Source organism: Balaenoptera borealis (assembly GCF_965194805.1).
Source record: "Balaenoptera borealis genome assembly, chromosome: 15".
Taxonomy (NCBI): Eukaryota; Metazoa; Chordata; class Mammalia; order Artiodactyla; family Balaenopteridae; genus Balaenoptera; species Balaenoptera borealis.
Genome location: NC_138871.1, coordinates 82,777,849 through 82,908,943, shown reverse-complemented (window position 1 = coordinate 82,908,943; position 131,095 = coordinate 82,777,849). Strand labels below are relative to the sequence as shown.

Genomic DNA, 131,095 nt, shown 5'->3' with positions numbered 1-131,095 from the left:
TGATGTCTCCTGTCAAATCCGTCATGAAGAAATTCACTCCCTGGAGGAGAATTATTCAGCTAAGCAGATGCTATGTAAACATGAGAAGTGGCACTGATTTTCTTAATGTTACGAACCGTAAAGTAATTTATAAAAAATGAAAAATGAATTATCTTAGTCCATTGGGAGCCATTTCTCTTGTGATTTTTTTTTTTTTTTTCTTCCTCTGAATGGAGTATCCCAGACTGGAATATTCTGGAGAACTTTTGAAGAAGCTGATTCTGCCATTAGAAGAATGCATAAGTAGAACATTGTTCTGGACTCTCAATCCCATTTGATGCCTACTTCTTCAAGCCTCAAACTTTCTCTGGATTATCTTTCATTGTTTATCCATCTTCTATATCTCAAAGTAAGAGACGGCACTCTTTCTGTCTGAAAGAAATCTGGCCTCTTAACCCTGGATCCCACACAGTCATTAAGTACCTATCTTCCAATATCTTCCTTTTAATTGACTCCTCTTGAATCCTCCCTCCCACATTGTAAGAAACCCCAGACAATCTCTTCAGCTTGCAATAGAAGAACTCCCTACTTTGTTCGTTTACAAACACCTATAAAAAATCAGCCTTGTTCTTCTGCAGCAGGGACCACCTGCCCCTGCATTGCATCTGGCTCCTTTCATCTTTTCCCTGGTTTCAGCACAAACTCTGGCCCATGACCCAGCCTGTAGACCTGCTCCATGCACCTCTTCTCCCTTCTCCGCAGCACAGCCAGTGTGAAATGTAGCTTCCTTGGATCCCTCCCTGCAGAACAGCCCCAGTGTTTCCTCATCATCTCCAAAAGCCCACACTTCTTGGCCGCCATCATATGATTGGACGCTACCTAGTTGATTCTCCCATTGAATGTATGTGCACCTCTGTGAATTCACATCTGCCTTTGCTACTTCAGGGAGAAAATGTCTGAGGAAGCTTCATTAGCATCTCTCATGTGGCTTAATTAATGATGAGCACCTTTAGCTCACCTTTCACCAGCCTCTCTCCTCATGAAAAGGGAATGTCCAGAGCGTCCTCAGGAGAGCACAGCGGACTCCAGCAGACCTTTCTAGCCAGCCTTTCTCCACCTCCAACCACATACCAACAATGTCATTCCAAGGCTTGGCGATGGGATCATTATTTTTAATTCCTTCTCATTCTTTACTTAATGTTTAGTCTCTCCATAACCCCTCTCATTAATGTTAATCATACTAGAAATAGTGATAATAGTAAAAACTACTATTAATATTTGTATTGCACATTTTGTATCACATTCATACACTGGACATTCTAAATTAAACTTTTCATTTGAGATAATAATAGATTCACATGCAGTTATAAGAAATGATTCAGCGAGATCTCATGTATCAATACTTTTACCTCTGTACCTCCAGAGATTTACAATTTTGCAATGGTTTTATAGTACCAGGATATTAACACTGATACAGAGCATTTCCATCACCACGAGGATCCCTCCTATTGCCCCTTTATAGTCACACCCACATCCCACCCATCTCCTCCTTGATCCCTGGCCCACTAATCTGTTCTCTAATTCTAAAATGTCATTTCAAGAATCTTGCATGAATGGAATCATACAGTACATAACCTTTGGAATTGGCTTTTTTTTTCTTTTTTACTCTACACAATTCTCTATAGATTCATCCAAGTTGTTGTATTTATCAGTAGTTCTTTTTATTGCTGACTAGTATACTTTGGCATGCGTGTACCACAGTTTGTATAATCATTCACCTATTGAAGGACATCTGAGTTATTTTCAGTTTTTAGCTATTAAAAATGAAGTTGCTATGAACATTCACAAGTTTTGTGTGAACTTAAATTTTCATTTCTCTGAGAGAAATGCCTAGTGAATAATTGCTGGGTCCTATGATAGTTGCATGTTTAATTTTTCAAGGAACCACCAAACTCTTTTTCAGAGCAGTTACACCATATTACATTCCCCCTCGCAATGTATGACTTATCCAGTTTCTCTATATCCTCACTAGCATTTGGTGTTATCAGGTGCTTAAAGGCACATTCAGCTTAAGAGTGTACTGGAAGGTCTAGCCACAGCAATAAGTCAAGAAGAAGAAATAAAAGGCACGCAAATTGGAAACGAAAAATTAAATCTCTATATTTACAGATGACATGATTTTCTATGTAGAAAATCTCAAGGAATCTAAAAATCAAAAAAATTCTAGAACTAATAAGTGATTTCAGCAAGGTCACAGGATACAAGATCAACAATAAAAGAAAATTATATATACTAACAATGAAAATGTGGTAACCGGATTGTAAATACTATATCATTTACAATTCGTCCAAAGGAAATAGAATATTTAAGTAGGTACTTAAAACAATACAGGATCTGTATGCTGAAAATCATAAATTTGTGATTAAAGAAAGCAGAGAAGACCCAAATAAATGGTTGGAACAGTCAACTTAATAAAAATGCCGATTTTCCAAAAATTGATCTATAAGTTTAATACAATTCCTATAAAAATTCCAGCAAGGTTTTTGTAGACATAGATAAACTTACTCTAAAATTTACATGTAAAGGCATAAGCCCTGGAATAGTTAAAGCAATCTTGAACAAGACCAATAAAATGGAGGAATCACTCTTTTCAATTGTCAGGGTTACTATAGAGCTACAATAATCAAGGCAGTACAGTATTAGTGACATAGATCAATGCAACAGAACAGAGAACCCAGAAATAGACTCACACAAATGGAATCGACTGATTTTTGACAAAGGTGTGAAAACAAGTTAATGAAGTAGGGATAGGTTTTCAATAAATAAATGGTGCTGAAACCATTGGACATCCATAGGCAGTAAGCAAATGAATGAATGAATGAATGAAACTTGATCTAATCTAGCTTAAGACACTGAGCTCCTTAAAGACAGAAATAATTTCTGATTAATGTCTGGGACCTAGCACAGTGTCTGGGACATGCAAACACTCTGTGGATAGTGAATAGATGAATGATTTGTGAATGAGTATGTAAAGTAGCACATAAGCGGCACAGATATGCATCTGAGGCTCTCTCAAGGAAGAAGCATCTGCACAGAAATTTCAGAGCTGCATGGGATTTGTCTTGAGATGAACTCTAAGAGAGGAAATCTGTTCAGTGGAAAGAACACTGGCATCAGATAACTTTGGAGAAAGCTCAGATCTGAGTTTGAGCCCCAGCTTAGCAAGGTACTTAGCAAGGTTCTTCACTTTGGAACAGTGACTTACTAGATCTCAAAATCTTCATCTATAAAGTGTGAAAGAAAACATTTACCTGAAAGGTTATACAAGGATTCACGTTCATATGAAGCACTAACAGAGCACCCAGATGAAATAGAGAATCAAAAAAAGTATCTCTTATTTGTTCAGTGATCTTAAAAAGTGTTAAACCAGGATCTGTCTTTATAAAACAAATGTGAACTATTGAAAAAATTAGTAGTAAGTTGAAGTAGTTTTATATTTGGTTTTATCTAAGCAGTTTTTCTGGTCTTACTCAAAAATGCACCCAGTAAAAATTCTCAATTCACAGCCAGAGTCATGTCCATTATCACTTGGATTTCTCTAAATAATTCCTACTTGGAGAATCTCAGCCAATAGCCAGTAGCCTGTGGATGAGTGACACTCTTCACTTCTCCCAGGCCAACTCGGTTTCGAACTATTTAAATGAAAGTATCTCCTTTCTAAGTAAGTTTTGCTAGCTGGCTGCTTGAGAGTAAACTATCTTTAAGAAAAGTTTTCAGTTGTCAGCTCCAGGAGAGCTGGAGATAAAGCAAGGTCTCAACACTGCTGCTATTTTGGTTTCACTTGAACTATTTTCTTCCGAGCTTTGATTTAAAGTCTGTGCCCTAGACAGAATACTACTCCAGAGAGGGGATGCAGTGAAAGAGGAAGAAGGGAAAATTCAGAGAAGATCTCAAAGCAAGATGCTCAATATTACAGCCTCACCATGCCTGAACTTGACTTTTTGGAGTGGACATTGGCCTCCAGAGTTGTAGACCCAAAGCAGCAGATGGTAGAGGAAAGGTCATCCGACTGAGAATTAGGACTCCTGCGTGAGCCTCGCCAGCAACCTTTCCTTCTAGGGTGTCTCAGGCTTCTACCCATAAAAGACATGGCTACACAAAGGAAGCTCTAAAATTGCTTCAAAGTCTATATTTCTCTGAATTTTTAACTACCATGAAATCATCTCTGTCTTTCCTTCTAACCATGTGGTCAGGCACCAACTCTCCAGCGCTGAGTGAAGTCACATATAGTTTCAAAGAAAACCTGGTAAATCCTAATGTTCAGAGATGAAAGGAAGAAAATGAGCATTGAATTCCTTTGTCATTAAAATTCCTTCCTAGACGACTGAGTTCCTGTGGATTTGAATGAATTATCTAAGAATCAGTGTTAACGCTTAATTGGAAGACAGAGGAAACCACAAAGAGTCTGACAAGAGAGGGCAGACGAAATAGAAATGTCTCTAGGCGTTGAAAAGTTTGACAGGCAAGAATAGTTTGCGATTCGAAAGGCAGCTCTTGGAGAACATGAGTCAGCAGGAGATAACTAAAAAAAGTTAAATAATTAAGCTTACATAATAGCTATCTGATTGACTATCTAGATGTGGATTTAATTAACATTTTTAACCTCTCTTTGTCAGTAACTATATATTATTCAACTTAAAAGTGGAGAAGTTTCATTATTACCAAAAATCATTCATCTGCAGAGTGTCTGGGAATTTATTTCCAAATTTAGCAAAGAAGCTACTGTCCTTCCAACTCCTTTCCTTCCCCTCCCTTACACACAAAAACCTTACAGTTGGTTTTCTGAGAGAAGAAGCAATTGAGGACAGGCTGCTCTTTTCATCATTTTCAGTATGTAAACTGGAATGTAAATGATATCAGGAACTGAATTCATGAGCAGATTTACTGGATGGGGGCCCTTTCCTGCACAATGTGGGAGGTGGAGTTTGCAGAGTTTAAGCAGATCTAGTCTCCTTGAGGCAGGAGATAGATGGGCCCCAGGCTGAACAGTTTCTGCCCTGTGGGCAGAAACTCCATAATAGCAGCAACTCCATAAAAGCGGCATGATGGAGGAGGCTGGGCCCTTCCCAGATAAAAGGTAAAAGACCACGTAGTCCTCATTCTTGCAGTCAAGGAGACCTCCCTGACAACACATGCGCAGAAGGGCTCCTTGGAGGTCAAAAAGGGAGGGGGCGCCACCCCACAGTAAGTGACGTCAACTACCCATAAGCCTCTTCGCTAGAATCCATCTTGGCTAAGAGATGTGCAACGCACACCTGGGAGGGCCCTGAGATGTACCAAATACGGACTCAGCACCAGGCAAACCAAGATGATTGGTCAAAGGAAACCTGGAACAAATGCCCCATAAAAGTGATTCAAACTACCACGAGGGCGCGACTCTCTCTCTGAGCCCACCCGTGCTTCTATCCACACGTACTGTAAGCTTTTTCCTCCTAATAAACCCTTTACTTGCTTTACTACTTTCCACCTCCATGTGGAAACTCATTGCTACACAGCTGATGGGCCAGGGTCTTGTCACTGGCCCCTGGTCCCTGATGGTCTAGCGGCTGGGATTCAGTGCTCTCACTACCGCAGCCCGACCTCAGTCTCTGGCCGGGAACCGAAATCCTGCTTCAAGCCGCTGCAGGCCAAGGCCGCCCGAGATCATCCCCACCTTTGAGGATCTCCCAGCAATGGATAAGGCAGATCAATAAATAAATGCCATTGGTGGTAAAGGAAGTAAAAGGTATGCCAAGGAGGACAGAAAAATTTTCCCCAGGTTGGGGCCGAGCAGTCAGGGAGGAAGGTAGGGAGGAGACACTGGGGTTGATGCTGAAAGCTCGGCCTCTTTGCACCGGCGCTGAATTGAATCTCAGAGACAGAGTTTTGGGTGAAGTAGAAAAGAAGAGCTTTATTGCCTTGCCAGGCAAAGGGGGACACAGTGGGCTCATGCCCCTCAAACCTGTGTGTCCCATCCCCAGAGATTTGGTTAGGAATTTTATAGCAATGGTTCAAGGGCAGGGTTGCTGAAAAGGATTAGGTTGTGTACAGGGCCTGCATTCCTTTACTGTGGTCTCAGGTAGTCTCTTGATGAGCTTCTCTGCTTCCTTTATTCTGGCCTCAGGTGGGCTGCTCTGGAATGAGGAATGCTAACACCTTCTATTTGTTGGAGGTTTTAGTTCTGTAAAGATCTCAAAGATACAGTTCTGTGTATCCTTTGACGGGGAACCAGGACCCTGCCCCAAGGCTGCAATATTATTTCTGGGCTACTTCTCCCTCGTCTCTGCATCCCCTCTCTTCCCTGATTAGCAATTGTTTGAAAGGCTTCCATGCCCCGGAGCACCACAGGGTCCTGCTCTGTTTCAGGGTTGGGTTTTGAGGACTCTGCAGAAAGGGGACCGTGCAGCATAACAGAAGTATAAATCTACACTACTCCAAAGCTAACTCCAAATCCTTCCCCGGTATATAATTTTAATTTACAAACTACTTTAGAAAAGGTGACTATGAGCAAAAAAAAATGTCAGGGGGCAAATAAAATATAAACCTAAATTATAATAAAGTAAGATGGAAAGTTCTAAAAGCCATCTACATGAAGTGGGACCAGGCGTGCAGGATATTAACCTTGACTTGGACCTTGAGGGATGGATAGAATTTTAAAGTGAGAAAAAGTAGAGTTTGGAGGGAGATGCTAAAAGTTTAGTTTTCCTTGGGCCAGAGTGTGGGAGGAGATAAGCTAAGCCTGAGGGCAGAAGACCTTGAATCCTAAGCTAAAGAATTGAATTTTACTTGCTGAATTTTTACAATGCTACATCAAGCACGTACCAAGTAAATCAGTATACCCAAATACGAAGATGTGTTTTTATTTTCCTTATCTTATTCCAAGGAGCCCATAATATGACCTTCAGATCTAATGCTATCTGTTTAGATAGGCAGACATACTTCCTAGCTTCTGCCTATGCTTTTTCTCAACATAATTGCTAATACTGACCCCTTTTCCTCTCAGAATTGTCCTGGGTTGAATGATAAATTACTTGGACATCCAACTTACATGCTACAATTACCCTTTCCCCAACTGGAAGATGTAACCATGCTCCCTTAGGTCTTTGGCCAGTAGAAATTTGCAACTCTATGTTCTCCCTTTGCTTTCTTCCAGGTTAGACTGGTTTGTCTTGAGGCCAGCCCCGCTCCCTTCTCTCCTTCCGATTTGATGTCTGACAGGCTTTACTCTTTGGGCTTTAGCCCCAGTTGCTCTGGAAAAGGCTCCATTGATAGCCAAAGCTTACTTAGTGGGACCTCAGTCCTAGCTGTGCATTGGTATTAAATGTCCCAACCAGCAGACCAAGCACTAGCCAGGCTAATTGCGCACAAGGAAATTTTTCTATAAAGAACTTGATTTTTGACGGTTTTTATAAAACATTCAACCTAGTTGAATTCATTTTTATCTTACAGCTTTGTTTTTGGTTTTTCTTTTAATTTCAGATGAAGTCGTGATAGTCTTTACAATGCATAGGCCCTCTAAAAATCTCCGTTCTACTCTGTCCTACCCCATCCTCAGCACTCTTGATCTTGTGGGTCTACGGTGGGACCTGGGTTGGTGCTGATGTTCAATACTAAATGGGTAAAGAAAACAAAGTTATCAGTAAGGCCAAAGGAATACTAGGTGCCCCTGGGAAGAGTTGGCTCTTGGAAGGCATTATTAAACTTGAGCAAGGCCAGGAGAGGTGAGGTTTGATCGACTTGTAAGTAAGGGCTGGTGTTCCAAATGGGGAAGAGAATGAAAGCACCACCTGCTTTGGGAATCAGGATTTCTCTGGAAAAGGATCCCATATCCTACATTGGTCTGCCATCTCTACTCCTGCAGGACCTGGATAGAGTCTTGATCCTTAGCCCATCCTTTCCTGTCTATGAGTCAATACTTGACACTTTTATCTTCTCTTCTGTGGATTTTCCTAGAGAATGCGGCCCTGCCACCATAAATACTCGGTGTTGTCACCACCATTTGTCCCCTTTGACTTTGGTTTTAACTCACCCAGCATCTCTTCTTTACCAAGGAGGATGAAGGAGAGGAGATATTGTCATTAACCACATGACAATAATTTTAGTCTCTATGCTAGACCCTTTACATCCCTAACAATATTTAATTCTCATAACAACCTCTAGAAGGTGAGATAAGAGACAGATAAGAGATAAGATAGATAAGTGATATCTCTTATCGCAATAAGAGATAACAATGATCTCTTATTTTAGATGAGAAAACCAAGGCTCCAAGTGTTTTTAAGAAATTGCTCAAAGAACAAGTAAGTATTGGTAAGAGTGGGATTCAAATGGCAGCTCTTTCTAATATAACATGCTGACTCCTCATGTTGCCTCTGGAAGGTGCTATTGGAAACAAAGAAGTTAAATCATATTTGATTCCTGCCCTCCCAGGAGATGACAGTTCAGTGGGGCAGGCAAACACACGTAAATCCACCTGAACTGGAGCAGGGTACCAGGAGAACAGATTGCATAACCTTTCAGAATTCAACTCAAACATCCCATTCCCTGAGAACCACTCGACAAAGATTCTAATCAAAAGACTCTTATGTGTCTTGTGTTAAAGTGCCCTATACTCTAATCAGACCACACATTTTAGCATTTTAATGTTCTAGAAGAAAATGGTATGAAACATAATATTAACATGCTAAGTTTTCATTCACTATATATTTATTCCAAGAATAATCCTTGAGTGTTTATTAAGGTCTAGTCTCCTCCCTACGTGTCAAGAGTATAAACACAAATGCAATGTGAGTCTTGACCTCCAGCGTCTTAGAGTTGGTTTAATGACTTTGTAAGAGCACATTGCACAATTCTAACCAGCTGTAATCCTGTTTCTGGGGACTGTACATTTCTTAACTAGCTTACAGCAATTCCCACTTTGCCAGGCACCTGGAGGGTGCACGGAGAATTCTGGCCAGTTGGGAATAATGCTCCACTGCTAGGTTAATTCAGTGGCCGTGCGGGAAGGAGGAAGGGGGGAACACTCTGGAACATAACCACCAAAGAACTTTTTTTCTTTTTTTTGGTATGTACTTGGGTATGAAATCGTTAGCCAAAGAATAGAATGATGAATTTCATCTGCTCTAACCAGGCTCTCCCTGAATGAAGCAACATCCCTCACAACCCTCTCGCTGCTTCCCTAGGGATTTTCCTGGCTTATGTGTTGGAGTGTAACATAATTTTGCAGCTTTCCCAGCTTTTCCATCTCAGTATATATTCATATATATGTATATTGGCATATATATACATACATATATATCCATGAACACTAGCGAGAAGAAGACAAAAAGGAATCCTACAATTTTTAAAGGAAAAATGACAGCTCGTATTTCCCTTTGTCCTCAGGAACACAAGTCTGGGTGAAGTGAATTTGCTGTCAATCTGGAAACAGGGAAATCAGTGCCTGGTGGGTTGCCCCGCACGGTGGCCCTCTGCCGAGGGAGACACAGGGACAAAGCCATCTTCTCGACCCCCTTGGCTGCAGGCGGAGAGGTGCCAGGCCCAGGAGGATCCCTAGACCCAGCTGTAGGTGGCACATCACGGGACTGGTTTTGGCCAGAGTTTCACAGTCTTGGTAGTGGCGTCTCCAGGGGAAGCCAGGCTCGTGCTGTGACAATCCAGGAAGGATCATCCCATACCTCACCTTGCACTCTGCTTCTACACTGAACCATGAGCTTCCTGGAATGGGACACCCCTCTTCAGGAGAATATCTGCCAGAAAGCAAGGCAACAGGTCTTCTCCAGAAAGTAAAAGAAACTATAAAGCCCAAGGAGATGATATTCTCTGAAACAGTGGAGAAGACAGCTGGTCCACAGCAGCCCTTCTTTTCTGTACTGGCTGCCGGAGCTGGTCCCGTGGACGGTGACACATAAAGATAAGTTTTCCTAGCACACTTTTCAAAAGTTTTTCACCAGTGTCCCTCCACCACAAAGGTTGCTAGAAGCATTTCAGAAGAAGGCAATCTCAGTAAGATTTTTGAAACAGAAGGGCAGCCAGGTACCCACACAGGGTAAGGAACTTACAGGTGGATACCTGCATTTAAACCCCAGTTTTGCTACCAAGCAACAAGCTGCTTTATATCTGTGAACCTCACTGTCTTCCTCTATGGAATGGAAGTGACAATAATCCTACAGCCTTGCTTTGAGATAATGCCCTTGCTTGTGACTATTAAAAAGTTAATAAAAGTGCTGGCCACCAATTTGAATATTGTCTTTTCCACTCCAGTCTCCTTTTCTCCCAACTCTGCCCTCCTGCCAGAGGCTCATGTGATTCTGAGGGTGACCTTCGATCAGAGAAGGGCATTGGGACGTTAGGTTACCGAGCACAGTCAAGACAAGTTGTTTTTGAGGTTTCAGTCTCTAAAATTTGGTAGAAAGAGACTCACCTTGGGGCCCACACAGTAGCCTCACTTTTGGTTTCCTTTTTGGTAAGCTCTTTGAGGGCGTAGGTAGCGTTTATCTTATTTACTGTTCCATTCCCAGCACACCCCCAGTGCAGACCGATACTCAGTAAATGATGGTTGATTAATATATGTATATTTTGGGGAACCTCAAAGAAAGTGAAAGCGTGACTTCTTGTACCAATAAGCTTGTTATTGAATCCACTTTATGTAAGACCCATGTTTCTTCAAGCTTTCTTTCTTTTTTTTTTTTTTAAATTAAAGTATAGTTGATTTATAATGTCTTGTTAGTTTCAGGTGTATAGCAAAGTCATTCAGTTATACATATAAGGCTCTCTTTCTATAGTCAATATTTTCTCAACACGAGTTTATTTTTACTTAGTTGAAGTTTCCACCCTACCCCTTCTCTTAAGTGAAGCTATTGAAAAAACAAACAAAACAAAACAAAACAAAACAAAACACAAAGCAACGACAAAACCCTAAGTGGGAAGGGTGTTAACTAAGAATGCAGGTCCTCTTACTTGTTCTGGATTCAAGTCCTGACTCGACTAGTAAGTAGTTGGGTGACTTTGGGCAGGTTGATTCACTTCTCTGAGCTTTGGTTTCCTCCTCTATAAAATGGAAATAACAAAAAAAGGAAATAATATCAATAATATAAAATGGTACCAACCATCTGGAGGGCAGTTAAGGATCACAGTGTGAAAGTTACTATCAAGCTCTCCAAACAGTGTATGGTGTGTGGCTAATGCTCTCCAAACTGTTACTGTGAGCGCATCTCCTGAACATAGAAGACAAGCCACCTCAGTCCCCATGTGGTGGGAAGACGATGGGCCTTTGTCAGTCATGGAACCCTGGATCAGGACCTGCCAGGCTGCCTGCTTCTGATGGGCACAGGCAGGGCACGTGGTAGATACTCAGTGACATCATGGTCCTGTGGGTCACCCACGTCAGAAGCCTGGGACCCTTCCTGGCCTCCTCCCTCAGGCTCTGAGCCACGCCATCATCAAGTCCTGTCGAATCGCCCTTCTTACAACGTCTAGAATCCAGCACCAGCTCTTAAGTCCCTCTGTCTGGCAGGCTTCATAATCCGTCATGTTTTTGGCTATTCCATCTCTAGAACTATGATCGGGTACCGTTAGAAAGCCGATCCTTCCCACACACAGCCGTGGAAAGAGTCATTCTAACAAACCAATACGATAATGCCCCACTCTTGCTCCAAATCCTTCCTTGACCCCTACCAGGTCCAGGAAAAACAGTCACGTCCCTTATCCCAGCGTGTGAGCCTCCTGTGCTCACAAACCTGCCAGACTTTCTCCTACAACACCCTCCTCCCATCCTTTGCTCCAGCCACCAGAGGACACCACTGTGCCTGTCACTGACGGTGCACAGTCCTCTGCCTGGAACGCCCTTCCTCTTTGGTCTTCCTAATCAAGTCCCCTCCCTTTACGAAGGCTCATTTGACTGTCACCTGCCCTGAGACCCTGACCCCCTCTCTCTCACCTTTGGTGTTGAGGAATATCTCCCTGTGCTCCCATAGTTCCCTGAGCTGCAGACCTTATCACACGGTATGGTTATTGCGGATGGACTTTCAGTCTCCCCGGTTACACTGTGAATTACACAGTAATTGCCAGGATGAGGCATTGTTCATCTGGAGCCATAGCACCCAGGACAGGGCTTCGAACAAAGCAAATAATCATAAAATGCTTAATAAATGAATGAAAATGATTACTGAATTAATCAAGTGTAAAGGTAAGGTTCTTTCCTCACAAAAAAACCAATATGAAGCAACTAGAGGACACATAGGAAACAGTCTGCCTAGGAGGCTATTAACCTAGGAAGCCACGGGGGTGGCTCCCTTACCCCCACAAGTCCGGTCACAAATGTCACCTTCTTAGTGAGGTGGCCACCGATCACCGAATTTAAACCCCCCTCACCCTGGCCTCCCCATTCCCTTTCCTGCTGTACTTTTCTCTAAAGCGCTTATCATCTTGGAATATAGTATGTATTGAGTCTTTGTTTTCTTTCTTTCTTTTTACTAGGCTGTAAGCCTTACAGAGGCAGGGATTTTGCTTACTTTGCTTTAGAACAGTGTCTGACATACCGTAGGTGCTCAGTGCATGTTATATTGAAAATGAATGAACGAATGTCAGGCATTCACTACTTGTGCTGTGACTGACAGGTTTGTTAGAAAAGGGAGTGATCACTTTAGCCCAAGTCTGATGACTCCTTTGAAGGTCAAGGTCCATTAAACTGATTTTAATAGATTCCATTTATCAAAAAAGAATAAAGAATATCCTTTTTGATGATCTTATCTACTCATTATTAGTTTCAGAATAAACTGATGGAAGGGTCAAATGCTATTAATATAAAATTAAAATATTAAACTAGTAATAATAACAAAGAGAATCAATAATATAGCTAACACTTGTACAGCTTTTCCTATGTGCTAGGCTCTGTCTCAAGCATATGACCTATATTAACTCACTTAATCATCGCATTAACCCTGTGAGTCAGTATTATTATTTTCCCCCTTTTACAAATCAGAACACTGAGGTGCAGAGAGGTTAAGGAATTCACTCGAGGTTACAGAGCTGCAGTGTGGAGAATCCAGGGGTCATGGTAGAGCAGAGGAAATGCAACAGGCAGGGCAAAGGGCTTGGATTCAAGTTCTGCCTCTTAGTAACTGAGTCACATAAGCAAAACTAAACTCCAGTAACCTCATCTTCTAAACTCCAGTAACCTCAACTGTAAGATGAGGAGAATCAGATCGTACACATTCACACCGTTGTTGAGAGGCTGACAATCATTATATATGAAAGTGCCATCAAAACATGAGCTACTGTTACCCACTGGGTAGCATTACAACAGTAATGTTTTTATCCCATTCAAGGTTAGGACACTATTATATTATAATTCTTACATGATTGCCTCCATCTCATTCCAGGAAACAAACGTTGCTTTCATTGACCATTAATTCATACATTCTGGCCATGAGTTGTTTTCACTTGTCCCTCGTGTCCCAAAGCAGCCTCCATGCTAAGCGGAGGTTAAAATCTTCTTCTGGGAGGTGGAGGTGGTCTTCTCAGACCGCAGTCAGGCCAAATGCTACAAGGTCTCTTCATTTTAACAGCAAGGGAGCCTGGTTAGTTGGCTTCAAAGGTGTGAATTTAAAGACCTCTGCCACCTGTTGAAGATCTTCTTCCTGTGTTAAAATAAGTTCTGCCTCGGGGCCTTTCCGCCTGTCTGTCCCTCTACTGGGAATGTTCTCCCCTTCTTTCTATGAAACAGTTAAATCTAACTGCTCATGCTGCTTCCTCAGAGACGCGTTCCCAGGCCTCCAGGACAGAGCAGGTACCCATGCTCGCTGTCATCCCAAGCATCTGCAGTGGCACTGCCACAGCCCTAAAGCAGTCATCATTTGCATAAATAGTAAATGCCTGTCTTCTCCACTAGAATATAATTTGGATGAGGTTAGCGATCACCTCTGTCTTTTTCAACACTGGAACCCAGTGTCCGTTGTGACTATAACACCTTGCCAGTAAAAGGTGCTCGTTAAAATATTTTGATGAAAGAAAGCACCCCTTGACCACTTTGGGGAAGCCCCAGGCTCTCTGAGCCTTGGTTTCCACATCCGTCAAAGAATCTCCCTGGCCATCACATGATTGCCGTGCATATTGCAGCGAAAAACTCTTTAGACACAAAAATATGAACATGCACCCAGGGACTGAGGTGCCACAGTTTCTATCCAAAGCATTTTAGGAGGTGAAAAATTCATTCCAAGGTTCAAACAAATAGACCTACACATCAGGCATTGAGTTATTTGGAGCAAAAGCAACCAGGAGGGAAAAAAGGACATATGTTGATTTGGAGGGCAGAAGGAATTCCAAGCTCTGCAGTATCTTTGGAATTCTTGGAGCCCTTTCAGTGCGAATCAGGTTACACTGGAGATATATTTGGATTTTGCCATCCACTAAGTGCTGTTTCACATGGGCCATGGAGATGAATTCTAACTTACCGTAAATAGAATGAGGGGAGCTTTGTTGCTAAATTATTTATTGCGCATTACATCTGGCCCTGAGCAATGATGTTTTTAGGTTCCACAAAGGTAGCTGTGTATAGTCTACTGTCATTACATAAAGGAAACTCTGACGGTTTAGATTATAAGATATAAATTTTCTGTTCATCAACCAGTGAAGAGCACACAGGGTTACTCTATTGTGTTCCTGCAGGAGACTAGAAATAGATTTCTGCATCTTCTCCCAAACACTCTGTCCACATTTGCCATAAAGATCCACTAATCGGTTTTTGTTTTCCACTCTGTAGAATGAAAAGCAGAATCTCCTCTCCTCTGTCTGATGGATCCTGTATGGCTTCCCGGTGCCTGTGGAGAGAAAGCCAGGCTTAGAGGAATCTTCTAAACACAATACAGAATAAACCCCTTACAAAGCGTCACATTACAAAGGACAGATTGAGAAAGCCCTTCACATTCCTCCCTCTAATTGCAACAGGTTTGAGGTTGAGGGAGATTTCTTAATAGGGCAACACCTCATATACCTCTTTTTTTATAGATGCAGGTATTTTTCTTTCTGGGGTGGTACCTTTCATGCCCAAATTTTTATTCCTCTTCTTGCTTCTACTTCCTTCAATCTTTTCCTATTATCAGTTAATGATGGGTCATTCATTTAACAAACATGTATTAATCCTTATCATGGGTTAAACTAACTGTGTGTTCAGATAACCCACTGACCTTCCTCCAGCTCAGCCTGGACACCTTGAACAACCTTCTCCTGAAAGCCCTCCCTCCAGTGCCCTCATCCTTCAGATCTTAGCTAAGATTTTACTGACCTGGGGACTCTTTCCAGATCTTCAAGCTGGATTCCATCTCACTGGTGTCCCCATGACCAAAGTATACACGCCAGGCTCTCATTTTCCTCTGCCCAACTCCTCCCAGAACTTCCTACGCTTTGGATACATCCAGTGATAAGCGAGTAAAATCTGTTCCCCACACGTAGCTACAAGCTCCCTGTGAGCAAGTTCTAAGTATGTTCTGTTCGTTATTATATGTAGTTCATCATCATATTGATCACCACCAATATGTATTTGTTGAATGACTGACCTGCTTACAAATAATCACAAAATTGACAGTGGCTTCCACGGTCAAAGTTATTTCTCACTCACCATGGAGTCTTGCAACCCTTTTCAGCAGCCCTTCTCGGACTGGCTGTCCTCCAGGGGCCCTCTCCGGGGGCTGGGCTGTGTCCATCTTGAGACTCTGCCATCTTCTGGCCTCAGCTGGCTGGCAGAGGGAGAGCAGAGCATGTCGAGAGGACACCTCTGTCTGCAAGGGTCGCATGTCATTCTCATCCACTGTCCTCTGGCCAGAATTAGTCACACAACTCACCAAGTGCAAGGGCAGCTGGGGAATGGAGGGGGGGCCCCCTTGTTATTAGTGGGTGCTGCCAATCTCTGCCAGAGGCACTTAAAAGGGTGATGAGGATTCTGATAGGCAAAGACATGGAGGGCTAAGCGAATAGCATGAGCAAGGGCTCAAGGAGGGAAAAAATGAAATAATAATTTTAAAAACCCTAATGATTTGAGAGGAACTGCAATAAATGTAGAGATACCTTATAAAGGCATCTAGTGCCTCAAGGACAATAGACTGGAGAAAGGAATAAACAGGTCATCGAGTGGACAGATAAATGGATGGACGGACTCGCACCTAGGGCTGAGGGGCTCAGACGTTATTCTGCAGAGAGATGCAAGGTTAACTTGGACCCTGGTGCTCTCGGCATACTGTACCCCTCCCCGCCTACCATCATGAAGCAACCACCATAGGAACTGCAGAAAGGCAAGAGCCCTGAGCGAAGGGGCGAGAGGCCAGATGCCCTCTGAGACCCCGTCCCTCCAGAGATGTTCTTTGGAAGCCTCTTCACTTGGCTTTCACTCATTTGTGAGTTAGCCTCTCATGTAATTAATCTGCTGCCTCCAGCCTGACATGGGGACAGATAAGTGAGGGGAAATACGGGTGCGCTCCACTCGCAGAGAATGGCTTCTGAAAACATGTGCACGGGCTAACAGGATGGAATTTAAATTCTGAGAGCAAGTTAGAGCTCATCTGGACCGCTGTTCATGGAAATAACGAGGTCACTGAAATCCTGGCAGTGGGGCGATGGGGGGGGGGTTGGCCTTGCCACCCGTGTGGTAAGAGCAGAACCAGAACCCTGGTCTCTCCCAGCTGAAATGTATGTAAGGGAATCAGACCTAACCACGAGAGAATGAGCGAGTACGTGGGAAGATGCTGAGTGCTCCGGGCAAAAGGGAAAGTTGAAAAGATGAAGGAGGACCAGAAATGCCAGGATGCTGACAAGGTATGGAAGGTGAGGTGCAATTTTAAATAGAAGAGTCAGAGGAGGCCTCAGTAACAAGGTGACATTGAGCACAGCTTGAAGGGGATGAGAGGTGAGCCATGTAAACAGCAAGGGAAGAGGGTACTGGAGCCAATGGGAGGGCTTGAAAATGAGGTGTGATGTGCAGAATACATTTCAGAAGGATCACCCTGGCTGCTATGTTGAGAATAAACCATGGGAGATAAGAGTAGCTGTGGGGAGACCCATTAGGAGGTTATTGCAGTGACCGAGGCAAGAATGATGCATTAAAAATGATTAATAACCAAAGCTACAATGTTCCAAGCAAATGCTTGTAGATTGTAAGTCATCCCTATAAAACTATGAAGAGTAGGTATTAAGAACCCCTCATTCTATTTTTCAGGTGAGAAAATAGAACTCAGAGAAATTTAGACCTTCCCCAATGTCACATATTTAGTTCATGGCAGAGCCAAGTTTCAAATCCTAACTCTAATTATTGGGCACCTACTGTATACAGCAGACCATAAGGCATGGAGGAGTCCTTGCTCTCAGGAGATACAGGCTGGCAGCAGATGAGAAGGGAGGGGCCACGTGTGCAAAAAGACAAATGACAAGAGGGAAGAAGGGCATCCATCCTTCTGTGCCTGAAGCACGTGCTCCTCCCACAGAAATTTCCCTGGATGCCCCCAACAAATATACTTCTCGGGGAGGAACCCATTAGGTCTTGGGGGTAAGTTTTTAAAGGTATGGAGTGAGATATGAAAAGTCAGAAGAAAATAGAAAATAGAAATGGGAAAACACACCAGGCAGACTCCAGAGGGTAGAGGAAAAGATGGAAAGGAAGATCAGGGTTCTGATTCCAGCTTGTTTCTCTGTTTCTCTACTTGAAACATTTTCCTCTCTCCTCCCCTTTTTCCTTTCACCTGTCTTAATCAAAGAGGGGCTCATACGTCGTTGCCCCTTCTCTCTTGCCAATAAGTAAAGGTGGTGAAAAGCTGACAAGCTGTGCAGATCCCTGGCCTTGCCTCTGCTAGAGTCTGCATTGTGCTAGGGCCGAAGCTGCAGTTCCAGGCTCCTTTCTCAGCTGGCTTTGGGCTCCAGTTGGCCAAAGAGTGTCTTGGATGAGAAATGGGAATGCTAGCGGAAGGGAAGAGCCGGGGTGTTTACCCTTTCCTTCTTCACTGTAGCCTTTCTAGCCCTGCTGGACACCTGGCCTCTGGCCTTGGGCAGCATCGCCTCATCCCCCTGCTATCCAGTTTGGGATGGTCCTGGCTTTCCTTCTGGAGCTAATCTCTGGGTTGCTTTGTTCTATTTGCTATTTATTCGGCCTCTCCAATCTTCCTTCTCCAATGCAGCTAATTCCCTGGATTAAATTCCTCCTGTTTTAAGTACTGAAAGTAACTTCTGTTTCTCTTGAATGACACCCAGGCATACGACAGAGAGCCATGCAATCCCAAATGTGCCACCTTAAAAACAGTGCAAGACAGGACTCAGATTTTGAAGTACCTGCCTTAAGGATGAATTCCACTGCAGATTGATAATGTAATAGTAAAAATTCCCTTTGAATAGAAGTCAAAGTGTTTACAGTCAGAAAGGTAATTTTGAAAGAATAATCATCAGTGTCTTTAAAAAGGTTTTATAATGAATTAAGACACATTATCATCTACAACTTTTCTAAAAGATTCATCAATATTTAATATTCTTCTCAAAACCACATTAGGATTAACATTACAAAGAAAACAGTCTTCTGTTCCAAGGAAAAATGTATCTCTGTGATGTGGTTTTATCTGATACCCCCGTTAGCATAACACAGTAGAGGGGAGTATATTTACACTAACAACAGATTCTTTTTCTGCATTTCTGCCCCTTGCTACTTTTACAAACTAAGCGTCATTTTACCAGCAGGAAGACACAGTACATAAAACTTTGCAGCCGCAGGATATGTTCCCTAATATTTGGCTAATCTTTGGGTGATCTCAGGAGAAGGTAGTGGACGAATCTTAATAGCTAGCAGGGGGTATATGAACTTCGCTTTTTATTACCTGGGTCAGCTAACACTTTGCAAGATGTCATGGCACAAGAATCTAAATATTACGTGCAGAATCTCTTCACTGCTCTATTCAGAACCAATCTGTGTCTGGTTCCTAAGTGCTAAGCTTGAATAGATATGCTCTTAATAATTAATCCTTTCCTTAAAGGGCTTTGATTTTTCAGCTTCAGATTCCGCTGAGTATATATTTGGCATCTCTAAGCCAGTTGTGCCAAAACAGAATTGTAATGTTGGGGGTTGTACTCGATTCCAGGCCCCATGAGATTCTAGTGGAAGAGGCTCAGATGTGCTGTCTTAACCCTTGAAGAGAAGCTTGGCAGCAGTCATCTCCCCAAAAGAGGCACATTTTGCCTGAATTAAAACACCCCTGTCTGCTGGTCCCCATGCGTGCTGTCCTGTGCCTCTGTGCTTTTGCTTGTGCTGTTGCCTTCCTCACTTTACCCCATTACTCCGTACGTGCTCTTTTCTAAGATGCATCCATTGCCTCCTCCAGGAAGCCCTCCTTGATTACACACACACACACACACACACACACACACACACACACACACACACACACACACCCTGCTCCAGGCTGGCTCAGGCTGCCCCCCAGCTTTCTTCTGCACATAATTCCAAGGTGATCTCTTTGTGGGTCTGTAGCTACCTGCAGACTCCAAAGTGCTGCAGAGCATGAACTGTCTCTGGATGTGAGCATGCAGCCTCAACAGCTGCTCAGTTCCTGTTCCTCGAACACAGCTGAATTGAGCTGAGCAGACCAGCTGATCGTTTATGAAGCCTAGATCATGCCTCTCGCGAAAATGCAAAAGGCAGCAGTTCCTCCAGCGCGGTGCTCCATGACCATTTCAGGACACAGTGGAACATTCATCGCTTTTCTGTAAAATCGCCTGTGTGCCGACGCTGCTTGCATTCTTCTTTTTCGTTTTGGCTTTCTTCCTGAGAGAATTACACAACCGCCTGTCCTCCTCCCTGTACTGTACCTCCAGCTCTGAGACCCTATGAATAAAGAAAGACAGCCAGGACTCCAGTATCCTGTTACAAATTCAATACACGCATACCTTTCCCGTGAGCCCTGCAGACTTGCATTTTCTCGAGAATGGCAAAGCCAAACAGGCCTTTCCTCTTTCCAAATGAAAAAGACAGGTCTCAGAAACCTGAAAGGGCTTTATGAGGTCGGTCAGGCTTGCCCCATCCTTAACGGAAACGTAATGGGTAACATGCAGCCAGGTCTGAGCTAGGAAAGGCTCCACCATTCGCTCCCTGTTGGTGACCCAGGCCATTTGCTTCCTGCAGCCCCAGGCCACCTATTAAACTTCACTGCAGCTCAGCCTCTTCATTTCTAAGATAAGGTCAGTACCATCTATTGCACAGTGCTTGGGGAGGATTAATAAGATAATGTTACATAGAGTCTGGCACCTAATGTTCAAAAAGGGGTAGAAATAATAATAATAATAAAAATAAAATTTCTATTCCAAGTTGTTATAGGTCAAATTATATCTACCCGCCCCCCCTCTCCCCGCCCCAGTCATATGTTGAAGGCCTAAACCCAGAATGTGACCTTATTTGGAGGGCCTTCACAGAGGTAATCAAATTAAATGAGGTCACTAAAGTGGGTCCTAATCCAGTATAAGTAGAGTCCTTATAAAGAGGGGAAATTTGGACACAGTCATGGACACAAGGAGAACTCCATGTAAAGATGAAGGCGGAGACTGGGGTGATGCTTCTTAAGACAATGATGCCGAAGAGGCCAGAGCAAACCACAGCAGCCAGGAGGGAGCGTGGAACAGATTCTCCCTCAGGGCCTCAAAAGGAACCAACCCTGCTGGCACCTTGATCTTGGACTTCCCGCCTCTAGAACCATGAGGTGATGAATTTCCGTTGTTCAAGCCCCGAGTCTGTGGGAGTTTACCTGTGCTGAAACTGAGAACAGAGAGGTTAGACCATTGCCTGGAACGACAGCACAGCGGGGGTGGCAGAGCCAGGACGATGTTGCAGTCCTGTGCAGTGTCTTTCTGGAATGAAAGGGCTCGTTTCTGTCCCCGGGGAAGGTGTTGGTTGCCACAGTCTCTATCCACACCCCTCACATCCACCTCTTCCTCCAGCCCACCCTCCCGAGCCCTTTCCTCTGCACGCTCAGGACACGTCGCCTCCTTTTCCTAGTAACCTTTGGCACGTTCTCATCTCCTACCTTGCGCTTCAGTTAGGACTACATCCTTCCCAGGAGAGATTCTCATTTAAATGATCTAGGGTGGGGCTCACAACATTACATTTTTTAAAAAGCTCTCCAGATGATTTTCATATGCGGCAGGGTGAAGATGCTGCATTAGACCACAGGCCCTTGGAGCAGGTCCACGGCGGCCTTACCTGGTGTCCACTGCATGTCATCCAGTGGGTGCTCCAGTGGGTGGGAGACGAGTGAACTGAGTCCTAGGAAACAGATAAATACACAACCGCAATGCTCCAGAGCCCACGGTGCCCATTCATCTTCGTGTGCACCTGAACCGTCAGGGAAGCGGCCTCACTGCTCACCGCCCGTCTCCGGTCCCGTCACCCACATTCGGTGCCGCTCCAGGGCCCTCCTGTGCTGATCAGAAATCACTTAGCTCCACACACTGGGGTCAGACCCACCACAGCTCCAGTGGTACCCAGCCGAGTGCATTTAAAACGATTCCACAGTTCATTCTCATACCTCTCCAGAATGAGAACCCTCTGGTGTGGACCGAGTATCTTTTCTGCAATAACAAAAACAATACTAACAAAGCAATCAAGAGTCAAACAAACAAACAAAACCTCTCCCTGTTGAAAACAATTGAGTATCTTTCCATCACCTATTTTGAAAAGCTCAGACTCGTTCTGTGACCCATCATGGCCTTTGCCATCCTCACCAGCAAACAAGCTAACCCTTTTCCTTCTTCCTGTTCTGCATGTGCTGACATACGGGGAGAGCTCTTTCTCCTACAGCAGGCTTTCTCCTGCCTCAGGGCTTTTGCTCCTGTTTGTTCCTTCTGTCTGGACTGTGTCCTGCCCCATGGTCCAACTTGGACCACTTTTTCAACACTTAGTTCAGGAATCTCCTTCCCTGAACCCTCCCCGCCTTAAAACTCTCCATCCCCACCTGACACCCGCGGGGGCCTGGGGCCTCAGGGCTCCCGTTCGCACTTCTGGTTTGCTTTGACAGACCCTGCTTGTGACAATGTCTTTACATTCTCTCACCCTCCACAGCTCTCTGTGGCCCTGAGGACGCTGACTGTCTTATTCATGTCTGCATGGCCAGCACTTAGCCCAGCATCTGGTACACATTAGATGCCCCGCAAATATTTGTTGAATGAATGAGTAAATTGCATTCATTGATACTTACGAGTGCTTTACAGTTTACAAAGTGTTTCAAATGGCAAATGGTATGAATAAAAGCGTGAGAAAGTGCATGCGGATCTAGTGGCCCTTCCAGCGAGGGCTCCTGCCAACCCTGACTCAGTTTTAAGTGAGTTACTCTTCTCCAAAGTCTGCAATGGAAATATGGCTGTTAGTAGAGGGTGTTGGTTTTGAACTTGAGCAATGGAGGGTAAGTTCACACACGCTGGGGCAGAGGAGGGCCAGGCTTCATCCCACTGCAGTGTGATTGACACCATGACCCCCCGCTACTCCCTACTCCCAGCAAAAATCCTGAATTCTGCCATTTACAAAGAAAGATCCGCATGATTAGCAGATGTGCCTCTGGCCATGCAAAGGGACAGGTGTTTCCATCTGTGAGCACAGGTTCCTCTCCCAGATCAGTCACATCCTGAACACAAAAGGCTGTTTCTTTCCAGTTTGTTCAACCCCAGAGCACTCAGGGAGTTTCAGTGTCCATCTTGAGTGTCAAGCCCCTCGCCAAGACCTCTAGTGAAGCCATTTGGAAGAGGTGAGGGACAGGGAATTAGGGTCACACAGAATGAGAACTGACTTTGAGGCAGCTCCTGGGCAGGGTCTCCTTGCCCGGGGCCGCAGAGATGCTCTTGGACTGATAAGACGGTGGGCCCAGCCCAGGACCTGTCCATTGCCCACCGGCTCCAGCTCCTGAAATACACCCCGTATGGCCCCCTCCCTTCAAGCCCATGTGGTGACGGCATTAAAAGACACTACTGTCACCCACATTCTTCCTCTGGAATTGTTCCAGGACATCTCCAGCCTGTCTGCTTCACTCTTGCTCACATTCTGCTTTCTTCCCAGGTCTCACAACCCCCTTTTGGCTCCAGTTCTTCATCCCCTTGCACGAATCAACAACTCGATTCCAGCTTAGCCTTCTCAGCTCCAGTAACCACCGTCCCACCCTCTGCCCCCTCCAGCCTTGCCTCCCTCTTGTTCCTCCAACAGACCCAAGGGCACCCACGTCCACCAGACTCTGCCTTGTGGCTTCATGTGCTGAAACCACGGTAAGGGGCCGCCCAAGCTCCACCGAACCCTGGTCTTGTCTTTTCTAGTTTATCACAGCCCAATGAGGCCTCAGTGCAGCAGGGAGATGGGTCTGTCTCTGAAGTTGTCGTCAGCCCAAGAGGGGGCATCAAGTCCAGGCCCACTGCCTAGCTCCAGCCAAAGCTGAGTTGCAACCTTGTCTATGAAGTTGGGTGGCCCCCACGGAGCCCCTCTTTTGTCTCTTAGAAAAACTGATCACTAAGAAGCTCACAGCCGGAGATGGAATCCACCCTTCGCAAAGGAGTTAAGCCTTCGTGTGTCTGGATTACTGACTGACTTTACCCTGGTCTCATTTTACTTGGTTTGCCTTACTCTGTTCTTTTTTGCTCCTCTCTAATTTTGAAATTCTCAAATCCTTAGGAAGGAGGGTTAAAAATGAGCAAATCAATTAAACGAAATGATTAAACTCAATAAAATAGAGATTAGCCATAACATGATCATTCTCTATGTTTTCTAGGAGGTCTCTGAGGTGAGAATTAGTTGGGCGACCTTGAAATGAATCAGATAACCAGACACTTAAGTGTATCCTGGAATCACAGATAGGCAGCAGTGGAAGGGAGTTTAGAGGTTTCCTAATCTAATATTTGCATTTTAAAGATGGGACTATAAAAACTAAAGATGGGAAAAAACTCACCCAAAAGTCAGGAGTGACTGTGTGTCAAAGACAACATCCTTTATTCAATAATCCATTTGTTTATTGAGCACCTACTAATAACCAAAGGACGGTGTAGCAAAGTGGTTGAGAGAATGGCTTTTGGATTTAGACAGCCCTGACCTAAGACATAGTTTCCTCTCCCTGAAATGTAGATTGTTGTACTTACTTCAGAGGGTTGTCCCGATGACAAAATAAGACCTTACCTGTGAAGCCTTCAGTGTAACGCATGGCATCTAGGTAAGATGAAGAAGTGTCAGCTACACTTTTCCAGTTTCCAGGCTCTCAGTATGATGTTCTTTCCCCACGTGATGGAGCAGTAGAATGTGACGTAACGGCCATCAAGATGTTGGGATTACAAGATCCAAACTGTTGCCCTCACTCCATCAGCTTCAGATCACAAAGGGAGGCCTTGAGTGAATCACTGATTGGAAAGCTCTTTCCGTTCCATATAATAGTGATTAACAAAGGACAAATTTATTTCAAAAAAACAACAGAAAGCTGGGACACACAACTCAACTCCGTGCTAGGGAATCAATGATTCCATTACAGAGAAAAGCCACACAGCAGACTGGGTCCAGTAGGATTCCACTGGTGCCAGTGTAATGGATCAACATAGATGGCTAAATGTCCTGTTGGTCACAGTGATAGCTACATATATTCCAGACAGAGTCACCAGACTATTAAAATGTTGTACAGGTAGCCTAGAATTCGATTCTATTTTTTCTCACTATCTTCAGATAATCCCCCATGTTAACTTAACCTACCAAAGAAGTAAATGGTGCTAATGTAAGGAAAAGAGACAGTTTTTTCAATCATTGTCAACAAGAACCTTGGGTTCTGCCAGACTGTCTTCATCACCATGCCATGGGTATTTCACAAGCTCTGAGCCAGAGAAGCTCCACCTCTTTCCCGCCATGCCAGTTTGGGCGAGTCTTTAAATGTCCGTGTCCTCATGTTGACATGGGGAAAATAATAGCCACATTGCTGGGATGCTTGAGAGGTAAGTGAGACAAAACCTACAGTTTCCAATACACAGTCGAAGCTTAATAGTGGCTTATTCATCCCAGCCTCTGTGTCTTTGCCTGTACAGTTAGCTCTTCTAGAATGTGTTCATGTCTATTCTCTGTCTATCTAAATCCCATCTATCTTTCAAGACCAGATTAAGGCAAAAACTCCTCCAGGAAACTTCCCTACCCTTCTCAGTCCACACAGACCTGGCACTTCTAATTCATTGCACGTGTAATTAGAACCCCCCATTTATAAGATTAGAGACAGATGGAAGTATCTGATATCCAAAAGCAGCAGGCTGATATTTAATGTGTTCTCCCCATCTCCCATTATTCTACAGTGGTGCTAAACCAGCCCACAGCCATACTACTAATACTACTTATAAATACAATGATTAGTGTAAAATACATTTTTTTGAGAGGCAGGACCATGTCTTATTCTTTGTAGCCCTAGAGTCTAGCACTGTTCCAGAATTATGGCAGAATTCCAAACTGAAGGGCTTAAAACAACAGAAGTTTATTCTTTCACGGTTCTGGGGGCTAGAAGTTCAAGTAAGGCAGGCCATGCTCTTTCCAAAGCCTCTCAAGGAGGACCTTTCTTTGCTTCTTCCAGCTTCTAGTAGTCCTAGGAATTCCTTGGCATATAGCAGCGTCACTGCCATCTCTGCCTCTGTTACCATATGGCGTTCTCTATGTACGTACCTCTGAGCCCTCACCAGAATCACCTTTAACATCCTTATTTCTACAAATAGTTTCTAAGGCAACCCAGGATTTTTCTAGCATGAATCTCAAAAGTCTTCTAGCTTCAACACATTATCTATTCCAAAGCTACTTCCACATTTTTAGGTATTTGTTACAGAGCACCCCACTCTTGATACCAAACTCTGTATCAGTCAGGATTCTTGAGAGAAAGAGAACAAATAGGATGTATGTGTGTTTGTGTCTATAGACAGATAGATAAACAGATATATAGATAGACAAGGATTTATTTTAAGGAATTGGTTCATGCAATTGTGGGGTTAGCAAGTCTGAAGTTTGTAGCACAGGCCAGCAGCCTGCAAACTCAGGCAGGGTTTCTATGCTGTGGTCTTGAGGCAGAATTTCTACTCCTCCCAAAGTCCACTGATTGCAGATGTTAATCACATCTTCAAAATACCTTCACAGCAACATCTAGACTAGTGCTTGATCAAACAACTGGCACCAAGATCTAATCAAGTAGTCACATGAAATTAATCATTACATAGGGCTAGGAGTTGTAGTTAACTTTTGCCTTTGCTGTTAACTCACTTGGACTCATTGCTAATTCACACTGCCTTTCATTTCCTCAACCATAAAAAAGAAAACTTTGGAGTGACTCCGAAGTATTCCAGCAAGCTCCAAAATCTGTAGTTTATAATATGCAGATTCTAGGTTGTCCTGATTTGCTCCTCTTCCTCCAGGACCACCTCTGTCCATCAGCCATCTATCTCACTATCACTCCTGTCCAAATTCCCTTCCCTGAGCCCACTTCTTAGCTAACCCCATTGATCTCAGAGGCATGAGGTGGGGAGACTTGACGCGGATTATAATAAACGAGCTACTCTCAATGGAAAGCAAATTTATCTTGGGAAGGTATTTATTCAGTTGGCTGAGAGGAGAAATACTGTCTCCTTGAATGATACAAAATAAAAGAATAAACCACTTTGTTAAGCCTAAGCTGGAAGCAAACAGAGGACCGTGGGCACGACACAGTTCCAACCCCATGAGTCGTCTGAGTTACCTGGTGAACAAATTGAGCAGATAGAGAGTGACAGGCTGTAATGAGCACACACAGATGCCACTTGAATCCTGTACATATGGCACGTTTTTTCCAGACATCTTATTTTCTTTAGCCCCAAAGTCTTCCTAATATTTCAGATTCATGCTGTGATTTTTTAGCAGGATGAAATGACAGCAGCTCAAAATTATATCAATAATAATATTCTGCTCAGATGAGAATGATTCCAAGAGAATGTGTTCCAAGCTGCTAGTGGGACCTCTAGCAACCATCAGGAAAAGACTTTCTTTGTGCCAAATAATTAGGTAGAGCATTTTAGCAAAGAAGTTAAGAAAGAAGGCTGTGAGGTCACTCAGACCTGAGGAATTTTGTCCCTGTCATCCATGAGCTAAAGGTTAAGTCCCTGAAGTTTCAGTTTTCTTATTTTTAAATTAGAAATAATAATATATCCACCTTATATAATTGTGATGATTGAATGAGAAATATATCACGTGTATGGTAAAGTATATCACAAAAAAGATGGTGCATAAGAAATATCCACAAAATGAAAACACTTAATTGAGGTTCCCTGGAGAGTCTCTAGGTGGGAGATTAGGTTACTATTCAAACATATTAACTTTTTTCTCCCTTCTTTCAAGAGCAGACGGCCTCTCCATCCCTTGACCTGACGTTGGCCATGTGGCTTGCTTTGGCCAATGAGATATTAATCGACGTGACTAAAGGCTTGAGAAGCAGTTGGTCTTGCCTCCCTCTGACTTGAGCAAAACTCACTCAGGCTGGCTGGCCTGTCTCGGGTGAGGGCAGGAGAAATAAAGATCAGAGAGAAGCCACAGTGAGCTGATCCCAGTTGACGTTTAGAAGTGTGTGGACACCCAGAAGAAATCAGACCCTCAGCGGACCCACCGAGCCATGAGAACAAAGGTTGTTGTCGTAGGCTACTGAGTTTGAGGTTGGTTTGTTAGACAGTAATTTTGTGACATTAACTAACTTATTGTCTCTCTTCATAGGATGATCTTATATCTTAGTTTACCCAGAAGTGGCTTGGTTTACACCTGTTTTCCAGTGTCTCATCTGTTTAACATTTTCTAGATTTTTCTTTTTCTTCCTTCCTTTCTCCCTTTCTTTCTTTTCCTTCCTTCTCTCTTTCTTCACTCTTTCCTCCTTTTAAACACAGTATTATATTTATTCATTGAACTGAAATGAGCTCAGATGGGTTTGGGAGACCTTCACTTTGCACTTGAAGCCTCAGCCGTGATCTATCTACTAGCATTGAATGTACTCAAAAGAGACCCGCGGTAACATATGATTAAATCTGAAGGATGGCACAAAAAACACCACGCCTCTCTTTTCTTGACCCTTTCCAGAGAGAAGGTAACTAACCTCTCTTTCAACGACAACATGAAGGGGACTTGCAAATAAGACAAAGCGTGCTCAGATACTAGGAGCTAAGGACAGCTAACTCCTTCCATCCTTGAGTGGCAGTGAGAGAAAGACCTGAAGCTGCTGCCCATCACCTGGTGGACCACACAGCTGTGCCAGGGCCACGGTGAAGCTTGCAAGCTTCACAGTGCTCCTAGGCCAACTCAGAGGGCTATAGAGGAAACTAGTGAAATATAGGTTAGATATGTATGAAGTATGTGCAGGAAATAGCCTGAGAATCCTGCTTTACAGAGTTGAAAGAGAAGAGGGTATCATTCATTACTTAATTTAAACTTACAACTATTTTTAATGATTTTATTTGATAGTAATATTGGCATCAGAAAACTCAAAATAGTGCACGTGCATGGTTAATGAAATATAAAGTAGAAATCTCTGTTTCTGAAGAAAGTTAATTATGACATGTCACAAAATGCTAGTAAACATTTATCTTCCACCATGGAGGCTGCTGTGATCTCACTAACCACACAAAAACGAAAAGACCAATTGTACTGAAGAAGCACCAGTATCCATTTCAAAATTATTTTAAGAAGACAGTGGCCTGACAACCATGATTCAACACACAAAGTGGCAGAAGGTGTGTTTGTAATTATTTTACGGAGCATGACTTTGAATTTAGATCAAATCACAGTTCAAATTAAGTTGGCTCTTGTTGGCTTCTGAGTTTTCTCGCTCACACACCAAATGTGAAACTATGATTTTTAACACGTTAGCGCTATTGAAAGACGTTCACGAAGAGTTAAATGATTCCTGTTTTACATAGAAAAGATACTTCACATGGAAAGTCAGATTATTTCAATAATGAATCTTCTTTAAATTCATGAAATCAGAGTAGAGCTATTTAAATGTTACTGCAAATTCAGTTTAAAAGTTCCACATTAAATGGTACAGATGAACCGGTTTGCAGGGCAGAAATAGAGACACAGATGCAGAGAACAAACGTATGGACACCAAGGGGGGAAAGCAGTGGGGGGGTAGGGGTGGCGCTGGGATGAATTGGGTGATTGCGATTGACATGTGTGCACTAATATGTATAAAATGGATAACTAATAAAAACCTGCTGTATTAAAAAAAAAAAAAAAGTTCCACATTAAAGATTAAAAAAATTTGTTTTCACAATGTAATATAAAAATAAAATTTAAAAACCTATGGAACAGAGCTGGAATTGGTTGTGAGGCAAGCATAATTAACAATGCCATTTACCCCTGAAACGAATATAACATTGTATGGCAATTATACCTTGATAATTTAAAAACAAAAGCCATTCAGATGAGCTGCAGTAATCTACCAATCAAAACAAAAGCTGTAGTAGTCAAAATATAAACATAAATACACACATGCAAATAAACATCCCAAGTAACTAAACTACAAAACTGCTAACAAAACAAAGGTTGAATATTAAAAAAAAAAAAATCAGCATACGTGTGTCGACAGTCTTTATTCCCCTTCTTTAATCAGATTTTACAAACGACTGATTTCTGCAGAACTACTCTGTAAGTGACCCTAAGTGCTCTGCAATGTCATTACACTTTCTGTAAACAGGCCTCTAAATTTTGGTTATATTCTGTTCAAAACCAAATGGGACACACCCCCCGCCCAAAATAAACAACAAAATAACTCCTGCAGCTTTTGAAGCTTTTAACAAATTCCAATTAATAAAACAAAGCTTAGGCTCTGTTAGTTTAAAGAGCTGTGATGGTGACAGCAGTCATGTCTGCTAATGTCACTACAGGCCCCGGAGGACGTAGGTGCCATTTATTGTCCCTGCTTGATGAAAGGAAAACACGTACAGAGGCGAGAAGTACCCACGGATCCAGGAGTAAGGCAGGAGAGGTCACGGCCTCGGTTTACACATGTGTAAAATGGGGGTGATATCAGTACCGCCGCCCTCACAGAGCTGCTTTGAGGATTGAACAAGGTCATTGATGGAAACTGCCAGGCTCAATAAATCTTAGTGACTGTTGTCAAAAAACAAAAACAAAAACAAATAAAAAAACAAAGCTTACAAATAAGAAGACATTAAACTTTATTCCAAGAAACGCAACAGTAGAAATGAACAAGTATGAAGGTGCAAATGATGTACAGGCTTGAGTTCTGAAACTCCTTAATATGTTTGACGGAATATTCTAAATAATTGTGAAGAGAAATAACTTATTTGAAGAGTCTTGTCTAACAATACATTGGAGGAAGAAAGGTACTCGAATGAGGTAAGAATAGGGCCTGGGACAATATTTGGAGTGAAATACTTACACTCTTGAGTATGAAGGAAAGTTTAAGGATATCCTTCAAAAACAGAATTTGTCTGGTCCTACCAAATATTTCAGCATCCATAGAGCGTGTTTTCACAATTAAAAACAGGGTCTAGATAAATGAGTCAGTTCAAAGTGTCAAATTTCAAATTTTTTGAATTTTAAAATGAAACTTTGCGGTGGATTGGAGATAATTCATTAAAATTAAAGCACTAAGACTATTGACAGAATTCAGGAAAATACTGACATAATTTTGGAGACATAAATAGCTTAAAAACAGTTTAAATGTAGGAATATACTCTAAAGCTTTTTATTCAGCTTAGACTATTTTTTGTTTCAGATAATCCATATAAAGATGTTTTGACATTTGCTTTAATGTACATGGACAAATATTGGTTTTCAGGGATGTGTTATTTTTAGTTTAAAAAGAATTTTATTTTTGAAAATAGTTTTGAATAGAACTACATTATAGACCATCAATGTTATAAAATTAATTTGTCAGCCAATAAATAAATTTTTAAAGAATATCAAATTTCAATGATTTTGGCCTCAAAATACACCCTGGGTTGAACAGTAAACTTGAAAGTAACTCCTATTTCGAGTTCCCTTCCAGTGCAATATTATTTTTCATTCTAAGCAATAGCAATTGATGAGTGCTTCAAAATTCCCATTTGAATTGCACAGAAATAAACAGAACAGAGTTTGGGTGTCCAGTCACCCTGGGCCCAGTAACGCCAAATGACAGATGCTCCTGGACAAGGAAGCAGAGGTCTGCTCCTAACAGCTTCTAATTTCTCTCTCTCTCTCTCTCTTTTTTTTTTTTTTTGGACTTTTTGTCTCACCCCAGCTCCCCCATACTGAAATTTGCCCTTAATCTGCAACTCTTCAAAGTCCATGATTTGGGTTAAGAAAGTTCTGTGTAAATAGTTTTAATGGCAGTTTGTGATGATGCTTTGATGTTCTCATGAGGTACTACTTGCATTCTTTTAAACATCTTTAAACATCGCGATTCACATTTACTTAGAAGAATCTCTATTAAGTAGTGAGAAATGTCAACAATGTGAGTTAAAAACAAGATACTCTTTTGTTGTCACAAGCCAAAAAATGTTTTTAAGAAACTTACTTTAAGGCCATATCATTACCTATGTGCTAGCTACCAGCTAAGTGGAAAGCGTTAAAACCATAGCTCAAGTCACAACTCATGTGTCATGCCTGTTCTTAATTACGTTACATTGGTCTAGGGGAAACGTGGTTTCAGGGTCTTTGCTGCATTACAGAATGCAGCCATAGAAAGTCAGAGTGAAGTGGTCACCAAGAGTTTTAGAGAAAGTTATGATTAGCTTCTGGCACAAAGACCAAGGTTTTTTCATCGTTCAAAGTGAGTCTGATGGCTCACAGCAAACAAACCTGTTACAAAGTGTTTTCTATAAACCATGAATCATGTGTGGTGCAAGAGTGTGCTTCTCTGCTGTATCCTTCTATTAGTCATTTCTATCTTTATTGGAGGTTTAACCCTTAATGCTTCAGGGTTAATACCTTTTGAAAATAACTCAGACGAGAATGCTGAGGTCAATTTAACGTGACAATGCATGAGTTGCCACATATGGGTCTTTGCATGCTAGTATCTATTTCTTAGTACAAAACACACATGTTCCAAAGGTCACAGATACTCCCAAGGACTTGAAGCTAAAATGAAGGCAATTTGAAGATCAAATATCCAATAGCAGTCATTCATGCAATTCTCAGGACATGACTTTCCAGATACAACTTTGACACATGGGAGAAGTGCAATCACCATTCTCACATGGCTGTGATCCTTTTCATTTTAGATGACACTTCTCTATATGTCATTTCATTGGATTTACAAAGTCACCTGCGAGGAGGATAGACCAATGTTACAATTGTCCCTAGATTTATATATCAAATAGAAAAACTGAAAAAGAGCCACATTCTCCTTTTTCAAGTTTTACATGGCTTCATTTGATCCTGAATACAATCTAATAGGAAAAACAGCATAACCATTAGATTCCTTCTCTGCCCAAGGTTGTTGAAGTTGAAAGGAACATGAAATTGTGCAAACTTGGTCAATTAAAAAGAAAATTTACTGGAAGGATCACCTGTCCAACCTAGATGTACAAGTAACATCATCCTGCCAGACTTCATAGGAACTGAGATGGAAACTAAGGCTGTCTTCTCTCCCCACCAAGGTCACCTTGAATTTCTTATTTCTGCTTTTCTTCATCTCCTGTTTGGCTCAGTTGATTTCCTCCAGGACCTGCCACTGCAGGCAGCCCCTAGTTTCCCAGACACAACTGCATAGCTACAGCTCCACCATCATTGGGTAAGTAGTTTCAGGACCTCATAAAAACACAGAAAATCTGGATGACTCAACCCTTCCCATGAACTGGTTCCCTTGGGGTAGAGTGTTATCCTTCATCATCAGCTGTGGATAGAGGTACGGGAAGTTTTAGAACAATGCTGGGAAATTAAATATCTAATTAACCTCTGTTAATACTTTCTATGTGCCAGACACTGGGCTAAATATTTAATATGCATTTTCTTATTTTGTCTAGTTGACAAACCTAAGTATAGATAGTATTATTATTCTTATTTTACCAATGAAGAAACTGATTCACTGACTTGTCAAAGACTGCAGGTTAGAAAGTTGTGAAGCTATTCTTTTTGTTCTGGGCAATTGATTCCAAAACTGTGCTTTTATTCACTCTGCCATATTGCATCTCATAGTCTCTAAATTTAATACTATCTCAACCTTAAGGAATCATTTTGAGATGTTTATGGAGCTTAACATTTGAAGCCAAAGTTTATCTGGATCCTTAAATATCTAAGAATTATTGAAGAACATTGGGAATAAAAGGAAGACAAAAGTGGGGCACTCACATCACACATTCACACACAGTGAATAAAACAGTGAGACACTGTTGTAAGGTGCAAGGTAATAAAATAAAGATTGAAGAAAACAACTTATTTTATCTATGAGTACTTAGCATATGATGAAGCTAATAATTCAAATCATCAGAGAAAGAATAAACTATGCCCAAAATGAGGCAGAGACATTAGCCATCAGGACAGTGTCATATTTCACAACATACAACATTTTAAATTTTAAATTCTGGACTCATTAAAGGTATACGTTATTTATTTAATACATATTTATGAAACATCACTATTACCTAATGCTACACAAGGCAGCATTGACTCATATCCAAAATGATTCTTTTGTCAGTTTTGTCATTTCAATAAAATTGATCCTCTTTGAGTCTAATTCTTTCACTCACCAAACATTTACTGAGCACATTCTCTGGGTCATGCACTAGGATTGCAGTCAATTAGCACAATCTCTGCCCTTAATTACCAGGTATGTTATGCTTCTGTATTTCCCAAGGTACCCAGTTTAATTCTTGTCTATAAAGAGTTTTGAAATATTCATTAATGGTCAAGAACTTTACTATACCATACCTTGAGCATATAGAAGAGGAACAAAAGAGGAAAAAGGGAGAAAGAGGAGATGGAGGAGGAGGAGGAGGAGAAAAGGAAAAAAGAAAGAAAAAAAAAGAAGAAGGAAGGAAGAAAGAAAGGGAGGGAGGGAAGGAGGAGGAGGAGAAAAGGAAGAAAGAAAAGAAAAAGGAAGGAAAGAAGGAAAAGAGGGAGAGAGAGAGGAAGGAAGGAAGACTATTGACTAGTCCCTGCATTTATTAGAAAACATATATTCTAGTTGGACAGATATACAAACAAATTATTTCAATATAATACGATAGATGCCAAAAAGGATATAATGACTGACTGCTAGAATGCACAGAAGAAGAGCATTTAGCTGAATGTAGGGATGCCAGGAAGATTTTCTCAAGGTCATGATGCTGAAGCAAGGTTCTAAAGGCCAACAGAAGTCAACCACTGGAATAAAGAATAGGTACAGATTGAATAAGTACATACTGAATTGATTGAATAAATAATGAATGATTGATTGAATGGATCAATAAGTAAGAGGATGGAGGAATCAAGAATGTGTAACGTGATTCTGACCTCTAGGCTTTTAATTAGCCACTGGAGAAAAGAGATAGGAACACAGGGACTCGGTTATTCTCCCAGAACAAATCTAAAGAGAACTTCTCTGTTAGAATGCTTTTGGCTGCATGTAACAGAATACATGACAAAACAAGGCATGAACAGTGTTTTGTACAAGTGCTCGTAAATGAATCTCTAAGGATGCAAATGCTTAAGACAGGAATTTGGTTATTTCACAGCTCAATTTCACAGGCCTCTGGGCAATGTCTCTCCAGTTCTCTTGTATAAAAACAACATTCCAGGTGTATGTTTCCTTCACTCTCACACTACTCCACTCCAACACTACTCACTTCCAATGTGTGGTTTGGAAAACCCACACATCAAACAATTCTGTGACACCTGGATGTCATATTATTTAACTTAATTCTGACACTTTCTACCTGGAGATACTGGAGATAGTGTCAGACCCCACAGGTTAAGGGCTCCATCCCACAAGACTACACCCCTCACACACACACACACACACACACACACACACACACACACACACTTGTGCAATTGCAAGTCCAGGTTGTTACCTGTGCTTCTGACCAATAGTCTATAAACTGGAGGCTCCCACAACCCCCTCTTAGGGTTTGATTAATTTGTTAGTGACTCACAGAACTCAGGAAACCAGTCTACTTACTAGATTACCATTTTATTACAAATGATATTAAAGGATACTAATAAACAAATAAACAGCCAGGTGAAGAGATACGTAGGGTGGGGTCCAAAAGGGTCCTGAGCACAGGAGCTTCTGTCCTCATAAAGTTCAGGGTACTTCAATTTCCAGGTACATGGGTGCCTCCTGGTTCAACCTGGAAGCTCTCTGAAACCGTCCTTTTGGGTTTTTATGGTGGCTTCATTACATAGACATGACTGATGCAATCATTGGCCATTGGTGATTGAAATCAATCTCCAGCCCTCTCCCCTCCCTGGAGGTTAGAGGGTGGGGCTGGAATTTCCAATCCTCTAATCGAGGTTGGTTCCCCTGGCAACCAGCCCCCATCCTTAGGGACTTTCCAGAAGTCACCTCATTATCATAAACTCAGGTGTAATTGAAAGAAGCTGGTTACACATGACAAAAGACATCCATTTCACATTTATTACTCAGTTTCAGGAACTGAGGACCAAAAGAAATATTCTAACAAAAAATGCCCTTCGTTCCATGAGTCATGATTTTATCACATGACCCTGCTTAGATACAAAGAAGGCTTAAGAAAAAAAGCATCTGCCATTTCAGCCTCTTTAGAAGGAACTGGATTTGACCATCATAGAAGGGTGGGAGAACAGGATCAGCACATGAGCTAGGTGAACACTAAAGAGAAGAATTACCAACACGTACCTGTGATGACCCTCTATATCCTAAGATGACACATGTGAACATCACTTCCTAAATATGAACAGTAAGGGATAGTCATTTAGATGTGTTCTGTAACTTGTAATATGTCTTATGCTTCTCTTATGCATAGGATTGTCCCCATAATGAAAGAAGTGACTTTCTGTTAAAGATGATTTAGATAGCAATGCAGAAAACATCTTTTCTCATTGCTGGTCTTACACCTTATGTCAACTCTAAGGAAATCAATGCCTCCACTACAAAGATGGAGCTGAGAGCAAGGGAACATCGATTCCACGCCGGGCTTTCTACCAGGAACTTGACACCCATCCTCTCATTCAGTTCTCACACTGATCCTGGGAGGCAGCATTAAACCGGAACTGAGGTTCACTGGGTCAAGTTTTTGTCTCAAGTCAGAGAGCTGAGTAATGGTACAGCTGGATGTCCATCCATGGCCTGTTAAAGAGCATCCCTCTGTTAGAACAGGTACATGTCAGGAGGTGATGCCACGTGTATTGAAATATGCTAAACATTCTACTTTTGTAAGCACTCCTGCTGGGAACCTCAGCACTGAGGAAAGCAGGAGATATCTCTTTGAAGTCCCTCTTGCTTATGCATTTAATATATCATTGGGTCTCACAATGTAGGGACCATTTTCCTAGTCCAGGACATTTATACAGCTTGTGCAATGATAACCATCAATCACATTAGAAACAACTACGGGAATGCCAGTGGTTAGGACTCTTTGCTTTCACTGCTGAGGGCCAGAGTTCAATCTCTGCTCGGGGAACTAAGATCACACAAGCCACACGGCGTGGGCGGAAAAAAAAAAAAAAAAAGAAAGAAACAACTACGAGAACAAAAATACCAAGGGTTTGCCTGAGCTTTGCAGAACCTATTATCCGAAAGATTATGTAATTTGTTTTGAACCTACACATTCATTATTCATTCAACAGATATTAACAGAGCATCATGCCTTGGACACCTGTAGATGTTTATAAATGTGGATTTGTGATCAGCCTTTAATCCACCAACTATTTGCTGATTATCTCCTAGGTGCCAGGCATTGTGATAGATTCTGATGGGTTAAAGAAATCAGCAAAACCTGGTCCCTGCCCTCAGGAACTCTGTTACTTGAGAATTATTCTTCAATCTCTCCAGAAAAAAAAAAAAAAAAAAGATGTGTTCTGCCCTTTTCCCTAATGTAGGAACATAGTCACATGTATAAAGTCATAGATTATGTGCTGGCTTTTGTGTTTTCGCCCACTCTAGATGCATTCTCTAGCCTTCTCCACACTGTTCCAGGCCCTGTGGCCTGCTTGATCTGGCTTCCCTTGCCTGATGGCATCCAGTTGGGTTTGCCAACGAGAGGCACCAGTGGGAAACTGGAGGGGGGAGGGGATAAGATGCAGTTTAAGTTATTTCTTTTCTGCTCCCTCTTTGTGTCATCATGGTGTGTGTGGGAGGGACTATGGTTCCCACTGGGTGCCCTCCTCCAGAGTCCTGGGTGGGTTTCTCCAGAGTTCCAACTCTCACTGGGCTCCAGTAACACTGTTTTCCTTTCATTCTTTTGGCCGTGGGAGTGACAATGGCTTCCTGCCTTTACTGGTCTCTGGGTGCCTTACTCTTTCTTATTTGTTCTCTTAACCTGGCACAGACATCTATAAATAGTCCCTGTGTTAAAATCTCCTCATTTGAACCATCTGGGGCAAATGCTGTTTCTTACTGGGACCCTAGTTAATCAGAATACCGAAGTTGACAACACTGGAAAAAATCATCAGATCTCTCCTTTTCGTTTTACAGGGACAGAAATCAGGTCCAGAGAGCATGGCACTTGAATGAGGTTGCTTCGTCTCCACGGGAAGAAGAAATACCAGCTCACCTGCCTCTCCAGCCCCTGCTCCTGTGACACGCACCCCAGACCACCTCCCAGCCTGAGAGGTGTTTCCTTTTGTGGGGTCTGATCTTCCAGGCTTTGGACAATGTCCGCTTCTGCCAGCGTTTAAGCCTGCAAGCTAAGGACATGAATGAACTGAGTCATCCCCACAGAGCTTCATTAATTTCAAGGCAATTTAAGATTTCTGAGTCATAGGTTTCAGCCACTTAGACTTTCCCAGCTGGTACTGCACTTGCCCACACACATTTTTCTTTCAAGATTGCATCTGGGTCTAGCTGTGTGGCTTGCCCACTCTTCATCAGTTTGGGAAGAGAAATCGACCTCCTAGAGTGATCCGTGCCGGGCTATGCCTTTTCCATGTGCCGTGTGCATTGGAGTCTTTGCACGAGGACTTAATGGAATTAGCTGTCTGCAGCTCGATTCAGACTCAAACCACCGGAGACACGCACATTTCCACATTCTATATCCAACACGATATTTCACCCAGCCTCCCAAGGAAACTCAGTTATACCATATGGTGACTCCATTCTCTGAATAATATTTAGCAACTTGATGAACAAAGACTGAATCATATCTTAACTCTCTTGGCCAAGTATTGTTTTATATAGCCACCGTATTAGTAATATATATGTTTTATTTTTTACACTAGTACTTCCTGAGACGCCCACTGGAAATGAAGAGCTAGACCTCACTGGAAGAAGCCTGCACCGTCAAGGCATTCTCGCTTCTCAGCCATCTTCTATTCAATATTGCATTGTGTATATGATACATTCAGAACCTCTGCTTTTTCTTTTCCTCCAGAACAGCTGCTGGATTGAGCAACAGTCTCCCGGGGTAACACAGCAGGGACTCCTGGGGCATTTCCCAGACGCAGAAAACAAAAGATGTGTATCCATGGGGAGGATAGGGCTGGAGCTATCTCCCTCCCACCAGGGAGAAGTCCTACAGTCTCAGGATATGGGGAGGAATCTTAGCAAGCCTCTGTGGGGGGTCCCTGTGGTTAGGTGATCTTCAGAAAGTCACTTTCCTTTCTGAGCCACAATTATACAAGGATAATAATGAACACCTTTGATAAACTGGAAGACAGTAGGCAAGGCCTACGTCAGTCATTTATAATGTGCAGGCACTGTTGAAGCCTTCTACATGCTAAAATAGATAACCAACAGGGACCTACTGTATAGCACAGAGAACTATATTCAATATTTTGTAATAACCTATAAGGGAAAAGAATAAGAATATATATATATGTGTGTGTGTGTATATATGTATATATATAAAAGTGAATCACTTTGCTGTACATCTGAAACTAACACAACATTGTAAATCAACTCTACTCCAATAAAAATAAATGTAATCAGAAAGAGCAGCAAAAAAAAAAAAAAAAAAAAAAGTCTTCCATATACAACCACAGGTAAGATGTAATCTATACTTTCAATGAACTAACCAGCTGAAAATAGGAATATGCAGGGATCATTTCAATGAAATATGGCTTGGCTAAGATAGAACTTCGCACAGTGGAGACTCTTAGCTCAACCTGAGAATTCCTGAAAAAGCTGGTGCTCAACGTGAATCTTGCCAAAATTTATGGAAGTGAGAAAGGTATTCCAGACAGTCGAGAGCCTGAGTCTCAATTACTGGAGAATATAATGCGTTGCACAGAGTGCTGGGAATAAGGCCACATTTATAGTTATTAAGAAATATTTTTTATAATTATTAGAGCGTTGGTGGTTTTTGAAAATCAAGAAAGGGATTTCTGGGGGAGTCCTCAAGGTATGATAATACTCTTCCCATATCCATGGCAACTCTTGGGCCCATCTTCATGGGAAATTGCTGTAAAGTGCTGACCTTCTGAGAATTAGGAGACAGGAACCAGCCTAATCCACTGTTTTCTGAATGGAATTGCGTTTTCTCCGCATGCATGTGTACCCAGCAGTGTGACAAGTACAGAACAGAGGAGAAGGGAGAAGATGTGGCCCTTTCCCTCAGGGAGCTCCTGATCTATTGAGACAGTCATGTTCACCTCATATAATTACAGCAGATTAATCAGAATTCAGTATATAGTCATGGTCCAATGATGCCATGCCCGTCAGGAAAGAGGATATTCTCTAAGCCAGACGCATCAGAAGAAGGAGGGCTTGGGAGTCATTCAACCTGTGTTTATTAAGTATCATCTTACGATAGGAATTCTTTTTATTCCTCTGGGTAAGGCTTCCTAGAGGAACTGCCTAGCAGACCCAAATAGAAGTTTCCTATTTACTGAGTGAAAAACTGACCTGATACTTAATGGTGGAAAACCACCACCAGGGTATTATACGGTGATTTTGTGCAGCAGGTATTTGGGCAGCTGGCAACTCGGTGGTATTCTGTTGGGGGCTGGTCTGGTCTGGGAGGATCAAGATGGCTTTCATTCTCCTGCCTGGAGCTTTGTCAAGGTTTGGCCAGAAGGCTTGGCTCCAATGGGCCCCTCTCCCTCTCCATGTCATCTTTTGGGCCTTTCTGTGAGGTTTCTCCAGGAGGGTAGTTGATTGGATTTATTTGGAGGCTCAGGCCTCCAAGAGACTAAGGAAGAAGCTTCCAGTCTTCTCGAAGGCAAGACCTAGAACTGGCCATGCAACATATCCACCATTTTTTATTGGTCCAAACAATCTCACACGAGTTTATATTCAAGGTCAGGGCACGGGACCCCGCCTCTTAATGGGAGGAGTGTCAAAACTCTGTGGCCATCTTTAACCTGGCACATTTATCCCTCGACTCTGGTCACTTCATGTGTGTAAGACAATCTTGGTGATTTATGGCTCAAGCAAAAATGTGATAGGAAAAGGAAAAAAAAAAAAGAAAAAAATCTCAGATGAGGAAATAGGGTAGGGCATGAGAGGCGTCTTTCATTATACTGTGAGTTCCTATACGGTCCACTGTGCTCTGCCCAGAACCTAGTATGGTGCTTGACACACAGAACGTGATCCATCAACAGAACTGAGCTAACTGACAGGCATTTATTACTATATTTCTAGTTGTGTGAGTGAATTTCTCACACTAAATCTCCCAGGAAATGTGCCAGGGGAATCTTATTGCAAAACTAGCAGTTTATTGGGTTGACAAAGAGAACATTCAATTAAGGAGATTTTCAGAACACAATGGAATCATTTTAGTTGTGAAATGTGGACTTAAAAAGTAATCATTTAGAAACATCCAAGAAGCATTTGAAGACTGGATGACAGGACGCAGCCCCTTTTCATTCAAGCACAGACTGAGGGTCCTGCGTGGGCACGGAAGTGCAGAGGCCCAGGCAGATGTGGGTCAGGCCCAGGTCTCTCTGCTGCACTCCCGCATCCAGGCTCATTCTACAACACCAGGCTTCTAAGAAGTTGATTTACCCAGAAAACCGTGATAGCAACCACCACACATCCATCACTGTCCTAGCACTGAGGGTACAGAGGGAAATTAAAACATGGCGCTAGGTCTCCAGGGCCTCCAAGTCTCTAGATTGGGGCATTCTCTGCCCATTCCTAGATTCCAGGGAGATGCTTGGGCACCTCAAGGTAGATCAAGATGGCAGGGGGTAGAGAGGCTGAGATAGCCCATTGCCCAGTGATGGAGCCACCATGCCAGAGGGGAGAATTCTTGAAGAATATCAGAAGTGTACAAATTCCCTCAGTGTAGGTCAGCAGCTGTTAGCTTCCACCCCTTCCTGTTAAACATAATCATCTTCACCCCAAGATTCTGATGTACCACCCTAGAGAATGCCAAGGCAGGCAAGTTCTGAAAAGGCTCCTCATGGTTCCTGGTATTCACACCTTGTGTAATCCTCTCCTGTTGTGTTTGCGATGGCCTTGGTGGCTTGCTTCTGACAAGCAGACTATGGCAAAATGATGTGGGATGTCACTTCTGGGATTAGGCTATAAAAGACTTTGACTTCTCTCTGGCTCTTCTGGGGTATTTGCTCTAATCAAGCAAGATGCCATGCTGTCAGCTGCCATGTGGAGAGGCTCATGTGACTCAGAACTGAGGGTGGTTTCCAGTCAACAGCCAGGGAGGAAATGAGATCCTCAGTCCAACAACGTTCAAGGACTTGAAACCTGCCAATACCTAAATGGGTGACCTTGGAAGCTGAAGCTTTGGGGGGCAATTTGTTATGCAGCAACAGATAACTAATACAAACATATAAAAGAAGAAAATTTAACTAACTCAGCTCTTGGTCTAGTGCCTCTTTCTACTACACCATGTGATTTCTGGCTAATAAGGATCTTTCATCCGGAGGACAGGGGAACATCTGGTCAGTGGCATGAAGTCCTAGTATTTTAACTCAGCAGTCATATTCCCCCATGGTCTGACAGTGACCTTGTCTCCCAGTTGTCCTCAGTATCCATAGGGGATTGGTTCCAGGACCCCTCCCCCACTCCCCCTCAGAAGCCAAAATCCACAGATGCTCATGTCCCTTATATAAATTTTTAAAATTTGCATATAACCTATGCACATCTTCCCGTATACTTTAAATAATCTCTCGATTACTTATAATACCTAACACAACGTAAATGCTATGGAAATAGTTGCTGATGCAGGCAAATTCATGTTTTGCTTATTGGAACTTTCTGGAATTATTTTTCTCAAATATTTTTGATCCACAGTTGACTGAATCCATGGATGTGGAACCCGCAGTTAAGGAGGGCTGACTGTACTTTGTACAGGAGCCCTGTAGTCAGGGCCAACCCACACTACTTCCAGGCCCTCAACAGAGATTCACCCACCTGCCCACAGTCCTCATGACGCCCTGCAAGGTCCGTGCTATGATGGTGCCATTTTCAAGAAGCAGAAGCTAAGGTTTAGGGATATTCTGTAATTGCCATAAGGTCAGAGAGCTACTGAACTTCAGAATAAGGGCTCAGTAACAGCTTCCTGATCTCTTGAATGACGATTGGTTGACTTTTGTACCTAACTCTTTTCTAGATGCGTTGCAGAGTCTGTCAGGGGTCAAGCGCAGTGGTCACTGAGCAACTGTGTGATTTAGAAAGAGGATTACTTCCCTGTAGCAAAATACCCTAAAAGTCATAGTTTTTAGCAAGCTCTCTTATTATGCATATGAAGATAATGAAGCCTGAGGCTTGATGCACACCCCATATTTAGAACAAAGGACATTATTTCTTCAACCTTCCTCCAGTTTACACCCCCAGGATCACACACCATCCCCCAGGTCCACACATACAGAAGAACCCATTTTCTAAAGTGTTGGCTTCATTGCTAGGAGCTATCCATCCAGTGAAGAACAAGCCTCAACCTTTCTGAGTTCTGGGACACAATTTGAATAATATAAAATTTCATGTTGTCCCAAGGGATAGCAATTATACCTAGATATATTTTTTAATTGCCTAAATGGGGAGCAATACTATGAAATTAGTTGTTTGCTTACAGTTTTATATTTTATTAACCCCCAAAGCACTCATGCATATTTGGATGTGAATTGCACAGATATGGGTGAGGCATACCATTCATTCCATCTGTGGTCTACTGAGTAGATTGCCCTGTATAGCGCTGAGTCTCCATGCTGCACACGCTCTACTCTAAGCCCACCTGGGGATCCAGGGCTCACAAGGTGGAAACCACTATTCTATACATAATGCCTTTTTGTTTAGATATGCTTTCCTGGTTTGCAACTATCCAATGAAACCATCAAATGAAATTCTATGCAAGGAGCCCCAATGTAGGACCTCAAAATTGTTTTAAATTTAAAACAAAATTTTGACACAGAAGGAAAGAGAAGAGAGAGAGGAGAAAGAGGGATGCAAGGACAAGGCAGAAGCGGAAGGCAGTTGCAGGAAGGAGAGCTGTGTCGTAAAATGAACGCAGGATTTGCTATCAGAAGTACTGGGTTTGTGCTCACGAGCTAGTGACTTAAATTCCTTGAGACACAGTTTCTTCTACCGAGGCCAGTAATGAACCTCCTTTATGGAGCTATCGTGAAGATTAAATGGCACAAAATTCATAAGAGTGCTTTGTAAACTGTCAAGGCTGTGGCACATATTAATTCTTAATAGACCTTAGTCTGAGCAATCAGGGCCATCCAAGGCCATGTTGCTAACTGGCCAAGTTGGGGCCCAGATCGACTCAATGTGTCCTTGTTCAGACACTGGTCTACTGGTGACCAGCTTGATTTTCCCAAACTGAAGGTTGGCTTTTAAAAGCTGAAAAGGGACGTAAATGATCATTTGATTCAGCCTATTCCCTTGGTAAGGAAAGTATCGTTACCGCCACTCCACGATGGGCAGGGGATTGAAGTGCCACACAGAGCCCTAAAGGTCATGAAACAGAGGTGGGCACTCAGCTCCCTTGAGGTCTATCTGTGTGCCAGGTATGGAAACACACACTAGATTTTCCAGAACACCCTTCTGACTGAATCTATTTTTACAGTAACCTAACACTCTAGATAAATGTAAATTTGCAGCACTTCCTGGACCAGCTGGATCGTTTTACCTGTTTTCGCTTTTGTTTATTAGCTGCTCAGCAATACATAACAGGATGGTAGACAATTTGTGATACCCAGAAAATTCCCATATCCTGGGTTTCCCAGCATCCTCTAATTTAAAAGCAACAACAACAACAAAAAATTCTCCTAGGGCCTGAGGAAAAAAAGGGTTCCAAAATGGCAATTTCTTCTGTATTTATACACTGGACTTTTCCTAGTGGACCATTTATCCAAAGAGAAAAACAGACCCCTTAGCTAGCCATGGTAAAACAAACCATCACAAAGTCACCTTTTAATAGGTACTGTTAGGATTCACCTTGGACATAAGCAGCTATTTTTCAACCACAAGCTGCTTGGAGAAAATTGAGAAAAGAAATCACTATTATGGAAGGATTATAAGTGGGCCATTTAAGCTAAAGGTTTAGACATCTAAAAAAGCATGATGACAGGCAACGTGATGTAGTAAACCTTATTCATTCCCCTGCCCCCTTCTTCCCCAGCACGCGCACACACGCGCACACGCGCGCACACACACACACACGTGACCAGCATAGCCACTGAGTAATGGGCAACCATGGGAAAAGTTAAAGAGTTTCTCTGGGTCCTGGTTTCTTCATCTGTAAAGTGGGGGCACTAATATCTATTTTGATGGGTTGTATAAGAACCAGAGAGAAAGTGGCTAGTCTAGCACTCAAAAGGCATAATTAAAGTATAATTATTATTAAAGTTAGTAATAGAGAAGACTCTCACAGTAATGGGGCAATTTATGTCATGAAGCTCGGAAGTAAGCCACAGGCCTCATCACCACTGGAAATGTATCTCTCCATCATGACTGTATCCAAACCCCAGGGTCATAGTGAACTTGGCCAAATGCATCTCTGACAGCTGTAGCAGGGAAGCTGTGTACCCTCTTCCCTGGATCTCTCCCTTCCTCCTTACACAAAGGAATGACAGAAACTCTTCCTAGAGTTAACATGGAGGAATAATTTGGGGCACTTATCTTCGTGGCGACTTTTACTGATTCTGATACTAAGAGATCTGTAGATTCTATCATCAGGAATATCTAGATTGCAACTCATGCATTAACACCACCAACCTCCTTGTTATTGACCAAGCACACCCATGCCTCCCTGATCTTGAACATACCATTTAAAACCTGAGGCAGCCATAAAGCCAAATAAGAGAACTAGGGAACATGATTAGAGCAACATAGAGGGAACTCCTTGGAAAGGAGTAATTCCAGGGAAACACAGAGGCACCAACCATCAAGTAGGGTATGACTCAAGTCATAGGCATAGAGGTGGGAAACTGGAGTCCACAAAATGGTGTGAGTGGCTGGTGGGCATGTAACCAAGAGGAGTGGGAGATGAAGTTGTTGGGAAGTTCTTGAGTTCCAGCCCCGTGTCTATACCCAAGTTTCCGGGTATGGTCAAGAAGATTGTGTTTTGCACAACCCCAGGGGTGCCATTCACAAAGACTTCAATGGGGAATGGAATGTTCTGCACTTGTGCAGTCCACAGCCTGCACATCAGCACATGGCAGCATTCTCTACAGTCCGTCGTGGAAGTTTGTCACAAATTTTTGAGCCTAGGTATGGCTTGCTGTGAGAGTTGTTTAAGAAACATGAATGTCATCACCCGTGGTATATGTCAGCCTTCAAGTGACACAGTAGTCTTAGGAGTTGTTCTCAGAAACCACTTATTTGATCAAGGAACACAGTACTTAGCTTAGGGCTTCATACTTAGCAGGAAACTACCGTACGTTTGCTAAATAAATGAACTAATGAGTGATGACGTGAATTAAGGAGCAGTTAAGTACATTTCAAGACAGAGAATGTTCTGGAAAGCATGCAGAACAGATTAGTGACCTATGGCAACTGGATCTGACTGTTCTACAGAGTGGACTGGTGAATATTTCCCTGTAATTATATAATCCTTATTTTAATTGGCACATCACCTTTTATCATAGCTACATAATTGTATTTAACCATACCTACGGCTGTATATTTAACAACTCCTTTACATTTTATTGATACTTTAAGCATTTTGTCTATTATTATTATTATTAAAAGTTGGATTGCTTTCTGTGGACATATTTCCATAATAATAATAATATTTATTTATGTTACATGCAAGACCTTGTGCTAGTTGCCTTATATACATCTTCCATAATTTTCACGTTAGGTAAATTTCAGATTACCGTTCTATTTTATAATTAAGGTATTCTAAATTCATCTAAGGTCATATAGCTAAAAAGTGAATGAATGAAGAGTCCCACACAGATCTTCCTACTACATGTTTTTTTTTTTTTCAATCTGACAAGAATTACTATCAATCCAGGTAAAAAGGTTTAAGGCACTTGGTATAAATCATGTAATTTATCCTGCACTACAGTCGTTTCCAAAGGTCATGAATTTGGCCTTCAAGAATGGGCAGGACTGTGGCCACTGTATAATTTCATCAGAAGTAATGAATGTATCAATACTATCAATCGTTTACAGCATCGGTTACCCATCACTATCAGTTATTTTCTCAGTCTCTCCAGGTGACAGTGCTTTCTTTTTCCTTGGAAGTGCACTGATATTTACTCCATGTGACCTCCAGCGTGATCTTTCTAGAACCCCAACCAACCATGCTACTTGCCCCATTTAATGGTAGCCTAGACTCTACATCTCTTCTATTCTGGTTGGTCTATCAGCCCCTCCCCATTCTAATCCCAACTCACTTTGCCTGCCACGTGCCTGGCCACTGCCACCAAGCTGCCAATACCAGAGCCATGGGGAGTTACTAGAAATTTCAGAACATCCCACTCCTTTGCTTCTGCACATTCTTTCTCTCTGCCTGAAATGCCAATGACAATCTCTTATTTATGTTATTTATGTACAGGAAGTACATTTTTTAAATCATTGTATCTCTTTTCTCAGTGTCTGGTACACAGTAGGTTTCAATAAATACTTGAAAAAAATGTGAAAAAAATCACATTTTCTGGAAAATTCCCTGAAGCCCGGGAAAAGTGGTTCCTTCCTCTACACTTCCTGGATGCTTTGATATCTAATTGCCACATTGTTACACAATGAAATGATGTATTTCCATATGTCTGTCTGAAGCCGGACTAGGAGCTCCTGGGTGTCAGAGACCAAAGCTTACTCATACTTGGATCCTTAACACCCAGCGCAGGCCCAGCTTATGGTAAACCTTCATAGATTTCCTGGAATTGAAAAATATAATTCTAAAGCAATCACATGAGCTGAGCAGGGCGGGTGTTAGGCTTCTCATTTTACAGTTTAAAAAAGAGGACCCAGGGAGGAAAAAAAAAAAAATGTCTTGACTCAATTTTCATTCAAAAATCAGAGGCCCAGACAGGGCTGGAACAGGGTCTCCTAAACCCCTAGTTATAAAGCGCTGTTGGTGGCCACTGAACAGAGGAGGCTGGCGCCTTTCTTTCTGACCCCTCGGCAGAGAAACAGAGGTCTGTTCCTGAGACAGGGACCAGCACAGGTGTCTTCATGGGACCAGACTGGGTGAAAGGATACTGTTCACCACTCATGGTGATGGCCTGGGGGAACAGATGAGTCCCCCTAGGGTCAGGGACTGGGTCCTGTTTCGTGAGGAGTAGCTTGGTGAGACCTGCCAGGAGGCATGGGACCACTCCTTGACCTTTTCAAACCCTGCGGCCCTGTGGTGGCCTGTCGTACAGTCTGTGTCCTCTCTGGCCAACCTCCCAGGAACTGCTTATCACCAGAGTAACTTGTTTGTGCATAATTATAAATTATAAATATGCTCCAGGGGGCATAATTATACAGAGCTCTCTTTTTTGCTCAAAAGTGTCCTACTGTGGGCAATACATGATATAGTCCCCTTTTCCTCCCCCACTAGAAAATATGCATACATGTATGTAAAAGCTCAGAGCGCTCCAAGAGTCTTGTAAACGCCCCTTTCCCAGCCCCTTGGCTTTTATTTATTTATTTTTTAAGTTTGTCCCCCCCCCCTCCCCACCCCGACCAGATTGCTTGATTTACCAGGATACATTAGGTTAAGGCCTGGAGGTCCCAGCCTCTGCCTCAGTTCAAGCCCCTTTCCTGACGTGTGCCTGCCTAAGCCAGAGGACTGGCACCTCCTGCAGAAGTTGAGAATAGCTGGAGTGAAAAGGCAGCCCTCACCTGGTTCTCAGTGTTGAACGCCTTTTTGGTCCACGTGTGCGTCGGGGCAGGGGGCGCCACTCTGGCTAGCGGCCTGGAGCCTCGCAGGAGGTGTGCGTAGGGCATTGAGGGCACTGCTTCACTGGGCCAAGGCCCTCTGGGCACTGTCTTGGGAGAGGAAGAATTAGTGATTACCTTTGGTCTGAGTTAAAAGGTGCCTTCAAGCTGGTCTTCTGCAGAAAATACTCAAAGCCTTGGTGGGGGGGGGCGGGGTTTGGAGGGTGACACCAACGAAAAGTAAGCAATCGATTTCTTTTTAAATGGGGAGAAGAGTGTTGGAAAAAGATAACGAAACTAATTTTTGAAGCTCCGTGCGGCACCACTGATGCAAGCATATTCTCCACGGAGAAAAGCTACATCTGAGCAGCGGTGTCCGGATGCTCAGAGGATGCCCCGCTTTCTGGGGAGAAGCGCCAGGAAGATGAACGGGTTAGAAAGTCCACTAGCCACTGCTGGAGCTGCTTGGGTACTTGTGACCGGGCGACTCCTGCCCAGCCGCGCGCGCAGTCAGCCTGTGGAGGCGCCGGGACCCTCCCTCCCCGGTCCGGTGCTCTACCTCCCCAGCCCCGGGCCGCGGTTGGATAATGCACTTTGTTTACCTCGCCCGGGCCGAGTCATCCAACTGGGAGGCAAGCGCCCGCACCCGGGGCCGGGAGCTGCAATGGCAGTGGCAGCCGGCCGCGGGCGCGGGAAGCCGCCCGGGGACTGGCAGCGGCGAGGCTGATTGATGGGCCCCCGGCTCAATGAGGGCGGCCCGGGCGGGGACGGGGCGGGGCCCGCTCTGGGCTGAGCCAGTCGCCGGTGCCGCTGGGGGGGGGCGGAGGCGCCGTAGAAATGTGTCGGTGACATTGAATGGGGAGACTGAGCGCGGGCGAGGCGCGCGCGCGCACACACGCGCACACACAGCCCCGCTCGCTCCGAGATCCCCGGCCACGTAAGTAACTATTAATACCGCCTCGCCGAGAGATGCGGGCGTGCTGAGCTCGGGGATTGGCCTCGGGCACCGTCGGCCGTCCCCTTCAATTTTAAGTACACATTCCTCTTACCTCCGGTTGGGGGAAGAACAAAATAAAAGAAGAAGAAAAGCCGTCAATTTTCTCCAAAACAAACCCCGCCAGGCAATTTGGGTTGAGGGTAGGGGGAGACGGAGTGGTTGCAAATTATTCCAAGGCGAGATCCAGTTACCGAACGAGAAAGGAACAGCGCGGGTTGACTGGGCTGGGGTTGCATCCCCTTCCAGGGCCAGGAGGACCCCCGGAAGCTCGTGCTCGGAGACCACTGATCTACCCTTGTCCCTGCCCGCACTTCTCGCTTTATTCGGAGGACGATCTGGAGCGCGAGGGAGCGGCGACAGCATGAGCCGGTGCTGACCTCCGCCCGGCGGGCCAAGCCCTGGGCTTTGCCGCGGTACCTGTGCCCGGACCACAACTCTGTGCCCAGCTTTTGCAATCTTTTGTTGGCAGCGCTGACCGCTCTAAGTTAAATGCTCCCTTGCTATTTTTTTTGTCTGTTTGTTTAAATTTTGGAGAGCTCTTGCGGTCTTGGAAAAGCCTCAGACGCCATCTACAGTTAAAGCGTAGGTAACTACCCTCTCCGGCACCCCCCCTTCCACGCCCCCCACCCTTTCCACCAAAAAAGGGGGTGCAGCGCGGATTCTGTCTGCGGTGCGGCGCGAGCCGGTACCCGTGCTTATTTCCTTTTTCTTTTTGTTTGGTTTCTAACGCGCTGAGACCAAGCAGCGGCCGTGCGCTCCCCGAAGATTGCACAAACTACAGCCGGGCTCCTCCGCCCCGTCTGCGGTTCGGAAGCCTGCGTGGGGATCGCTTCGGGAGACCCGGCGCTGCAGCTCCCCACCTTAGCAATCTGGTTACTCGTCTAGATCCACGCTGCAAGAAGAGAAAGAGAGAGAGAAACTAAAAGTGCGAAGATTCTGCAAATCGCTGGCGGCTTTGGGGTAACAAAAGGACCCGAGTTGCTGCCGACCGAGGACCCCCGGGAGCCGGGCTCGGAGCAGACAAGGTGCCCGGCGGCGCCCATTTGGGGGCTTCTAACTCTTTCTCCACGTAGCCCCCTTCCCGTCCCCTCCCCTCTCGTTCCCTTTTAAAATCCGTGGCACCGAGGCGCCTGCAGACGCACTCGCCAGCGACTCGTCTCTCCAGCGGGTTTTTTTGTTTGTCGAGTGCGATCCCCACACTCATGAACATACACAGGTCTACCCCCATCACAATAGCAAGATATGGGAGATCGCGGAACAAAACCCAGGATTTCGAAGAGTTGTCGTCTATAAGGTCCGCCGAACCCAGCCAGAGTTTCAGCCCGAACCTCGGCTCCCCGAGCCCGCCTGAGACTCCGAACTTGTCGCATTGCGTTTCTTGCATCGGGAAATACTTATTGTTGGAACCTCTGGAGGGAGACCACGTTTTTCGTGCCGTGCATCTGCACAGTGGAGAGGAGCTGGTGTGCAAGGTAAAGAGCCCGGGGTTTGCTTTTGCTTTTTTTTTTTGTCTTTTAAAAAGATCCCCCCGGCCTTTTGGAGGGGGCCGGAGGGCGCGAAAGGTTGCCGAGCCCTGCAGTCCGGGGTGGGGGGAGGGAGATTCGCGGGATAATTATCCGTGGTCTCGTTAAATGGGGTTATGTATTTATTTGTTCCTGTTCGACTAGTTGCGAAGTTTTTAGAGCGTTGCGGGCAATGCGGCGGGCTGCGGCGGGGGCGTTTTGGGGAGAGCCCGCGGCGGGGAGGGCGGCGGGACTGCGCGGGGGCCACGGCCACGCGTGCTCCCAAAGGCTCGTGGAGCTCCTCCGCGCGACGCCGGGTCCCGCTGCCCGGGGATTGCTCCCTGGGTCCAGCCCCCTCCCCTTCCAACACCGAGGAGGGAATCCCCCGCTAATTTTAAGGCGCTGATGACTTGGTTCCTTTCGCAGCCATTGTTCTCAGCAGCGTGCAGGTGTTGAACCTTTGTTCCGTAGGTGCCCCTTCAAAGAGACACACAAAGGTGTCCCCTCTGGCTGAGCCCAGGGGCCCAGCGCGGGGAAGGAGTTCACAAAGAGCTTGCTTCTGCCAGGAGCCTTGAAAGGAGGGCTGGGGGTGGAAATCAAAGCCGCCAGCGCACCCTTGGGTGCAGGAAATTGTGAATCCTTTGGGTCTTTTCCTCTTGTCTCCGTTCCTTCTCGTCTCCAGCTCTCCGAGCCGGAGCCCCCCTCGACCCCGCTACTCCACCCCCCCAGCACACACCGTTGCCTGGATGGTTGAGAGGCCAGCATTTGGAGCCTCGGGGATTCACAGTGCTAATGCAGAGATGGGCACTTTCCTTTCCTTTTCGTCTTTGACCCTGAACTGGTTGGTGTCTGTGTTGAGTGTGCCTGTGTGTCTTTGTGTGCGCCCACAGGGCTCCAGACAAGGGGACGAGCAGGAGACTAGTTGCAAACAAACAAACAAACAAAAAATGAAGATGGTAGAGCAGGCTACCCAGGAATTGGACATAGATCAAGAATTCACTGTCGCTTAATTTTAGATTTGCTCACTGTTGTTTTTTGGGGGGAGGGAGGTAAGGAGTGGGGACCCCTGATGTCTTTGAAATGGGCACTCGGCACAGCTGTGCTACAAATAATGCATCACACTTTTACCATCAACCACAGGCTTTGTGAACTTGCTTTCTTTCATAGGGGACTGGAGTATTTCATTGTGAAACATGGGTTTTGTGAAGGGTCTCCAGTCTGTTTTGCAATTGTTCAGTTCAGACCTCAGGGGAAAATCAGAGACTCTTTAAACATTGCTCTCTGCTTGTACTGAGCATTTGGTATTTTGCACCTTCTCCAAGCTATTGAGACTCAGAGCAGCTATTCCCAGTTAACCAAAATTCAGTAGGCTATTCAGAGCTGGATTGAATTCTCAGAAGACCTACAACGTTGTACAATGGGGTAGTCATCCTTTGAAATGAATGAAATCCACAGAGCTGCCACTCTTATATGAAATATGCACAATCACCCAGCAGCGAGTGTTTTCACTCCTTTTGCTAAACTTCGGTAGAGCATTTTAATATTTTTCAAAGGCTGGAGACGCGTTTAAGTCAAGGGACTCTGCCGCCAAATTCTGCAGAAGCATCTTGCCCGCTATTTCTTTGTTCAAAGGCAGAGGTGACTCTGGCCCCTGCTGTTTCTTTCTCCCTTCAGATTTTTCAAGACATATTTCACTTTGGGCTGACCTTAGAGTGTCATTCGTAGACTTGCTCTCTGGCCTGAAACTGTACTTAATCGGCTGGTTCAGTTCTTGCAAAGACTGAATCAGCCCCTCACCAATTACTGTGCGGCTGCCAGTGGATTTAAGTGGGGTATCATTGTTCTGCTTGACAGAGGTCATCCCTTTAAGACACAGCAGCTTCTGTTTGCCTGCCTTTTTACCAGAGGTGATGTGGGTGACTTCTTATGCAAGCATAGTTGTATATATCCTGGGAAGCTCCAAGTGGTTTTATAAGGCTGCTTCTATGAACTACCCTCACGTATGCGCTGTGGACTCTTGGCTTACTGCAAGGCTCAGTGAAATCTACACGCTGAATTCCAGTTCCTTTTGACATCTTAGAATATAGAGTTCGTGTCTCCCAGCTCTGTGTTGACCCAAGAAAAAAGTCTTTGCAAAAACAGATCCAATGTAAAATGGCACTTACAGAGAACACTATAGGATTCTGTAGGACGTAATTTGGGAGAGAGAGACTGGAGGGTCATTTAACCAAAATAATCATGCCTGTTTATTGTCTCCCTGTGCCTACTTTAAGCTAGGCAGACGAAGGAAGGGGACTTTAGGGGGTTCTTAGCTTACTGTTTTCATGGACATGCTTGTAGCTACCGTGCAGATTGACATAATTACTATCTTGACAAAATGGGCACTTTTTTTTTTTTTTTGCAAAGGCTATGAATGATGGCCTAATCTCTGCCTTATCTGAACTGTCACATTATATAACTAAGGCTACAAATTAAACATTTAAAAGAAGCTGGCAGCCAGGCTTATGGTTTGATTTTGCACTTGAAGGTGATGGTTTAAATACCAATCCAAGCCCATAAATGCCTGTTATAACTACTAATAAAAGTTTGGTTCCTACCCATTTGGGAAAACATAAGTACTTGCTTTATTTTTGATACTCTGTCCACCATCTTGGAATTTAATTTAGTCTGTTCTACAAAGGGTATGGCTGCATTTTGAAGCTGCCATGAATTGTTTGATTTTTTTTTTTTTTTAATTTTAATGTCCATCCAGTTTTTCAGCAGCAGGACAGGATCATAGACTAAAGGTACTGAGCAAAAAAAAAAAAAAAATCACCTTTTATTTTTTAAAAATGCAGCTCGAAGCAGGAAGTATGTTATAAATAATCATAACTCCATGAGTACTGGCGACATAGCCTGGCGCTTCAGATCCCTGCATCCTCCTTATATAACGCAGTGTTTACATTAGCCACTGCAAAACCTTTATTACTCTCTGGGAAATTTTTGAGGCTTTCCTGGGTTTCTGCTGCCTGCAGTCTTGGTGTTAAAGTTGACTTAAGCATTTCAGATTCCTAATTGAACGGACCTCTGAGGTCACCGCTCGCAGGTCATCATTTGACAGTATCAGGGTGTGATTTGTGGTCTCTGGAGACACTGAAATATTCATTCTTAAATTCTAGGTTATAGTGGCAGCAGCTGTGCCACTTTCCTGAGATGCCTTATTATGGTTCATTCACAATGTTACTTTGCTTCCTCGCCGGGGTTCGCACCAGCCCTCCCGGGGTTCTTAGGAGGCCGGTTTGACTCACAGATTTTTGGGTTTTGTTTTTTGCAGCTAAGAGAGACTTAACTCATGGATTCTTAAGTAGCAGCCTGTGTCCCTGGCTGGGTTTTGGAAAGCCTGTGAATCCCCTTAAGACAAATCCAGTATTGTACATGCTTTTGAGTGGTCATTGTCAGCTAAGAGGGGACAGAGCTTTTATCAGATTCTCAGGTGGGATCTGGACCCAAAAAAGGTCAACCATGTTCTAAATCAGTGTCTTCGGTTTCTGAAGAGGAGGGAGGCCCAGCGATTCTGAGTGCATTATCCACCTCGTGCAGGTTATTGGTGGCCAAGCCAGGATTAGAGTCTCAAATTTGATGATTTCTAGGCCAGCGTTTCCCACACACACTGCAAAATGATGATCAAGGAGAGTATGTTGTAACTAATGGAAAAGAAATTTAAGAAGCTAAGTGATGGTGAACCGATAACGTTCGGTGTATTGTTAGAGCAATCCTGGCCTCCCAGGCTTCCCAGCAAGGAACCCGCGAGCCTGCCCCTCACTTCTGCCGCGCCAGATAGACTCATCGTACTTACATTCCCAGGCGGGTAGGAAAGCCACATTCCAAACCCAGAGATTTGTATCCCTGATTTAGTGGAGCTCTTGAAATGAATGAAGGCGTTTTCTTGTAACCTCAGAAAAATCTCTGTAGTGTTAATTCCTCTTAGATCTGTCTCCAAAAGGTACTGAGGATGGATTTTCTTTCTAAATAACCCCACAATGAGGTGGCATTTCACAGGCTCATTCTGATTCATAGAAAATCATTGCATAACTGATTCATTGAGCTGGATATCTGTGGAGGGAAGAGAGAAAGGAGCGTGTCTGCTTTCTTAATAAGAAGGACTGTGTCCTTTCCTAGCTCTGCCACTGGGGGCTTGATTTGACTTGTTATCTGAGCCTCAATTTCCACATCTGTGAAATGAAGGTATTGAATTAGGTAACCTTCAGTCTACGCATTTAATCTATTAATTGCTATTATGTTGTATACTGCTATACAACCCAATTATGCAGCACAGAATATGTTGTATACAGTTGCTGTAGCTGTATAGTGTTGGTGTACTTTTTTTTTGAAGGTAAATAAGGCGTTATCTGTGCAGCTTCGGATGGGTCACTTTCTCTCAAATTTTGCCTTAATCTTTCTATAAACAGAGGGGATTAAGACAGAGAGAAAAAAATCATAAAACTTATTTGTGATTTGTTTTGTGTAATTGTGTATACAATTTGTGTAATACAATACACAAATTGTGATACACAATTTGTGTGTTGTATTACATCTTGCTAAGCATTCTGACCTTCGTTTTCTCATATAATCCTCCCGGACACGGTGAGTCAATCACTTGCCCTTTTGCGCATGAGGACTCGGAGGCTCAGAGAGGTCAAGCGAGTTATTCAATGCCACACAGCTGGTAGGAGGCAATGCCAGTGTGGTCTGGGTCCAAGTTTGGCCCATGTCTATGGGAGGCAGCCACATTCTGTGACTCGGTTGTACAGGATTTGGTTGTACTCTGACTCTTGGTCTTGTTGTTCATCCTGCCCTAGGTGTTTGATATCAGCTGCTACCAGGAGTCCCTGGCCCCTTGCTTTTGCCTGTCTGCCCACAGCAACATCAACCAAATCACCGAAATTATCCTGGGGGAGACGAAAGCTTATGTGTTCTTTGAGCGCAGCTATGGGGACATGCATTCCTTCGTTCGCACCTGCAAGAAGCTGAAGGAGGAGGAGGCGGCCAGGCTTTTCTACCAGATCGCCTCAGCGGTGGCCCACTGCCACGACGGGGGGCTGGTGCTGCGGGACCTCAAGCTGCGGAAGTTTATCTTTAAGGACGAAGAAAGGTGAGTCTCGTTCCTGTCCAGGCCCGTGTACTATAACAGGCTGCTCAGAGAGGTTGGAGTGGACATGGTTTTTTGCTGCCTGCCGTCCAGGTGAGGAGGAGGGAGCGTGGAAGGACAAAGGGAGGTGGATACCGCAGTGTTTGAAGTGCCCTTGGAAAGCAAATTGCCGCTCCTCTAAGAGATGTTATCAAATGCTCACAAGTGCCAGATTATTCTGTGACCCAGTAGTTATTTTTGTCTTGGTGTCTCGAACTCTGAAGGTGGCTGCCAGCCCGTGTGGCATTTTCAGTGTGAATAAGGCAAGATTTTGAAAAGCTTGCCTTCGGAAAGCTCCATGCCTGGCATCAGTTGTTTGTCATTCATGCATCACTCGTTCAATAGATATTTCCTAAGTCTGTTCCTCAGTATGAATTACAAGTCTCAGTACCGTGACTATCAAGTTGCATTAGCTAGTCAGTGACCTATAAAGGAAACGTTACAGACCCTACATACACGTATGTACTGGGTCAGATGGGAACTGGGGGCTGGGATGTCAGTTCTAACTAGGAATTGGAGAGTCAAGAAAGTTTTCATAGGAGAGGTGATTTTGGAGCCAAGACTTGAAAGATGAGTATGTTGTAGGCAATGTGGGAAGGACCAATGTTCCAGGTGAGGAACCTGCCTGTGCACATGCCTGGCAATGTGAAGGTCTCGGTTATTTTAGGAGACGACCAGACGGGATGCTAGGCATCTGGGCTTCATTCATGGTTCTTCCATTAACTCATTACATTCTGTTTAGCAGATCCCACTGGGGCCCTGCTTTCTCCTCCAGCTGACTTTGATTGTAAAAACTCTTTCAAGTTACTTTTTTTTTCTTTTTAATAATGTGCTTTTTTAGAGGAGTGGAAGCAGCTGATTTATGCCCATTGCTGACTATTCCAAGGATTGTTCCAGGGGCTCTGCATACATGATGTCATGGAATTCTCGTGATTGCCTTGGGCATCCTCAGCTCCCGTGAGCAAAGTGTTTAGTGAAGTGAAGGTTCCATTGTCACAAAGCTATTAAGGACCATCTGAATACAAGGCTAGTGCACATCATTCATTCATTCACTCAGCGAACATTTCGGAGCTACCTTTTATCTGTCTGGAACAGATTTACTATCAGACCTTTCCATCTTCCATTTAGTTGGCCATCGATACCAGTGGCCAGTGGTATATTTAGGCGATGGCTTATAGAAGTCTCATGGCATCCAAATGAGAGAGACCTCGTGGTGTGTGCTTTGGTTTTTCCATCTTCGTGGTTTGAGCTAATCGGGCAGTAAATGTCTGGGAAGCATTTGGGGATTAGCACAGGTCAAAGGGCCTGTGGTTACTTAACCCAAATGGAATAATTTCATGAACTTTTATAATCCAGCTGAGTATACAAAGTGCAGAGGGCCCCTGGATTTCCTGGACCCACAGAAGTTGATTATTGTTCCATATTTTTACCCGTAAAGGAGTATCATAGGAATCCGTGGTGGCCAATATCCTGGTCTCTGACAGTGGATGGCATTTACCTTTATTAACAAACTAAAGAAGGCCGGGGGCACTACTGGAAGGTCTAGAGTGTGGGGTGATGGTTACTTTTCTTTCAGCTCAGGTGTGTCTGCCCTTGGAGCCTGGAGACCCAGGTTCTTATCCTTTTTTTGCCTTTACTCCACTCTATGACCTTATATTGGTCCCTTCCCCTTGGCCTCAAGTTCCTCATCCTTTTATTGTCCTGGCTCAGTTCTACTGGCTCTAAGGTCTTCCCGAGTTCCAACACTCAGGCATGTGCTGCTTTGAATATTCTCATATGGAAAGATAAATATACATCTGACCCAGAATACTGACAGAGAGGTATCCTCTTTGCCCTTCAGTGTTCCACCATCCTTGAAGATCTAATAACTCTAACTACAAAAATAAGAGGTAATATTTGGTGACCTCTATAAGCTCCTACCATAAGGTTATCATTTAACACACTTAATTCTCTCTGCAAATTGGAGAGGTGAGTATTAGCATGTCCATTGGGTAGATGAGGGCTCCGAAGTGTAGCATGGCGAAGTCTCAAAGTTACCGACCTGAAAGAGCAGAAATAAGGACATATTATCTCTGTTAAGTCAGCTCTCAAGAAATTCATTTGGCCGCCACCAGGAGTCAGGACAATCAATGCTGTCTCTCATGGGGATCTGCATTTTTAAACATCCATCTTTGATTCTGTCTCTTTAGAGAGGAATTTCAGGCATCAGCAAGGACATGAGGTGGGTGGCCCATCCAGGCTTAGCACAGCCGTGGTAGACACAGATTTGTGAAGTGAGTCAGAGTAGGCTGGTTGTTCCCAGGTCACAGGATATGGGAGCAAAAGGAGACGCTAGAGGTTCCACGCTTCAGCCCTTTTGTTTTGCCACCAGGAAGCAGAGCCCCAGAGGTGAGGGCGCTCACCCCAGAGCCCACAGCTGTCTGGAAGCAGATAAGGGCTGAGTCCGACCTCACGTTTGCTGGTGCAGGGATTCTCCCCCAGGCCTGCTTGTCCTTTGCGGGAAGATGTGTAAGACTGCTGATCAGTGCACTGTGGCAAAGCCAGAGTCTTTGATGTCTCAGGGGCTGGGGAAGAAATACCCACGCGTAAGACGCTTCCAACACGAGAACTGTGGGGCTCTGATGCTCGGTCTGGAGTTATGTTTGACTTATGCAGAAGAGCAGACCCTTTCTAGAAAGAACTAGAAAGAGGCATCTCATGTGAATGTGAAACCAGGACACCACTGGAGCAGGCATGTCAAAACTCAATCCTTTTTAACTCCAAAGAGCATTTTCCTTCTGAAAAAGACAACCTAAGGGACAGGCAGGAAGCTGGTCTTCATCTGTTTCCAGCATGTCTGAGCACCTGAGCCCGAGCAGCCCAGCCTCCCGAAGGACCATCGGGGGGAAGGAGAGCTCCCCACGCCACAGGCGAGGCAACTGGGCCGCACAGTAGCTAGGTGACCTTGCTCAAGGTCTCACAACCAGTCCGATGATGGAGCTAGCCTAGAAATCCTATCATTTCCTTCCAGAGCTCTTTTTCTACCCCGAACCATGCTGAGGTCCCAGTGAACTTGCTGTGCCGAACATGACATGTATCTCTGTCTGGGCAGCTCTGAGAAGGTTGCTGCTTTCCTTTTCGAGGACATTCTAAACGTTTTCATCAGTAGCTGATAGGACCTTTTTAATTTTCCCCCAACCATCAACTTTTTGTAAAAGATGAATAATGCTTAGTGGCCTTCGTTCATCTTGTTTGGTTTTTAACCTCTCGACTTGGGACTGTGAGATGGGTCTTGTCACTCAGCATATTCTAGTTCCCAGGGGCCACCGAGTTTCACGGTAGAGTCTCTTTGTTGGTCTGCACGGTGGCTGTGTGGCAACCTCGCCTGTATTTCCTGAGAAGAACAGGAGTCAGGGGCCCTGGGATCTCTTTGGGGCCATGCTGCTGGCAGCCTTCGCTTCTGGTCCTAATCAATAGGACCTAATCCATAGGTATTTCAATAGGACTCAAGCTTCTTCCTCTCTTGACAGCATCGAAGAGTTAGAAACAATGGGTTGAATTTGAAAGACTTTTGAAAAGTTAGACGACGGCGTCTGTGTCTGTTTTCTGATCCTTAATGCATTGGTCCTATGATGGGGGGAGCGGGGCATAGAAGAGACCTTAGGAAGCACTGCTTTATTAAGCTTCAAATCACCAGACACCTCTTTTGCACTCTATTTTTTTTTAATTAATTAATTTATTTATTTATTTATTTTTGGCTGCGTTGGGTCTTCGTTGCTGCGTGTGGGCTTTCTCTAGTTGCGGCGAGCGGGGGCTACTCTTGGTTGCGGTGCACGGGCTTCTCATTGCGGTGGCTTCTCTTGTTGCAGAGCACAGGCTCTAGGCACACAGGCTTCAGTAGTGTGGCACGTGGGCTCAGTAGTGTGGCTTGAGGGCTCAGTAGTTGTGGCTCGAGGGCTCAGTAGTTGTAGCTCGTGGGCTCTAGAGCTCAGGCTCAGTAGTTGTGGCGCACAGGCTTAGTTGCTCCGCGGCATGTGGGATCTTCCTGGACCAGGGCTCGAACCCATGTCCCCTGCATTGGCAGGCGGATTCTTAACCACTGCGCCACCAGGGAAGCCCATTTTTGCACTCTTTTGCATCAGTCTTCTCTCTCTCAAGGATGTGCTTCTTGTTCCTTGATGATCTTGAAAGTGATAGAAGGTGAAAGCATTACATAGTGAAATTGGCTGTGCCCCATGTGGTTCAGAAAGAGACCTGCCTCTGGGCTGACTTCTTATGCACAGATTTGCCATTCTGGGCCATCTGTAAATCTTGAGTCCATGGCCATCCATGGGAACATTCTTAATGGCACTGTCATCACCGCAAGTCCAGTTTCCCACAAGTGGCTTTGCAGACATCATCATACAAATGACACCCAATGTTCTATTAACCCTGATGCTAGGGTGCCTTCTGCCTCTGTGTTGAATCAGTAGCACCTCAGATTCTTCTGCTCCTGTTTTATTTGTTTATTTTTATTTTATTTATTCTGTTTTATTTGAGCTAGATTCAAATTCTGGCTCTACCACTTATTAGCTACCTGATTAAGTCATTTCATGCTTCTGAGCTGCACTTTCTTTCCTCAAAGCAGAAATAATAATTGCATCTCTGTAGGGTGGTTGTGAGAGTTCAATGAGATGATTCTGTGACTCACAGGGCAGGGCAGGCACTTACTAATCAACAGCTGCTCCTAGAGTCATTGATAAAATGGTACCGTTATGGGGGAGCAGTTCCCAGAGAATGGAGCACGCAGTAACCATTTCCGTGAAGGTGGAGCCCTTGTGATGGAAGGGTTCAGATTGAAGCCACATCCTCCTGTTTCTTTTGTTTAATTATAATCACTGGATCCGTATTATGAGGGCGCCTGACAGGTCAGGTACAGGTGGTGTGGAACCGGACGCTCAGAAGGGCCAGAAGGTTGACGAGATGTACCGAAGGCAAGGCGGACAGAAGCACAGGCAGGGAAGGAGGGATCCTGCCCCAACAGGCCTGGACCGGCCACTGTGCTTCTGCCCCTGCGCTGCTGCCTCTCCTCCAAGCCGAGATGTTTCTGCAGGGCAGAGCCTCAGTCATTTTGTTTGTGTTTTGAGGAAGTTAAACCCCTATCCTGATTGAACTCGCCCTGGACACACCCTTTGCATCCCCATTTCCTGTCGTAAAATCCGAGATGGTCTGTGTGAGTAGGAGGGGCCCCCTGTTGGTTGGGGCCCTGAACCTGAGAAAGAGCTGTGCTCAGATTCCCAGAGGGTGTGCCTGGGTCCTCCAGCCCCTCTCGCCCTGCTCCGGGATTAGATGGGGTCCGCTCGGTCAGCCTGCTCCTTGAGGCCCCATGGTTCAATCCCAGCCTCTAAGGGACAAGGCCAGTTATGCCTGTGCAAAGTGAGTTGCTGTCTGGATTCCAATCTCTCCTCTTGCACTTATTCATAACCTTAACTTTGACAAGTTACTTAACCTCTTCTGCCCCGTTGCCTCATCATAACGAGAGGACTTTGCTCCTGAAATTACGTGAATTAACGGCAGCGAACCTCATGCTTGGCCATAAGCACGAGATCCCGCTGCGGTCCTTAGCCTCTTCTGCACTTGGTGTCTGGCCCTCTGGGTGACACGGGGCCAGACTGCTGACTCAAGACGTAAAGAGCCCTTTAAGCTGGTGCCTCCTGGGGCTGCAGCGGGGCCACCTGAAGAAAGTGGCAGGGGCAGGGATTGTGCCTACAGCAATCCCCGTTTGCCAGCTGGATTTCTCCTCCCCCTTGCCACCCCTCACCCCAGCTCCCTGCCCCCAGCCACAGTTCAGTGTTGACGTTTCTTTGCCCAGAAATACCCCATGTGAAGGAGAAGACGGCTTCTGTACATGTTTCTTCTTTGGTTTGAAGATCGTTATCTCTTGACGTCACGGGTCTCGTTTCCTCTGCTTTGTGGAAGCCGATCAGTGCCTGCTTCTGCCAGAGGGGACTCTTTGTAGGAACCCAGCAGCCTGGGGTTTTCGGTAGAACAAAAGCCTTCTCTGCCCAGGCACCAGAGGACCTGCACCTCCCTGTGGGGTGAAGGCCTCTTCCCTCCCACACCAACCGAGGTTAGTGCTCTCTTTCCCAGGTGTTAGTATCTATATTAGTCCTCCCTTTAGACCTTTCAGGTTTTTCTCACCTCTCTTGGGGCTCAGTATCTAACAAAGTACAGAGGGCAGGCATTGGAGCCCTGGAGACCAGACTCTGCTTTCTTTCATTAATAGTGATTTATGTTAAGTTGTAGGCTCACTGGATTTTAGGGAAACACCTTGCCTTTTTGCTTTGAAGGAGACAGAGCTCCTGGAATTCTCTTCTTCATGTTGACCACTTTGATGTGCATCAGGCCCATCCTTAGGGAAAGCTCCTCTCCCCAGATCCTTTTTCTCAGGATGCGTCAGTGACACCCTACGGTAGCGCCCACACCTACCTGTGTCATAGCGTGTCTCCCGCTCTGTTGTTATTGTCTGTGTGCATCTCCAGACTGTCCTCATCTCCTGCCGGCCTGGGAGCTCCTTGGGGTCAGAGACTGTCTCGTGCGCACTGTTCCGGAACATGGTGGGCACTGAATGAATGAAAATGCCTTTTACTGAGTAGGAGCCGCTCAGATGGGATTCTAATGACAGAGTGAGAGGGGCAGGGAATGTATTGATCTAATGGTCATGTCGGTCATTGCCCAGATGGGAGCCCAGAATGACTAAAACTTAGGAATCTCCCACGTAGACACCTTTTTTCAAGAAAACTATTTACAGAGTTCCACATCAAGTAACAAATCATTCCCATTTTGATTTAATGATTTATGCAAAAGTGACATTTATCTAAGATACCATTATCCATGTCTGTGGTGGGTGTCATTTTATTTATGAAGGGCTTCAGGTCACAATTAGAGGGGAGGGCTTCCTCAAGTTTCTGTGCTTAGAAATAGACTAAATAGTAGGAAATCCCAGCACGATTTCTGGCTGGGCTCTTTACTACTGGGGCTTAATAAATTAGCTCATGGGCTTGACTGGGACCCCTCAGGCAAATGCAGCAGAGGGCACAGCGGTGAGATTTTTGATTCCTCCACTTGACCGTTTGACCTTGGCCTGCCTTCTCTGACATGGGTTGGAGATAATAAATTTAGAGTATCCAGCACAGAGCCTGGTACACTGCAGGGACTTAAAAAGATACCTGTCGTGACTGCTGTCCGTCATCCTCTATGGCTGTGACCCTCATACCCCAGCAACCTAGAGATTCATTTATCTGTTCAACAGATATTTATGGAGCACGTGGTATGTGCCTGGCACTATTCTAGGTGCTGGAGATACTGCAATGCCGAATGAGACAGAAGCCCCGCTCTCACGGGACTTACATTTTAGTGAAATAATATCTAGGGTCCATCATGTACCAGGCCCTGTTCTAACTACAACACTTAAATGAATTTCATCTGAATTAATTACTATATTTAAGTCAAGCCATTTAAACCCAATAAGTGAGTTCCTGCTATGGTTATCACCATTTTACAGATGAGGAAATTGAGGCTCAGGGTCGTACAGCCAGTCAGCACAGACCTGGGGGTTGTACCCAGGAGACCTGGCTCCCAAGGTTAGGTCCTCAAATGCCACGTTAGCTGCAGAAATAAATGCCACGTAAAATACTACCCTTGCGCTCAACTCGTAGAAGGAATTTTCGTATGCAATTAGGCAACAAGTGAACACCACGAGGACCTGGCCGGCTGGTGTCTAAGTGAAGCTCAGGACTCGGTTTTCTCTGAGCAGTCTTCAGACATAGACTTGGCCACCAGTTAACTAACCCCACGGGCAGTCCTAATATGTCCTGTTGTTCCACTTTACGGAGTGGGTTTGGTTTCCTCTGCAGAACTGTAAGCTGGGGTCCATTTATCATTTGGACCCTCATGCCTAGCATAGGACTTAGCATTACAAGTGCTGAGTGAATGTACGACATTTGACTCAATGGGGGTATGAATAGCCCCATATACCCTGGAGGCATAAATATGATAAGAAAAATCCCCTAAATATACTGATGGAAGAAGACAGTGGATGGAAATAAATTTTAAACGTCCTTTATCCAGCCCTCTTGGGAATTTCTCTAAACCATGGACAGAATCCAGTCTATTTGAAATTTCTTTGGATTCTAGACATTGCAGTTCTTAAGCAGTCACGCCAAGATGCCCTGAGCTCTAGACAGCAGGTGAGAGCTGGGGGCATCTCACAGACATGAGAATCACACTGTCTTGCAAACGTTTATTAAGCACCTGTTATGCACTACTTGCCGTGCTAGGTATTGGGGATACAAGACTCAATACCAGAATCCTCACCTAATGGAAGACACAGTGCAATGGTTATTTTTAACACCATGTTAGAGAGGAAGGGTGTGCTTTAGAGAGCTATCTGGGAGCAGGAAGAGGATATTCCAACAATGGAGTGGGGTGTAGAGAAGGATTACGTCAGGGAGGAGATGGGCTCCTTCACAGGGTTGTTCGGAGTGATGTAGGAGGGAAGGGGAGGGGTCCCCAAAGTGCCAGCAGTAGGTGGGGAGGGACTGCTGGGGAAGGGTACTCTGGGGCGGGGTGGGGGCAGAGATGAGGCTGAAGAGGTCTAGGGCCTTGGCTTCATGCCTGGGACCTTGAACTTGATCTGAAATTCAGGAGGAGCCATTGAAGTTGTTTTCTAGACAGGGCTGGGACGGGGTCACGTTGTGATTCCAGAAGTGTGTGTGAAGGATGGGCTGTGGATGGACATCCACTTCAGGATGCTGAGGCTGAACCAGGACTCAGGCAGTGGGATGGGGGGGGGAGGGGGATTTAAATCCAACCCTTTTATCTTTGCAGATAAAGAAATCAGGAAGGCAAGGTCCTTCCCCAAAGTCCTATCACGCGTTAGTGACACGACCAAGAGCAGAACCCGGTTTTCTGACTCCCTGAACTTGTTCCGTCTCTGCTCAGGCCACCTGGGGAAGCCCCAGTTTAGGACGCTGCCAAGGGAAGCGTCCCCGTCCGGCCCAGTGTGTGGACCAGCTGCTGACAGCGCCGCTGGGGGTGGCGGGCTTGGAGGGACTGGCCTGAGCCCTGCCCTCACCCCACCAGTGGGGCATGGATAGGAATGTTCTGGGTCCCACATCAAGCGAAACAGCACCTCAGGATGTGCCTGCCTCTTCCTGGAAGAATCTGGGCTGGTGGCCCCTTGGGGCCGCGCTGTCCAGCATGGAGCAGGGATGATTGCCTGGGAAGCTTTCCTGAGAGGCTGAATCGACTGATCTGGGGCCGGGGGACCCTCGGGGACCCAGGTCTCAATGCAGGGGAGTGAGAGGTGGATGGAGTATCGATAAGTTCGAGCTGCGTCGCCTCCCTTGGATTTCCTGTCTGTTCCTATGACGACGGCAGGCAGGCTGCATGGGGAGGGGGGGCGGGGTATGGCTTCCCCAATCCCACCACGGCCCTCATGAGTTAGACACGAACGTACGTCTGCACGCCAGCTACACAGGCTTTTACATCCTGGCTGGGCGGCCGGTGCCGTGGAAACACCTGGGTGCTTGAGTCCGCTTGGGTTTCTCCTCCCAACTGTGCTGTTTCCCAGCAACTGACTTCATCTTTCCAAGCTGCAGATTTCTCTGAATCAAAGCGGTGCAGGAACCACCACGTCCCAGATTGTGGGGTGGTGTTGTAGGGAAGTCAGAGGATATACTGCCTTCTAGAACTTACCAGCCCTCCCTAGGTCCCCTTCCCCTTAGACTTCTCCCCCCCCCGCCCACCCCCGAGTGGTTCCCTTACTGGCTTACCTGCTGCTCTCCTGCTAATTTGTGAGCAGCTTGATCTAAGTGCTAGGCCTGTTCACTGAATCTACGGGAGCTGGCGCATCGGTGGCTCTCAGAGGTGACTGCTGGAAAAATCTATACACACAAGGCACAGAGGCTCAAAGGAGTAATGATTTATTGGGCAGTCTAGCGACCTGGGGAGTCCCAGTGATGGCTGCCAGGCTAGCATAATGCAGCCCATGGTGCTCAGAGGCCTTCCTTGAGCCCCCCAGCAGTAGCCCCAGCTGGGACCCTTGCTTGACAACTGGACCGGCAGCCAAGGGTGGCTTTGCAGTCGCGGCTGTGGCTGACTGCGGCTGACCTTTCTCCCTCGACCCTTTGCCTGCTTGGACCCACCCCACGCAACGGCCTTCAGTGACTTCCGGACTTCCTACCCAGGCCAAGCCCACTTGGTCTGGCTGAACTCCCAGCCTGGCCCCGCCCTGGCCCACCCCGCCCTGATCTCTTCCTGCTGAGAGCCCTGGGTGGGGTTTGAGGTTTAAAAGCAAAGGATGATTTGCTTGTGTATACCTTTTTTCTCTTTTGGATGGAGCATTGAACATGGAAATCCAGGCTCTGTCACTCACTTCCCAGGTGGCCTTGGACAAGTCACATCTGCTTTGTGTACCTCAGTTTCTACATCTAGTAAAGGGGCAGGTCCAGCTACCACCATCCACCTCATAAACTATAGCACTTAGATCATGTATGTGATGGTTTTGTAGGTGCTCTGGTGCTGAATAAACCTGGAGCCATATTTGTCTCCATAAACCCAGGGTCTCCCTTGAGAAGTTTCTCTGTCTTGGACACCAAGTAAATCTGTGATGTTGGTGCCAGCATGTCTTTTGGAGAGGACACTGGCATTAGAATCCTCCTGACGTGGATTAGAGCTCAGTTTTTTCAGTTACTCTATGTATGACCTAAAACATTTCATTCTCTGTGCCTCAGTTTCCTTATTTTTTAGGAAGTGGCACATATATTTGCCTTTCAGTTTTGTTATGAGAAATAAGATATGTAGACTGAAAAAAACCCCAGCATTTTATAGATGTTTAATTCGCGGTTTCCTGTTGTTGTTACTACAATTATTATATCAACATCAGGATGTTATATAGGAAGGGTTGCAGTTCCTATAGCTTAAGAGTTAAAGGAAAGGTAAAATCGGGAAATCTGAAGCTAGAAGAGCTCTTTTCAGGCCATGTACCATTGGTTCTCATTTTACAGAAGGGAAACTGAGGCTGAGGTCGATTTCATGACCCACAGGGAGCCACTCAAGCCTCTGCTTAGAGTGGGTAGGACATCAGGCCGGGGCTTTCAAGGCGGGTGCGGATGCTCTGTGTGGGTGGGGAGTGGACCTGCATCCTGCTGGTTCTGGCTTCCTCACCTGGCTCAGGATCCGAGGACAGGAGGCCTGGCACCGGGCTGGGCCTGCACCTGGGACACAGGCTGCCCCCGTGTAAGCCTTGTTCATTCAGAGGTTGAAAGCAAAGCAGGCTGTTCCCCGCCTGTGCCAGGGACAGGTTGTGGAATGCACACAGGGATGCAGCTTGCAGGCCAAATCAGCACTGCCTGGGGCTCAGGGCTCAGGGCTCAGGGCTCTCTCCTCCAAGAAGCGGCAGGAGATAACCACTGTCATTTACAGCTCTTTGGCCACACAAATCTCCACCATCCTCCCTTGTCACTTTCAGGAGTCTCTATTCTTCATGTACTGTCTCTGGTCTCACCACCTCCATGAAGCCCATCCTGATTACCTTAGTACTGAATAATGTGAGCAGGAGTGAGCTGGGCACATATTTGGGGGAAGAACATTCTAGGCAAGGGGAAGAAAAAAAAAAAAATGAGCGCAAAGGGCCCAGGAAGGTACCAGGGCACAGAATTCACATCCATTTCAATCTGCCTGAGGCTTGTTCATCTGTCTTCCCCTGTAGGCTTTGGGGCTGAAGGTGGGTTCCTTATCGTAATAAGAAGGTTAGTTAGAGTTTCCACCTCTTTTTGCCGATTTACTATGCTACGCTCCTTGATAGATGCTGTACTTGCATTGTTTCATTTAATCTTCACGAAAACCGAGGCGATGGGTGTGACTTGTCCTGTCTGTGCCTCCCGTGAGTAGTTTGTTTGAATGACTAGGGCCATCCGATGCTCCCGTTGATTTTTATGAAAATCGATTTCTCTGCCTGGAAATTCCTAATCCCCAGACTCATCAGGAGCCCTCAGAAGCTGGAAGACTGCATTCATTTCCTCCCACTCTGGCGGGTGCAGGCGCTCCGCCGGGCACTGCCTGCAACACTCCTGAGAGGAGAGGACGATGCCCCCCCATCCCCGGGGGTAAGCTGAGCCCCAGAGACCTTCTGAAGGGCCCTGCAGTTGTGTGGCACGTCCGTGGGGACCGGAGCTGGAACTCCAGCCCGGCTCGGGCCCGCGACCTATGGGCACCCCGGAAGGTCCTTGTTTAAAGACGTAATCCAGACTCCTTGCCTCGACCCTTGCCTGGGAGTGATGTAAACAAGTTCAGGATGTTCCCAGAGAGGCAAGGTCAGAAGAATGCCTGGAGCGCCGCATTTCCTCCCCGTCCTCTTCTAGGCTTCTCTCAGCCCACCCCCGGGGGATGCCTGCACGCCTGCGCAGAAGAAGCCGGCTCCCCGACCCTGGGGCGCATGCGTGCTGCGCCTCGTGATGGGGCGGCTTCGCAGCCCGGCCAGCCCGGGTTGCGTTCCTCCGCCAGGAGCTGCGGTGGCGCGGGTCTGGCCTCCGCTCCCCGCCCGGAGAAAGGCGAGCGCTCAGCCGCTAACTAGTCTTCCCCACAAATGAGCTGACCTATCCTCTCTGAGTATTAGACTTAGACTCGGTGCCCCCGTAAAGGAATAATAATTCTTGCCTTGGAAGTTGATTTTATACATCTTAAAAAGAAAATATATGTAGATACCTACTCATGCTTAAATGCAGAGACGGTGTTTGATATTTGGCACTTACTAATTGTCAGAGGCAGAATTTGAACCCGGGCCTCTGACCTCAAGACTCGGAACTGGCCCGGCTTCTGTGTGGCGGTGTCGCTACCGGCCGCACCGAACGCCGTGTGACCACAGATCCGGATGCTCCCGCCGGAGGCCCGGCCTCTGGAGGGAGGAGGAGGCAGTGGCCGCCGGATCAGCTTAGGGGCAGCGGAAGTCAGCGGCGCATGGAGTGCTTTTTGATTAATTTATTTGTTTACCGCCCTCAGATTCCTTAGGTATTTGCATAGCTCCTGAGTCCTCGTGTTGAGTCGGGGGAGGAGAGAGGTGAACTCGGGCAGGGGGTTAATTGACAAGAGAGAGACCTTAACCGCTTTCGAAGGCCCTTGTCCATGATCTGGAGGAGGGTTCCGGAAGAGCGGTGAGGATGAAAGTGGGGTCCCTGCTGCCCACGGGAGGGAGGGGGCGGGGTTAACGGGGTGAAGGAGAAAGTCGGAATCTAGGGGTGTGACCCAGAAGGAGATAAGAATGAAAAAAGGGCTTCGGAATCGGCTTAGCACGAAGAGCTTGAGGTGGGGAAGCCCATCCCCCGAAAGGTCCTGGACGCCACACGTCCCTCCTGCCCTCACCCTGACACGCACCTGAGGCGCTGTAATTTACAAAGCCCGCCCCTAGAGCCTTCACCTGGCCTCCGCTTAGTCCTGGGAAGGTGCAACTCCTTTACCCAGAGCAGGGGCCGTTGTTCCTTTCAAGGTGGGCTCCCGGACGCTCCCGGGGGTCAGCAGCGTGACCATCCCTTTTACTCTTGGATCAAGGGATTGAGTGTCCACTGTGTGCCGGCCACTAGTCTAGGGGCTGGAGATACCGTAGGGAACACAGGTGGTTTTCTCCACGTTCAAAGTGACCTTAGCCACCTGAGCCCCAGGAGCCCCTGGAGGTGGGGAATGAGGTGATGACCCTGAAGCGACCACTGGCGTCGTAATACAGAGTATCAGTGCAGAACCGTGGACGTGTAAATGCGTAGTATTCCCGGCGGTGATGAGGCGGATGCGGGATTCTGGGATGGGGCGCTACTTTGTATAGAAGGGTCAGGCAAGGTCTCTTTAATCAAGTGCATTTATTTGACCAGAGACCTGAAAACGCTGAGCGGTGCATGTATCTGGAAGAAGAACATTCCGGGCAGGGGCCTGGGTGGGGTGGGGAGGGGAGCACCGTGTGCAAAGGCCCCAGGAAGGACTGGGCTTGGTCGGCGTACGTGAGGACCGGTGCAGCGTCTGCAAGGGAGGGGGCCGTGTGGGTGAAGATGGTCGCCCCCGCTTGGACGAGCTGAGACAGTGGCGGAGGGTTTCGGCAGAGACACCCGGCTCCAAACCGAATCCCCTGGTTCCAAGTCTCATTCCACCGGGCGATAGCCCCTCGTCACACAGATGCGAGGGCTTATTATTGTTATTTGCACTGCAGTAATTCTTCCCATAGCTGCTCTGCTGCCAACACGGTGAACCTGGAGGTGAGGAGCCTGGCCGGTCCCGAAGCTGTGCAGGAGCTGCTGCTGGTGAGGGGGGGCGGGGGAAGCTGTAGAGAGAACCCACTGGGGCCTGTGGTTTGCGGCCCTTCCCCTCTGCCCCGTGGGTTTCACCGACTCACCTCCAATTTCTGAACATCTGGTGAGGCTGGTGTGAGTCAGCCCCACCTGCCACCTTAGATTAGAAAAAGGAAAAGGAAGAAGAGATTTGTTTTTAATCCGCTCAATTCCAGATTAGCACATCTAGGCCCTTCCTATTTTTACAGATCATTACTAAAGGGGGAGGAGAAGAGCATGTGCACTACAGATTATAATAGAATATGGGTGAGCATATAAAGAAGATGTGTTGCTATATATGACAGAAGCCCAGAATGTTAAAACTGGCAGAGACTTTAAGACTGTCTTGTCCAGATGGATGCACAACTGTGTGCATGTACTTAATGCTACTGAACTGTACACTTAAAAATGGTTAAAATGGTAAATTGTATCTTATGTATATTGTACCACAATAAAAAAAAATTAAAAAAATAAGACTGCCTTGTTCAGTACTCTGCTTTAAGGCTGAGAACAGAGAGGTTTAGTGACTCACCCACAGCCACACAGCAGATAAGAGATGTGGTCTGGCCTGGAATCTGCTCTCCTACCTCCTAGCCCAGCACCTTTTCCAGTGACCACAACTATTTCTTGCTCATTGATGGAAATTAGGACGAGGAAGTAGTCACCCTTTGGTCTTGGAAACTCTTGTAATCCAAATATAGGATCTTAGAATCAGCCCAGGGTTTCATCAGACCTTTTGCTCTAGAGAGCGCCCAGCAGTTCTCCTTGGAATAACTTGAGCCTCGCCTCCCTTCAGTGGCTCTCAGGGGAGCAGTGGTGACTGCCTGGAAAGGCTAAGACCTGCAGTTGGAGAAAGAAAGAGAAGTAGCCGTGGATGGACCTGAGTCGCGGGCTCTGATTTAGGAATAAAGCCTTATTGTGGTTTCTCCGAGCAGTTTCCTATTCTCTGCTCATTTGAGCCTCCTGACTCCTCAGGGCAGCAGGGTAGATGCTTTTTTTTTTTTTTTTTAATTTAATTTAATTTTATTTATTTATGGCTGTGTTGGGTCTTCGTTTCTGCGCGAGGGCTTTCTCCAGTTGCGGCGAGCGGGGGCCACTCTTCATCGCGGTGCGCGGGCCTCTCACCACCGCGGCCTCTCTTGTTGTGGAGCACAGGCTCCAGACGCGCAGGCTCAGTAGTTGTGGCTCACGGGCCTAGCCGCTCCGCGGCATGTGGGATCCTCCCGGACCGGGGCTCGAACCCGTGTGCCCTGCATTGGCAGGCGGATTCCCAACCGCTGCGCCACCAGGGAAGCCCAGGGTAGATGCTTTGATGGGCCCTTTTGAGATGAAGGAAGCAACTGATAGGAATGACACTGACCTTGTAGGACCTCGTTGGCACTATCCATGTGGTCCCAACCCCTAACTCTAGCCCCTCTTCCCCGTCCCATGTCCCCTTCGCGGCAGGCCATCATCAGTGTGATGGAATGGGATTAACTGAGTTTACAGGGCCTGAGAACTATGGGGACTTGGCAGTGGAGGTGTTCTGGCCAGGAGAGTAAGAGGAGGGTGTCAGTTTTAAGCCCTGAAAGGTTAATAATGCCTAACTTTCCACTCAGAGAACAGCAGGGCTGGGACACAGGAATTCTTGGGAGGCCCCTGGGCTAAGGAAGGGATGCGAGGCTAGGAGCTTGGGGGCACTGAACACATACTTATTTTGTACTTGGTGATGATATCAAGCCCTTCTGCATAAAGGTGAGTGGTAGGTTCCAGGGACTCAGAGTTTAATGCAGGATTTCTCCACCTCTGTTCTTCCCCATCGTACCCAGGAGAGTCCTGCATCCATCAGCGAGCTCAGTGGTCCTTAACTGGTGGGGGAAAGATTCACACACACACCCACGTACCCATGTGAGACAGAATCACATATGTGCTGGCGCAAGTGGACTGTCTAGGTAACCTGAGTCACATATGTACCAGGACAAGGACCAGACCCTTGGAGTGTGATGGGCAGGATAGGAGGCAACTTCAACAGGAAATCTTGGAAACAAGATGAGGATGTTGGCTTTGGAAGGACTAGGTAATGGGATGCACTCGTGATTGAATGTTCCCTGGCTCTGCCTGTGTCCTAAGAGAGGCAGCTTGGTATAGTGCAAGGAGCATCAAGGTTGACTTAGGAATATGTGAGGTCAAGTTTTCTCTATTTCCCAACTAGAAGGCTCTGGGCAAGTTACTCACACTCTCTGAGCTTCCATGTTCTTTTCTGTAAAATGGGGTAATAAAATCCTTTACGTCTAAGTAAAGGGCTGTTGCGAAGCCAAAATGCCGTTGAGTGAAAAGTCCTGCTCCTGTGTTGTATCGTGTTCGCCACAAGTTTGCCAGAAGTTGTGGACAGAGCTTCTGTGAGCTTCCCAGCTGGCTGGATCTGAGTTCAGATCTGGTGTCTCCCCATCAGGACCCAGGTGTGACTTTGAGAGGATGACTTAATCTTTTGCTTCCTTGTCACTGAGATGGGGCGATAATAGTGCTGTTTGTGCTTTGCTTACTTGCTGAAGGTTACACTCCCCCAGTAGATCATAAGTTTCATGCAAAGTCTTTGCCTCCTGGGTCCCCAGCCCCGGAATAGGGTCTGGCACCTAGAAGGTGCTCAGTAGGTAATGTTTGGCCGGGCCAATGAATGAATGAAGAGTCATGGGAAACATTAGATGTAATGATGGGATCCGTGGGTCTCAGAGCACCCTTATGAGCTCATGTTTTCCTTCCTTTCTTGCAGGACTCGGGTCAAGCTGGAAAGCCTGGAAGATGCCTACATTCTGCGGGGAGATGACGACTCCCTCTCCGACAAGCACGGCTGCCCGGCTTACGTCAGCCCGGAGATCTTGAACACCAGTGGCAGCTACTCGGGCAAAGCAGCTGATGTGTGGAGCCTGGGAGTGATGCTGTACACCATGTTGGTCGGGCGGTACCCTTTCCATGACATTGAGCCCAGTTCCCTCTTCAGCAAGATCCGGCGTGGCCAGTTCAACATTCCAGAGACTCTGTCGCCCAAGGCCAAGTGCCTCATCCGAAGCATCCTGCGACGGGAGCCCTCAGAGCGGCTGACCTCGCAGGAAATTCTGGACCATCCTTGGTTTTCTACAGATTTTAGCGTCTCGAATTCAGGATATGGTGCTAAGGAAGTGTCTGATCAGCTGGTGCCGGATGTCAACATGGAAGAGAACTTGGACCCTTTCTTTAACTGAGCTCACGCCCCACAGTGACTTAGCAGGTACCAGGAGCAAGAGAGGGCAGTGGAGAGGACTTCTTCCAGGGAACACGTATCGCCTGGTTTGGTAGCAAGAAAGACACTGACACTCACAGGCTTCTTGGTTCAAAGAAGGAAAACCGTCAAGGAGCTGACTGAACATGTAGCATGGGGACCAGAGATGCGGGATGGGGGCGGGCTCCGGGGCCCTGTCGGATGGGCGGGAGCCCCCTGGAGCTTCTCTTGCCTAACGGAGCCCCCCGGAGACTACCCCTGTCAGTTAGGCTGCTTCCGCCTACCCCACTTTCCATTTTGTTCCAAAATAGTTGCAGATCCTGATAGAATCAAAACTCTCTGCCTCAAACATACATCTTGGCATCGCACTGTTAGCATTTAACTTCTTGTCATGATTCAGGGAAGGTACCATTGGCCAAGGGTTGTTTTTTGTTTTTTCTTTTCCTTTTTAAACAAGCCAACCACCTATCTGATAATTCACAGGGTTCATTTAAAAAAAATTCGGTGCACACAGACTGACATGAAACCTGGGTGCTAAAACTAAAAGAAAATAAAAATCCATTTTGTGTCTCTTAATTGCGTTCTTCAACTCATTTCTTCTAAATAAACTATTGAACATCCTGATCAGGAAATGACATGTTAATACTTTGCTCCCTGAAGGGGGAAAAAAAAAATCTCTCCTTTAACCCACTATTCTGTTTCGTGTCAATTGGTTTATGGCAGGAAGCTATTAGAAGTCAAACTTCCAGATGCCTTACGGCTATCATAGTTTAAAAGAAAGGAAGACGAAAGGAAAAGAGAAATTCAACTCCTTTTTTTTTTTTTTTTTTTTTGGTGAATGACGAGGGCTGCGTTACAGGCATGCCTCTTTGCTGAGATGATTGATAGTGTTAGTGTGACATCCTGGATGCTCTCGGAGTCTGAAGCTTTTGTAACACTCTGATCTCAACTCAACATTTTGTCTTTGTTTTATCGGCAACTAGTGAAATGAAGCAGGTTGTCCCACACGTATAAAATACAGGGCAGCTATTGAGTTTTCTTTACGGAGTATGATCTTTTTTGGCTTGGAAGGCCCTCTGGTTAGGACAAAAAACCTCAGTCGAGACAAGCGGGAAGGAAAATAAGCTGAAAGCTAGGATGATATAAATAAAACAAGCTCTCTATCCCCATACGCACCTTTGTATTTTCAAGAACTCTTCTATTTATTAAGGAAAATGTCACATTGTGATGTATTAAGCCAGTACTTCAATTACGGGTTAACTTGGGTAACATGTTACATGCTGTAGTTAACATTTATATATATTTTTTTCTCTGAGTATTTCTGTCCCTGAAATAACCTTTTATTTGGCTTTTCTAGATAGCTTTATTTGATTTCGAGTGGCAAAAAAAATTTTTTTTTATGGCTTTTCTATTGCTGTATGATACAGAACTCTTTTGGCATCAATATTTGTGTTTCCAGTACCTCAGTTGTTTGGATTTTACTGCCTGTATACGTTTTGTGAAATGGTCATGTTTTTGGGTAGGTGACACGTGGACTCTAGTATGTAAATGTTACTTGAATCTGTGCTTCATTATAGTATGTGGCATGTATGTTCAGACCTTGGATGCTTTATTCCTACTTAGCAGGATCCCAGCCTCACGTTCCCAGGAGGGCGGCTTATCCGTTCATTGTTGGGAGACAAGGAGGCCATGGATTTGCTCTTGATTCTATTTTGGTAATGGAAGATAAAAAGGAGAGAGGGTTTTTTACATTCTGAAGATGGGGCTGAGTCAAGAAGGACCTATTTTTCTTCCCTCTCCCTTATTTTTTAAGTCCCCTGTAGGAGGAAAGATTGGTGACATGCATGGTGGGAATCTATGGCCTCTGGTGCTTTGTCCTGTATTTGGTTTCATGTTTTTGTCCTAATCTCTTCAATCAATAAAATTGTGCGTATTTAACTAAACTCCTGGGGTCTGGCAAATGATGATTTTCTGCTACTTGGGGTCTGAGGCCACCTCACACCATCCAGGAACTCATCCGTTCTCTTAGGTCGCCACTTTTTTACGAGGGAACCACTATTATTATTTATACAAAGCAAAACTACCTTCTGTCATGTTTGGGCATATGCTGGCCGAATTAGATGTAATATCTCACTGAATTCACACTTTCAGAGGTGTGAATTATGTTCCTAGTACAGATTAGGAAATCAGCCCAGAAAGTTGTATAACTTGCCGGATGTGAAACCACCTTTAGGTGAGTGAAGAATGAACCCCAGGTCCATTGAATCCCAAGCCGGTTACTCTTTCTAAGATTTTAAAGCCCAGAGTTTCTCAGGGCGAGTGTAATAATAGCTCTGGAGTAGCAAGGCTTACCTGGGACTCAATGCAGAATTCCACATGATTCCCCAGAGAAAGCATCTGCTGCAAACCTGATTGGAAATCTCCAAGGTGGAGCCCACCCAGCTCCCAGAAACAAATGTCCACCCAGCATCCCTTCTCTCAGTCAGAGATCCAGGGAGTATCAGAGCTAAGTGGGCTCTGTCAGCAATCCCATCTACCGTACACCTCATTTAAGAGACGTACCTCCAGCCCAGAGAGGGTCAATTCAATCCTGAAACGTTCAGTACGTGCCTCCTCTGTCATTTCAATGCAGGTTGGGGAAACAGACATGGAAACAGACAAAGACAGTGGTGGGTAAACACAGGTTCATGGCAGCCCATAGATGAGTGCCCCACCTGTCTAAATCGGTCAGGTGGTATCCTGGAAGGGGTGGCCGCTGAATCAGTCTGGAAAGAAATGGCTTTCGGTAATGAAGGAAGAGAAACAGCAGTCCTCTATGCTGAGGGAACTGTGAGAGCAAAGAATCTAAGACTTGCCCAAGTGAACGTCCCTCGGTGCCAAGCTGTGGATGGTACTCATCAAAGTCCTTGCAAAGAAGTGGGTTTGTGGCATTTGGGCGGACATGGCTGAAGCGGAGGATTTCTAATCAACTGCACCCATCTTCTAAATTCACAGAATGCTTATCATCCAGTGACATCACCTCTATATCCCCAGCAGCACCTGACCCCATGCCTGGCTCATGGGGGCCGTTCAGTAAACAACTGTTCATTGGTGTTTAATTTGTGCTGGGGGCTCTATATACTGCTAAATTTCCTTCCAACCCTTCTAAGGGGTGCATCATTAGAAAACATCCTTTGCAAGGACGGAAACCCGCCAGTAGTGGCTTTTGCTAGGGCACAGATAGGCTGATCCAATTTCTTTGCTCTTTCACTGCCTGTGATTAAGCAGAAGTGGGCCTGCTGCCTAATGAGTGCCTGTTTGAATTGTGTTCTGTCAAACCTTCCCATGTGTGGTTACTGCGGGGAGGGAGTTGCTGGCACACACATGTCCAGCTTCTATATGAAAGCTTGCACCTTGGTGGGGACCCAGAATCAGCAAGCTCCCTTTTTCTTAATGTCTCAAGGCTTAGCCAGCAGAAATCTTTGATTTGATCATGCCTTTGGGGATAGGTACTTCACCCCGTTGCTACTTAATCCGGTCCTGGGGCAGGGCCAGGGGTCTGGGCCCCTGGGAGTGAAGGCGGGGGCTGGGAAGGTAGAGGACTCGTGCTCTGAATCGTCACCCTCATATTAGCTGTGACCAGGCAAATCATCACATTTTTATTAGGACCAAGGGTGTTGTGAGGATTAACTGAGATGAGGTAGGGCGTGTCAAGGGCTTAGTCCTGATCCAGGCGGACATGGTGAGTGTTGGTAATAGCAGCTGAGGGCATAATAGGGCAGAGCTCTTACAACTGGGGAATGGCCCTGGAGTTGAGAATTTATCAAGTGCCATCAAGGAGAGGTAACAGGGACCCACTGAGACCTCTCCCCTGCCACAGCCAAAGCAGCTCCACTTTTACAGTTTTACACGTGTGTAATTCAAATGTAGACATATAAGGAGGAAGATAAACGTTCGGCCGCTAGATATGCTTGAAAATTATTGATCAAGTCTAACTCCTGATTAAGAGTTGACAAAGCAGCTTTGATAAAGCAACCAAGGTCCAGAGAAGTCAAGGGCATTACCAGAGGCTACCCCAAGACTAAGTAATGGACCCTGAACTGGAGGACCAAGGTGTGCACGAGCTCTGTCAGTGGGTCGTGCCTTACAAACCTCAGGGGATTTGTTATTCACCCATCTCCTCTCACTTTGATCTTAGGTCCTTCCCAGCGGCATTTTTCCCTGACTCAGTCCATTCTCCTCTGTGACTAACCCAGTGAACAATATTTAATGGGTATCAGATGATCATCAGAAATAATTATGAATTATATATATATCAACATATCAAATGTCTAAGCCAAAGTTTTCTTATTCATTATGCCTTTAGATGATCCCATTTATACAAGTCAGATAATTGTCCAGTAACAACAGATAAAGGCCAGGTAACTCAACTTTGGAGATGGAGCCCCGTGCTGAGCCCATGGGCAATCCCTGCTGTGTCTGTGTTATTTCTGTGCATTCGAGTCCCTGGGTGTGTGTATACTACAGGAAACCAAACTTTGAAATGAGAGATGAGGGGAAGGAGGAAACAGGAGCCCACACTTCCTATTCAGTCTATTGATAAGCCTTTCAAGGTAGGCAAGAAGTTTTACAAATGAGTAAAGTGAGCCTCTAAGATATTAATTGAAGGATGCCATCCAGCTAACGTCGAATCTTCTGTTTGAACCGTGGTTTCACAATCTCCAAAGCCACTCAATGCTGTCAGAGGAAATCCTGATGCCTTTCAGCTCAGAGACCTGAATATTAAAATTTGGGAGCTGTGACCAATGCCCCCCCTCCCCTGTCTCACCCATTTGAGAATGTTTTCTTGCAGCTCCCAGAGGTAAGGGACTAGAGAGGAGTTGAGAGTATCATTGAGGCTAAATGAAGTTTTCACCTTTTCCTGAACTTAATCACAATTCAACTGGATGTGGACAGAAGCCTTGGGAAGGAATATCTTTCCTTCCTCAAAGAGAAACTTTGGGGGGGGGTGGGGGGAAGGGATAAAGTAAGAGGTTGGATTAACAGATACACATTACTATGCATAAAATAGATAAACAACAAGGACCTACTGCATAGCACATGAAAAGCTGCTCAACATCACTAATTATTAGAGAAATGAAAACCAAAACTACTATGCGGTATCACCTCACACCAGTTAGTATGGGCATCATAAGAAAATCTACAAACAACAAATGCTGGAGAGGGTGTGGAAAAAAAGGAACCCTCTTGCACTGTTGGTGGGAATGTAAATTGATACAGCCACTATGGAGGACAGTATGGAGGTTCCTTAAAAAACTACAAATAGAACTACCATGTGACCCAGCAATCCCACTATTGGGCATATACCCTGAGAAAACCATAATTCAAAAAGGCACATGCACCCCAATGTTCATTTCAGCACTATTTACAATAGCCAGGTCATGGTAGCAACCCAAATGCCCATTGACAGATGAATGGATAAAGAAGAAGTGGTCCAAATGTCCATCGACAGATGAATGGATAAAGAAGATGTGGCACATATATACAATGGAATATTACTCAGCCATAAAAAGAAATGAAATGGAGGTATTTGTAATGAGGTGGATGGAGTTAGAGTCTGTCATACAGAGTGAAGTAACTCAGAAAGAGAAAAACAAATACAGTATGCTAACACATATATACGGAATCTAAGGAAAAAAAAAAAAAAAAAAAAAAAAAAGGCCATGAAGAACCTAGTGGCAAGACGGGAATAAAGACACAGACCTACTAGAGAATGGACTTGAGGATATGGGGAGGGGGTGGGGTGAGATGTGACAGGGTGAGAGAGTGTCATGGACATATATACACTACCAAATGTAAAATAGATAGCTAGTGGGAAGCAGCCGCATAGCACAGGGAGATCAGCTCGGTGCTTTGTGACCACCTAGAGGGGTGGGATGGGGAGGGTGGGAGGGAGGGAGATGCAAGAGGGAAGAGAAATGGGAACATATTGTATATGTATAACTGATTCACTTTGTTATAAAGCAGAAGCTAACACACTATTGTAAGGCAATTATACTTCAATAAAGATGTTTTAAAAAAAAAAAAAAAAAAAAAGAAGAAGTGGTCCATATATACAATGGAATATTACTCAGCCATAAAAAGGAATGAAACTGGGTCATTTGCAGAGACGTGGATGGACCTAGAGACTGTCATACAGAGTGAAGTAAGTCAGAAAGAGAAAAACAAATATCGTATATTAACGCATATATGTGGAATCTAGAAAAATGGTACAGATGAACTGGTTTGCAAGGCAGAAATAGAGACACGGATGTAGAGAACAAGCATATGAACACCAAGGGGGCAAAGTGGCAGAGGGTGGTGGTGGTGGTGGGATGAACTGGGAGATTGGGATTGACATATATGCACTGATGTGTATAAAATTGATGACTAATAAGAACCTGCTGTATAAAAAAAATAAATTAAGTTAAAAAAAAACCCAAAGTGGGTGTTATTATATGTTCTAAGTATGTCAAACTCAATTATACATTTGGTGGATGGGGAAATGATAGGTATGTCTGCAGACCCCGTGGACTCAATATGAATTGGTCACGGGCTCTAATTATCTCCCCCCATTTCTCCACTATGGAATATGGAACCATCACGACACTTTGGATTTCTGGGTATCAGGGTCAATCCCACCCTGTGTCCAAAGATCTTTGAAATGTCTAGATATTGCTGTTTCCTCAGCAATAGCCACCCAAGTAAATGGCTCTAGTTCCCTTTAGGAAAGGACAGGGGAATCATTATATGCATTTCTTGGAGATAATATGGGTTCCATTCCAGACCACTGCAGTTAAGCAAATGTCACCAAAAAAACTGAGTCACACACATTTTTTGGTTTCCCAGTGCATATAAAAGTTATGTTTAGGGGCTTCCCTGGTGGCGCAGTGGTTGAGGGTCCGCCTGCCAATGCAGGGGACACGGGTTCGAGCCCTGGTCTGGGAGGATCCCACGTGCCGCGGAGCAGCTGGGCCCGTGAGCCACAATTACTGAGCCTGCGCGTCTGGAGCCTGTGCTCCGCAACAAGAGAGGCCGCGATAGTGAGAGGCCCGTGCACCATGATGAAGAGTGGCCCCCGCTTGCCGCAACTAGAGAAAGCCCTTGCACAGAAACGAAGACCCAACACAGCCAAAAATAAATTAAAAAATAAATTATTAAAAAAAAAAAAGTTATGTTTACACTATACCGTAGTCTATTGTGTGCAATAGCATTATGTCAAAAAAACAATGTATACACCTTAATTAAAAAAGACTTTATTCCTAAAATATGCTAAGGATCATCTGAGCCTTCAGTGAGTTGTAGTAGTAATATCAAAGATCACTGATCACAAGTCACCGTAACACATATAATAATAATTTTTAAAAATTGAAATATTTTGAGAATTACCAGAATGTGACACAGAGATATGAAGTGAGCAAATGCTCTGATAGACTTGCTTGACCCAGGGCTGCCATAAAAATTCAGTTTATAAAAAAACATAGTATCTGTGAAGCATAAGAAAGCAAAGAGCAAAGAAACAAGGTCTGCCTGTATAGTATACACTTGTTTCGCCTCCGCAGGGCCCTTTCTCCTGAGAAACCAGCTCCCTTAAATGCCAATAGGCTTGAGTCTGAAAACTTACTTCCAGTTTCCTTACTTTGTCTGCAACTGGACAAAGCATATAACACTTTATTAGAGTCATTTTATTGCCATTCGTCTTGTGATCATCATTCTTATTTCCTTTTTAATGCACTGCAGACATCATGGTAATTGTGGCCTTTTGATTTTTGGCCATTAGCTGTCCACACATTACCTTTATTGCTTTGGGGTATCATCACACCCATTGCTACCTGCAAGCCATCTCCATGACAGCCCCTCTTCCTTAGTTGTGACCTCTGAAAAGAGCCACCACTGAACTGAGTGATGTCTCTCCCAAGCACGTTCCTGATGGCCTTGGTGGCCTTTGAGCCGTCATGAAACATAATCCTCTGGTGGGTCTCCTGGCCTCACATAATACATCTGTTCCAGCGTGTTGTCTTCCCTGCGGCTTTAATCCCTTTCTCTGCTGTTTCCCTGCTAATTCAGGCATTTAGCTTGGCTCATTTTTGGCAATTGCTTTCTCCAGTTTTCTGGGAAGCCCCCTAACAGCATGTGTGTGTCATCCCCAGGATTCTTGCTGGAGTGGTGTCAGAGTTTTCTATTGCTACTGTAACAAATTATCATAAATTTAGAGGCCTAAAATAATACAAATTTATTATCTCATAGTTCTGTGGGTAAGATGTCAAACACAGGTCTCACTAGATTAAAACCAAACCAGCAGTGTTCCTTTCTTCTCTGGAGTCTGGGGAGAATCCATTTCCTTGCCTTTTCCAGCTTTTAGAGCCCAACTGCACTCCTCAGGTAGTAGCTCCCCTCGGCCAGCATCACATGGTTTCTCTGCTTCCATGATCACAGCCCTTTCTCTGACGCTTTCTTGTCTCCCTCTTCTAGTTTTAAGGACTTCAGTAATTACACTGAACCCATTTGGATAATCCACGATAATCACCATATTTCAAGGTCGCCTGATTAACCATTCTAATTCCATCTGCAGGCTTAATTCCCTTTTGCCATGTAAACTGACATATTCACAAATTCTAGGGATTAGGACTTGGACATCTTGGGCTTGGGGGGTCACTATTCTGCCAACAACAGATAGTAAACCTTATACCCAAGGAGAGTGTTCCCAAGTCAATATGGTCTCCCGATGTACTTTTAGGTTCTAATCCCCTTGACCAAGAATCTTTAAAATCCAGGACTGCAAATACGCATTCCCACCAATACAAGCTGGCTGATTATTGGAGCTATTTTGGAATGTAGTACCATCTCTCCCTTATCAGATGCTATGTGGAGCCATGATGATATTTTGGGTTTCTGGATTTCTCTGTTAATCCTGCCATGTGACCAAAGGTCCTTGAAATGTCTAGGAAATCATTATAGTACATACTTATATGGGTTATGTAACTGGGTCATGCAGCTACCTAACACAAATTATTGACTTGGTATCTGAAAGGGGACTCTTGTCGTGCAGTGTCTCCCACACAGGAGGGGTGCTGGCTTTTAACAGGAGACCTTGCTCTCAGACTGTGAGACATCAGGATTCTGGGGAGCCAAAATCTTTGGGGGAATCCACTAAAATATATCAGGGATCCAGATTTTCCCAACCAGGGCCTTGACCTTGGTATAACAGAGCTGTCTTCGTTGCATATTTAATTGCCTTTGAAGCTCTACACTAAGTATTACACCCTGAGTTTGAGCATTTTCTGTTCTCCCACTAAACCAAATAAGACCTTCTTTGTACGCTACCAAAGAGGCTCTCTGGTCTTCACACTCAGTTTTAAATGGTTTGTTAACTGCTCTCAACTTTCCATTGTCCCTTTGAACTGCAGTGCAATGCCACTGTCTTTTCTGGGCAAGGATGTTAATCAGTGTCCCAAAGCTGGCCTCATGGAGCAAAGCTCTTCCTCTCCCGCCTCTGCTTCCCAGGACACCACAGGAGCAGTAGTGCTGGGGGTGAGAAGATGAGTATCAGCAATACTCATGAGGTGGGTGGATCTCCCCTGGCACCCTTTCCAGGCACCCCCCGCCACCCCAGGAAATCCTCCCAGGCCACCTTTCTAGATTCCTCTAGAGCCCCAAGCCTCTGCCTCCAAAGCCAGGGTGAAAGGGGATCTGGAGCTTCAGAACCTGCCAGGCCCCATAGATCTCCACTTCCTTCCCAGAGGAGGAAACCTGGCCTAAAGAGGTAACCCATTGTTTCTCTGTCCTATGGGTGGGATGTTCCAGGGAGGATGTGTATTTCACTTGGAAGTCAGAATTTATTTCTTCTTAATGATCAGAAAACTGGGAATCCCACTGGCTCTGAAAATGTAATGCCTTAAAGGCATGTTTAAAATATAAATTCCTTATTAATTGTAAAAAATAACCCTCATCTTAAGTCTTTTACATACCTTCCAGCATACGGGTTCTATCTTTACATATTGCTACTTGGTTGGCAAAGAAACTTAAGAATCATCTAGTTTGGCTCCTCATTTCTATGGGTGAGGAAGGACACTGAAGGTCAGGGAGGGATAGAAACATCATAGCTGTTCTCACAACGTCATCCTTCAAGACACAGCTCTGGGGTCACCTCTTCCAGAAAGCTGCGCGTGCTTGAGCGGCCACCCTGCCCATGGGCCCTGCTCCACATCTGGACTGTGGTCTCCTCGAGGGCAGGGTTCTGTCTAATGTGTCTCTATACTCCCAGTGGCCCACATGGGTCCAAGCACAGAGTCAATATTCATCAAATGTGTGTTGAATGAATGAAGATGGCCCAGAGATGTCCTCAGGGCCAAACTAGAGAGACGTGTCTCACACGGTGATTCAGAGCACAGGAGTCTGGTGTGAATCTCACAGCCAAGATGATTATATCAAGGCAGGGAGGATAGTAAGGGAGGAGACCAGGGAGAAACAACTGGTGAGCTCAAGAAATCATCCTTTCTACAAATTACCAACCATTTTCTTTATTGCATAGGAGGCTTTGTAGTTTTTTAATATACTGAATCCGGCTGGCAGCTGGGGTGGGCAAAGTCCTACAGACACTATCTGATTGAATGTTTAAACTCTTTATGACATTTAAGGGACTGAAATCTAGAATACAGGTCTCCTGAGCAGGTACTGCTTCTTTATTACATATTATTACATGCGATTAAATAGTATACCATATTATTAAACACTTCTTTATTACAGGTATTCTTGAACCTTCATATAGAATCTGGGAAGTGACTGGCCATCAACAAATATTTGCAGAAAGAATGAATAAGAGGTTTAACAGACTGCTGGATCTTCACAAAGGCGATGCAGCTTGGTATCATTTTGCCAGGGATGGTATTCTGAAGAGTAATTTAGAAGCCATCTCAATGTGAGTTAAATTCTTTTACATTATTTTGACAATGTTCACCAGTTTCAGTATGAAATCTATGAAGATGCTTAGAGAAATGGCCTCAGGAAGTTCAATGTACATATGAGGCTTCTCCTGGTAGATAAACCTTTTAAAGGATGGTCCGTGCTTTTTGGGGTAAGTTTGGCGATTTCTGCACCCCACCCATGGAGCTGGATTTTCTGATATTGTCCCCAAGTGTTTATCTTCAGCGTATTCTCATGATGAGGAGGCTGATTTTGTCAAACTTTATTTTCTGTTGTTAGTATATATTTTTAGAAGGCACATCTCTCATTTTCTAAATATAAACTTACTATGTTATTAAATGTGCTTTTTTTTAAGCCACACGTATATCATCTAGTCCAAATGTGATTCTGACATTCCCCGGGGGAGACTTCACCGACCAGATCACCAGGGCAGACCACTGGACTCAATGACCCCTACCATTGACTCCCATAAAGATTTCAGTGGCCCTGGGCAATTAAAAGGCAGTGTGATGAATGACAAAGGAGAAAATCATGGCTCAAATTCCAACGCTGCTACTCTTCCAATATGAGAATTTGGCCAGATCATTTAGACTCCGAGCCCAAGTGTGACTTATAAAATCGGAATATTGACAGCTGTGTTGCTGATTGCGACAAGGCCCTGTGGACAGAGCTAGCCTGGTGGGAGTCGGGGTGGGAACTGCAGACACCAAGGGCAGGGGGAGGGCCAGGCTGACGCGCCGGGCGGCCTTGCCTTTAGTTTGAGCTGCTTTGTTACGAATTGTCCTGAGGGACCCTCTCAAAGGCATCAACATTCCCACGGGCTTACAAATGCCTTTCCCAGGAAGAAGGGCCTGGAAGTTACATCTCTCATGTAAGAAAGACTTTGGCAGTTCAGATCCATGAAGGCTTCTGACTCAGTTTCCCTGTGGCCCACTTACCTCCCACCGTACAGATGCGCCAGCAGTTCACATGTATGTGATTCCGGTGCTGTGAGGAGTTCCGGGGTTTGCAAAGTTGTCAGTTGTACTGGTATTATTACAGCTAGGTCGTTCCACAGAGATCTTATACATAGTTATAAACTTACTTATGCCACTTCACTTCTTTCTTGATGAAATAATTATATACACTTTAAGGATAGAAACCAAAGAACAAAAGGATAAAGGAGGAAAAAGTAAATAACTTTTTAACTTTTTTTAGTAAAAACTTAGGGTGTTCATCTTTAACACTGAATGTCAATTTAGTCTGTCCTTTTATCTCCTTTTCCCAATCCCTCTTATCCTTTCTCTCTCTCTCTCCCTTCCTTCCTTGGTGTATTTATTCAATCAGATGTTAAATCGGCAAATATCCCTGATAACTTATTCTGCACCCTGTTTGTACAGGAAACACAGACTTGAAGGACAGATAATTCCCACCCAGAAGGGGCTCAGGGCATAATGGGGTAGCTGACAAGACTGGGCCATTGCAATGCCCCGTGGGCACCGCTGGGATAGAGGTAAACTTGAGGAGTTGTAAGGCCACTTAATCCAGCCTCAGGAGGAGGTAAAGAAGGATTCACTGAGGAAGAATATGGCCGGTCTGAGTCCTGAAGGATGAGTAGGAATATGTGAGGCAAAGAAGGTAGAGTCATCAGAAGGCCCATCAGTATATACTATAATATATGCATATATTGGTACTCCCCTGGTGGCACAGTGGTTAAGAATCCGCCTGCTAATGCAGGGGGCACGGGTTCGAGCCCTGGTCTGGGAAGATCCCACATGCCATGAGCATCTAAGCCCGTGAGCCACAACTACTGAGCCCACATGCCACAACTACTGGAGCCTGCGGGCCTAGAGCCCATGCTCCGCAACAAGAGAAGCCACTGCAATGAGAAGCCCGTGCACTGGGACGAAGAGCAGCCCCCGCTTGCCGCCACTAGAGAAAGCCTGTGCAGCAACGAAGACCAAATGCAGCCAAAAAAAAAAAAAAAAATATATATATATATATATATATATATGCATATATATATACTGTATATAGACATATATAGAAATATACTCTGATATATTTCTGACTGCTACTGTCCAAAGCTAAGCACAACTGGTTATGAAATGCACCATGTCTGAGTAAATAAAATGTATTAATTAGCAAAAACACACTTTTCCTGCCATCAAACTCTGAAAAACATTTTTTCGCACGTGTTAGAAAGAGCATACAGTGATGTAAGCAATGTTTTCTGGATCCGTTTTGTCACAGACATAGATACAGATTTTGCCTAGTTACGTTTCCATTCCCTAAAAGTCCCAAGGAGCGTGTGCTGGACATAGAAATGGTGGCACAGCCTATCGATATAATAAAAGGAGGGAGTTCCATGGGGACTGAGGCCGTCTAGGAAGACTCGGGAAAGAAGCCTCTAGATGCTAGCTTTGATTGATTTCCTAGGATTAACATTTCTGCCAGATGGGGTTATGAATGACTCTTGCCACTGGCTTTGCTGAAAGCTGGGCCTCCGCTTCTAGTTTTGCGATGCTCATGTTGTCGAAGAACCCAGGAGGACAGCCCAGATGAGGCTGAATCAATGCAGGAGTGTTTACAGCAATCCCATCCCAGGCCATCTGCTTAGAGAGTTAAACAGACCTTCATGCACCTGGGCCTTTTTCCTTCTGGATCCCAGGTCTCACCCAATAAATGACCTGCTTTCACCAATACTCACAGTTTACACTGTCACTACTGTACCAGTTGGAGAAAACAGTTTCATCCTGTTTTTCAAAAAGCTTATTTTCTCACATTTACTAAAGGAAAACATAGCTTTGTTTTACTAAAGGAAAACCCTTACTAGACATAGTAGGGGTTGAAACACAGAAAAGGAGTAAGAAACTCTGGGTCCAAATTCTGGTTCCACCTCTTTGAAGCAGAGTAATACTAGACAAGTTTCTTAACTCTTCTGTGTTTCAGTTTCTTCATCTGTAATTTGGGGATGATATTACCTACTTCATACGTCTACCATGATAGTCACAGGGATAGTACACGTGAAAGATGCAATAATGCCTTCTTATTATCAGACGGCCAGTTTCAGTCTATCTTAATTTGCTTCCTGTGAACCCTAGGAACCTCGGGATCAACCTTTGCTTAGAGGAGAGAGAAAGGAAGTGTGATAACCAACTGACCGTGAATGAGTCCACCCATGGGCTCCCTGGGACACCCCTGGAAGGGAGCCCACGTGTTCCTGTCTGCAGCTCAGTGCAGAGGGTGGGTTGGTCTGGGTGGGGCAGGGTCAGGGCTGGAGGTGACCTCAGGTGTCCTGAGGCATGGCAGCTAAATCACTCGGGAGACATCCTATGGAAACAGGGCTGGGGATGCCAGGAGGTGTTGCAATATTATTTTAGAGGATTCATCTGCTTAGTATTATAGTTCCCCTCATTTAACCCTCAGAGGTTTTGGACTCTGTCTGGTGTGAAAATTTTTTTCTGTTTAGAAAGAGTTCCGCACATTGCTCATTACTTTAGCAGACTGCACATTGTGAGAGCTTGTTTATTCTGCTAAGTGAGTCATCAATATCCTCCCCTACACTCAGCCGTGGAATGGGAGACTTGGAACAGAGTTGAGGCTCAGCTAGCTCAGCCCTCTCATTTGACTGATGGGAAAATGAAGGCCCCAAAGGGAGAAGGGTTTGCATGAAATCACATCGTAATGGACCTAAAATACAGGGCTCCTGATTCCACGTCTGGCATGTATTCTACTAAATGCAACAGACTTTTAAAGAGTCTTGGAGGGAATCGGTGGAAGAAGAATCATGTTAAATACTCTACATATCGTGTTCCAATTAAACCTCTCAGCAGCTCTGGAAGAAATTCATATTTAGGAAGGGGATTATATAAATCTCCCATGTGAAAGGTACCCTCCCTGCATTAAGAAGTAGAGAAACATCCTCATGGCCAGAGGTAGGGAATTCAGGGTCAAGAAAGCTCTATAAACAAACTGCTTAGATTCTCAATTCTCATAAATGCATTGTCTCTTTGTCTAAAAGGTATGAAAGTTGCCTGCTTTGGTCGCTTCTTAGGTCTCATATCTATGAGACCTCCATAAATATGAAATTAAAACTTGTTTTTTTCTTCTGTTAAAAAAAAAGAAGAGGATTATAGCAGTTAGTTAAGGAGGCACAAATAGAAAATAATTACATCATTCATTCTATGTAAAAAATATTCTACATGGAAAATATTTGTGAACTTACTCCCCATTTATTGCGCTAAACGCGGAGATGTGGAAGAGAGTAATACAGATCCCATCCCCGTCGTCACTGACTTTATAATCTAGTGAGCTCTGGAGTCTGTACTACACAGGTAGTTTTAAAATTGGTTACTTGGAGCACTCAGGTGCCACAGAGATGGCTCAAGGTTTAATTGAGGCTGCACAGAGGATCACGCTGGGGGCCACACCTCTCCTCCTCCCCATCCCCGCATCAACTACAGAGATGCCATCTGTCTCTTTCTACACTGGGACTTCGTGTAAGATTTCACTTGAAGACAGGATTCCTTTGATTCATCCACTAAGCTGATTCATGCTGCCTCCTTCTCTTATTCAGAAAATCTTCAGCTGCCAGTGCAAAAACTCAACTCAGAGTATCTCGAGAACAGAAACAATGGAATGTATTGGAAATCTTTGGATACATCAAATTTGAGGTTCAGCCAGGTGGGGAAGCTCAAACATTGGAAGGGCTAGCCCCCTCTTGTTTGGCTTCAGATCAGTTCAGATCTAAGAACTTGAATAAGAACATCAGATTTTGCTCTCTCTTCCTTTCTTTCCTTATCTTTCCACTTAGCTTATCTCTGCTTGGCTTTATTAGTCATAAGTTACCTCCAAATAGCAGATGATATGGCTGTTGGAAGCCCCCGATCTGTAACCTTCCAGCGGAAAGAAACATTTCCTCTCTTTATATCCACATAGTCATCTCAAGGAAGAATATTATTGGTTCTGTTTGGGTCCAACAAATCAGTGGAGCCAAGGGCATAAGGATACACTTGCTGCTCAACAGATGCTCAGGTGCCAACCCCGGAGGAGAGGGTTGGGAACTATGATTGACAGTTCCACCAGCATCAAAGAGAATGACAGATTAATTTATAGAAAGAACGGATGAGAATGTGCAGGTGGGAAGACCAAGGCTAAGGTAGCATAGTCTATTATATCCTTCCTTTCTTAAGTTGATACAGATATATTCTTTGATAACCTCTTGCTTTATTCTACTTATTGTATTTTCTTTAATATTGACTAATTGCAAAGATGATTCTAGGCAACTGAAATTAAAGTATGCACAAGAAAGATCAAACTCAAACTCTTGAGCTCAAGGTAAAAGGTAAAAGGGGGTGATCGTAACACTATTTCTAGATGCCCTAGCTAGGAGAAGACATACACATTAAGAAGAAATCTTAGCTTTGAGTTTCTAGTTTCCTTCCAAAAAAAAGGAAGAGTGGGTGCATAATTCTCATCATCTAATATTAGAATCTAGTTGCCAGGGGCTAACAAACTTTTTCCTACCACTGAGATCTGAGTTTAGTTTTTCACAGAACTTTTGTCTATAAGACATTCATGTAGGTTTTTTTTAATTTAAAAAATTTTTTCAAGCCAGCAAATAATCCTTCTACCCAATCTCTACAATCCTGGATGGTTCTTTTTTAAGCCTATGTATGAAAAATACATACAACCAGCATCTTTTGAAGATGTCATTCAAATGAGAGCACCATGCTACTAAGAGAGCCGGAGAGTGTTGAGGAAGAATGGCCCTGCTCAGGACCAAATGATCCATTTAGAGCTATAGAAAGGACCAGCTATAATCATCTCTTCAGAGGGAATTATTTCCTTTCTGTCTCAATAAGAAGATGGGAACCATGAGAATCGTTGTAAATTAGTACAGTTTCATTGAGAAAGGCACTGCAAAGGAGTCACACTTCTGGAAAATTTTGACATTGACAGCGGTAATGCTGGGTGCATTAATATTGCAGTATTGTTATATGGACAAGTGATGAAAATAAGGAGCAATCTCTCTATTTTCCAGGTAGGAGAATGCATGCAAAGTCTACAAAAAGGCAAAAAGAGCTTGGTGCACATAAAGATTAATGATCCTGAGAGCCAGGAAATCTAGATTCTGTTTCTGGCTCTGTCCTTATTTGCTGTGTGGCTCTGTGAAAATCCCTTCTTATTTAGACTTCATTTTCAAAATCTGCAAAATACAAGAATAGGTTTATGTGATTACTAAGATTTCTCCTGGCTCTAAATGTCCATATCTAGATCATATTTTTAATAATACAGATTCTAGAAAACTATGCCTGTTTGATTATTAAGTGCCAATATTGTTTTCCACATGTAGCTTTTGGAAATTGGTCCTGTTAATTGGCAGAAAACTCTCATATTGCCAAAACACTCTTGTGTTTCTGAACAAAACTTATATTTTGCTGAGAAAGATTTTGAATATTTCTTGCTCTTAATAGTTTTCTCATAGAGATGCAGATGTAGAGAACAAACGTATGGACACCAAGGGGGGAAAGCGGGGGAGGGGTGGGATGAACTGGGAGATTGGGATTGACATATATACACTAGTATGTATAAAATAGATAACTAATAAGAACCTGTTGTATAGCACAGGGAACTCCACTTTGCTGTACAGTAGAAACTAACACAACGTAAAAAAAACTATACCCCAATTAAAAGAAAATAATAACAGTGATTAAAAAAAAAGTGAAGGAGAAATAAAGACTTTCTCAGACAAAAAAACAAACAAAAAATAGTTTTCTGTTTATGAGCAACCCTCCTCCACAATATACAGAAAACAATGAAAAATTCAAAGTTTCCTTGAAGCTCTTTATCTCTGTTGCTTCTCTTTATGACCTACACTAGCCTCTGTCAGTTACCAGAGACTTGTTCCACTGACCCTGCCTTGTAAGAGGGCATCCCAAAGTCAAGGTTAGCTTTTCCTGCCTCCAGAGAAAGGGCTGGAGATTCCTATTATAAGAGAGAGAATTAACATTGGAAAATTGGTTCTTCTTACCTACGTGAGGGTGTGTAGGAATGAAAATAGAAATGAAGATTCCATCTAAGAAGACTGAGACTGAGATTCTTCCAGTTCTGCCAATAAACTAAATATATAAGAATTGCTAATACTGATATACCATTTTGCGGTTTACAATACACTTTCATACGTATTATTTCATATGATCCTCACAAATACTCCTGCAAATAATCGATATTCCTTGTGTTTCCTAGATGAGGCAATGGAGACACCTATGGTTTAACTGAAGTGACAAGACAGCTAGTGGAGAAGGAGGGGACCAGGGCCCGCGTTCAGCTCTCATCAACCCAGTGCAAGAGCCTGGGCTACTGCTTTACAGCCCTGGGACTCAGTCTCCTGGCTGGTAAACCAGGAGTCATAACCCCAGTCTACCTAATTCACAGGTCTGCGTGTGTTCTGAGAAAACACAAATGCCATTCATTTCTTACTGACTGAACTCCAAGTCTATTTCCATAGCTCAGAAACATGGTCAAATATCAAAGACCTGAATTTAGCAACTTCTAAAGTCAAAACAAACCAAATACCACACAAACTCTGCCTTCTCCTCGTAACAAGGGAGTAGTATTAAGCCCAGGGCTGACCTGGGATTCTCTCCAGTGGGACCCGAGAGGGGAGAAACAAACCTTACATTTGTAATTTTGGTGTGGTTTGAGACTCCATTTGCAAAAAGAAGTTACTTACGAAGGAGGAGGAACAGTTTTGTGGATGCAAAAACTGGAGACAAAACAGGAAAAAAAAAATCATAGATTTGAAAATCTTACAAAAATAACAAATGAATAATTTACAGCTTTTCCTTCATTTATTGAAAAACATTGGAACATGTTCTTACTCAATGCAGCTCTTGGGTTCTCTGCCTGCAGCTATTAATCAGTCAACTTCATTTCTTTTTTTAAAAAGACATTTATTTGGTGACTTGTTCCTGGCTTTTCATAAGATACCATCTGAGCACCATCAGTATGCTCTTTCCACCCAAGCTTTCAGCCTTCAGAGACAGTGTCTATTTGCCTCTGCTCTCTCCCAGACACCCTGCCACCCATCACACACACAGTCTCTCAGACCCACCCTCCCGATGCTGTCTCTAGCCCCCCACGAGAACCTTGTGAGACTCCCTAGCCTCAGATCATCATTCATTCACCTTTAATATGACCCTTGGAAAATTCACGTCTTATTCCTCTGACCCAGAGTGCCCTACACCTTACATTTGTTGATCCCTGTAGTTTCCCTAGGGTTGCCAGATTTAGCAAATAAAAGTACGGGATACCCAGTTAAATTTGAATTTCAGATAAATAAAAAAATTTCAGTATAAACATGTCCTGTATACACGTGTGATGTTACACTTGTAGGAGAAGCGGAGCCAGAATCACTATGTCCATTTCTATGCAGAAGAAAACTGAGACCCACAAAGGTAAGAGAAATTGTCAGAGATTACACAGCCAGGAAGTGGTATCGCTGGAATTTGAATCAGGCTGGCTGACCTCAAAGCCCAGACTTTCTCCATGGCAGCGGGCTGCCTCTTTTAAATATAACAGTGTATCTATGGTACCTGACAGTTTTCAAAACACCTGCAGATGCATGATCTTAATTAATCTTCCCAGGAACCCTTTTGAGATAGGTGCTACACTTCATTTGTTCTAAGACACTTTTTTTCCTTTTTAACACTGTAACATCTCTGATTGCAGAATGTATTCCATTGTCAATAGTGTGTCAGTCTAATTGGCAGTATTTTTTTTTTTTTTCTTTCTTAGAAGGGCTTACCTAATGGCATCTTGGATTCAATTAGATGCAACATTATGTATTTCCTCAGGGAAGTCTGGTCTCTAGGCTAAGGTGGCAGACACCGTAACTAAGCCTGTCTTCCTGACCTACCACCCTCGTGTTGAAAAGAAATGACACAGGCTTTCTCCCTAAGACACACAATGGAGCCAGGATGGGTTCAGTGAACTCCACAGGTATCCCACTTCTAGCAGGAGCGTGGAGGCGTGTGCTCCTTCTTTGCTAAGTTTCCCTGTAAACTTAGATCTGAAAGACTAGGCAGGTGAGGTGAAGCATCTGGCAAGGAATGGCTTCCCCCTCTCTTGTCTAAATCTTCCAGGGGAGCTACACAGAGAAAAAAAACACAGCTCCCTGCAATGTCACACAAGTGAAAACTTCAAAGAAACGGGAGACAGAAGCCGGCCTTGGTAGAGTCATCTCACGGCGGGCTCTGCCAGCTGGAGAGCACTGTCGACAACGCACGAGCTGCTTGCTCCAAGCCTGGGTCCCGGCCCAAGTGCTTAATGACTCAGGCAGGATCTCTACCACCGCTTCCCCTTGGAGCCTCAGTCTACAGTCTAGACTGAGCTGGAGGCGCTCATTCTTGACATTGGGCCCACATTTCCCAGCACGTATTCACAGAATCTCGTTCCAAGTGTTGTATTCTTGGGCTCTGAACAGCTAATATCAGGAGGGAACCTTCATTAGAAAAGAGAAACACATTGTACAGGAAAAAGGAGGAGGAGGAGGAGAGAAATGATACATTGATTGCAAGCAGACGGGTCTGAGATTGAATTGATTTACACTTTCAGAGTTTAAGGGACGATGAGCATCTGCCTGAAAGATGATCATTTCCGAAGAGAAGGCATTTGAAGGCATTTGAATGGTCCTTTTTTTAAAGTAAAAGAACTTATAACTGTAAGTTTGTATGGATCTAATGTACAGTGCGGGGATTATAGTTAACAATGCTGTATTGCATACTTCAAAGTTGCAAAGACTTAAAATTTTTCACTACACCCACATAAATGGTAACTGTGTGAGTGATGGAAGTGTCAACTAAACTTATTGTGGTAATCACTTTGCAATATATACGTATATCAAATCATCTCGTTGGACACCTTAAACTTATACCGTGTTACATGTCAATTATATCTCAATAAAGCTGGGTGGTATCAATATAAAAAAGGAGCTAATTCTGTATCAGAAGCCTATCTGCAGATTGCCCTCCACGTTGAGAACAGTCAAATGCGTTTCCCTTCCCTAGGCTCTCAGTAATAAATCACATCACTTAAGCTTCCATCAAGCCTGTGGGGTCGATGTCAATGTTCTCATTTTAGAGACAAAGAAACAGAGGCTCAAAGGCCTCAGCGACCTTGCTGAAGTTCACAGACTATTCATGGCAGATTTGGGAGCTGAGCCCGGATCTTGTGACTCCAAAGGCTGTGTTCTTTTTGCTCCCTGCACCCGTAGCTACTGGTACCTCAGTGAATAAGAGCAGAGATCAAGTTTGCTTGGGTGAACTTGGGAGAAAGTTGGGGAGGGTTAGGTAGAGTGGAAAGAGAGTGATAGGTTCTAAAAGGGGCTTAAGAATTTGCCTTGCGTCCTGGAGATACTAACCGGATAGAGTCATTAGAACATATGAAGAGGAAATAGAAGGGCTTAGCATCAGGAAAACCATCTCAGTAACAGAGCCTTAATGTCAGAAGATAGAGATTTAGTCTGGGGAGGAGGTCCTAGAATAAAAGGCCTTTGATGGTGAATTAGAGGGTTATGAAGATCATTACCTCCTTACTCCAAGAATCTTGATACAAGAAAAATAAAATTTTTAATGGCATCATACTTTTCCAGTGCAGCCAAAGTTGCTCTAAATGGTGTAATGAAAACAAAGAATGATCTTTGGAACCAAACACAATTGGGTTAAACCCAGGCTACGCCACTTATTGATTTTTGACCTAAGGCAGGGCATTCAGCCTTCCTGAGTATCAGTTTCCCCATCTGTAGAATAAAGGTGAGATTACTTCTCTCAGAAGGCTGCTAGGAGGTCCCTCATTTAAATCTGATTAGCTCACGCCCTTCGTGGGTTCCCTGAATCTGGCACTTGTTCTGTTACAGCTCCACACACCATATTCTAATTTCTTTTTTTGCTGCTGTCTCCCCTTATACTCTCTTGGATCCCTGGAGATTTCACCTAATTGTATCTCTGGCATCAGTGTCTGGCAAAGGAGCCACTCTCAGAGTCTCCTCAAAGAAAAATCCTGGGAGAGTAGGAAGCAGGAAAGCTGAGAAAGAAGGGATTTAGTCTAACAAGCTCCAAAAATTTAGAATGTGTTCCCCATTTACTCTGAGACCTTCAGCCTTCTCTCTTCTCCCAACCTCCCAAGCCCTTGTACCAACGCCTGCCTCTTACACATAAGCAGGTGAAGTCTAAAAGGAACAGTTGTAGGGTAAAACAGAAAGTATCTTTTCACTGGAGGGTTAGTAAGTTTACAGTAATTAGATGTTGGTTTACAGTTGACAGTGCTCTTTCATCTGCATTATCACCTCTTTGGAGGCTGGCTCTAACCCTCTATGGTAAGATGGGCTCACAGTATTAGAGAGAGTCCCTGACTAACGATGGTTCGACTTATTATTTCTCAGTTTTACGTGGTGCAAAAGTGATACGCATTCAGTAGAAGCTGTTTTTGAATTTTGAATTTTGACCTTTCCCAGGCTAGCACCACGTGCTCCGACACGCTCTCATGACACTGGGCAGCAGCAGGGAGCCTCGGCGCCCGGTCACCGCGCCATCACGAGGGTCAGCAACCGATACACTTCCAACCATCTGGACCCAGACAACCATTCCGTTTTTCACGTTTAGTACAGTAGTCAATAAGGTACAGGAGATATTCAACACTGTATTATAAAATAGACTTTGTATTAGAGGACTTTGCCCCACTGCTGGCAAATGTAAGTGCTTGAGCACATTTAAGGCAGGCTAGGCTAAGCTATGATGTTCTTTGCTAGGTCAGGTGTATGAAATGTGTTTTTTTGTTTTTTTTTAATTATTAGCACCTTTAATTATTATTTATTTATTTATTTATTTTGGCTGTGTTGGGTCTTCGTTTCTGTGCGAGGGCTTTCTCCAGTTGTGGCAAGCGGGGGCCACTCTTCATCGCGGTGCGTGGGCCTCTCACTATCGCGGCCTCTCTTGTTGCAGAGCACAGGCTCCAGACGCGCAGGCTCAGTAGTTGTGGCTCACAGGCCTAGTTGGTCCGTGGCATGTGGGATCTTCCTAGACCAGGGCTCGAACCCGTGTCCCCTGCATTAGCAGGCAGATTCTCAACCACTGCGCCACCAGGGGAACCCTGAAATGCGTTTCTGACTTACAATAGTTTCAATTTATGATAGAGTTATCAGGACAGGAAGTAACCCCATCATAAGCTGAGGGAGATCTGTGTTTCACTGTACCAGTGAGGAAACTGAGTCTCAGAGAGGTAAAAAGGAATCGAGGTCACACAGTTGCTAGTGACAAAATCAGAACAAGGAGCCAAGATGACTCCCTCTTTCTACGCCTCTCGTGCTTTGTCTCTCAAAGATAATGCAAAGCTAATAAGGCTAAAAATAATGGCAGGAGAGAAGTTTCCCTGACATCTCGGATGCGTGTAGGCTCTCCCAGAGCCTCGCGTGGGGGTGCAGCACGGCCTACGTTTCCTGCTCACTCATCAGACAGGCCATCCGGCCCTCAGAGCAGAGTGGATCCTGCAGAACTGAAGCAGGAGCTGAATCACCGTGAGCCTGACTGTTGGATGGGAAGTGATGGCGTGGGTGGTCGCATCCCAGACAGAAGACGCTCTGCCAGATGGAGATGCGCCTGGAAGCTTGGATGGGGCTCCAGTTGTTGCCAGATCTCTGGTGCTGCTCTCTTTTGACTGAATAGATGGCCGAGGAGGCAGCAACCAGGGAGCTCCCCACCACTCATGGGGTCCCTGGACCCCCAGATCGGGACATGTCCAAGGGTGATCAGGGGCCACACCAGCCAGAGGGAGAGGCGAGGGCACCAAGAAGTGCAGACACAACCTAGTTCTTGGTAAGGGAATTTGGGCAGTAACAACGGTGTGGCCAGGATGCTATTTATACAACACCCATCTGGTGAGCATTCTGGGTGCTTCCCTCCAGACACACAACTTGGATACAGCAAGTTCTGATGCTGAAACTAAGGGCTCACCCTGCCATTGCTGAGCTGCATGCAAGAGTATTCTACCGAGAGGAGTCCCACGTAAGTGAAGGGATATTTGAAATGCCCCTCCCTTTCTCCTCCATAGTGATCAGAATAATAATCAGGGCAGCTACAATTACTCCATACTCTGTGCTAATCATTTCTAATCTTTATCACAATTCTGCCAAGTGGGTGTCATCATGTTCATTACATATGTGAGGAGATTCGCCAAGGTTAAGTAACTTACCCAAGGTCACCCAGCTGTGAGTAGTGGACCTGGGGCACTAAAGCCAGTTGACTAGAGTCACTCAGCTGACGGGTGACAGAGTCGGGTGGGAATCGGGTCTCTCTGACCTCAAGGCTCTGGGTTTCACACCCTACGCCCCCCACTTGCCATCTCCTTCCTGCTCCCCGCCCCCCAAATCCCCAGAGGAAAAGAGCCCCTGAAAGTCATCTCCAGAGGGAGACAAGAAGACAGTTGCTCTCCTTGGCCCAGCACTGAGGTTTTATACGGCTTCAATGCTCTGGAATTTGTAGGCAAATGTTACTCTTTGGTCTCTGGCAAATCCAACTGCACATTTTGTATTCACAAAGCCCGACTGAGACACTGAGGATGGGGAACTGCCCTTCCTACTACCCCCAACTTCCCCGGCTCTTTCTCTGCCCATCCTGTTCTTTCTCAGGAGCACATCTAGGCAAGGCCAGCCAGCAGCACGGAAGTTGGAGCAGGACGCGGAGTGCGCCTGTCTTCACCATGCTCCTTCCAGCCTGCGGGGAGCCCCGGGGAGCACGTCAGGATTTGAAGAAACGCTAGGAAGTTATTTGTTTAGGTTCGCCCCCCACCCTGTCTGGGGTGGGAAGAAAAGAGGGCCAGAGAAAGGATCTCAGAACCCCTCTGAGTGCATTTATAGACATAAATGAAAAAAGAAAATTATAGATCTATAAATCTAACCAAATTTGGAAAAAATGCCAGGAAAAGAAGCACTAAGTGCTTATAAATTACTTTAATCCGATGAGAAAGAAGGAAAGGAGGGAACAAGGCGGGGGGGGGGGAGGGGGAAAACGAATAAAGGAAACCAGTATTTACTGCATACACTTATGTGTCTCCCACGATGGTGGGTGCTCTGAGACCAGAATGAGAGGCGGGTTTTGTTTTTAGTTCAGATTCATCATTAAACGATGTGTGACTTTTGGCAAGTATTTTCCCTCTCTGGGCTTTGGTTTTCCATTTTATAAAGGGTTGGGGGTAGAGGATCTCTAACTCCCATCCAGGCCTATACGTCTAGAGATGTAGTCTTTATAGACCAATGCCTCCTCCTATATCGCTGAGAGTTCTCAAAAGCAGTGTCCAAGGTCTCATCATGTCATGCAAGGGCAGCTGGAGTCCTGGAGTGTTTGCTCTAGAATTCAGTGCTGGTGCTGACAGGGAATGCCTCTTGTCTTTTTGTTCTAGCGTGGTATTCCTTCTTCTTCTCCAGGACAAGGATCTGGCCACTAGACCAGGAAGGCTACCGTATGTCACTGGTAGATCTGAGCCATCAGCTAGGATAAGGGGGGACTAAGTCAGTGAGTGGAGGTCAGGTAGAGATGGAGAAGAAGGAGGAGGAGACAGGATGTGAGAGGTGGCAGAGGCGGAGAGTTGCCAAAATGTGTCTTTATGGGAGGTCTGTGGCCAAATCTCCCAGCTAGACCAGCTGGCTTTTTTGTAGGGAGATAGCTGAGCGCAGGGGACTAAGATAGTAATTATCATCAAGGGACTTGGATTCCAGTCTTAGTTCTGGACTAACTGATGCATACTTTTCCTTTTCTCTGTTTCTCTAAGATGAGGGCTGTGCAGGGGCCTCCTCAGTGACACTCTTCCACAGGCATATCTTGGTCAAGTACCATGCATGACACCCTACAGAAAACCAGGACCACTCAATGTGCACAGCTCACTTGACCGTGATGATTTTCATATCTCAGCTTTCCCTAGGGACCCAAGTCATTTTTCAACAAAGGGTGTCCATCTTAGAGATGGCTGCTTTCAGTAGAGTCACCACTCTTCCAGGATGACCTGGGCGCTGGGCTGAGCTGCCTGGCCCCTCCCCTCCTCCACGCTTTTCTACCGGATCGGAGGTCCTGACCACTATTTGGAGAATGCCTGTTGAGTATGTTGCCCACGTGACTCCTGCATCCACTGAGAATTGAACTAGATGTTCTCTGAGATTCCCCCTAATTCTGAGCTTGAGAGACCTGTATCTTTTCCAGAATCATGAGAGCAGGACATGGCTTCTAAGAAACCAAGATCTTCAGGATATTAAAAAATATATATACATAATTAGGCCTTATTTTATTTTTTGTAAAACTATATAATGTGTTGTGCTGAACACTCTAGTTGTAGGGCCTCAGAAGGCAAGAAAGCAAGCAAAAAAGTAGAAAAGGAAGAAGGAAGGGAGGAAGGAAGGAAGGAAGGAAGAGAGGGAGAGAGGGAGGGAAGGAGGGAGGAAGGAAGGAAGGGAGGGAAGGAGGGAGGGAGAGAAGGAGGGAGGAAGGAGGGAGAAAGAGAATGAAGGAGGGAGGAAGGAGGGAGAGAGAGAACTTGTAGAGAAGGATATAAGGAGGCTGTACATAAAAGATGCCAAGGGGAGAAAGGGGGAAGAGAAAAGAGAAAAAGAATAGAAAAGAGAAGAAAGAAGAGAAGAGAGAGAGGAAAGGAGACCAGAGAGATGGACATGCTCCTTGAGGACGCGTTTCCAGGCTGCAGTCCTGCTGCCCCCCATGCACAGGCATCTGCCCCCTACCCCCCACGACTTCCTCTGAGCCGGAGCTTCTGTAGCTGTGGAGCAGATCAGGCTGCCCTGGCTGGTTTTCAGCACAGTCCCTGCTGTTTCTAAAGGATGCTGAAGGTGGAGTAATTAGCACTTGTTCCCATGCCAGTGCTGTGCCGGAGGAACGGGCTGTTGGAGGACACTGTTTGGCTGATGGATTGCTGGCCTCTTGTACTGCCTGAGGGCTTGTCTGTGCATTTGAACTTCTCAGCAACCATGGAGGTAATGTGGGAGGAGGATGCTGGAACTGCGCCCTTCAGGCAGACTTCCCACGGCTGTAAGGAGCCCAAAGAGACTAAGCAAAGTAAAGGAATGGAGAAGTAGAGACAGTTTTGAGAAGGAAGGTAGCAGAGCCCTGAGCAAAGTTCCTTCAGAATCATCTTTGTCAATTTTTTTAAAACGATTCAACCATCTTGTTTTGAAATAAATGAATCCTGAGCTCTGGCATCATACAGCCCCGGATGTAAATTCTACTTCGTCCCTTCATCTTGAGCAACCAACTTAACCTTTCAGAGCCTCAGTCTTCCCACCTGTATAATGGAGGTGCTACTTGTAGAACAAGGATTTGAGATGTTCTGGTTGCTTCCCGGTGTGTTACCTGGCATTCAGCAGGTGCTGGGCAATGTTTGCTCTCATGCCCTTCAAGCATTTAATTTCACGTCTTCCTTCATATTTCCAATCCATTAGGGACACCGAAGCATAGGCATTGCTAGAAACCAATCATTGATTTTAAAAAGCAAAAGAAGATTCTATGTGGCAAATATATTCAGGAGGAAATAGTGATAATGAGGAACCAAGGAGGCCCCATGATGTTCATTCATTCTCTAACAGCGGTCCCCAACTTTTTTTGGCACCAGGGACCCGTTTCTTAGAAGACAATTGTTCCATGGACGGGGGGCGGGGGGATGGTTCAGGCGGTAACGCCAGCAGTGGGGAGCGATGGGGAGCGATGGGGAGCGATGGGGAGCGATGGGGAGCGATGGGGAGCGGCAGACGAAGCTTCACTCGCTAGCCTGCTTCTCACCACCTGCTCTGCAGCCTGGTTCCTAACAGGCCACCAGCCTGTGGCCCGGGGGTTTGGGACCCCTGCTCTAAGAGGTTGAGGGTATCTCAATAGCCAGTGTTAGCTGTAGTGCCAGCTTTTTTTTTTTTTCTGGCCACGCCACACAGCATGTGGAATCTTAGTTCCCTGACCAGGGTTTGAACCCGCGACCCCTGCATTGGAAGTGCAGAGTCCTAACCATTGAACTGCCAGGGAAGTCCCCCTAGAGTGCCAGCTTTTTGTGCATTTCCTTCACCTGCAGTTTTGCTTGTCACTCCCTCTGGTACCTCAGGCATTGCCCCTTATGCCTTCTCTGAATACTTTTCCCCATCAAGTTGAACTCCAATAATTTGTCTTCTTAATGCATAGTTTTTACTCTCTTCTGAGAGCATAATTTTGATTTCCTCTACTGAAAGTTAGACATTTATTTTTGTATTCTTCTATTTCTTGTCTTTTCTTAACAATTTCTCTAAGGAGACTCAGCTGTTCATACCATCTGGCCACAGCCTCAAGAATTAGAAAAGCGTGTTCCATGATAAGAAAGTTCATCTTTACATGCTTCAGGTATGTAGGCCGGAATGGAGATTCAGAGAACAAAACTCACGCATCATCCTGTTGTGTGAAGCTGTCGTTTCATACAGGAGAGTTGTCTGAAGGTGGTATCACACAACTGTGCACACAGATGTAGACACACCACACACACACGCAGAATATACAAAAAACCAGGAACGAGGAGACCACACTTCTAATTCCACCTTTGCCACCATCTTGCACTGTGACCTTAGAATAACCACCTAATCCTCAAAGCAGATCATATTATTCCAATTTTACAGATGAGAATACTGAGGTACAAGGTTGTTATTTTTTGCTCAATATCACATTTCTATTATAAGATCCAGCAAGTATTAAAATTTAGCTTTCTTGGTCCCCAAATCAAGAGCTCGGAGTTTAGATTTGAATGGAGGACTGCTCATGTCTCTGTGTCCTTAACTCCATGTCTGCCCTGGTTTGACTCCTTTAGGCCACACTGCCCGCTTCTCTTGGTATGTACCTAGCCTCCAGAATAGAAAAGTCCGGCATATCAATTCCACCAATGGACTCCAATCCTGGGTTCTCATCTCACCTTTCCTACACTAGGGGGTTTACCTTCTGACACAGAAACACTTAACCTTCTAAGACGGCTGGGTCCCTTTCTTCTCTGGAAACTTTTCTCTTTCTGAGCTCTTAGCTCCTTTTCCTCGCCCCTTCCTCCCTCCCTCCACCCAGCCCTTCTTCACTAAACTCTATTGTTTGAACTGATTGCTCAGAGCCAGGTGTGGGATGGAAGCGCACTGACTAAATAAATCTGCATTCAAGTGTTGGTGAATGAAAGCCTCCCCTGTTTCCTAGTTTGTATTTTAAAAAGAAGCATAAGTAAGCCCAACTGACATTCTAATAAGTTATGGGTTCTTCAGATGATGTGAAATGTGCCATGAACAATCCTGGAATAGTGGAGTGATTTTCAGCAATTTACCACCAGAGAACGGGTAGAATATCTGGCTTAAAATTACCCCCAGGACAACCTCTCTGCTCCACCATTTCTGAGCCTGGGGCTGCTCATTTGAAAGCTGCTTCTAGAGCGTCTTTAATGATAAAATGTGAGCGTCTTTAACACTGGAAGAATCTCCCTCAATATGTATTTTATCAAGAACTATAGATGTTTTTCTGCATTCTTGGTGGGTTGGTGGAGGGTCCAAAAGCAACGCTGAGAGGCTCAACATGACAAACAGGAGGATTCAATTAGGAGGAAAAACTCAGCATCACCCGCTGGGACCACACTGCCTCATTCCTGCACTAGATTCCGTCTTTGAAATGTCTTCTGTACAGCACTCTCAACCCTGCCCCCCTCCTTGACATTTCACAGCTGCAATACAGAGGGACTTTGAAGGGCGGAAAGACAAGAGGGATTTTTCCTTTCTCCATGGTCATATTTAACAGCCAGTTCCCAAATGGTACTAATAAACATTTCAACTTCAAAAACCGAACTTGACATTTCTACATCCTTTCCATTGTTGCTATGTTTTTGTCTTTGTCATTACACAAATGATGTGTATGGTACATGTGGGACTAAAACGGGTTCACATGTCTCTGGGTTCAGAAATGTGTATATTTGTTGAAGTGTCTATAGGTCCCTGAGAAGTACTGAGGTAGTAATTGTTATCCTAGAGATAGAATAACATCTAGCGCTATGAGTCCAAAGATTGGAAACTCCAAGATCAATATGTGGGGTACAGAAAGTAAAAGTGCAAATATTCTTTTGGCAAAAAGGCTGAACGAGATGGGACAGTGGTACAATGGGTGCCAGTGATCAACCTTGCATTTGAATTCCAGCTATACTACAGGCTACCTGAGTGATTTTCGAACAAGTAATTGCATCTTTCTGCCTCAGTTTTCACTTCTGTAAAATGAGGATAATATGCTTTCTTGCAGGGTGCCTTGAGATTTAAATGATCATGTATTGAAATGACGCCCACATAGTGAAGTAATAAGAAATACATTTATATTGGTCTCTGCCCCAGGTTCCTGACACAGAGTTTCTAAAACCCTTATAAGTAAGGATGGTAGAAGAATCTTTTGTGCTAACATTTTAGTCTTGGCTCCAGTTCCTGACACAGAGCTCCTAAGACCTTTGCAATTTCCTGAATGACAGGAGACTCTGACCCAAAGCTCCTAAACGCCTTGGACTTTCCTGGGTTAATAGGAAAGTCTTTTGTTCTAAAATGGTGACTCTTAGTAGGCTCCTGTATAAGGGGCTGAACACCAAGCCACGATTAGAAGCTTGGAACTTTTAGCCTCACCCCCCATTTTCTGGAGAGTTGAGAGGGGCTGGAAATGGAGTGAATAATTGATCACGCCTAGGTAATGAAGCCTCTACAAAAATGCCCATAGTGCAGAGTTTGGAGAGCTTCCAAAGTGTGCAGGTTGGTGACTATACCCATAAGCTGGGAGGGTGGTGGACCCCAATTCTATGAGAACAGATGCCCCTGTGCTCAGAATTCTTCCAGACCTTGCCTTACGGACCTCTTTATCTAGCTGTTCATCTGTATCCTTTATCATTCCTTTATTATATAATAAACTAGTAAATGTAAGTCAGTTTTTCCCTGAGTTCCGTGAGCTGTTCTAACAAATGATCAAATTCAAGCAGGGGGTGTAAGAACCTCCAATTTGTAGCCAAGTCAGACAGAAGTTGTGGGTAACCTGAGGACCTACTACTTGGGGTTGGTGTCTGAAATGGGAGGCAGTCTTGTGGGATGGAACCCTTCGCCTCTGGCGTCTGCACTAGATCCCATCAGAGTCGGATTTGACTTGAATGTAGGATACCCTCTCAGAGAGCTGCTTGGTGTGGGAAAAAACGCACACATCTGGTGTCTGCAGTATTGTGGATGCGAGGAAAAGAGAAACACACAGAGTGCTTTTTCTCTTGCATCACAGACATTGCCCAATAAATAATGATGATCATTAATGATTTAATACTAGTATTCATGGTTGCGGCAAGAGAAGGAGGAGGAGTAGTAAGTCGTTGGAGGGGAAAAGGGCCGATGAGTGACAGGCGTTGAGGCGCCCAGGTTGTTGGTGTCCCGGCAATTTGGTGTTCTCTGAGTTTTCCAGGAAGGCTCAGAAAACTCACGCTCAGGGGATGGAGTGGCAGAAGAGAGCAGCAGTGAAGACACTGGATGCAGCTGGGCCTTGGGGAGCCCCTGTCTGGAAGCAAGCCTGCCGAAAGGCCGTGGGGTGACAGAATCCACGGGTGGAAAGCTTCAGTCACGTGGCCAGGCAAGTGCTGGTCATGTGACCCTGTCTGCTGCTTGCTGGCATTTGGTGTCAAACTCTGTTCTAGGAAGTATTTTATAGATAATTCTACTCAAATGGAAGTGTGGGTCATGGTGACCTTGACTCTGTGAGACAATGGGAACTGGGGCCTGGGAGGACATTCCGAGGAGTAATGTGGGTCGACGTCCTACATTTCCTGGAGAAAACAAGCGCACAGGAGACACTTTGGAGACACTCCTAGTATATTTATACACACACACTCATGCACGCACATACACACACTAGCACGTATTTAAGACAATGACTGGCAAACTGTAATAGAAAAGGGCTCTATTTGGTAGCATTGATGTGATTGATTGACTACTCTAAATCCATAAGTTCATGGGCCTGACCATACTTCTGCTTGGGTCAAAAATGCTCTGTGCGCTCTAGGGTGCACACGCCGCAACTACTGAGACTGCGTGCCTAGAGCCCATGCTCCGCAACAAGAAAAGCCACCGCAATGAGAAGCCAGTGCACCACAATGAAGAGCAGCCCCTGCTCACCGCAACTGGAGAAAGCCCGCGTGCAGCAACGAAGACACAAATCAGCCAAAAATAAATACATAAATAATTGATTTTTTAAAAATGCTCTATGGGGCTTCCCTGGTGGCGCAGTGGTTGAGAGTCTGCCTGCCAGTGTGGGGGACACGGGTTCGAGCCCTGGTCTGGGAAGATCCCACATGCCGTGGAGCAACTGGGCCCATGAGCCACAATTGCTGAGCCTGCGCGTCTGGAGCCTGTGCTCCGCAACAAGAGAGGCCGCGATAGTGAGAGGCCCGCGCACCGCGATGAAGAGTGGACCCAACTTGCCGCAACTAGAGAAAGCCCTCGCACAGAAACGAAGACCCAACACAGCCATAAATAAATTTAAAAAAATTAAACTTTAAAAAAAAAGAAAAAAAAAATGGTCTATGTATGTGGTTCTGTGCCAGTAAGGGACTCAGAATTCAGGGACACAGAGCCAGGTGAAGGAGCCTGAAGACCCTGAGACACTTCATTTTCCTAAAACTGAGCTTTAATCCTGCCAGTGTCCTGAAGAAAGCATCCCTTACTTCCGCTCACCTTCAGGATACACTCCCACCTTCCTCTCGGAGCCCACAATTGTAGGACTAGTTCTTGTTCAGTTCTAGCCTGGTCTCATCTCACAGGCCCTCGATATCCTGATACCTGCATTTCCTTCCAGTCTTCAGGTTCCCTTTTTACCCCTGGCTTTGCACATTCTGTTCCCTCTGTCTAGAATAACCTTCCTACTCCAGGAACAGGAATTCACCTTTTCAAACCTGGGCTGTGTGGTTTGTGCCATAACAAAGCCACCTTTGATGGGTTAAGAGCCCTTTCAAGTGCAAACTTCTTACTTCCCTTGGCCCGGCCTTGATGACTGTTTGTGAGGGTTGTTAGCTCACTAGACTGTGAACCTTCCAGGGAAGAGAGGTCAGCGTATTTCACCTCCATGTCTTGAACCTCGTGTCTAGTCTGGAAAAAAAATGTGTTAAATAGATTAATGATTGAGTAACTTGGTTTTCAGCCCACAGCCTAATATTTTTTTTCAGTGTGATTCTCAGACCACCTGCATCAGCGTATCCTTGGGGAACCTGTTAAAAATGGGAGGTTCTGAGCCTCGCCCCAGACCTAAAGCATCTCTCAGGTGGGGTCCTGATATCTGTATGGCTAGCAAACTTCCCAGATAATTATAGTTACACTGATGTTGAGAATCACTGTGCTAGCAGATAGAAGCAGGGGAAGGCTACAAGAGCCAAACACTGGCGAGAGCTGAGAGCCCGATGGGTGAATGGGGAGACACTGGGTGGCCAGAATGATTTTATTAGACAGCTTTCTAATTGATAGTCACAATAGTCTGATAGATAGTAATAATAATGACACTGCATCATCTAGAAAAGTTTAAACTTGTAGTCAGTAATTTTTCTCAAGAAGAAATAGTCGTATATCAATCATTTTAGAAATATTGCCATCCAAAATGGAAAAGCTGCATTTTAAAAACTAAAGAATAAATAAATGAATGATTTGGGAAATTAACTCACATAAAACAGTGTATGGGTGAACTTCATAGGGGATCACCGTTATATAACATGGCTACTATGTTCCTTCGGGCAGTTCATCTTTTGCCTTTGTCGCACTCACCAACTGGCCTCACCAACTGAGCCAAAGAGAGGAAGAGTCTAGGAGAGCCAAGCAACCCATGGATGAGTGAGTTCAACTCACAGTAGACAGTGCAGCAGAATGACTATGGGGTATTTGGAGCCTGGAAGACCTGGGCTCAATTCTCATGTCTACCTCTTAACTCACCTTGGGTCCTTGAGTATCTGTTTTTTCCCCCTCTAATGATGGCAGGCGGTATCTCAATTGTGCAGTTGGTATGAGACTGATGTTCAGTAGTATTTAAGTGTCAGGCATTTTACATACATTATTATCGAAGAGATTGTTGTTATTCCTTAGACGGGAAAACTGAGATTTGAAAAGTGTAGAAACTTCCCTGCAGTTGCCTAGATAGCAAGTGTTGCGGTTCAACTTGGATTCCAAGTTGGTTATGATAATATGCCCAGTGCCTGGTAGGACATCAGAGCCTTTGCATCCTTCCTTTCCTATGGCTAAGAGGAATCTAAAGGACAAAACAAAGTGCAGAGAGCATCTCAGATCTCTTCTGAATTGCATTTTTGGCTTCACCACAGAAGCTTCCAGCATCTCTCCCAGTCTCTCTCCATCTGGAAATATTAAACGTCTGTCTCAGGGCACAGGTGACTGACATGGTGGGAAGGGCCAGCTGCTGAAAGATTGACCCAGAAGGTGACCAGGATCAAAGTGGACGTGGGCTTTGTAGATCAAAGGCTTTGCTTCCCCCATGGAGTGACCCAGAGAGCCAAAGTCAGGGCAGCGGCAAGCGCGGGCTGCGGGAACATCGCATTCCCATCAGTTCATGTTGTAATTAGGCAGCCGAGTGCATCAGCTAAGGCTTCTGGGTGGTCTGAGTGGGACTCTGCACTTGCTCCCGTTGCTGAGCTCTGGGCGTGCAGCATGGAGGGCAGGCCCAGCCTGGGAGAGAAAGATCTCACCACTTAGATGGAGCAGTGGGCTCCCAGCGCTCTGGTCACTCTGTTTGTGGAGACTTCTGTTGTCCTCAGGAGCCTCTTTTAAATTAGCTGGTGGTTTCACAAGTTGGGCTTAAAGAAGAGGTGCTCAGAGCCCCCGAACCACTTTCACCTCATAACTCTGGTGTGCCGGCCTCAATAGAGAGCATGTCTTTTAAAGGTCTGTGCTGTCAGAACCACTGGATGAGGACCGCCATGGATGCAGAGGGAACAATAATGAAAGCTTCAGTTACTGAGCGCTTATTAAATACCGGCGCTTTACACGTCACTCCGATCCTCACAAGATTCTGCTCTTGGTATGGTTAGTCCCATTTTATAGAGAGTAACATTGGGGCTCAGAAAGATGCAGTGACTTTCTCACAAGTGGAGCTCACAAGTGAAGTTGCCAGGGCTTAGATCAGGTTTTTGGACTCCAGACCTGCATTAATTATCTAGTGCCACAATGACAATGCATGACAACCAACCACAAAGCCTCAGTGACCAACAACCAGCAGCAGTTATTTTTGCTCCCTAGTCTATGGGTAAGGTGGGAAGTTCTGCTGATTCGGACCAGGCTCTGCTGCCTGGGGCTGGGCTCATTCCTGGGTCATGGGTCGGTGGCTGGGTTAGCTGGGGCAGGCCTATTTCGCATGGTCTCCACTGGGGAGATCAGCCTTCAGGGAGTCAGGCTGGGCTTGTTTTCTGGGTGTGGTAGGGGTCCGGGGGCAAGAACGTGAGCACGTTGTCCTGGGTACTGAATTGTCTTACTGCCCCATCACCTCGTCCTACTGGCTGACACAAAGCAGCACATTGTGTTGGTATTTGTGTTGAATACTGTGTTGAATCCGGTAGACTATTCAGGCATAGAAAAATAGATTCTCTCTGTAGATAGGAGGAGCTCTAATATCATACTTGTGAAGGTCTTATTTGAATATCGAGAGACCATTCCTTGGGCTCTTCATGCAATCATTTTACCAAAAAGCTGCAATCTTTCCACTATACCAGTGTGCCACCGATGTAGAATTTTGAGGATTTTTGTACGTTGCTTCTATTTTTAGTAAATAAGCTAGAATCCTAATATTGCCTCTGCCTTGGTTTAAGTAATACATACACTTCAGTTGAAAGATGCGTAATAAAATTCGCATCAAATTTATTCTTACTCTAACTGATACCTAATGAGGAATGGAAGACAATGACGTGTACACTTTGCTATGGTCACTGTGTCTTAGGATTACTGACGGAGCCCTGGAAGCTCACAGAAACATTGCAATGGCACCTAACTGAGTTTAGGATCCATGCGAAGTCCTCTGTTTAGTCCTCTGGAGCATTCCCCATCCTGCCCTGTCCTCTCTCTGATCCTGTCTCCTAACAAGTCCACTCTCCTCCCCGGCTTCCTTCCTCTAGTCTGAAGTGGTTTGTTTTCCTGCAATATTGCCTCACTCTCCTTGTCTCTGTGTTTCTGCACATGCTGTTCCTTTGGTCTGGGGTGTCCTTCCTGCTTTCTTTCTTGTCTAACTCCTACTCATCCTTCACTTCTCGAGGGGGCCCCTTCCTGAGCATGCCACCTGGTTTAGCACCGACGCCAGGCTGCGTTTTCCTTGCTCCAAGTCCTCGCCACACCATGAGTTCCTTGGGGACAGCTTTCATCTCCCCGTTTCCAGTATCCAGCACAGTCACAACAGGTGGAGATGAGTTATTTGTCAAATAAACAGATACCTAAAAAAAACCATCCATGTGCTTCGAGTGTTATTTATTTTTTGAGGAAATGACTTTAATAAAGAAACAATTTTTAATTTCATGACTCCTCATGCAATTTTTGCAATTCAGATTTTTCTTAACTGCTCCTTCACGCCATGGGTAAAAGAAGCCTTTTTTTTTTTTTTTTTTTTTTTTTTTTTACAGTCACACATGTTGGGTTGGCTGAAAAGCCCTGTAGGCTGAATGGAGATACCTCATTTGAGGAAACACAGCCTCAAACCATGTGAGCTCCGGGTCCACAAGCTCTGCCAGAGCTCAGCGGGACATTTTTATGAGCTGTTTCTAGAATTCTTTCCAGCCCAAACTTTATCCTGTTTGTCCCAATTCCTGGGTCTATCTGAACACTTGGTTATTGGCCTTCTACTCTGGAACACGGCCAGCACACAAACAGGGAGTGAGGTTTAAAGAATGAGGGTGTGTGCAGGAATTTTAATAAATAGTCCCATCTTGGAGGGTTTATTGATGAAGTAGGGTGGAATGAAGGGTGTCAAGGATACAAAGAAGGAAACCAAATGAACAAGTACTGAATTTTCAAATATTTCATGCAGATCTATATGTAGATTTACGCACACATATTATTGTCTAAGTATAGTGTATATGTATGCATGCATACACTTTATGTATTTAACATATAAGTGTACATTTAAATCATGTATTTGTCTTTCTGCTTTGTAGATGTATATGCATGCATATTTGCACACCTCTGTATATATACATGCATCTGAACATATTCGAAACGTATACTTATGTGTATATTTGACATATATTACATAAAATCTTGCAGTATGCATACATAGTTCTGATTAACTTTCTATGTAGAGTATAGAAAGTCTAATTCATATGCAAGTATGCATGTAAATGTCTGTATGTATAAATGTGTAATGCTATATATCACAGTTATTGTGTGTATATATTTGTGTGATGTAGCTACCTCTGATTATTCATATGAATAAGTATGCCTAAATGTTTTTCTACATATGCAGATATATAGACACACACTTGAATGTAGCTTTATCAAGTCTTAGATTTAAAATATATATATGGATATTTTTATACAAGAAGAATATTACGGAGGAAATTCAAGACTGTGTTTAATAATTTTTTCATTTGCAAGACTGTCTAGGAAAGTACTTTGTATATAGTAGACACTCATGAATATCCCTGTTGATTATATCTTTCAAAATGAATTACATTTGTGAAGGTAATGCTAGTTACTGGAACAAATAAACCTAAAATCTCAGTGGGACACTGGTGACCTAGGTCCTCTCTTGCCCTTTGGTGATGCTCATTTCCTTTTCTTGGATTCTGTTTCTTCCTCTTTAACATGAGGATGTTGTATGAAATGGCTCCAGATGCTTTGTTAGTGATTACGTGCTTTGCTTGTTTACTTTTGGCAATTCTTAACTGGACACCCAGGGTCGGCCTTGCAACATTTTTAGAAACAGAGTGTGATCTTTTCAACTGCAGCTTATGAGGTTTACGAGGAAGAGAAGTCTTAAAAGAATCAACCACTGGCATTCACTAACCTGCTGTTATGGCCAAACTCTGTGATGTTGGAGGGAATGCTGACGTGACGACAGACAGGAGAAAGGGGATTCCATTTCTATATGGCCACTTACAAGTTCCTTCCTTCGGAAAGCCACCTGGCTTTTCCTCATATGTAAGATAAAGATTATGGTTGTGCTGTATCTACCCACAGAGACTTGTTACAAGAAGCAAATGAGATCTCTTCTAAGCTTTTTAAAATGCAAAGTGATTTTGTTGAGATGATAATGATAACTGATATCTGCTGTTTAGGTTGATAAAATATAGTAGCAAGGCAAGGCAAACACTTTTGAGCAATGAGTAGAACAACAGTAAACATCTAACACAAATGACTCTAGTTTCTGGGAAAGTAACAAAACTCTGGGCAGAGGCTTTAGATCCATGATGTGAGAAAACACATTCATGGGATCCGTGGTCTGGGAAGGCTTCCCCAAGGAAGGCTCAGTTGATCCGTGCCTTGAAACATGGAGATTTCCACCTATAGTGAAGAGATGTTACAGTGATCTCCAAAGAGAGGGTCCCCAGGCACCCAGGACCATCTGGTACCCACACAGACATCTAGAGGGAGCTTACCAGAGATGCTGGCTGCAGGAGCCTCTGGAAATTGCTGGGATAGACCAAGGACTCTTTTTTTTTTTTTAATTAATTAATAATTTATTTATTTTTGGCTGTGTTGGGTCTTCATTTCTGTGCGAGGGCTTTCTCTAGTTGCGGCGAGCGGGGGCCACTCTTCATCGCGGTTCGTGGGCCTCTCACTATCGTGGCCTCTCTTGTTGCGGAGCACAGGCTCTAGACGTGCAGGCTCAGTAGTTGTGGCTCACGGGCCTAGTTGCTCCACGGCATGTGGGATCTTCCCAGATCAGGGCTCGAACCCCTGTTCCCTGCATTAGCAGGCAGATTCTCAACCACTGCGCCACCAGGGAAGCCCAAGGACTCTTAATTTTTGGTATACGAGCCCTCCAAGTGGTCTGTGGATAGAATTTCAAAGTTTGTAATCATGGACAAAAATCATATCTTTTATTCCTTTCCAAGAGTTAGCATAAGGACCACTCAGCTCAGGGTGGCAGATTTTATATTAAGTTTTGGCTAAGGAAGTATAGGTCACATTTTATGTTTCTTCTGAGGATTACTAAAGAAGTGAACATTGTAGAGAACATTTTCTTTTTCTTAATTCCTAAGGATATAAGAACTATAGAGAGATTGGTTCAAGATGGCAGAGTAGAAGGACATGCGCTCACTCCCTCTTGCAAGAACACCAGATTCACAACGAACTGCTGAACAATCATCAACAAGAAGACACTGGAACTCACCAAAAAGATACCCCACATCCAAAGACAAAGGAGAAGCCACAATGAGATGGTAGGAGGGGCGCAATCACAATAAAATCAAATCCCATAACTGCTGGGTGGGTGACACACAAACTGAAGAACACTTATACCACAGAAGTCCATCCACTGGAGTGAAGGTTCTGAGCCCCACATCACGCTTCCCAACCTGGGGGTCCGGCAATGGGAGGAGGAATTCCTAGAGAATCAGACTTTGAAGGCTAGCGGGATTTGATTGTAGGACTGACAGGACTGGGGGAAACAGAGACTTCACTCTTGGAGGACACAAGCAAAGTAGTGTGTGCAATGGGACCCAGGGGAAGGAGCAGTGACCCCATAGGAGACTGAACCAGACCTACCTGCTGGTGTTGAGGGTCTCCTGCAGAGGTGGGGGGTGGCTGTGGCTCACCGTGAGGACAAGAACACTGGCAGCAGAAGTTCTGGGAAGTACTCCTTGGCATGAGCCCTCCCAGAGTACACCATTAGCCCCACCAAAGGACCGGGTAGGCTCCAGTGTTGGGTCACCTCAGGCCAAACAACCAACAGGGAGGGAACCCAGCCCCACCCATCAGCAGACAAGTATATTAAAGTTTTACTGAGCTCTGCCCACCAGAGCAACACCCAGCCCTACCCACCACCAGTCCCTCCCATCAGGAAGCTTGCACAAAACTCTTAGATAGCCTCATCCACCAGAGGGCAGACAGCAGAAGCAAGAAGAACTACAATCCTGCAGACTGTGGAACAAAAAACACATTCATAGAAAGATAGACAAGATGAAAAGGCAGAGGGCTATGTACCAGATGAAGGAACACGATAAAACTCCAGAAAAACAATTTAATGAAGTGGAGATAGGAAACCTTCCAGAAAAATAATTCAGAATAATGATAGGAAAGATGATCTAGGACCTCAGAAAAAGAATGGAGGCAAAGATCAAGAAGATGCAAGAAATGTTTAACAAAGACCTAGAAGAATTAAAGAACAAACAAACAGAGATGAACAATACAATAATTGAAATGAAAAATACACTAGAAGGAATCAATAGCAGAATAACTGAGGCAGAAGAACGGATAAGTGACCTAGAAGACAGTATGGTGGAATTCACTGCCGTGGAACAGAATAAAAAAAAAAGAATGAAAAGAAATGAAGACAGCCTAAGAGACCTCTGGGACAACATTAAACACAACAACATTCACGTTATAGGGGTCCCAGAAGGAAAAGAGAGAGAGAAAGGATCAAAGAAAATATTTGAAGAGATTATAGTCGAAAACTTCCGTAACATGGGAAAGGAAATAGCCACCCAAGTCCAGGAAGTGCAGAGAGTCCCAGGCAGGATAAACCCAAGGAGAAACATGCTGAGACACATAGTAATCAAATTGACAATAATTAAAGACAAAGAAAAATTATTGAAAGCAACAAGAGAAAAATGCCAAAGAACATACAAGGGAACTCCCATAAGGTTAACAGCTGATTTCTGAGCAGAAACTCTACAAGCCAGAAGGGAGTGGCATGATATATTTAAAGTGATGAAAGGGAAAAACCTACAACCAAGATTACTCTACCCAGCAAGTATCCCATTCAGATTCAACAGAAAAATCAAAAGCTTTACAGACAAGTAAAAGCTAAGAGAATTCAGCACCACCAAACCAGTTCTACAACAAATGCTAAAGGAACTTCTCTAAGTGGGAAACACAAGAGAAGAAAAGGACCTACAAAAACAAACCTAAAACAATTAAGAAAATGGTAATAGGAACATACATATCAATAATTATCTTAAATGTGAATGGATTAAACACTCCAAGCAAAAGACACAGGTTCGCTGAATGGATACAAAAAGAAGACCCATATATATGCTGTCTACAAGAGATCCACTTCAGACCTAGGGACACATACCGACTGAAAGTGAGGGGATGGAAAAAGATATTCCAAGCAAATGGAAATCAAAAGAAAGCTGGAGTAGCAATACTCATATCAGATAAAATAGGCTTTAAAATAAAGAATGTTACAAGATACAAGGAAGGACATGACATAATGCTCAAGGGATCAATCCAAGAAGAAGATATAACAATTTTAAATATATATGCACCCAACATAGGAGCACCTCAATACATAAGGCAACTGCTAGCAGCTATAGAAGAAGAAATAGACAGTAACACAATAATAGTGGGGGACTTTAACACCTCACTTACAACAATGGACAGATCATCCAACAGAAAATTAATAAGGAAACTCAAGCTTTAAATAACACAATAGACCAGATAGAGTTAATTGATATTTATAGGACATTCCGTCCAAAAACAGCAGATTACACTTTTTTTTGAAGTGCACATGGAACATTCTCCAGGATAGATCACATCTTGGGTCAAAATCAAGCCTCAGTAAATTTAAGAAAATTGAAATCATATCAAGCATCTTTTCTGACCACAATGCTATGAGATTAGAAATCAATTACAGGGAAAGAAACATAAAAAACACAAAAACATGGAGGCTAAACAGTACATTACTAAATAGCCAAGAGATCACTGAAGAAATCAAAGAGGAAATCAAAAAATACCTAGAGACAAATGACAACGAAAACACGATGATCCAAAATCTGTGGGATGCAGCAAAAGAGGTTCTAAGAGGGAAGTTTATAGCAATGCAATCTTCCCTCAAGAAACAAGAAAAATCTCAGATAAACAATCTAACCTGACACCTAAAGGAACTAGAGAAAGAAGAACAAACAAAACCCAAAGTTAGTAGAAGGAAAGAATTCATAAAGATCAGAGCAGAAATAAATGAAATAGAAACAAAGAAAACAATAGCAAAGATCAATAAAACTAAAAACTGGTTCTTTGAGAAGATAAACAAAATTGATAAACCATTAGCCAGACTCATCAAGAAAAAGAGGGAGAGGATTCAAATCAATAAAATTAGAAATGAAAAAGGAGAAGTTACAACAGACACTGCAGAAATACAAAGCATCCTTATAGACTACTACAAGCAACTCTATGCGAATAAAATGGACAACCTGGAAGAAATGGACAAATTCTTAGAAAGATATAACCTTCCAAGACTGAACCAGGAAGAAACAGAAAATATGAACAGACCAATCACAATGAAATTGAAACTGTGGTTAAAAATCTTCCAACAAACAAAAGTCCAGGACCAGATGGCTTCACAGGCGAATTCTATCAAACATTTAGAGAAGGGTTAACACCCATCTTTTTCAAACTCTTCCAAAAAACTGCAGAGGAAGGGACACTCCCAAACTCATTCTACAAGGCCACCATCACCCTGACACCAAAACCAGACAAAGATACTACACACACAAAAAAATTACAGACCAATATCACTCATGAATATAGATGCAAAAATCCTCAACAAAATACTAGCAAACAGAATCCAACAACACATTAAAAGGATCATACACCATGATCAAGTGGTATTTATCCCAGGAATGCAAGGATTCTTCAATATATGCAAATCAATCAATGTGATACACCATATTAACAAACTGAGGAATAAAAACCATATGATCATCTCAATAGATGCAGAAAGAGCTTTTGACAAAATTCAACACCCATTTATGATAAAAACTCTCCAGAAAGTGGGCATAGAGGGAACCTACCTCAACATAATAAAGGCCGTATATGACAAACCCACAGCAAACATCATTCTCAATGGTGAAAAACTGAAAGCATTTCCTCTATGATCAGGAACATGACAAGGATGTCCACTTTCGCCACTCTTATTCAACATAGTTTTGGAAGTCCTAGCCACAGCAATCAGAGAAGAAAAAGAAATAAAAGGAATACAAATTGGAAAAGAAGAAGTAAAATTGTCACTGTTTGCAGATGCCATGATACTATACATAGAGAATCCTAACGATGCCACCAGAAAAGTACTAGAGCTAATCAATGAATCTGGTAAAGTTGCAGGATACAAAATTTATGCACAGAAATCTCCCACATTCCTATACAATAATGATGAAAAATGTTAAAGAGAAATTAAGGAAACACGCCCATTGATCATTGCAACAAAAAGAATAAAATACCTAGGAATAAACCTAACTAGGGAGACAAAAGACCTGTATGCAGAAAACTATAAGACACTGATGAAAGAAATTAAAGATGATACAAACAGTGGAGAGATATACCATGTTCTTGGATTGGAAGAATCAATATTGTGAAAATGACTATACTACCCAAAACAATCTACAGATTCAATACTATCCCTATCAAATTACCAATGGTATTTTTTAGAGAACTAGAACAAAAAAATCTTAAAATTTGTATGGAAACACAAAAGACCCCAAATAGCAAAGCAGTCTTGAGGGAAAAAAACAGAGCTGGAGGAATCAGACTCCCTGACTTCAGACCATACTACAAAGCTACAGTAATCAAGACAATATGGTACTAGCACAAAAACAGAAATATACATCAATTGAACAGGATAGAAAGCCCAGAGATAAACCCATGCACCTATGGTCAACTAATCTATGACAAAGGAGGAAAGGATATACAATGGAGAAAAGACAGTCTCTTCAATAAGTGGTGCTGGGAAAACTGGACAGCTACATGTAAAATAATGAAATTAGAACACTCCCTAACACCATACACAAAAAATAAACTCAAAATGGATTAAAGATCTAAATGTAAGACTGGACACTATAAAACTCTTAGAGGAAATCATAGGAAGAACACTCCTGACGTGTATCACAGCAAGATCTTTTTTGATCCACCTCCTAGAGTAATGAAAATAAAAACAAAAATAAACAAATGGGACCTAATGAAACTTAAAAACTTTTGCAAAGCAAAAGCAAGTACAAACAAGAGGAAAAGACAACACTCAGAATGGGGGAAAGGATTTGCAAATGAATCAACGGACAAAAGATTAATCTCCAAAATATATAAACAGCTCATGCAGCTCAATATTAAGAAAACATACAACCCAATCAAAAAATGGGGAGAAGACCTAAATAGACATTTCTCCAAAGGAGACATATAGATGGCCACGAAGCACATGAAAAGCTACTCAACATTACTAATTATTAGAGAAATGCAAATCAAAACTACTATGAGGTATCACCTCACACCAGTTAGAATGGGCATCATCAGAAAATCTACAAACAACAAATGCTGGAGAGGGTGTGGAGAAAAGGGAACCCTCTTGTACTGTTGGTGGGAATGCAAAATGATACAACCACTATGGAGAACAGTATGGAGGTTTCTTAAAAAACTAAAAATAGAATTACCATATGACCCAGCAATCCCACTGCTGGGCATATACCCAGATAAAACCATAATTCAAAAAGAGACATGCACCCCAATGTTCATTGCAGCAGTATTTACAATAGCCGGGTCATGGAAGCAACCTAAATGCCCATCAACAGACGAATGGATAAAGAAGATGTGGTACATATATGTAATTGAATATTACTCAGCCATAAAAAGGAACGAAACTGGGTCATTTGCAGAGATGCGGATGGATCTAGAGACTGTCATACAGAGTGAAGTAAGTCGGAAAAGAAAAACAAATATCGTATATTAACGCATATGTGTGGAACCTAGAAAAATGGTACAGATGAACTGGTTTTCAGGGCAGAAATAGAGACACAGATGTAGAGAACAAGCGTATGGACACCAAGGGGGGAAAGTGGTGGGTGGGGTTGGTGGTGGGCTGAATTGGGAGACTGGGATTGACATACATACACTAATATGTATAAAATGGATAACTAATAAGAACCTGCTGTAAAAAAAAATGAATAAAATTCTAAAATTCAAAAAAAATTCATATCTTTATTTTTACTACTTTTCAACTGAAATTTAGCATGTCCTTTAATTATGAATGTGGGCAACATACTACAATCCTATTTGCAATACCTATAAAACCAGTAGATATCGCAGCTATTTTCATATCCCATTAAAGTCGTAGATTCCTCAAAATGTTTGCACCCATCACTACTTCGGAATTATGATAGTTACTAGATTTCTGTTTGATTTTTAAAATGTAATGTGTTAAGCGCAAATATTATTGTATCATGCCTTTATTTTAATATGAATAACTATATTCCTATATAACTGAGTCTCTTTTAAATCCTTATTTTTTTACACACTTAAATATTCTGAAAATGGGTTCATAGGCTTCGCCGTACTGCCAAGAGTTCATGGCACAGGAATAGTTAAAAACCCCTGGGTAGGACAAAGGAGCGATATTATCCAGCATGACTGAAGGCCAGCTGAAACATAAGCCAGTCCTGTGCTCATACTGGGACATTGGAGCCGTGATGTCGGACAATAAATATAAGAAGGAAGACAGAAAAGTTATGGAAGGGAAAGCATGGCAGCCGAAGCCAGACATTAGAATTTGGAAAGGGTGGGAAAGATGCTTGGAGCCATCGGTTTAGATTAGTGCCAGGGCAGGATGAGAATGTTAGCAGTGACCATGGACTTAGCCTGAGAAGCTGAAAGGACTTCATTATATTTGTTATGGCAGCAATAATAACATTATTGTTATGAGCATCTATGTGCCAGGCACTGGGCTGAGTTATCGACATGCACAAAGTTGTTTAATAACACCATCGGTTCATGTTTAAGAAACTGAGCCTGAGAGGTTAATTAACTTGTCCACAGTCAGGCAAGTAGAATGCTAGGATTGAAACCCAGGGAATTTAAATTTAAATTTAAATAAGCCCAGGAGTTTATTACAATAACACAAAGTTTCCTCATCAAGCACAATCCCACTTTTGGAGGGCAGGTGTGCCTCCGGGGAGGTGGCATGTATTATGCATTTTGAGTCTTTCCTTGTCGGGGCCACTGTGTACTCACTGTGTTCATTGACTACATTCCTGAGTCGCTGTAAGGGGCAGGGTGGGGGGTTGGTTGGAGCATCCTGGGTGAATCTGGAGAGTTCTTACTGGAGTTGACTAGCAAGAAGCCTTGACTACCTTTGTGGAGGCAGGATGAGGACAATGGAAGTCAGAGGCAACCATCCTGTAACTATTTTTAAATATGAAAATGAAAATAGCAACAACAAAATAACACTGGACTAGAACACATTTTCCAAATTCAGCACAATTAACTCATCTTTTTTCCATGTGAAGTTTGAGAGAGTGTGAGTTCGTGGTGAGAAATATGGCCCCCGGTTCCCACCAGCCCTCCTTCTAAGCAAAGCAGAATTAAATGGATTTCCCAGGACCCTGCTTATACAGGGAGCCGGGAGCTCAGGCTAAGATGCACAAATTCCCAGAGAATGAAGAAATACTGGTAAAGCCTCAATTTCTCACTCAAACTTCACAGACACTTGAATTCTTTCTATGACATGTTTGCCAAGTGATTGATCAACATTATTTGAATTCTTTCAGTGTCACGAAAGTTGTTACCTCCAAAGGTGACCCAGCATATGCTAGACTTTATTTGTACGATGTTTTTCATTGTGTGAATTCATATTTCTCTCATGCAGCTCCTATTTTAGCACTTGTGATGTCTGAGAAAATAATTTTAAATACTTGAAAATAATTTTAACTGTGATGGCAGAACACACTTGTGGTAGTTGAGTCAATTAACTGAACAATCAAATAAGGTCTTACAAATCTCCGCTCTCCCTGCCAACACACACACACACATGCACACATTTCTTAATTATTAATGTTTTAGTTAATTCAGGTCTTACTGGATCACACATGTAAGTCTAAGTAACATTAGTTCAATTTTTTGTGTAATTTAGTCACATAAAAATTCCTTTCTCTATTTTGATTTCTTCACCTGGGCTTAATTTTGAGACAAAATATTATTATCTCCTCTCACAGCACAGGATGTGGCATAAACTTTTTTTCAGGCCATGTGCTATGTGCCTTTGTTTAATCTTCATAACGACTCTATAGGTAGATGTTATTATCCCAATGTTACAGATAAGAAAACTGGGACTCAAAAAGAAACTTAAAATGGACTATAGAACTAAATGTAAAACCTGAAACCATAAAACTCCTAGAAGAAAACATAGGCAGTATGCTTTTTGACATAGGTCTTAGCAATATATATATATATATTGAATCTGTCTCCTTAGGCAAGGGAAACAGCAAAAATAAAAAAATGGGACCTAATCAAACTTAAAATCTTTTGCACAGTGAAAAAAACCATCAACAAAATGAAAGGCAACCTACTGAATGGGAGAAGATATTTGTAAATGATATGTCTGATAAAGGGTTAATATCCAAAATATATAAAGAACTCATACAACTCAGTATTAAAAAAGACCAACCCAACTAAAAAATATGCGGAGGACCGGAATAAGCATTTTTTTAAAGAAGACATACTGATGGCCCACAGGCACATGAAAAGATGCTCAACATCTAATACTCAGGGAAATGCAAATCAAAACCACAGTGAGATATCATCTCACACCTGTCAGAATGACTATCATGAAAAAGACAAGAAATAACAAGGATGTAGAGGAAAGGGAATGTTAGTACACTGTTTGTAGGATTGTAAATTGGTGTAGCCACTATGGAAAACAGTATGGAGGTTCCTCAAAAAATTAAAAATTAAGCTACCATATGATGTAGCAGTTTCACTCCTGTGTATATATCCAAAGAAAATAAAAACAGTAACTCAAAAAGATACATGCGCACCGATAGCAACATTATTTACAATTACCAAGATATGAAAGCTGCCTTAAGTGTCCGTCAACAGATGAATGGATAAAGAAGATGCAGTGTATATATACAACGGAATATAACTCATCCATAAAAAAATGAAATTTTGCTATTTACAACAACATGGATAAAACCTGGAGGGTATTATGCTTAGTGAAATATCAGACAGAGAAAGACAAATACAGTATGTTTTCACTTATGTGAGGAATCTAAAAAATGAAACAAATGAATGAATATTACAAAACAGCAACAGACTAGATACAGAGAACAAACTAGTGGTTACCAGTTGGGAAAGGAAAGGAGGAAGCAGCAAGATAGGTGAAGGGGATTAAGGGGTACCAACTACTAGGTATAAAATAAATCAGATAGAAAGATGCAATGTACAGCACAGGGAATATAGCCAATGTTTTATAATAACTTTATATGGAGTATAACCTGTAAAAATATTGAATTACTATGTTGTACACCTGAAACTAATATAATATTGTAAGTCAACTATACTTCAATAGAAAATAAATTAAAATAAATAAATATAAACAGAGGAAGAACAAAACAAAACAAAACAAAAAAACTAAGAGTCCTGCTTGAGCGCATACACCCAAGAAAATGTGAAAGCCAGGCTTCAAATGTAAGTTAATATTTCTCATAGCTTATAATCTTTAAAATACTATATACTCTCTCTTACATAATTTACCACAATACTTTGTAATGCTTATTTCCTTCCCCTACAAGACGCTGGTGTCCATATGTACACAGAATATAACATTCATCTTTGAGTTCTTTATGTCTAGTAGAATGCCTTGTGCAGAGTGAACACTTAGTAAATAAATAAATGAAAGATTAAATGAATAAAAGTAAGCACAACCACTTTATTTAAACTTCTGCTGGATGCTCTATGTATTAAAGAAAAAACTTGGAAATCCATTACTTTCCTAGGTGTGTTCATGCCAACAAGATACATAGGGCTAAATATAGGGATAGCTGGAGAGTTTTACCCTAGACAATGATGGGGTGGTTAGAGTCTGTTGTTCTCTGTCTTGAGGCAAACCAGGTGATTCATCACATGGGGTGGGAGAGGATTCTTGGAAAAGGGATCTGAGAAGATGCTAGGGTGAAAGAGAGGATGTAGAAGTTGAACCACGGTTCACATGAGAACTGGGAATGACTCCAAAGGACAAGGAATTCCAAAAGAAAAGAATTTACTTCTATCTCCTTAGAATTCCATTCCATTGTATGAGCAATGCTGAGAGAAAGGGCAGAAGAAAGAAAAGGAAACAAAGATTGTGTTTTCCTAAGTTGTCCTTTATTAGGCAGCTGGAACACAATGGAATGAGAACTAGATGTGGAGTGAGAAAGACAGGGGTTCAAACCCTGTACTCTGCCATTTATTGGCTGCGGGCAAACCACTTAACATATTTAAACCTTCATTTCTCATCTGCAAAATATGGTTGATAATATCCAACTTAAAAATTGTAACAAATTAAATGAGATAATTGTCATGAAAACGTCTCGCATGGTGTCAACCGCATATTAAATATTCCAAACATGTTTACAGAGATCACTAACAAAAGCCCTAGTCTTCCTAAATATTTTCCAGAAAGACCATCAGGCTAGGAACTGTTGGACAGACTAGTTCATGATAGCAAGAAAGACTTGACCTTTTGTATCCTCACTGATCAGACAGATGAATAGCCTTGGTGAGAGACTAATTTGAAACAGATGTAGACTAGAAACACATTTTCTGAGCAAACTCTCCTTTTGAGGGAGTGTGGAGGGGATGCTCTAAATCCCTTTCTACCTGCATTCAACACAGATCTCCTGGGTGGTGGTTATGGGCTAGACACTGTTCTAGACTCAAACATGCAGAGATAAAACAGACAGTGACCCATGTCTCTAGGGAATTATGGTCTGGTGAGTCATGAAAATGTTTAGTGGGTGCTTTTACATGTCTGGGAGGGGTCCTGTACTGACTCGAGTAGGTGATCAGATTCAACTGCCAGTTATCCAACTCCTCCACTCTTGGTACTTTCACATAGAGAATCTCCTTTAATCCTCACTGAAACCCCTTATCTTCTAATGTCTATCTATGTATTTAGATGACAAAATGGAAACTCAGGGATTGGATAATGGTTTCAAGTTATTCAATTAAAGAGAAATAAGACACTTTAAAAATTAAAAATACTTGTTATATGTAAGGCAATAGTGAAAAATACTCATACACAATCTAGGAAAATATTATTTCAGTTATTCAGTGTATTTGGGGAACTAAGTAAATGTTTCCTAACTGTTCTCTTTGGAAATCTTAAAATGAAAAGAAGAAAGAAAAAAGGAAAGAAAGGAGGGAGGGAGAGAGGAAGGAAAGAAGGAATAAAGGAAGGAAGGGGGGTGGGAAAGAAAGGAAGAAAGAGAGAGAAAAAAAAAAGAAACAGAGAAAGAGAACAGAGAATTAAATTTTATGCAAATTAAGCCTAAACTAGGGAATAAATGTGAACAGCAACAATAATAGTTCAATAACTATAATTTTATATTATAGTTAGTTTTTCTTCTGAAAATATCTATTCTGACATGATACCATGTTTAAATTGATTCCATATTCACTACCTCTCTTCATAAACCATAAATTCCTCACTTATGACATCTTTATTTTGATTCTGATTTCAAGCATATTTTTCAAGATCACAGATGTTCTGGTTTTAAGATCTTTTATCAGGAGAATCATTTCATTGTTTTTCTCTTTATGCACAATGACTTTGCTGGTTATAGAAAAATTTTGGGTCATACAACCTCCCTTTCAAATCTCTGTAGATTTTTAAAAAAATTTTCCATTGGTTTCTAATATTGCTGAGGCAATGTCTGAATTGGAAGAATTTAGTTTCCTTTTTTAGTAAGCCTAGAAACTGATTTCTGGTATGCTTTTTTACACTTAAATTTTGCTAACTTCATCAAATATGCCTTGATCTGTTTTCTTTTTTCCCTGCAATACCTTGTATATTAGTTTTTACTGTGATGATTCAACTGAGACTGTTTTATAAAGCTTTTGTAATTATAAGTTGGCTGGTTTCAAAATATTTATAAATTAGTAACTTTCATGTACAGTAATAATAATTACACAGTAAATATGATGAAAAAATTACCAAGTCACAACATTAAAAATATGATATAAGGAGATATTAGTTTAAGTACAAGTGTTTACAGCCTATATGAACAAAATTATAAAACTCCTCAGACAGATGTAAATAAGATCTGAATACATTATACTGGAATAGAAAATGTCAACACTGTAAAGCCACTAGTTATCTCTAAACAAATCTATGTATTCAACTTCATGGAAATAAGAATTTGAATGAAATAGGGAAATATTTTCCCACTTCCCCTGGAAGAATAGGTTTATTAAAATGCTTAACACATTTTTGGAAAAGTAAGAATAATGAGGGAGGACTTGCCTCACCAAATATTTAAAAGTAATACAATACAATACCATTATAATTAACAGACCTTCATGTTGGCACAGGAGCTCATGAACAACTCAATGAAATAGAATAGGAAATCCAGAAATTTATGCATGTGTATGATGGAGTTGAGTATGCCATAAAGGCAATACTATAAATAACTAAACTATAAATATTTGCGGGACAACTAATTAGCCTTGGGGAGGGGGTGGAGGAGTGATAGACCTTTGTCCTTGACTCACTTTAAATAAACATAATAAATTCAACATTTAGTTAAGTTCATTAAAAAAAAATCATACTATAAATGTGCTAGAAGAAAATATTGGTGAATATTTTTATATATAGGGTTGGGAAGACATTTCTAATTCCTCTTCAAACCCAGAAAGTATAAAAACAAGTGTGATAGATGGAGTATATTAAAATTTCAAACCTCTGAATAACAAAAACACCATAATTGAGGTTGAAATAAAAAAAGTTTGAAAAATTAGTTGCAACATATATGACATTGTGTGTAAAAGCTTTTATAAAGTGATGAGAAAAAAGGAAATTAGCATTGCAATTAAAATGGATGAAAGATTTGAATAGACAATTTATAAAATAAGAAAAGACAAATGGCCACTAAACATATTAATGACAACAAAGCTTATTAATATTTCAGAAAATCAATAAAAAGTTATAGCTTTTAAAGAATGTATAGCATTTACCAATACTTCAATTGTTAATAATACAATAGAAACTCTCTTTACTTCCACTTAACTGATTTGCAGGATTGATTATTCCTCTTGGCACACTCTACTAGGATAATACTCTTCTCTTCACCAGTCAAATTAATGCTTACCAATTTAGTTGTGTTTGTTCCCAGACTTGTTTATACCAATTTATTGGTATACTTGCTACATCAATTATGTAATTTAATTCAGCCTCTTTTAAATTAGCGAATGCAAAATAGAGATTTTGTTGCTGTGAGTTTGAATGTTTTGGAAGGTCTCTGAAAGTGTGAATGAAGTAAAATGTTGAATTAGACATGCAACAGACAATGATAAAAGTTTAGATCAGAATAAAAAACTTATAAATCCTGGAATACTCTGCATAAAGTTTACTTCACAAGTGCTTTGAAGTTTCTGTACTCTGTATCTTTGATAATGATAGAGAAGGAATCATGATTAACTTTTAGGCAGAAAGAAAATAGGGATCGTCAACTAGTAATTGCGCAAAAATTAAAAAAGGTCTTTGAGCTACAACCAAAGATTAGGCCAGTGTAAATTTAACAGCAAATGTGTGAAAGCTTAAATGTTGGAAAAACACCATAGTATCTATATATTTCATACTAAGAACATATTTTAGTCCAATTAACCTATTTAGACATTTATAAAGAGTCATTTTTCGGGCTTCCCTGGTGGCGCAGTGGTTGAGAATCTGCCCGCCAATGCGGGGCACACGGGTTCGAGCCCTGGTCTGGGAGGATCCCACATGCCGCGGAGCGGCTAGGCCCGTGAGCCACAATTACTGAGCCTGCGCGTCCGGAGCCTGTGCTCCGCAACAAGAGAGGCCGCGGTGGTGAGAGGCCCGCGCACCGCGATGAAGAGTGGCACCCGGTCTCCGCAACTGGAGAAGGCCCTCGCACAGAAACGAAGACCCAACACAGCCATAAAAAAAAAAAAAAAAAGAGTCATTTTTCAATACTGAAATCTTGATTGGAGAAAATAAAATCTATCATTAGATTAAGCAGGTCTAAATTACAAATTATCATCTACCAAAAAAAAAATGGCATACAAAGTAGAACAGGAAATATCAAGAAGCCAAAATTCCAAAGAAAAATATCACATTCTTTGCAGCAATGCAACTGAAACTCATGAATTGCCACTTCTTGTTTTTAGCAAATCAAAGGATCCTACCCTTTGAAAAACATAGATCATTTATCATTACCAGTTTACTACTGCTCACAAAAATCAGCATGGGAGGGTTCTAAACTACTTAACGAAAGCTTTTAATTTTTTCCCATGGATTTATACATTAAACTTAACTGAAAAATATCCTATCTCAATTGTGATGAACCTAACAAAGAAGAAGTGATGGCCTTGTTTTCTCCAGTCTCTGCAGTTCTAGAATGTTTAGTGAAATGTTCCTGGAAAAAGATTTTAGTTATATTTTGGGGAAAAAATAGGACACATGAATATATTTGTTAAAGAATCATTTAAAGTTAGCAACTTCGTCGATAATCTTTATAATGTAGCATTAGCATGGAATAAATTTCCCAGTACATTTATTACCATAACTTCAAAAAACTGGTCTGAAACTCTGTGCAGAAAACCCTGAACTATGAGACAAAACGAAAAAACATAATTTGTTAACTGACCTCATACCAAACAAATTGTTTATAGTCTGTCTCCACCTTAAGAATGTAAGTTCCAAAAGACAGAACTTTTTATGTCTCACTTACTCCGTTGCCCAGATTAGTATTTGGTCCATTGTACGTAGACAATAAGTATTTGTAGAATAAATGAGTAAACAGATTTGAGATTCCTGATTTCTGAGCTCCTTTCCACAATATTATTCTATAGGATTATTATTGTTTACTAGGAAGAGCATAGACTTTAGAATTGGAATAGAAACTCCTACTTTGCAACTTTCTTGCTGTGTGTTCTTGGTTAGATTATTTTTACCTACAGTTCTCAGCTGTCTCATATATAAAATACAAATTAGACCTTTTAGACTTGATCAAATTAACTGAGATAATACATGTAATTTATCTGGTATATAGAAAGTTCTCAATAGATGGTATCAATGTGAATGGTGCTGATGATGTTGATAAGGATGAGGAGGATGATGGTGGAACTGGTGTAGGTGCTGTAGGATCTAAACGTTCACTGAGTGCCTTTGGTGAACAGAGTATTTTCTAGTTTCCATGCTCAACAAAGGCAACACTCCCAGAGAGGAAATTGTTCAGCCCAGAAACAGTTCTTCAGTGGGTCACATTGCAGAAACACTGTTTTGGCTAGCCTAACAAAGAGGCCATTATTCTCATCCCCAGACAATGCCAGAAGGTGCTGGGTGGTCTAGAATCAGGAGACAGATAATGTAATGACCCCATTCATCAAGAAGCCCAGCGTGCACACCAGCTGCCCGCCAGCTGGAAAATGAAGCTCTTCTTCGTTCTGAGGATAATTTACTTCTGCTGGGAAGACTCTGTGATACCCTTCACCTTAAGGGACCAACAGAATTCCAACAGTATCACGTAACATGGTACTAACCCAGTCATAGACTCAAAAGGAGAGCAAAATAAAACAAACAAACGAAAGAACTAAGGCAGTTACCTTTCATGTTAGGAAGAAAGGTGCACTAATAAACAACGATTTTTCTTCTGTATTTTTTCCTCTACCTTACGGACATTTCAGATTCTGTACTTGATCATACTTTTCTTTTGTCTTTGGCCATTAGGAAGTCTGATGTCAAATTTTGATCACCATATAATCATAGTGCAAGAAACTATGGTATGGATTTCTGTATGGAGTACTTCTACAACCTTTACTATTTTCTCCTCCAAACTTTAATACAGCCCAGGGTCCATAATTATTAACTTCATGTTTTTACTTTGGATATATTTTTGAGATTTTCCTCTATTCTCTACCGTGTGACTCATGAGTAGATGTCACAAAACATAATGAGATCACGATTTAAACACCTGATATGTGGTAAAGCCTATATGTGCTTCTCTCAAGCTTAAAAAAATGACATAGTTCTTACTACAGTCAGCCCTCCATATCCATGGGTTCTGCAACTGCAGATTCAACAAACCAAGGGTCAAAAATACTTTTAAAAAAATTCCAGAAAGTTCCAAAAAAGCAAAACTTGAACTTGCTGTGCACTATTTTCATAACATTTACATAGTATTAGGTATCATAAGTAATCTAGAGATGATTTAAAGTATACAGGAGGACGTGTGTAGGTTATATGCAAATACTACTCTATTTTATATAAGGGACATGAGCATTCATGGATTTTGTTATCCATGGGGGTTCTGGAACCTATCCTCTGTGGACATCGAGGGACAACTGTATATCTTTTCTATAAGTTAAAAAAAACTGGTGTTCTAGATCAGCTCAGTGCGTTGTGACCAGCTAGAGGGGTAGGATAGGGAGGGTGAGAGGGAGATGCAAGAGGGAGGAGATATGGCGATATATGTATATGTATAGCTGAGTCACTTTGTTATAAAGCAGAAACTAACACAACATTGTAAAGCAATTATACTCCAATAAAGATGTTAAAAAAAAAAAAAAACTGGGGTTCTAAGCTACTTACCAAAGGCCACAAAGATGAGAATCAAATCTACTTGGTTTAAAAACTGGTACATAGGATCGTACTCTATGTCATCTATCACCCAGCAATCTTCCTATGATGTTAACACTCACATTTATTGAATGTTTTCTAAGTTCCAATCAATGATGATCATTTTGTAGGAAAATTATCTCATTTAATCTTTCCAACAACCTTTTAAGTAGGTTCTATTCATTTACATATTCAGAATATGGTCCTGAGATTTAAAGCTATTAAGTAGTTTACTGGATTCCTATAGTTAGAAATTGAATCCTGGATTTGAATCAGGTTCTGTCTGAAATCAAAGTCCAAATTCTGAATGATGACATCAAAATTCCTCTATTTCTGCTTAAATGCCTTCCTCTTTTACCAGTGGGTAAAGCCCAGTATCCCTGTGCATAACCAGATCCCAGGTAAAATGCATCTGGAGCTCGTGAGCTTTATGAGCTAGCCAATGTTAGTTTGTTGATTTAAAAGGAAAACTTTAACTTCTTCTAAAAGAACATGTGCTAACTCACACACTAAAAAGCACAAAGCAGTTCAGGAATTGGGTGTTGCAGTCCCCAGGGTAAAATAAAAACTACAATAGAACATGAAGAAGCAGTGTCATGGAAATAATGAAGGCTTTTGGCATGGTTTTCTTGCGAGGAGGAAATTATTCCTGAGAGAGAAAGGAGGAGGTGGAAGGGTCAAAATTCCACTCTTGGAAAGCACCAGAGGATGGAAATGACCACAGGGGTGGGCAAGTTAAGTGCAAAAGTTCCTGGGTTGAAATTGTGGAAGAAAACTCTGGACATACCTTTCAGGTTACATTAACTGTGTTTACATCCAATTATTTTTCCCAGGGTAGTCTCCTTCTTGTTTATAATATTTTACTTTACTCATTAATCTAGAAAGAAAGAAAGACTCCCCACACCCCAACATGGAAATAACCATCTTAATTGGGAGAAATTCAATCTCCAGGAAAGGAATCATCTGTTTTAGTTACATTTTCCATAAAAAATTGGTTTATCTGACTGCTATTTTTGCCATAGCACAGTCAGGTTTATATATAAACTCATAAAAAGTCATTAAAGTATTATTATTTCCAACCCCTTCCTGTGGGATGTGTTTTCTAACCACCAGCCCACAAGGATGATGTTGTCCTGGGTACCATCTGGACTTCTCTGTCTGTCTGCCACAGCTATCTTGGAGGACTTGTCACCGCCTCGAGAGTGTGTCCGGGCTTTACATCATTTCCATTCTTCTGTTTGATCCATGATAATGCCAAAAAACCCTGGCGGTGACCACAGCAAACAAGTTACTTAATCCCATTGTTCCTCCTTTCAACAGCAAGCATTCCATAAAACAAAATCAATGATGCTTGCTACCTCCCTAAGTGAAAAAGTCACACTGAGACTAAAAGGGTTTCTCACCAAACTGGAAAGAGCTTTAAAGAAAACAGACTGTTATTTACTTGGAACACATCTTAAATTGAAGATTCTGAGATTGAGGTCATGGAATGAAGGAAAGAGGGTTTGCTTGCACAATGGTAGACTTGGCTGAACTACCCAGCGAGAGAAATGGGGCCATTTTGTGAGGTTAAAGTCCCAGTGTCAGGTAGACCAATGTGCCATATGTTTTAAGGTAATGATCAGGTTACAGATGGTGGGGTGGTGGGAGAATCAGGAAAGGGATTAGAGAGAAAGAGAGAGAGAGAGACAGAGAGAAGCAGAACAGCCCAGAGGAACTCAGAAGAGCTCAGTTTCCTGAGCAGTTAG

The 131,095-nt window shown here is 43.6% G+C and overlaps 2 protein-coding genes across 9 annotated transcripts; one reads left to right on the top strand and one right to left on the bottom strand.

Annotated features, from left to right (window-relative positions):
- Positions 1-10,737: 10,737 nt before the first annotated feature.
- On the bottom strand, positions 10,738-49,100 carry LOC309612166 (uncharacterized protein). 8 transcript variants are annotated; one of them, XM_082357536.1, is made up of 8 exons: positions 48,977-49,100; positions 48,339-48,485; positions 24,179-24,362; positions 21,558-21,600; positions 21,233-21,295; positions 19,515-19,864; positions 15,632-15,791; positions 10,738-14,834 (listed from the first exon to the last, which is right to left on the bottom strand). In XM_082357536.1, exons 3-6 carry the CDS (start codon positions 24,206-24,208, stop codon positions 19,647-19,649), a joined length of 354 nt encoding a protein of 117 aa, XP_082213662.1. In that variant the 5' UTR covers positions 24,209-24,362; positions 48,339-48,485; positions 48,977-49,100; the 3' UTR covers positions 10,738-14,834; positions 15,632-15,791; positions 19,515-19,646. The 8 variants fall into 8 exon arrangements, 6 of the variants coding, with proteins under 6 accessions (XP_082213662.1, XP_082213664.1, XP_082213665.1 ...); XM_082357538.1 differs by lacking the exon at positions 24,179-24,362 and adding an exon at positions 20,687-20,788; XM_082357539.1 differs by lacking the exon at positions 24,179-24,362 and adding an exon at positions 20,698-20,788.
- A 115-nt stretch (positions 49,101-49,215) lies between these two features.
- Positions 49,216-75,548, top strand: TRIB2 (tribbles pseudokinase 2). The gene is made up of 4 exons (XM_082357525.1): positions 49,216-49,311; positions 49,618-50,843; positions 55,712-56,004; positions 73,120-75,548. The coding sequence occupies exons 2-4, from the start codon at positions 50,574-50,576 to the stop codon at positions 73,586-73,588; spliced, it is 1,032 nt and encodes a 343-aa protein (XP_082213651.1). The 5' UTR covers positions 49,216-49,311; positions 49,618-50,573; the 3' UTR covers positions 73,589-75,548.
- The last annotated feature ends 55,547 nt before the right edge of the window (positions 75,549-131,095 follow it).

Excerpts from the sequence above, each read along its gene's own strand:
- LOC309612166 (XM_082357534.1), bottom strand. The coding sequence starts at position 48,443 with ATGCCCTACGCACACCTCCTGCGAGGCTCCAGGCCGCTAGCCAGAGTG. Across the intron at positions 21,601-48,338 it reads CGTTCAACACTGAGAACCAG|AAAAGATACTCGGTCCACAC; the intron begins GTGAGGGCTGCC and ends TTGTTATTGCAG. Across the intron at positions 19,865-21,232 it reads TGACATGCAGTGGACACCAG|GGTCTCAGAGCTGGAGGTAC; the intron begins GTAAGGCCGCCG and ends CTTTATTCATAG.
- TRIB2 (XM_082357525.1), top strand. The coding sequence starts at position 50,574 with ATGAACATACACAGGTCTACCCCCATCACAATAGCAAGATATGGGAGA. Across the intron at positions 50,844-55,711 it reads GAGAGGAGCTGGTGTGCAAG|GTGTTTGATATCAGCTGCTA; the intron begins GTAAAGAGCCCG and ends ATCCTGCCCTAG. Across the intron at positions 56,005-73,119 it reads ATCTTTAAGGACGAAGAAAG|GACTCGGGTCAAGCTGGAAA; the intron begins GTGAGTCTCGTT and ends CCTTTCTTGCAG.